This window comes from Notothenia rossii, assembly GCF_949606895.1.
Source record: "Notothenia rossii genome assembly, chromosome: 6".
Classification (NCBI taxonomy): domain Eukaryota; kingdom Metazoa; phylum Chordata; class Actinopteri; order Perciformes; family Nototheniidae; genus Notothenia; species Notothenia rossii.
This window is the reverse complement of record NC_136909.1, coordinates 9,124,157-9,268,335: the sequence shown is the minus strand read 5'-3', so window position 1 is coordinate 9,268,335 and position 144,179 is coordinate 9,124,157. Positions and strand designations below refer to the sequence as shown.

Sequence of the window (144,179 nt, the reverse complement as noted above, 5' to 3'; positions counted from 1 at the left end):
AGCCAAGACAATCAGTAGCCTAGTCTATAGCAGCATTTCTCAACCAGGGCTTCAGGGGTGCCGTCAAATAATTTTATATTCTGACGTTCATATGAATGAATGAATACCGTTAAAGAGCCGTCTGTTTTCGATTCTATGCGAGGAAATGCTTTTGCCAGCCAATATAGAAGATATTTGTGAATAAATGTTTTGAATTATGAATACTGGACATAGTAAGCTTAAAACATTTTAGTGACCATTGCAAGTGACAAATACATATTATAATTTGAGACCCCCCTCACATTTTGCTGTTGAGGCTTTCAGGGGGGCTCATATTCTCCTGCAGCTGAAGATAAGGAAATGTTCTTTAAAAATTATAATTGGCTAAATAATTGCCAATACTGGGATTTAAACCCTTTGTAATCACCTACATTTTTTAAAAAGCACATTTTTCAGGAGAGAAACTTTGTTGTTGCAGACCATTTACATGCACGAAAACCTACGTCACACACTAAAGGAAAGGTAAACCCCCCCCCAAAAAGCATAATAGGGCCCCTTTAATATAAATATTAAATACGTTTATTTTGTAAATTAATTATTGAACTCCTATACAGTATGTAATTAGTAACTCACCAACACTATTCAAGTAATACTAATAAATACAAAAACAAAAAATAAATATTTTATTTGAATAATTAAAGGTGGGGTAGGTAATTTTGGAGAGACCAGCTCGAGTGCACTAGAATTTGAAAATACTGCCACTTCCTTACAGAGCCCCTCCTCCAACACTCACAAACGCGCACATGACCAATGAGGGCACGAGATAAGTGTGTGCACAGATGGAAGGCTGACAGGCAGGTAGGCCATCCAGTTACTTTAGCCGGGCCGGCTCAGATGATTGGTCGTGCTTTTTACAGTACTACTGCTTCCACAGATGACATTTTTGAATGGATTTTTCGTCAAAGCACTTCAGATATTTATTGCTATCGGGATGTTAAGAGCATTCCATGGAATATAACAAAAAGTGTATCTCGAGCCGGTTTCTGAAACTTACCTACCCCATCTTTAAGTCTTGCAGCCTTTGTTTTTGCTTCCATACTTGAGGATCTTTTGAATATTAAATAACACAGGAGCTCATGTAAAATGAAACCACATTACTTCCTTGAAGCATAAATCTAATGGAAAGACAGGTTGATATATGTATACACTTTAATTTCCTCCTGTCTGTCATTTTCCCCTTCGTAAAAACTCAGGCACTATAACAGAAGAAGAATTCCTCCCTGCAGGCCTGTTGAAATGAACGACCTTGGCCTGTCCATGTCTTTGGTTTTAATAGCAGCTCGTGCAAACATTGTAAATTTACAGCTGCGAACCGCTCAATGAAAAGAACCTCAACTTCGCCAAAGCCATAAGTCCAGTCAGCAGTCTCTCACTGTAACCCAGTCTCCATCCTGTTCTCTCTTCAGTGAATGAAGACTGGTTTGTTAGTTATTAAGTGTGGTCGCTCAAGTCTCATGGCCCTCACGCGGCTTATCGTCACTAAAAAGCCATTTTTAGCTATGTTAGCTTGGTTCTGGAGATGGCGATGTTAGTTGGTCCACCACATTGGTCCAGACTGATATATCTGATATGTTTATCTAGTTTTACCAAAATGTACTTGATGTCCGTTGGAGAGTTAGGAAAACACAAACAACTTTCATTCCAAATCGGTCAGAAGCATTTCAAATCCAGAGTTCCTTTGCTGGATGATACAAAACTAAAATGGCAGCTTACTTGAAGAATATACTGTATATTATTACATTTAAAGTTCAAATCTCAATAAAAAAGAATTTATCAATAAGGATCTATTCACTTTCAATAAACTAAAATTCAAAAGTTATAACTCTAAATGTCTCCTACAGACGGTTTGCCATGACATTTTGATAAGACATTAAATTGGAAAAAAAATTGAATTATGTTGTCCGATGTTTTAATGTATGACCTAGTGCATTGTAGAAGTTGTAGTTTGGTTTCGTAATTATCAAACAAGACTAGTTTGCACTGTAAAGGGGATAATAGTAATCATTGCATTTTTAAACTTCAGCATGTTAGCATGTCATTTTGAGGATGTTATTATGCTGACCTTAGCGTTTAGCAGCTTTGCTACTAAACTTTGAGTCAAACAACAAAAAGTGAGAGCTGTTTTGCTAGTATCTACAATAGTTTATAGTACCTCATCTTCACTTTTCACATAAAAAATCTACTTTGCAATACTGTCAGTCCCCTGAGAGGAACACTTTGACAGATGGAGTGAAATGCAAAATAACTTTTAAGAATCCATCATCACTTTAACAGCCTTGGTGAGAGATCAGAGGTATTTCTTCTTTCCTTTTTCCCCAACTGCTTTTCTACTTTTTGACCACCCATGGTGAATAAAAACAGCACCTAATCTCTCTGAAACACTCATACTTTGGGCTTAAAAGACTCAAGTGAGAGTTTTTCCATATAGAAAATGTGTGTTTGAACCACAGAAACATCCAGCCAGCAGTTCGGGCTTCGAAATAAGTTTCTCTGTCTTTTCTCTCTGCTGGCAGCTGGAGGTACTCAGCACTGACTCTAACGTGGAGCTTTGAAATAGCAATCAATGCCTTTATACTGCAGGGAGGGCTCGTAAAAGTGTCGTTGGGAGGAATATATGATGTCGTAATTCACCCCTTCCCTCCTTGTTTTTAAACGCTGAGTTATGGCTGCAGAAATGTGTACCCATTAAAGGTGATATGATGTATTTTCTGCCTTTTTCAGAAACTCATTCATCACCATGGACCAAAAAGAAAACTGCACTTACTCTTTCACCCCTTTTTTCCCATCTTCCCTCCACTCCTCACCCCGACACCGTTCTTGTACGCTGTCTCCAGTAATTTACGACACCCCGGCAGTGCAACCTTCTGGCAGGAACTGCAGGAGCAGCTTGCTCTCCTTCCTGGCAACTAAAGAAGCTTTTTATAAAAAGACCAAACTTGGCCAAGTCATCTGCTGCTGCACATTAAACAGGACCGAGCCGGACATGTGGAGACGATCCTTCACACTCTGCTTTCTCTGAGCTATCATGCCGATGTACTGTATGGACATGGAAGCAAAGAAAGGCCAAAATACTGTAGCTTCGGCTTTATAAACAAATTGTGTTTACAACATTCCAATTATGAGGAACTTAATTAGTTTACTTTTTACAGAATGTGATCTTAACTTTTGAAAAGAAAAACTTTTTATATTGGTTTATATATTTATTCGAAATTCTGCTGTCTGAATATGACTATTGTGTTTAAGCTACTATTTGAAAATATATATCATTTACTTATTTGGCAACTTTTGTATTTTGGACACTTTAATCATTTGTCTGAACTGCGACCCAACACAAGTTTTTTTCGGGGTTAGCGTTGCAAACATTTCAAAATCTTGATTTTTAGTTTGAAGTGTTGTGTGTGTTCACATACATTTTAAATCTGTTGCTAGTCTTTATATTTCTCATGAAAGTATTTAGGAACATTACATTTGAAGTGTAATAGATCACAGATTGCTAAGTACTTTCACTTCACTTTTTTAGTACTTCACAATAGTCATGCAACTTTGTATATTCGATTACTTTTTGATAACTTAAAATAAATAAATAGTGATTTGAAGCACTTTTTATGATAAAGTGCGTGTGGCTTTTATTCCATACTAAAAATACCATGTGTGGATGCATTGAATATTAAATTACACAGGGACTGCTGTATACCTCTACTGTCTGCTCTTTACTCATCTGGGTGTGTGTGCAATATTTGCAGCATGATCGTGCCTCATAGCCTTCATTGCATGCCATATCATTTATTTTTCCACCCTTGCCTATAAGTTACCTGGCACTCTATCAATTAAAGCTGAAATAAATCAACACAAGCTGTAATTATTACCACAGAGTTGTTGCCCGTGCTGTTGCTACTGCGCTGTGTTGTAGTCACCAGTGTGTGTGTGTGTGTGTGCTCCCAGTGTGTGTGTGTGCTCCCAGTGTGTGTGTGTATGCTCCCTGTGTGTGTGTGTGTGTGTGTGTGTGTGTGTGTGTGTGTGTGTGTGTGTGTGTGTGTGTGTGTGTGTGTGTGTGTGTGTGTGTGTGTATGCTCCCAGTGTGTGTGTTTGTGTGTGTCTGCAGACAGAGGATTAATCTCCCCAGCTGAGGCAGTAGCTAAGGTCAGCAAGGGAAATATTTCATAAGTGTCAGCTTGGCCCGTAGCCCTCGACGCAGAGTTGGAAATGAGAATGCGCGGTCGCATAACAAACGGCCGTGTGTGACTTTGTGAGCCTCACATGGAGAGGGGGGTTGGGAGGGTGCATGATATATGGCAGTGCTTCACTTTCATGTATTCATCTGAGCCGGTGAATTACTGCCAGGGACAAGCAGGGTGCTTTGTCACCACAAGGACCCAGTTGAGAGAAATATTTTGGCCACGCGAGCTCTGTGTCTGGATTGTGTTTTCCATCACTGCCTGTTCTGAAACTCCTGCTTTTTTAATTAAAAGGAGAAATCATAAAAGTAATTCCCAAAGTTCTGCTTTACAAGTTAGATTCAATAACAAACCTGAAATCCCAAAACACGTAACCACAATTCAAGAAGAATTTGAAATAACTCCCACAACAGAAAAATGATCACAGCTAAAATAGCAATAACATTTCAAAGTTCAATATGTATGTTACCCTGTTCCAAAGAAAATCCCTAGCCTGACTTTTATAAGCCTCTCTCATATTAAAAGACTTGATGTGCAAGAACAAAAAAAACAATATTCACTCAAGGTTCATTGAATGGTCATTCTCCATAGAGCACCATGTTAAATGATGAAGTTAACAGCAAACATGTTTACAGCATGGTACAGAAATGGTTTGAGTCTCCATAGCTACATTCCTCATTCACAACTATTGTGTAGTGTAAACATTTGATAAAACTCATCTGTATTCATCTGAGCCAAACAAATGTGTTTTCCATTACTGCTTAAAACTCTTGTTTTTTTTTATTTAAGGGGAATACATTAAAGTTCCCAAACCTTTGCTTTACCAAGTTTAGCTCAATTCAATTCTGCATGTGTTGTTTTCCATTATTTCTTAAAACTGGTTGTATAAATTGACTTTGACATTTTCCCTGGGTTTAATTCTCTCTCTGTTGCAGGTTTTTCTGCTCCTGCGGTGACCCAGGGTTGGCAAGCACATGCAGAGAGATTAATGGTATGGGCGGGCCGCTTCAATAACCGTTTGTTTGATGTGTCAAGGCTGAAAGGCGCTGATTTACTTACACATTGATAGGCTTTTAATTGAGCTATGCCATCCCTTGTCACATCAAAGCCGTGGCAGCTGACATGACTGGGCCTCACTGCGGGTGGCGATGATTGACGTGCACCCAGAGCCCCGCCCGTCCTTCAGCGTCATCCTCCGATATGGTTGGCAGGAAGTTTGCGGCTACTGCAACCTCCAGTGACTTCTGTTGATCATCAGCTCATGAATGTCAAACTTTCATTTAAATAGGCTAGCGGGGCTGTGTTTGAGACGTTACATTGATACGATAACACTTAACTGTCAGATCAAAGATATTACACATTGCAATGACTCAAGACAATGTGTTCAAGAGCCTTCCACATGCATTAAACCCTCACACTTTAGGATTGACTGGTGCACAAAAGAGTGCTTCAGTCTAACCATAGTAAATCGTGGGAGCCTGTTTTGACATTGGGCGAATTTTCTTTGACAAAACTTGATTATTCTGATGAGAAATGAATTTCGAAGACAGCATGTACGTTCCCAGCCGCAACAAAGGTTGGTGATGAAGACACAGACGGTGGCCATGGGTGCAGGAAGAAGCATTGACTTTAACAAGCGTGAGGAATGTGCTGGGAAGATTTTCTTTGCACGGCCTGTTGTTGTCCATTTCACCAGACCTGTCAAGGCTGAAGCTTGTGAATACCTTGATTGTGCTTCTATCCAAATGACCCCCCTTCGTCATGAGGAAAAGAAAAAATACATCTTTTGATGTCATCTGAAATTTCACACAACAATGTAGGACGATCTGATTTGAGGCAGACGCTGTCTGGCAGCTCAGACCCGTCCTCCCTCCTCTCTCCATGCTCCTGATAACTTCTCCGTGTGGAGGACAAAAGCGGCTTTTGTTTCCGAGTGCAGAGTGAGAACTCAAGGTTGCACGGGTGTGGGCGTTGTGCAGCCTACGTGCTTGTCTGCGAATGCGTTTCAGGTGTAGCAGGCACGACAAGGTGGAAACCTGCACGGTGTAGGTTTCGGAAATAAAAGTGCCAATCTGCGAACAGAGAAGGCAAGCCTATTATCCCGGTGTGATTATAATGCAGACAGATAGACGACAGGTAGGCAGAGTGGATAAGAGCGTTAGCTTGTGATGAGCTGACAACAGAGACAATCTCCCTCCTAAACTGGAGAGATAAGGTTGTCAGCTGCAGCTCTGACACACACACACACATATTATGTTGACAGTCAGATAGATGGTATAACAACTACAAAAACAGACTTTCCAGATTTCTGTCTGTTTGTGTTTGTGTGCACAGGATGCGTTTCTTCATGCATGTGCACGTTGAAAGGATTAGTATGTATATGTCAGAGACAGAGGGAGAGGCAACCACACAAAGATAAACGAGGAAGTGTGAATACATTAAGTACACTGTGTAGATATTGTTTGTGGACCTTTCAGCTCAAGGAAATCCTTGTTTCAACATTCGGTCGTGGCTGGAATGTAGCCTGTGAGGCTCTTTTTAAGTGTTTGGGTCTAAATGCCATGTCGACTACACCCCATGAAACTGTCTTAATCCACTCTTTTTCCCCCTGGTTTTATTACTGCTGGAGAAAACACTAGGGGTAAAGCAGAGCCCCAGCCTCAGGCCTCTATTCCCATTCCACACACCCCATAAGTCAGTCACAGATAATTAAATAGGAGTTATTTACACTCGTTTTCCCTCCTCTGCCTGTCTGGCGCTTTTATCATTTCTCTCTCCTTCTCTTTGTACAGTGCTGCACGCAGCCAGGCCTTGTCAAAGTCTGGCTGACACCAGTGAAGGCCTGTAGAAGTATAATAAGATGAAAAAAGACTCTTATGAGCTCACATCAATGTCAGCCCCTCATTAAACAATCACACAGAGCATCTACGCAACGCTAATCCTCGTGTGTGCCACAAAACACCTCAGCACTCCCAAACAGAGCCGAAGACAAACGAGCATATGAGGATTCGCTTGAGCCAGGGTTTGAAGAATTCAGCTGCCTAATGTCAGCGTTATATATTGACTCTGGAGCTTTTCAACACAGGGATGAATTAGCCCCCGCCACAGAGCTTTGGCTTCCATTACAGGCCTCAACGGCTCCATAAATCACAGGATCACAGGGGCATGTGGGGTCCACCTCGGCCCCTATCAGCCCCATCCTGGGGGTTTTGTTTGGCTGCTACTCCAGCCAAACCCACTGCTTTGATACAGCCATGGAAATGTCCCGAGGGCCAGCGGGACCTGGCCATGCTGAGAAGCCTCTTTAACGGGGAAAGCTGTCCTCTTAAAATATCCACAACAGGAAACAGCCATCAGTCATCGACACGCCAAAACAGCTGTTACCAGCCTACATCAAGGGCGCACATGAAAGGAGCTGCTCCCTGTTGTTTGAGCCCTCCCTTGTTTCATTCTCTCGCTGCCTTTGTCTGGCTTTTCCCAATGCCCTCCTCTTTGGTCTCCTTTTAAACACCCCCCCACTCTTCCTTATGCAACTCCACCCACGCTGACTTACCCACTCACCCTTTTAACAAGTGGATGACTGTGTGATAAACAAGAGCGCCATCGGAAATGTCAAAATTTAACTAGCGTTGTAAAGAAATGTTTGAAATCCTGTTTAAGCTCTCGGTGTTACCTTTAAATCTCACAGTTGTTACGCGTCACCTGTTTATATGTCTCGGCCCGAGGTGCTGACAGACATTTTTAAACAAACAGGCGGATTCAAAAGAAGATTGTAGCGCACTTAGCTCGCCTCGTCCACGTTCCCATATTCCTAGATCTCCGCAGGTCATTGAAGCGTGAGTGGCAGAGCGCGGGTGATGAGTGACGGCTAAGCCTAATGATGACAGGTCAAACAGTGACGCTGTTGAAAGATGCCAACGTGACTTCATCCTCCTCTCAGCTGCAGCCATTATAACCAAGAAGCAAGCGGATGGAAGTACAGTCTGATAAGGCTTGCTTGTGTTGGGAGATGTCAAACAAGTTTACCTATTAAAGCTCAGAAGAAAGGCTTGTTCTGGTTTTCTATAGCCAATAATCAATTATCCATGACATACTTTGAAAACACTGCACAATGGTGTAATATTTTGATTTTGGATCACGCCATCTGATGATCTGAAGCAGGGTGGAAATCCCCCTAAAGCAAAGCTAGTTGGTCTTCATGGAACATTTAATAAAGTTATTTGGCTTCCCAAACCAACAATAAAGTGGTTAACATACCAGAAATAATCAAAGACAGTAGGGTTATTTTGGAATATAAGAAAAGATGTTGGGATATTTAGCTTCAACATGGCTTCTTTCAGACTGGTTACAAGAAAACATCAAAAATAAATGTTCAGGTGTTTACAATACTAACTTGTCTATCTGCGTCAGTAGATTTAATCTTAATTCACATTTCATAAAACTTGTAATTGTTGTATTCCTGAAAACATGGCAACAATTTTTTTTAATAACATAACATTTTTAATAATGGCCTCAATGTTAATATTCAAATGGAGACGTTCGATGGAGATATCTGATAACATTTTTAACCTATTCAGCTGTTTCTTCACCTATTTACAAATCAATTGGGAATACAGTTCTCCATGGTTCACCAATACTTGGCATATTAGTCTTTTACACATAGTGTATAATCTCAAATGTTGGATACAGTATTTTGCATGGTGCTCATGGAGGTCAGTGACACAGATTTCCATGCTTACACACAGCCCCGGTATGAGGGTGAGGCCAGGAATACAAACCTCGCCCCCTCCCCCTTTTCCCGCCCCTGCTTATAGATGCGGGAACTTGTGATTGGACGGCAGCTCTTTGCTCTTAAAGCCCTCCCCTCCCGTCGTTAGTATGTGGAGGAAGTGAGGCACTGCTGCAGAGGGACACAGAAACACACGCCGAAGGACTGTCACACACCAACCTCTGCGGGATATTCTTTCACTTGCACTCCGTAATATTCTTTACGAGCAGCGACTTCATATGGTGTTTTTTTCCTCTCTTTACCAACACTGGATTTGTTTAGGAGTATTTAGACACTGAAGAGCCCGATAGAGGATGACATTTGGGCAATTTATTGTTCTTTAGAGACAGCTTTGGGTCTGACACGGAGGACGCGCACTGCTGCGTATATGCCCTTCCGGATTACCGCACTCTCTTCTGTTTAATTTATCATCATGAAAGGTGCTGGTGATTGATTTTTTTACCCTGCGTCCACTCGTTATATGCCAACGTTCCTTTCCGAGCCCCGATCCAGATGAGAGATCCCCCCGGTGGATCTGAACCGCTTTTACGCAGACAGTCCCCGGAGCTCAGCAGGGATCATCACCGGACAGGAGCGTGCGTTTTACCTGCTTCTTGTCCTCCTACGGATCCCTTTCGTCAAGCTAAAAGGCTTCCCATCCGGATCGTAAAGATGTTGACGGCGCACAGCGGCCACTTGCTGCACCCGGAGTATCTCCAGCCACTCACATCCGCACCAGTCAGTATTGAAGTAAGTTTAAAAGAACAAATTAGATGCTCTTACAGATCTGTTATTATATTCTGATGTCATTTTTCCTTCTAATAATGATCTAATCATATTTAATGCACGGCGTAGCTTGTTACGAGTCTTATTCTGACAAATATGCCAGCATATGCGCCATTTTACGCACAGCGATCTGTTGGCAAGTTCACCAGGCACCAGACTTCAGTAATGTAGAATTATTACATGTACACGATTATTGTTTAAAAGTAATATAACTGGTTTATATTTTATTAATAATTTATAATTACGAGTTTCATTTTCCAAATAGTAATGGAATTCATTTATTTTTCTCTATCTTTCTTGAACTTTGACTAAGGCTACTTCTTGTGACTTTGTCTATTCATCCAATATATTAATACAACATTTAAAGCTGATGAGGACTATGCTGGGGTCTCTATATTTGTTTTTATTTAGCACATGGGAAGTGTATAAAAGACAGGGATTCATAAAACAAAGATGAAGAATATAGTTTTATCACCAGTGGTGGGAAATATACTTTAACACCGGAAGAAACTATATTTACTTAAATTTCTGAATATAATTATAATCAACTGGATATGTCTTATGATACTTAAAATCAAAGCAAACAGTTTGTTCACCCTTTTTCTCTCTTTTTTTCCTCCTCAGTTGGATGCCAAGAAGAGTCCTTTGGCTCTGCTGGCCCAGACCTGCTCTCAAATTGGCAAACCAGACCCCCCTTCCTCTTCCAAGCTGGCCTCCCTTTCCTCAGGCAGTCTGGGAGACAAGGAATCCTCGAGTAGATCTTCAAAGTCTGGAGATCATCACCAGGATGACAAGTCCAGCTTCAAGCCTTACGCCAAGTCATCCGGCGACTGTCGGAAAGACGCCCTGACAAAGGGGTCTTCGGATAAAGCCGCTTTTAGGGTGCCGAGTGGCAGCTCCAGCAGTGGTGCTGCTTCATGTTCGTCTTTTCCTCCCCATTCCCGGTCCCCCAGCTCCAGCCCTCCTCCCCTGCACAAACAGAGCCATTCTCCGTCCACACAGTCACACTCCCAGGCCCCGCACACGGACAACAAATCGGGGAGCTCAGAGCAGACAAACTCGGACAGTAATAGCAGCAAAAAAGACTCAGATGCAGCTAAGTCGGGGATGGATGGGGCACAGTTAGCCAACTCCAGCCACGTACGGGCCAGCGCCAACTCCAGCAACGCCAGCTCTGCCAGCAGCCCGCGGCCGGAGAGCAAGGCGGACCCCCAGGCCTCCTCGCAGTCGGGCCTGAGCTCCGGCCACATCGCCCCCGTCTCCCCTTTCAAACCCGGACATTCTGTCTATCCTTTGCCCCCTGCCTCCATGGGCTACCACGGCTCCATCGTGGGGGCCTACGCTGGCTACCCCTCCCAATTTGTGCCTGGTATGGATCACACAAAGTCTGGTTTGGGGTTTCCGGGAAAGCACCCCAGCTCCAGCCCTCTCACTGGAGCGTCCCCTCCGTCCCTCATGCAGGGTCTATGTCGGGACCCGTACTGTCTGACTTACTCCAACGCCCCCCACCTCGGAGGAAGCAACTGCTCCCCCTGCGTCCACGACCCGTCCAGCCTTAAGGCCGGTTTCCCCCTGGTTTACCCCTCCCACCACCTCCACTCCCTGCACCCCAGCTCCTTGTCTGCCAGCACGGCCGCCTCCATGTCCCATCCCCTCTACACCTACGGCTTTATGATGCCCAACGAGCCCCAGCCTCATGCCTGCAACTGGGTGTCCGTCGGGGGTCCATGTGATAAGAGATTCTCCACGTCAGAGGAGCTCCTCGCCCACCTGCGCACCCACACCTCCCTGCACGGGATGGTGGACAGTAAGCTGTTGTCGGGATACCCTTCATCGATGTCGACGGCCTCTTGCCACCTCCACCTGCCCCATCAGGGCAGCCCGGGGTCCATTCCCGGCTCCTTCTCCCTCAGAGGCTCCCCTGGTTTAAGCCTGGCTCGCTACCACCCGTACAGCAAATCCCACATGCCCGGAGCACCAGGACTTCCTATGCCGTCCATCCCCTCCTCGGCGTATTACTCCCCCTACGCCCTCTACAGCCAGAGACTGGCCTCAGCCTCCGCCCTGGGATACCAGTGATATCAGAAATAGTGTTGACACCCACAGACTGCAGGCACCAGCTTGGACTCTCCACAAGATGGATGCCCGAGGTGTCAGCACCAGCACCTGCCAGGAACACCACCTGTTTTAGCCTCAGGATTGTCCATCCGAAGGAAAAAGGCCCTTTGACGGATTGTCTGCAGAACTCAACAGACTTTCGTGATTAACATGGCGGGACACAGAGCTTGAAAATGATGGAAAAATGGGATTATTACAAGAGTCTTGATTTTGTTTTTTGTTTTTTCTATATCTTGTCTCCCAGAACTGAAAGTCTGTATTTATTTTTCACTCAAAGCGCTTGGTATTCAACTCTAAGGGGGAAATGTTGCTGTCCAAATAAATTGTTCTGACATATTCTAACTGAAAAAGATTTAAGTATAGTATCCTTATGCCTATCATACACTCTAAAAATAAAAACCTTGCACCATGATGAAGATGGACTGTGAAGCTTTATTCTGGGGACTTCTTTTTATCTCCTCTCCTCTCTGCTGTTGTTTTTTTTTCCTGCATCTCATTCAGACTCTGGAGAATTGCATGTCCGTGAGAATTATCTTGAACAATGCCATTATTTTTATTTGTATATATGCAAAGATGTAATATTTTTTCAAGCTTACTTGGGGTCACTGATGCAAATGGTACAAAAATAAGACAAAATGACATAAATAAAACAATTAATGATGGCTGTGCTATCAAAACAACAGAATAAAGGTCTTATTTTGTTAAATAAATGATCAATGATTGCATTTATCTTGTTTTTTCCTCATTCTTCGCTATATATAGTAGCTTTTGTCATGACGATGGAGTAAATCTTGCTGCACTGCACTTATCTAGGTCTATCTATCATTACGGCAGTTACTGCCACGCTATATGTGGCTATGTGTAATAACTCATGGCTCATAACAGTTGACAGGGCTGTCCCAAGGAGGGCAGCCCGGGTCACATGAACCCTGTTAGCTCGTCTCTGAGGACTTCCAACCCTCCTCCGCTCTCCATCACCCACATTGCTTTTGTTGTTGCGAGTGCAGCTTTTAATTGCTGATTCTTGTTTGTGGGGCCTGGAAACAGCCTCCTCAGCAGAGTGCAGTGGCCACTGGGTCACTGGGACTTCAATAATGACCTGAGGGAGGTGTCCACCCAGGACCTCCTCGTGCTCTGACGGATTGGTCTGCAACACAAAGGCCAGAGCTGACAATGGGGAGGCGGGTTAATAGAGAAATATTCATCAAAGTCACTGACATCTCCCCTGAGGAGAGCAGGCTCGCTTTACCGAAAACCACAAACAGGGCGTCCTCAAGCGAAGAGCCATTTTCTTCCTTGCCCTGATTTTTAGTGCAGTCAGCATCTCGGGCAGTTAGATACTAATCCAAGGGGAAGGAGTCGGTCTATCTTAAAGCCACAGCACTGCCATTAGAGTGCCTCGGCCTCGATAATGCGTCCGTGTCTCCACTCTATTTGGCTGTCAGGTTGTAGGTGGCGCAGAGTGAAGAGGCTGCAGTCTCCAAGGCGGCTATTGACCCCGACTCCCAGACTCCTCTACTCTCGCGCTTCATTAGCACTCCAGACAGGGAAAGGCGAGCACAGGTGTCACTTGACAGCACCATTAACCAAATGGATGACCCTCCAAAACCACATCCAGCCCCTGACACACAGGCAAGGTCACGGTGCCCTGATCACCACTGTGGGGATCTCTTTGGGACCATGCACTTATTTTTCTTCTTTAGAAAGTGGAGCCATGCACTTCTCTGAATTGGACTGACTTACATTGCTTCTGCAGAGCTTATAAAGTAACCTAGAGAAAATAGGTCAAGGATATCTGGTTTTATTGCTGTTTTTCACTTTAGTGCAACATATTTATTTGTAACTTGCAGCAAAGAGAGATGCACTGGATTGCGTTGCCCCCTATAGTTTTGTTGGTGAAGCACAGATGAAGGCAAGGTGCTCTCTGAGAAAGAATACACATTCGTAGTGCTTTTAAGATGTCTAAATGTGTATTTTGGTTTGCTGTTTTGATAAACTGTAGATAGAGAGTTGGTTACATTGGCTTGTGTGTGAGGATGATTCACAGTGGAGGTCACGCAGAGGGGAAAACTTTCAATCTTGTCGGGGAGGTGGAATTAATTCCTCTGTTGCCAGTTTACACTCGTTCATCAAATGCCTCACTATTCTCCCTTTCCCCACGCTCATCAATCTCCTCCATCCATCTTCCCCCACACACACTCAAACACACACACTGGCAGCTGAGTCAACACCCACACACTCCATTTATGTCGCCTGTGTGAGGCTGTGTGTGTAAGTATGTGTATTCAGTTATCCTTTGTCCAGAGACTGAATTCTGAGTCTGTAATTCCTGTCTCGAGTTGTGTAACCCTGGGTTTTTTTCTCCAAAAATGCAAATGCGTTCATATTTAATATTTACCTCCAGTCATTTTTTTCAAGTCCAAACAAGCAGCAACACATTTTTAGAGAGCATAACTGCAATTTTTGGAATTAATATTAACATCTCAAAATATTTCTTAACAACTGCTTGACTCAAAAGATATAGTGAAAAAATACACTGCAAATATACTAAATAACCACAGAGGGATTATGTTATATTATATTCTAATGCAGTACTTTTTTATTCAAATAAATTCCTTTATCTACAAACACAGCAAGAAAATTGCATTTCACTTGGAAAAGTTTTCAATGTTTTTTTACGATAAAGCTCACAAAATAGAACAAAATGTTCACCCCTTAAACATTTTAAAGGAAAAAGTTTTGAAAGTTTTTGAAAATAATCACACCAGTAATGGATATGAATGTAAAGGTCTATAGGTCACATGTCTTTAACTCCTTTAGTTTACGAAAATCATCTTGATTCAATGTAACAGGTAATTTAGAAAATATTAAATTCCCTATTACTGTCTTGTGCTTTTTCACTAAGCGCTAGATTAGAAGATTGATACCAAAAATCTTTCAGCTTAGTTTAGCATAAAGACTCAAAATAAAAGGGGAAAACAGCTCGCCTGGCTCCGTTTAAAGATGTGTAAATCTCACCTAATGTGTTATATCGTGCTTGTTAAAGTTACAATTTTTTTTAAGAACATAGCTTCATCAAAAATGTGAATTCACATAGCTCCCAAAATGACGAATTATTCCTTTAGTGTAGCAGTAATGTTGATTAATATAGTTTTGGGTAATGTAATAAAAATACAAATTTAGAATCCATAATTCTAAACATTATGTTTCATGTATTAAGAGACAAACGTGTTTTCGCCGTTCACTAGCTAACATTCCCCTCGCTTGCACAAACTGGGTTGTTTAAAAATGTGGGAGACAAATGCCAGAAAAGCTGCTGCGCGTGAGGTGAGTAAATATTATGCTGAATACATTATATTTGGATTCAAAGTTGCATGCAATGACAGGTGAGCTTAAGCAGAGTATTTAATTTGGTCATTACAGTCGACAAATATTTACAGCCAAGTTTATTTTACTTTTTGCCAACAATCAGAAGTGGGCCTTAAGTTACGAAAAGGTTGCTCTCCCCTGGTGTAAAAAGTCAGTTAGAGTTATGGTGGAGGCAATCATAAAAACAGCAAAGGTACGAGAATGATAGCAGTAATCAAAGAAGTAGTATCAGTGGAGCTAGTGATGGTGATGTTGATGGAGGGGACTAATATTTCCCCTCAGAGCAGAGCAGAGTGCCACTGTGAGGTCCTGAGCAGCCGGCTGACAGGCCCCGTGATTAATGACGACAGGGTGTGGAGCTGCTCTTCAATTAGACGCCAGCTCTAACCCGGCTCACCATCCCGCTGACAGCCACGACACATAGAGAGAGAGAGGGGGTACTCAGTCTCTCTCTCTCTCTCTCTGTGTCTCCAGAACAAAACATTAACCTCAACTCCATGACTACCACCTCTGTGTTTAACATCGGGACACAATGCAGAGCCCTCGGCGTCCAACAGTGACCGCAGTGTTAAAGCAACCCAGATGGCGTGAACACATCCTTCATCAGGGCCTGTCACACAATCTCTGCTTTATTTCTCCACATAAACCCTAAGACTGAGTGTTTTACATGCCTGCTCCGGCTCCTCTGCTCATTCACGTCGGCAGGCAGCCATGCTGTAACGCTCGCTGGGAAAACAATATGCACAAAAACAGCAGAAAGTTGCATTTCACTTGAAAACGTTTCCTTCTGAGTAGTGATGACGGGTTTTTGGAGACCAACGCGAAATCTCCCTTAGGCTCCCTCAACGAAAACATTTCCATTTGAGTTGTGAGTATTGATGAAAACAAGATGTGTGACTAACACACATTTACTACTTACACTTTTTGTTTATCAGGATTTACTCAACATCTTAACATCACTTTTATAACAGTTAAAGCGTAAATGCGTAGTCAGAAGTAAAAAAGCATTTACAACATTAGGCTATAAACAAACTACATCATGGTCGCATAACTACACGTCACTCCCGCTAAGCTAAATGTGGCTAATGTTTTCTGTGATAACATTTAGTAGTCTCTTTAGTCACTTGTTAGCAATCGCAGATTGTTGGACAAATCAAAGCTTCAATAGTCCACCAGTGTGGTATTTACTGACATACTGTATTTAAAAATATTTAAAGCTTGTTTTGTGCTTGTGTGGATTTGTTCAGGCCTAACTAGAAATCAATACATTTATGAGACGCGAATGACCGTAAGTGCTAAAATGCTGACTCATAAGGGGTCTAGGACTCCTCCTGATTCTATAAAGGGAGAAAAGTAAATGAAAAGATTACCTTATAATCATTTCAAGCAGCGGTGAACATTTTGGGAAATAATTATGTTTTATAAACAGATTGTTAGCTTAGCTTAGAAAAAGGCAGAAACAGCTACTAGCACATTATTAAACATAGCCACATAAAAAAAGCCACATAACCATGACTATGAAATATAATCCTTGGTATAGTTCAGTATCAATCAGGCAGCAACACATTCTGTCATTATTAAAGCAATCATTTCACTACAACACTTACTAATCAGTACTTCCTGGTTAAGTTTAGCTGCCACACACACACACGGCTTCTCTGCCTGTGGTTTCTAATGATAGGAACCGCCATGACCTGATCTAAAAATCTGCAATGCCGTTGTCGGTAAACATGAACATTGCCAGCACTTTGAGGCAGTAAACCCCGCCTGTAATTATTGGACAGGCAATAAATTGTGGTGCTGAGGTTTACAATAACATTTTTAATGCCTTCAAATTAGGCCTTTCAACCTTTAACCTTCAGGTTTTAAGGGGCTTAGTGTCCTTCAGTTGTATGTTTTGTGTGTGTGTGTGTGTGTGTGTGTGTGTGTGTGTGTGTGTGTGTGTGTGTGTGTGTGTGTGTGTGTGTGTGTGTGCAGTGGTAAACGAGATTGGGCTTCAATAAATTCATTATATTTCCTTAAAAAAATATTTTCCCTCGCCACATTTACCAGCCCCCTCAGTTGTTTCCTCCTGGCGCCCGGACTGTTGCAACACCAGTTTCCGTGTGAGATCATTCTCGTTTTAATTTTTACCTGGAACCAGTTTATAACAACAGCTCTTGACACATCATTGGCACTGATCCTTAAATACATATTCAGTATTTATTTAGTGATGTGAATCAGTAAAAGTTGTTATACTGACATCCAATTGTAACATTTAAAACACCAATGTAACAACGTATAAAAAATACTGTATGTATTTGTTAGTAATAAAAACTGCTTATGATAATAATATATTATAATTCAACAGTTACAAAAAATCGATTCTGCATAATGATTACTTTTATTTTTGATCCTTCATGCATTTTTTAATAATACTTCGGTACTTTTATTTAAGTGTCATTTTTAACATAGGACTTTTGCTTGTAAAATTAGTATTTGAGACTGGGCTTTTCTTAAGCAAAGGATACGAGTACTTTTTGCACCGCTGTCAAATACTTAAGTTATTATCGGTGAATAATAAAACACAACTCTGAGTGGTAGAAGCTGTCGTGCACCTAAACATGTTCTGAATAAGTCCTGCTTTTTATGTGATTCATGTATTGATTGGTAAAAGAACTGTCAGCACAGACAATCAGATAAAGGAATAGAGCTTCTGATTTCAGTTTCATCCGGCCCTGACCCTGGACATGGAGAGCTGCCCGGAGCTACTGTGGTCCGTCTCCGTTAATAGATAAACCGCCTCTAACCACCAGTGGAGAAATGAACGTTTCAATTACAGCCCGGTGCGCTGCTAATAGCACTTGGACCGAGTCTCCAGCTGGATGCCATTTTGTGGAAGATGCTGAAGATGTCACGAAAGTCAGCATCGAACGTGCCTTGGCGACGAATGAGGGGAATTTATGATGGTCTGATGGACAGATTGTTGATTTCTTCCACTTGGGGTTGTCTTGTGGTAATAGTGTACTCTCTATAAGCAACACAGGTCTTATGTCTGGTGTATGTCTCCCCTGGAAAAGCATCCAGACTCAGAGGGTGCCATTATGTTTAATATACTCTTTTTTTTACTGCAGGCCGGGAAACACAGATTCACTTTTATATCTGCTGCCTAAAGGTTCACTGTGTGATGCCTTAGCCTTCTGCTCCAAAGAAATTAGGGAAGCATTTAACTGCATCTAAATCTACAGTCATCAATTATTTTAAAAAGTCAGTTAACATGATAATTTCAGAACACATCTTCAACAAATAGAAGTGTTTACATAACGTCAACACTGTAACCTCTCAGCGTGCTGTCAAAAATTACATTTGAATGTTTTTTCAATTGAACTACTGGCTGTATTTCTTAAAATGCACTTATTTCTTAGCAGACTATTAAAGTCACCTTAAGGCAGATTATAAATAGCGCAAAAAACAGCTCAGAGACATAGGAAAGACACATGAAAGGCGGTTAAAATGCAAACCTACTGGGGACTCAGGAAAATATTACTTAAATAGGAATGATTCATCCATGTGTAACTATGTGAGTTTGACTGTTTAATCAAATGTGAGTCCTAGCCAAGGGTAATTAAATTAATTGCAGAGGTCATACTATCTCTCCGGTCACAAAACGCTAAGGCGATGTAGTTAAGAAACTATTTTTGTTATATATTTTTCTTAATTCTCTTTATATCACGACAAAAATAAACATATAAAATGTATGGATATCTGGTTTCTGTTTCTTTGCAGGCCTGTAATAAGTCATCAAATCACCTACTTCCTCACTCAATTGTTGGCTTCTGTGCTCCCATTGCAGCACTCGTGATTATTTTGGGGAGTGGCTTTGGAGAGAGCAATGAAGGAAGTCGATTATTTCGTTTTTTTGGTAAATATCTACTTTACTGTTGCTGGTTTTTCCCAAAGTTGTCTCGCCTGTCTTTAACACACATGAGATGTTTTGTAGCTGAGTGACAGTGGTGTGTGACTTCAGCTGCCAAACTGTGCTCAGTGTGTGTTTGGGTTCAGTGTGTGTGTGCCAGCATCACTCAGCTGTGTGGTATTCAGACAGAGTTGTCTCACAACTGTTCAAACAGATTCATTATTCCATATGTCAACACATTGCAGGAGCCTAACCCATACACACACACTTGCTGTATACTGTATACAGCAAGTTGTTATTGAGTGAATGTGTATACAGTATACACATTCACTCAATAATGTCATCCTGTTTCTCAGCCTGTGTAATGGTGCATTAAAGCTTCGTATAATTGGGAATATTGTATCAACGAATACAATGGTTATTTACACTTGGGACAAGCAATGACTTGTGATTTATTTTAAATAAACTATTGCCAGCCAATATTGTGTACGAATGATATGTTTGTTTAAGTAATGTTCTTGTATCTTCCCATTTTGAAAGAAAAACAGCATCTAAAAAACTGAAATGTGCACATTTCACAACAGACATTTTTGACCTGTCATTGTGGGAAACCTCTGGTGCATCTGTGAACAATTTTTACTTACTATGTTAAACGTGCAGTATGTGTCTTGACTACTCACTTAAAGTTACCTTTATAATGGAAAAAAGTGTACTGACCCCCAAGAACTTCTGTATTGGCTGCTCGTGTTGCGTGTGAATTGTGACTTATTTTAACCTACAGATGTCTGTTAACTAACATAACATATTTAATTTACATCACATACACATGCCACTTCATTTATGTCAACAATTCACATTGCGCGAATCCTGCAAGATTAAACCAAAGATCAAAAGTTGTTTAGTTCCATGAACCTCACTAAGTTTTGTTGTTGCATAAACCTAACCACTTTTTTGCCTGAACCAAACCCTGTAGTTTTGTTTCCTTAGCTCCCCACCCCCCCCCCCCCCCAACGTTCTTTTGCCTGAACAGAACCAACGCTTACCAAATTATCCAACCATCCATGGTCAAACGCTTTGTTTTTAAATCTAATAATTCCTCACCGAATACTTGTACTGCCTTAACTTAACCAAATCGTTTTGTGGCTTTAACCTAAACACTTAAAGGTGGAGTAGGTAATTTTGGAGAAACCAGTTCGAGTGCGCTAGAATTTGAAAATACACAACCGGAAAAAATCTGCCACTTCCTTACAGAGCCCCTCCTCAAAGGTTATGGCTAGAAAGGATCCGTCTTGTGTAAAACTATCGCGAGAGTTTGGCTGAATGTCACGTGGCTGAATGTTTACGTTTGGCAGGCAGCCTTTCAGTTACGATCGTTAACATCAGTTGGCCACAGCAAATGATGGTGAGAAGCTAAACTATCTATTAATTATGTCAATGACAGGGAGTGTGATTGTTGAAATAGGGTGTTAGCGGTCTTGTTGGTGTTCAAAGAAGAATGACAACACTGTAGATCACCAACACTGGTTTATTTTTTATTCACAGGCAAGTCAACGTTGTCGCAGTAAAAGTCCCAAGATAGCTCCTGGTGCAATAAAATATTCCCTTGCAGTGTTTTACTATTAAGTCTGATGTTTCTCTATTAACATTGCTGCTGCATTAATGTGTATGTTGCATCATGTTACTGCTGAAGATGTGTTTCCGAGCCGCTCCGATTACAACAAGAGTTACAACGAGAACGTGACGTCATATTTACACTAGACGGATCCTTTCTAGCCATAACCCTCCTCAAACACACACGAACGCGCACATGACCAACGAGGGCACGAGATAAGTTTGTGCACAGATGGAAGGCTGACAGGCAGATAGGCCATCCAGTTATTTTAGCCGGGCCGGCTCAGATGATTGGTCGTGCCTTTTACAGAACCACGGCTTCCACAGATGAAATTTTGTTATGGTTTTTTTGTCAAAGCACTTCAGATATTCATTGCTATCGGGATGTTAAGAGCATTCCATGGAATATAACAAAAAGTGTATCTCGAGCCGGTTTCTCAAACTTACCTACCCAACCTTTAAGTTTGTTGCTGGGAACTACCAAGTACATTTGTTGCCTTCACCCAACCCCTTAGATTTGTTGCTTTAACTCATCCATGTAATGTTGTTGCCAAAGCCTAACCAAGTATTTGTGTTGTTTAAACCACATTGTTTTGCATCCTGAACCTAAAGTCTTATCAATTCACACATAACCACTGCAACCATTTCAAAATGTGTGCTTGTTGCTTGAAATCTTCGATAAGAATATAATGTTGTTTTTAAGCCAACAACGTATTTTGACTTTGTGTTATGAGGACGTCTTTCCTGAAGTTTTAGTCTTGCCTAAAATTATCAGGAAAGCACTGCATGTTATGTAAAGTCAGTCTTTCTAATTCATTTTAATAACATTTAAATTGAGCAATGTTATTTTTGGAAACAGCATTGTGGTTTTGCATATAGGTGGCTCTGTTGATTGCAACATGTTGGAGCAAATGGTCAAACTAACAACTTTCACACAACACGTATTTTGTATCACATTTTCAAAGCGCACGGTTGGTTTATGTTTTTAAGTTCCTGACAACCTCTGCACATTAAGACGTCCATGGTTAATGTTTGCAGATGCATGAGCTCTCTGTGTTTAATTTAGAGCGTGCACTCACATACACAAGTTTATATTAGCAGAGGCCTTGCGGTTTGTTGAGTGAGGGTAAAAACACTTTTTTTCCTTTTTTTTTCCACATGCTTATTTTAACTTTTTTCGGAGAGCCCGTTTGGACGTTGAAAGACCCCTCACCTCCACAGCCCCTCCTCCGCCTTCCCCTCCTCTAGTAGTGAGTTAGCCTTATGTCAGTGATGGCGCTTGGGGCGAAAAAGAGAAGAAAATGGGGAGGGGACAGGAGGGAGAGCCAGGGAGAGGGTGGGAAGGGAAACAGAGCTGATTATCCAAATACAGTCATTAAAGGGGAAATGTGTTTTTCAAGCTGTCAAGATGATTAATGGGTGAGAGCAAATCCTCACAAATGCTCTTGTTTAGTCTAACTGGCAGACACGATCCTGCCCATTGATTTATGGCAGGCCTGCTGTGTGAGACCATAGTGAGGTTAGAGGGTGCGTGTTTGTGTGTGTGGACGCCTGCTTGTTGTGCGAGTGCACGTGCGTGTTCGTGTTGAACTGCGGGTTTGTGTGCATGTATGCATATGTGTTGAGGAGCTGAGGAGGAAACAGAGGAGAGCAGTGAGTAAATTCTCCTCATCAGCTTTCAACCCCCCTCTCTGACGAATCAGCTCCACATCCCAGAGGAGGTTAGCTGAGCCCTTTTTTATTTTTTATTTCATGATTGTACATCAACAACGGGATCGATATTACATCCAGAATGAATCAAACAGCTGTCCAGAGGTACTTACACTTTCATCTGTCACTCGCCAATATCCCCCCTCACAGATGAGAGGAACAGAATGAGTAATATTCCTCTCCTTGCTCTGCAGAAACTGATGTTTATCTGGATTGTGTTGTGGATAACATCGCCTAACAGCACCTCTTTGTACGGGCAGGGCAAGAGTCAGTTAGAATTTAATAAACAGCTCGTTGTCATGACTTGTTTTTAATCTGCAAGGTGTCTTACAGAAATAGTTTGGCACTTTTTCTGAGGGGAAGATGAACATATTGATATATATATAGACATTTTTATTCATTGGGATAAACCCCTTGAGATGCACCACCTCGTTTTCAAGGGGGTCCCGACAATAGCAACGACTTACAGACATACACAAAAAGACGAAATGCAAAACATGACACACAAGACAAACCACATACAGTCTGTTAAGTAAAATTCAAGCAATGCACACAATCATTACAATTTGAGACAGTCGAGCAAATCAGTTTCATCAATATCAGTTAATAACAAGTACAGACCAGTTGAAAGTGAGATAACAATGCATGTTTAAACATACCCAATGATGCAAGAGATCTAATAGCAGCAGGTAAAGTATTCCAGTCTGTTGGGGCTTTGAACATGAACGCTCTTCTGCCAATCAATCTTTTTGCAGAGGGGACAGAGAAATAAATCTGAACAGAATGTCTAACTTGATGATTTGGTGAGTAGGGTACAAGATACTGCTTTAAATAAGGGGGATAGTTAAGATAAATGCATTTAAATATCAGCTGAAGCCAATGCGTGTGTCTTCTTCTTACATTTAAAGAAGGCCATTTAAGTTGGTTATAAATTGTGCAGTGATGTGTACGAAAAGGACAACCAAGAATAAATCTGCATAGTCTGTTGTAGGCTATGTTGAGTGGAGCAAGATCTGATTTATGTGCATTTTGGAAGACAACATCACAATAGTCCATAATCGGAAGAATAAGTTGAGAAGCAATTCTCTTTCGGACACTGAGCGTAAAACAATTGCGAGAGCGGTGTAAAACACTGATTCCGTAATTGACTTTTTGTATTACATGCTTTATACGTAGGTTAAATGAAAGTTCAGTCTAGCCTTACACCAAGATATTTAAAGCTATCAACTTTATGCAGAGAAGTGCCATCCTTACATGTTATTACTACATATCATTGGTGTCCTGATTCTTAGTGCTAAATACAGCCTGCTGCCCCTAAGCTTAGCTTATCAGGGGGGTTGGCATTTAGTGTGTTCATTGATTATTGTATTTTTACTTTATTGTTAAATTAAAAATAAAATGTTAAGCATAAAGACCACTGTATGGTATCCGAAATATTACATTCCCATACGTAACTGCATTGTCAATAACTTTTACAAAGAAAAGTGTACTTCTGTAGGTCAGACAAAAACTTAATTGAGCCAAACCAATGTTTGAAACTGCGATAGTAATCCAGAAGAACATTTCTTTTACTCAAAACTGTTTTTGAGAATACAGTTTGAAAGTTTGTGAATGTAACACATTCAAATAATGCCTTTCCTTGCCTTGATTTTTCTATCAGAAAAGGAAGTTCTGAAAAAAATATCTAACTACATCATAGCTACTCCCTAACTAATGATTAGGGAGTAGAGAGTTTCTATAACAATCCAAATTCTCTTCAGCCGTAACTGAAGTTTTTCCTTATTTCACACATTTGTCCCATCTAGGGGTATTAAAACAAACTCCATGGATTTATTGCAAATACATATTGACTCTGCTGACGGAAAGCCCCATTGCACTTCTCCCCAGAAGGCGTATATGTCAGTGTGGAGCGGTCCAGATGAATGTCTAGCAGCTGCTGGCCCTGCAACCTCTTCTCTCAGCACAGCCATTAGTCCTATATGTCTGCAATTTCCTCACTCTTCCTCTGAAGTCCACTCTGATGGCTTTCCCACACCCCCACAGGTTCACACTGCTCCACACTGTACGTACACTGCAGCATCGCTTGGACCGAGCACATGCACAGTGCCAATTACCCTGTCCACCCACACATGCATGCCCGTAATCACACACACACATCCTCTAATAAATGTCCCCATGAAGCAAAGCAGGCGGACACCCATGAGGAAGATGTTAAATGGAGATTTCTGTAACCAGTGGAAGATTAATGTAGCGCTGCAGAGAGAGAGAGAGAGAGAGAGAGAGAGAGAGAGAGACAGAGACAGAGACAGAGAGAGAGAGAGGCCAGTTGTGTGTCTTTGTGCGGGACATCCTAACCCCTCACACTGTGATGGTAACAGATGACACTGAGAGGAGAGCCCATGGAGAGTGGGAGTCCAAACCTTTAAATCATAACTTATTGGTGTCGTGACTTGTGTGTGGGGTGCAACAGACTGAATGCATTGGTCACTTAACTCTAAAGTTGCTTTAATCAACATGTCTTTAATATATATATATATATATATATATATATATATATATATATATATATATCAACTCTGGTCGCATGTAGTGAAGTAGAGTTAATACCCAGCTTTGACCAAGGCATCTGCTTTCAGCAAAAACAACAAACAGCAGACGAAGTTAGCGACTAGCTGGGGAATAGGGGTAGCATTTAGCATTTAATCAGGAGGAGGACATCAAAACAGAGCTACAAGGTGAGTATATATTGATCTTTTTTTGTCTAAAAGTTACTCAAAATCACTGTCAAATGACTGTTTCCACAGTATCAATACATTTCAGTTGGTTTATATAGAATAGATGTATAGAGTTTTTGAGTTTAGATGATGACAGTTTCCGAAAGGCTTACCCAGAACATGTAGTTACGCCTGTCCCCCAAAAGCTATTTGACATATTTCAGATTTTTAAGACCTTTTCAACAACAACAACAAACAACAACAACAACAACAACAACACATAAGCAATACTGGTATATATAATTCACTTTGAAGCAGGCTTAACCACATCCTGGTATCAACACTAAATTGAGAACTAAGATTTAAGATGTTTTTTGGAATTGAAATACACGTCAAACCAAAATTGCCTAATTGATTTAACAGACCTTAAAATGGCCTGGTTTTATTTAAAGCATTTAAGTGTAAAGCCCAGCCGGAGCTGAGCCGGGCCTTTGAGGTCCAGCTGAGTCCTGTTGGGCTAAAATATGCAGCTCAGGAATGGAGGAGTGTGGGAGCTGGGAGAGGAAGTCCATCTAAATCTGAGGCATGTAGTCCAGCTGTGAGCTCATTGTACATACATCACACACACACACACACACACACACACACACACACACACACACACACACACACACACACACACACACACACACACACACACACACACACATACACACAATATCACAGCGGTGGACAAGTTATTCAGATCCTTAATACCACACTGTAAAAATTCTCTATGACAGGAATCGTACTTAGGTAAAAGTAAGTATTTACAATTTGCAGAAGTTTGTTATACTATTAAATGTAAAAGAAGCCAATGCAGAGTTTAAAAAAAAAAGACCTAAAACACTTAATTATTTGTTTACATGTTAGTTGCTGATAATTTTCCCTCAATTTCCTAAACGGTATTATTGTACACATTGGTGGTTATTTAAATGTATAACAAAACCTCATATACACTTTTTTATGCATAAATCTAAATGAATAGATAATAACTATTGTAGTGATATAAAGTGACATGCAAAGAAAATACTCCAGTAAAGCACTTTCAATTTGCACTTAAGGACAATGAGTAATTGAGTAAATGTACTTAGTTGCACTGTATATATTGATATACTGTGTGTATGTGTTCAGTTGGATTCACTTCAGCTGCAAACTCAGCACCAGGCCTCATCGCTACGTGTTTGTGTGTGTGTAGAAATATGTGTGTGTGTGTGTTCATGTGTCACCAGCCAGTGATTAATGACCCGCCGCCCTGCTTTTCTTCCACTTCCTTCCTCTCCAGTGGTGTCACACACATCACCACACGTCACAGTAATGGACGCCGGCTGCAGAGGCTCCTGCTCGGCCTCATGGTTACAAACAGACCATAACATCCTGCACATGCAAACACAGCCATACATTTACATCTAAAGCTGCACGGGGAGACGCACAATGTGACCTCAGAAGGCTGAGACCTCCTCTGAACTGATGTGGAGGTCAGCTTCATGATGCCTGACTTCTGTTTCAAGAGAGGATTAGTAAGTTAATGTTGTTAAAGTAAGTGCTTGTGAGTATGAACCCTGTCCCAAAGTAAATTAGGTTTCTATGCAATAGACTGCATTCCTAATTCAATGAGGGAAACATTTTAACCACACAACTTTAAATGTGTGGTTAAAAAGACGATTACGCAATATTACTTGAGGTTAAAGCGAAAAAACTACTTGGTTAGGTTTAAAAAAAGATCATGGTTTGTCCCTAAAATAAGAAAATGTTTCCGAAATAAAAAATACAAATTAAAAAACAGCAGCATCCTGGGTGAAAGTCCTGTGTTAGACCCATCGATCGACCACATCATTGACCCTACATGGACTTCTGTAGATTGATGAGAAATGTCTTTTCGATTAATGTCAACACTCACAGAAGTGTTTGAGATGTTTAGAAATAGTCTTACTTAAAGTAAACCGCATAGTTCCTTTCTTTTCTGTCAGACGGCTTTGAAGAACATTATTTATACATTAAAGTTTGTTTAAATCTCTACCAGCTTTAAAGTATGCTTTTACAATGCCGTTATCCTCTGAAAATTCCAACGAATGCATTTCAATTGCTAAATTGCAACCAATGAAAATTAGACGGCTGGTTTCAGACCTTCAATACAATGGCATGTAATAATATATCCCTGTGAGGGGTCATGTATGCTTAACAAAATGCCTTTTTAATCATGTGTTTGAAAGGGTAACCCACATGAATCGACTTTTCTTGTAAATGGGCCAGTGTCAGCCAGCTGGTAAAAACATTTTGTCATTTGGTGAGCTGTTTTCAAACCAGTTAGAAAAGGTAAAGAAACCAAGAAGAAGTTGTAAGAGCAAAAAACACAAAGCCGCAGTGAACACATCTCATCCATCAAACTTCATCAGACTTTTCCAAAAACCCAGTCCTGTCAAACACACTCTGAACGCCAAAGAAAAACGTGCTGCAAAAAGGCCAGTGTGTGTGTTGCTGTGAGCACATGTGTCCTGGCCTGTGTGCTGACATGCTGCAAGTGTGTGTGAGAGACGCTTAGAGAAGGAAAAGGGAGTGCTACTGACAAAGAAAGACTGGAGAGAGAGCGAGGGAGATAAAGGAAGGAGCAGTGGAAAGAGAAAAGGGAGCCGTAGAAAGCGAGTGTTGCATGTGTGTCGGTTCCCAGCCTGTCAGGGCCTGTCAGCCGGTGATTTATGGCACCGAGACTGGGAGCAGTCTTCTCTGCCAGCTCAGTATTGTTACAACTGACAGCTAATGAGGCCGGACGGGCTTTCAAGCACAGCACTTAACAGAGGCCTCCATCTTCAGGAGTCACGAGCTCTCCTCTCTCTTTTCTCCCCCCTTCTCCCATTTATTTCTTCTTCCAGGGTGGCAGCAGTGTGGCGAGGTTCCTGTGGGGTGTAGAGTGGAGAAAAATCAGGCAGGGGTGACAGAGATATATGGGCGACGCTCTGTTTCTGCCCACTCTCCTTTCTCCTGCTTGCTATTAGCCCAGAAGCTCGGCTCGTATAAATGAGGGAGAGAGAGCCAGCCTCGGATGACAGAACAAATCTTTTGAACTAATACTATAACTATTAACTAGTCCTTTTGCATTGTTGGACGAGCTCAGGTCATAAGATTGTCATTGCCATTGTATACACCGTAGCTTATGACAATAACATCTTTGAATCTTGAATCTAATATTTTTAGAGTCTGGTATGCCTGTCGAAAAACCTGATTGATCACGATTACACTCCCTATAGTGAACAAACAAACAAACCAGTAAGGTAATCTTTTATTCATTTAAACTCATACCTGATGTTTTATGATGTAATGAAGATACGTTTTATGGGTCGTGCAGCAATAGTCTTTGCATGTGAAGGAACTGTCACGGAGAAACTACATTATGCAAAACAAATCATTATTAATTTACATGGAAAAGGGGAAAACCAAAAACAATACTCTATTTCTGTCATTCAAAATATCTCCTACAGAAATAGCATTTTTATACGTGAGCTTTAATGACTTTTATACTGCCCTTTATATAAATCCATAATAGTACATCATAATTCATTGTGGTTTTTGTAGTAAAAAGGACATTATTTGCATCCAAATTTCTGTGAAGTAGAAGTATAAAATAGCATACATTGGAAATGCTCAAGTAAAAGTACAAATATCTAAAAATGACTGTATGTGCAAATGTATTGTCTTCTTCTGTGGTTTTGTGAGTTAGATCTTTGAGGTAGCTGATCTTTAAAGGTCCCCTATGATACTGTTTTTCATCAATGTATTATAGGTCTCAGATTTATACAGAACATGTCTCTGATTGGCTCCAAACACCAAACAGATCATTGCAGCATTACCCATAATCCCCTCTGTTTCAGCCCTGTTTCAAAAGTGCTGATTCTCTGTCTGTTACTTTAGATGAAAAATAAGGAGCCCCTCCCCACGCCCCTCTGAGAGAGATTTGGTTAAAAATAACTCAATGGTGCTCTAGAAGGAGATGCAGGTGATAAGGGGGGGGGCGGGGGGGGGGGGTTACCTTGGTTGGTGATTGGCTAATGGTTACACAAGACAAAAAATCGTTATGACATCATAAAGTGGCCAAAATCTGATCAGCTCATTTTCACACAGGTTTTTATAGAAATGGATCAGGACAAAAAGAGAGAGAATCTTTTTTCCTGAAACTTTCAGAGTCTCTTTACACAGAGGGGACACATGTTGATGTAGAACAGAGATGGAAAAGTGGATTTTGCATAATAGGTGACCTTTAAAGCCTCGGCCGTGGTGTGTTTTACCTTCAACACGGCCTGTTGGACCCCGCTCTGTAATCAATATCAGAGTCTCTCTCTCTCCTCTCTCCTTCCTTTCTCCTCTCTCCTCTCCCTCCTCTTTCCTCTCTCTACTCTCTCCTCCCTCTCTCTCCTCTCTCTACGCTCTCCTCCCTCTCTCTCCTCCCTCTCTCTCCTCTCCCCCCCACCTCCTCCCACGGCCCCTGGTTTCTTGTCAGTCGTGATTAATGGCACTAGGGCCCCGGCGCGGCTTACGCTGCCAGTTCCAGCGATGTTCCCTTGATACTTAATGAACTCTGACAAACTTCTTTTCTCTCGCTCTGTTGTTCCTCCCCTCCACCCTCCCTGTTTAAAATGCACAGCACAGACATGCCACTGCAGCACCTTGGGGTTAGCTCTGGTCCTTTCCAGATCTCTCAAGAGACCAGCGTCTAAAAATAAAGGGCCTCAGCCATTTTAGTGTCAAGACCCTTAGTTGTGTATCACTTCCAGATGAGTTTTGTTTATTCACAATGTATTATATTCCGTTTTTGTTTGTTCCACATGTATTGTTTGGCTAAATCTTCAACCAAATGCCAAAGTTGATGTTTGTTGCTAATACTAACAGTCAAAACCATCTCCTGCAAATTGATGAAATAAATATCAGCTGCAAAATAGCAGAATAAATAATTTTAAATGTTGAAATATAGGCGGACTTAATTAGTTGAATAATCGAGCCTATTTTTGTTTTTTCTTTCTGAAAATGAAGCAGTGAAACTCAGCTGGTCTGTGACGCCCTCTGCTGTTCACATTAAGGAAGTGTGTGAAACAATATTCTCACTGTCCATTCAAAAGTGAATAAGATCAAGATTCAAGAACATGCATTATACTTTATAGTTCCAACAAACATTGAATTAATATTGTACTAAATTAAATCAGTGGAAACGACAACAAATATCGCCTGAAATTAACCGTGTTGCATTTTACAGATTAGAGTTTACAGGTTACAGTAACAGAAGGGTACATTTAGTCAAGTATTATACTTAAGTATCTACGGTACTTGTACCCGAATTAAGTATTTCCACATATACTGCTTTATATATTTACTCTAATACAATTCAAAGGCAAATATTGTACTTTTTACTCTTAGCAAGTAAGGCCCTACTTTAATGATTGATAAAAATAAACAAAGAAACATTGTTTTTAAACTTTATTGATGTCTTTATTCAAAATGCACATGCTGGTATTATTAGCTGATTGTAAAATATATATATTTTTTAAAGCTATCTGCATCTGTAATTATAATATTATAATGTAATTTATATTGCCATATGCAGAATGAGTATACTTGTTGTACTTTACATATGTTAATATATTGTATTAGTATGTATTTAAATAAATGCAGGTCTTTTATATGTAAAAGTGTTTTAGAGTGTTACATTTCTTAATACTTCAAACAAGTCTTTAAAGGGGACCTATAATGCAAAATGCAGTTTTTGATATCTTTTATAGATAAAGATGTGTCCCCGGTGTGTCAGGGAACTCACGCAGCGTCAGAAAGTAAAACCCTCTCTGTTTTCCTCCGTACCCAAATCTCTAAAAACGGGGCTACAACGGAGCTGATCCAGATTTGCGTCCGATATGACGTAATATCGGAAATGTTGCTATCAGAAACAATGCCCTACTGTTTTGGACGTAATATGGTCGGTGTTTACATTAGCATCGCTAACACTCAGAGCTAACCTGTGCTGGAGAGCATGTATGTGAAGAAGCAGGAAGTAAAAAGGAACTCACCTTGTGGTATAACCGGCAAGAGAGAAAGCCTTTGAGCTCCATACTGTTTCAGAAATAATCCTTGATAATCCATGATATGGCGTTTCATCTCCGCAGTATCTGCCGGTAGCATCTCCTGCATGAGTTCAGCCCCCTCCTTTTTTTAAAGCTTTATACCCCAAATCAGAACTTTTGAAACAGGAAGTGAAATGGAGAGATATGACGCATGGCTATAGAATGGGTGATCTGTTTGGTATTTTGAGCAAAACACTTCATAGACATGTTTTTTATATATTTGTATATATCTGAGACCTATTGCCTAAATAGGCAATAGCATAATAGGTGACCTTTAAGTTAGCTGACAGACATGTTAAAGACTAATGAAACACTGTTTAATATTGTATTAACGTTGTTGATTTAAATGCTACACATTAGATACACACAATTTTGAATGCCACTATAACAAAACTGTATAGTAAGTTTTATCAATAAAAAGAGTGGAATTACTTAAATGTCAAGCGAGGTTAAACACACTGAAATGAAATACCAGCGATGCAAATTCTATGAGGCTCATTAACGAGAGAATTCCAGATTGTTTTTTTGACTTCCAGACAAAATACTGGAGGCTGTAGCCAAGTTGAGGAAACCTTTCAACGACAACAAACAGTTGCAACAAAACAAACTCCAGTTTTGCTGTGAACAGACTCCTGTTGTGAAGACATGAATGCAACATTTCAGGGTAACTGAATCCAAGAGGGTGTCTTTCCTTCTTTTTTCAATTATATTCTGTGGATTTTATCCTTGGGATTTCGAGCCTTCATTATAAGCAGCTGAGAGATGGCAGGAAATGATAAAGATTGATGCAACAAAGCTCCCCAGCTGAACTCAAACCAGGGTCGGTGCTGCGTTCATGGTCAACATGTGTCATCCTCAACTTAATTGGTTGAACAAAGTATGCCGTGTTCTTTTTTGTGTTCCTCTTTGCAGGGCTACTGTTGGCTTTCTGCCCCGTAACCAGCTGCTCTGCATTTGCCCTGCAACAGATCTAATTTGGTTAGCAGTTTTTTCATACTCTACTTCATTTCTTTAGATTTGTTTTAAGCACAGTCACTGAATGAGTCTTGTCTTGTTCACAGCAGCAGCTGCTAGAGCTCTCACATGAAATAGCCTGGGTAATGTTGTCATGCATGTCAAGCATCTGCTCATTAGTTTGCATGTAATTGCAATGTGAAAAATATTACACTGGCAAATGCAAATTGTCTAAAAAAGAAAACTTCACAAACAACATTTTAAGCATATCATGGACTGGAGAGTACTAACACACTTATGATAATACAATATATATTATATATAATATTGATATGTTTAAAGCCTTAAATTGTTTGTTTTTTTAGGATTTAGGCATTTTTCTATGTTCTATTTCTATTTTCATTCATGGGGGAAAAGAGAAGAAGAACTGGACATGACTCAAAACCAAGTTTCAGTCAATTGTAGCAAGATCTACAGCAATATGGCACACATATTAACTTTGTGCGTGTTTGCGTGGATTGAACAGTGTTGTGTTTATAAATTTATTACGTTCATCAATTTTGTTAAACTAAAAATAATAAATAATACAATTTGTCCTGTCTTTTTGTTGAATTGCCATTACAGTAAAAAAAATACAATAAAATAAATAAAATAAATAAAATAAATAAAATAAATAAATAAAATAAATAAAATAAATAAAATAAATAAAATAAATAAAATAAATAAAATAAATAAAATAAATAAAATAAATAAATAAATAAATAAATAAATAAATAAATAAATAAATGAAATAAATAAAATAAATAAAATAAATAAAATAAATAAAATAAATAAAATAAATAAAATAAATAAAATAAATAGAAATTGAGAGACAGTTAGTCTTCCACGCACAAGGGGGCGCTAACACCACACGTTCTACGCCAACGGTCAAACTCCACCGTAGAAGAAGACGGTTGCAGGTGCCTCTGGAGGTGCCTGCTTGTTTTCTGTTTGCTCGTGTCCTCTCTGCTGAAATTACAGGTAAGATCTTCTAATAAAAAATAACACTGTTTTTTACCATCTTTATAAACAAAGACTCTGGTTTCATCTTCTGATTAATACTACATGGGATGATTGATATTTATCGCTGACTGTACAGCTTTTACGGCGACAGTGAAATGTAAAGTAAGCTTTGTTGTGAAATATGAGTAACTGATAATATTTTCAAACTGTCTGCAGTTGGAAAATACTCCCTGTTTTAAGCAGGACTAACATAATTCACATTATGATATCAGAGCCTCCTCCCAACGCCACACAACCAAACTCCCCTCACAGGTTTGTATATTTAAAGTTATTTTTCGGATAAGTGATCCATATCTTTGTTAATCCTATAATTGTACGACTGTATACACATCTTTAAATTCCCCTTTGTCATTCGGCATACCCAGGTTGCCTTTGAATTGAGTGTTTTTTAATAACGTTGGACTTTGATCCGTTGTAGCTTTTGTTTCCGTGAAGCAGGGGAAGCTTTGTTTTTAGAAACTGAAAGGCTTCTGTTTGATCGATGATTTATATTCTGAAAATACATGAAGATAATTTCTTTTCGCGCAAGATTGAACTTTTCTAACTTAACCCTTTTGTGCCTTTTGCAGCGATATCGTTACCAGATTTCTGAGTAATCACTTCTTCCCGTTTTGTCCATGCAGGAAGTCACTGCTGCAAAGCTACATGCATTTTAAAGATTATCTAACGTTTGACTATCATAGCATGCATTTCGTGTTGCAAACAAGTAGATTATAAATTAAAATGCCACTCTATCTTTGTTTATTTCTGTTTTATTTAGACATCTGAATAAACATATGACCAGCATCAACCCAAATAGTTGCAGACCAGTGTCTTAAGAAGAAAAAAAGCCACAATCCACAAACATCTTATTTATAAAAACTAAAATATCTGTGTTACATTAATTCAAACATACAAAGAGGGGTTGTACAAACACTGCTGTCTCTGAAGGTCACCAGCTTATATCATTGCAAATCCTTCCCAACCAAAGCAATTTATCTTTCAGCTTAAATTAACATCATCACGTTTATGTGAATGTAGATTATTTTGTAAATGATACCAGCAAATGTCACTTAATGTCTGACGTGAGGTTACACCGTCTTCACATTTTAGCCGCAATCCTCTTTAAGGTTACTAAGTCCCAGCTGATGTCTCCTAAGCCTGCACTGAGAGGAGATAACAAAGAGAGCCAGGAGCCAACTGCACCTGTTCCGCAGGACACAGAGGTTTCAGGACTCATAGGCTTTATTTGCATATCCACAATATACAGATATATATATACAAAATGTGGCCATAAAAGTCCAATGCCCCTCCAACGATGCAATTAACAATTTATCGCAATGGCAATATGGACTAGTGTAATATTCAAATTGCACGAACCACAATATTAGTGCAGGCAAAATATGTGTTAGAGTGCCATTTTGAAAAAGTATTGTAATGTTTGTTTATTGCAAATCCCCTTATCGTTGATTCATAAATCACACTATGGTCCTTTTTTAATGTATTTTCAATAATAATGAGAATAACCACGCACAAATTATAAATTCCTCCAATATCAAAATATCCAGTATTTAAAAGGACAAATTACGTATTAAAGGTGGGGTAGGTAAGTTTGAGAAACCGGCTCGAGATACACTTTTTGTTATATTCCATGGAATGCTCTTAACATCCTGATAGCAATGAATATCTAAAGTGATTTGACAAAAAATCCATAAAAAAATATCATCTGTGGAAGCCGTAATACTGTAAAAAGCACGACCAATCATCTGAGCCGGCCCGGCTAAAATAACTGGATGGTCTACCTGCCTGTCAGCTAGGGCTGCTCAATTAATCGCAATTACGATTATGGCTTGCAACGATTACGAAAACAACGTAATCGAAATAAACGATTCTTTTTTTATTATTATTATTACTTTTTTTGTTGTTTTTTCAGTTCAATTATACTTAAAGTTCAGGGTAATCAACTGTTAAAAACATACTGTTCACATTTTTTTTCTCCAATAAATTGATGTTTTCAAAGTAAATGGATAATCGTTTTTAATAATCGTGATATCAATTATTGACCCAAATAATCGAGATTATGATTTTTGCCATAATCGAGCAGCCCTACTGTCAGCTTTCCATCTGTGCACAAACTTATCTCGTGCCCTCATTGATCATGTGCGTGTAAGGAAGTGGCAGATTTGTTCCGGCTGTGTATTTTCAAATTCTAGCGCACTCGAGCTGGTTTCTCCAAAATTACCTACCCAAAAAGACATAAAAGGAAATACAAAATAAAAAAGTGCAAAAGACAAAGTAAAAAAATACAGATACAAAAAACGATTTAAATTGTAATACTATAAACTAGTGCATAGCCACCGTTAATTAGTGCTTGTAGTTGGGAGCATTTGCTTGTAATTAAAGCAGGATATGGTGTAGACAGTAAAAGGGAAACTTTATTCCCGCCTGCTCATTTGACATGCTGTCTCCTTTTCCACCTGTCAGCAGGATGGCACAGTGGGGGGCCATATTCTCGATAATCGCTGCCCTCGGAGGAGCGGCGCTGTTATCCGCTGTGCACAAAATTGATGAGGGACACACTGGAGTTTACTACAGGTGAGACTGCAGCACACATTGTTTATTTTAATACCTCAGACATAAGTGGTACATTTCTCCGTTGAGGCTAAAGCCCCTGTCACACTGTCCCGAAATTGACACCTGATGGACACACGATTAAGGAAATGTTCAAATTCGGCCCTGATCGTAACAACATCGGGCCATTCGTGAGGCCATCTTAAGCCATCGTATGACCGCCGCTGGAGTTTCTCAGGCTCCGGCAGCAACTTCGTGAGCGGCAACTTCGTAAGGCACTCGTGAGGGCATCTTGTCAAATCGTGAGGGCATCTTGTCAAATCGTGAGGGTATCTTGTTATCATCGGTGCCATCGGGCATTCGCCCTCACTCTGATCGGGGCGAATGCCCGATGGCACCGAGGATAACAAGATGCCCTCACGATGGCCTTATGAAGGGCAAAATTGACACACGAATTCAACACGAAAATGAACCTTCGCAAGGTCCTTCGGCACATTTTTTGGCATGCCAAAGATTTTGCCAAGTCTGAAAATATCAGTACAGTATCATAGTACTTTAACATAATCGTTTTTGTTACTTTCGTTGTAGTTGTATGTCTTAAATGTAAATGTAAATGTTGCCTTCGTGTGTGGTTCGGGGCCATCTTCGTGCGAATTTCACAATTCCATATTTGTGTGTCCATCGGGTGTCAACTTCGGGACAGTGTGACAGGGGCTTTAAAGAAAAACGAGCATCTGCTTGAAATGTGTTTGCCGTAAGCAGTTAAACTGTTAAACGGAGACTACTATAAATACCTGGGTGTTAAGATTGGACAAATAATCCAGCTGCGGTTCTGTGCCTCTGGGCCTTGGTAATTTCAAGTCTAATGTCTTGTATTGACACGCAGTACATATAGTACATATCAGAGTTTTCACAACAAACAAGATAGAAATCAGCTTCTGCTTTTCCGCCGGGCTCTGTAAACAAAGTTTGGATTCATTATGATGCAATTCAAGAACAGAGATCTCTATTATGAGTGGACATGGGTCGATTATAATATCTTTCCCACTGATAAATGAGTTGCTGGAGTACGTGGGCGCAGTAAAAGATCTAACATCAGCAGGAGCATAAAGGACAATGGAAGCAGTGCTAACTGACTTAAATACACTCAATGCTCCACTCTATCTCTTAAATGAAGGCTACCACAAGCTTGATCATTTTAGATAAGACCTGGATCTGTAATTCATCCTACCACATTTGAGAATACAGTTTTATTTATTATAAAATAACATTCCAGTAGGAGATATGTATTGTAAGAGGCAGGCTCATGGTGATCCTGAAGAGAGGGCAATGCAGAATGCTTTTATGGTTTTACTTGGATAAAAGCGCATTGAGGTTCGCTTTCACAAGAAAGTTATGGATGAAGTGTGTGTGTGTTACAGGGGAGGGGCTCTGCTGACCACCACCAGCGGTCCTGGTTTCCATCTCATGCTTCCCTTCATCACCACCTACAAGCCTGTTCAGGTGAGTCAACTGAAGTTCAGTTTTTAAAATGCCTAAAATCCCAAATCCCTTATAATCTGTACAAAGAACATCCATAACATTCATCTGTTTTACAAATTATTGATCTAATATATCATATTCCAATGACTTGTATGTAGACTCTCCTTGCACTATTTCCATTCTATTCTATTTGTTTTATTATGCACTGATGGAGGAGCCTGTGACCTAAGACTTTCATTGATATATCTACACTGCAGCTATTTACAAACTACAATAACAGCCTTGCATCTTGAATCATACAACAGCCCGTTCTACATGCATAATCATCTGAGTCCTGAACATTAAGTCCATACAGATAATGCAAGAGATTTTAAAGAGAAATTTGAAATACAATTCCAGATTTGAGTTCAGACCTGCTGCAGGAATGTATTGTACTCTGGTCAAATTACATCGAATGTTTGTGAACAATGACTATAGTCTGCTCATTCAGGTCACTGCTGATCTAAACACCAGATACAACCAAATGAATATCCAGTGTGATGTTAGTTTGAATATCCTGGAATATGAATAAACCCCTTATCTTAAATATCTCCTGGTCTATCAGCATATCCGATAAACTCAGCTCTGATATAAAGAACCTTTTGTGAAGGTTTGTAAGGTGATGTGAGTTTGAGTTACACAGGTACTTACTCAGCTATGTCTAATGTTGTAATGCATTAATGATACTGACCAGGATTTCCTGTAACACCATTTACCCTGTATGCAAGTCCAATCCATGTTCCTGTCATGTACTTATTATATAGTAAAGATTGTGTGTATTCCAAACTTTAAATCGAGGATAAAAACCTTGTGATGTAATTTTCAAGTTGGTCTTCAGGCACAAAACAGGGACATGATGTATACACTTTTTAACTACATAAATAATAGTAATGATAATTAAAAGCTACAGAAAAGATAATCAAGATAAGATTAACTTTAAAACAATCATATGATGCGCTTCTAAACCACTTACCCTGAACATAATTATTCAACATAATAATAAAATAACAACCAGTTAACATATTGAATTTAATTTCATATTGTGTTGATTGATGTATTCCCAGTCCCACCTCGATTTCAAGAGAGTGTTAAATGTTTTATTTTGTTGTTTTGGCAGACCACGCTGCAGACAGATGAGGTGAAGAATGTCCCATGCGGCACAGGGTAGGTCTGCAGTTGTTTCATTGATGAAGTAGTATCATGTGTGGTCCCGAGCATGAATTATGTACCCTTCACACACACACAATGCATTGGGGGGAGTATGACACCATGAAATGCAAACGCTTTATCTTGTGTAGTTAATGAATGTTATGTATTTTCTTTCTTTCAGGGGAGGAGTGATGATTTACTTTGACCGTATAGAAGTGGTGAACTACCTTCATCAATCAGCAGGTAAACCAACCAGTGTACAACAGGACAGAAAGAACTGTAAATTGTCAATAGCAATGAGATAGAGTGTGTGCAAAGTGGGTGGGTTTTAGAAGAGTTAGTTTAAAAACAAATCTGTGAGTCTGGGAGGTTTCTACAGGCCAGAGGTCAGGTGTTGTACAGATTGATGGCTGCTGTCAGGGAAGACTTCCTGTCTCGGTCATTGGTACAGAAAGAGCTCTGGTTACAGACACAGTATCTGCTGGAGAGGGTGGTCAGTATTGTTCGTATTGGACGAGAGTGTACTCAGTGGCCTTACTCTCCTCCACAAATCTAATGGGGTCCGGTCTGCAGCCGATGATGGAGTCTGTGTTCTTTATGAGTTTGTTAAGTCTGCTGATGTGTTCGGCTCCAATGCTGCTCCGCCAGCAGACCACACAACAGCATGTTGTTAAGATAAAGATAGGATTCACTTTATTGAGGGGCAGTCTTCGGTCACAACAGCATGTAAACAAGGCGTCGCACATGATAACAAAACATAAGCAGGAAATATAAACGTGTAAAAATGAGAATAAAAACAAAAATAAGAGTAAAATATCTACATTGTGACAGTGAAAGATATTTACTGTCGAGTATGCACCACGAAGGGCAATACACATAAAGTGTGCAAGAAATTGTATATATATATTTTTTTCAATGTTCTTTTATTGAAGACCAGGCTCAATCATACAGGGTCACAATTGAGACAATGGTCTTCATCCATTTTCAATTTTTTAGAACAAACCATCACCACCCCCCAAGGGAATTGTATTTTAAATATAAATGTACAAGGCACAGGGTGAAGACATTATATACAGATGAATTATGGTTGTTAAATATGAAAGGTAACAGCGTTGGTCTTCCAGTTCAGTCCGTTATCTTAGTGAATCTTTTATTTAACCTCTTACTCTTTTATTTAGCTTTTAGTCTGCACAGTCCTCTTTGCTGTAGCGATGTCATTTTCCTCGCTGTGGGACGAAGTAAGGAGAATGTAAACAAGGAATTGGACAAGAAACTAACTAAGTAAGGAAGAAAGGAACGCCAGCGCTCTGTACTCGGCAATCGTTACAGAGCGTTGGCAATAAGATAAGATAGGACTTTATTTATCCCGAAGGACATTTTTGTGCCTGAGTTACACAAATACAAACACAGCAGCATTATAATAATAAAACTGTACGCTAACAGTGCAGTTAAAAAAGCAATTAAATATCTACAGGAAACATAGACGGTCACATAATTAATGTAAATATTAACAGTATTTAGTAGTGCAAGAGGGAGATAGATAGTGGCAGATACGTAATTGCACGTAGAACATTATTAATAATAATAATGTGAAGTCTAATTGTAGATTCCATGATGTAATCCTAAACTCCCTGTGGTTTCTTCTCACGCTGAACAAACCTTGGCACTGACTGACACATTACACGTGCTTGGGTTGCAGCCAGCTCCAGCCCACCTGCAGACTGTGTGCGTGTTCTGTACTGTATTTCCTAAATTGAGCGAGCCCTCATTTTCTGTTTCTGCAGTTTTCGACATAGTGAAGAACTTCACGGCGGACTACGACAAAGCTTTGATATTCAACAAAGTTCACCACGAGCTCAACCAGTTCTGCAGTGTGCACTCGCTGCAGGAGGTTTACATCGGGCTGTTCGGTGAGTCCTGCACTCTGGGTGTTAGCTAACTGCTCATTTAAGACACCTTCCCCTTCCTTTTGAATGGTCCATCTTCATAAACAGCATGTAATCAGCCTACTTGAAAGGGTTCGAAAGAGCCTACATCTCTATGTCTCGTCTAACTAGGTTGCAAGTGCCACAGACAACACCTGCTCTATGTGCACTTCATTTAAGTGAATCCGCACTGTTACAACTATCAATCTTACAAATGTCCACCGAGGGTAAACGCAGGGTGTGCAAGTGCAGTGTTTCCCACAATTAAATATCGTCCGCCAAAAATGGATCTCATAATTTTTTTTTTTTTTTTTTATTCTTTTTTTTTTTGGTGGTCTAATGGATAGTGAGATGGGCTGATGATCGGAAGGTTGCGAGTTCAAATCCTGCCTGGAACACCACTACTAGTGTGCCCTTGAGCAAGGCACTTAGCCCTTGGTTACTCCAGGGAGAAGGTCCCTGTAATTGGTCAAAGTCGTTTTGGAATAAGGCGTCTGCTAAATGCCTAAATTCTAAATTATACTTTTGGGAGAATAAACTCCACAGATCCTCAACTCCGGTGTGTTTCACTCATTAACAACGAAACACAGAGCAACAAGAACGTTGGGGGGGGGGGGGGGGGGGATTTCTGTGGGAAACACACCTTGCCTCATTATGTAGGATAGAACACTTTATTTATCGTTTACTGAAGTTGTGTTACAGATCATTCAAGTGACTTATGTTCAAACACTGACAGTTGGTCAGCAGCAGTTTTGTCTTTCAGATACCATGCAAAGTTCTTGAATTTGATTAATACATGGTTTAAAATAACCATATTGTACTTCATCACATTCCATTATGTTCTTCTTGTACTTGCATCACATGAGACGACACTTAAGACAGTAAAACTACACTTTTTTTCAAAATGAACACTTTAAGGTTAACAGGTGGAAATAAATACTAGTTTGACTTAATTTACAATCCAATGTTGATTTTCACATTCCACTGTTTATTTGTTTTTTTATTCAAATATATATTGACATTTTAAATATTCTTTAACTGGCCTAGTTGACTAACATTGATGTTTATAACTGCTGTGGCAGATATACATTGACTATAATATTCTCTGATTTTTCTCAACAAATGTTTTCATTTGAAGTCTGAAATGAAATGTCTTCGTACTCTCTTTGTCAGATAACTTGAAACATACCGTTTTAGACTCAAATCTGACATCTGTAGAGACATTCAAATCAAACTAAACCAATGGGACTAGGATATCTTTATTTGTATTCTCACCAGCTCACCTACATGCCTTGTGTGTCTCGTACTTTTCCCCCACAGACCAAATCGATGAAAACTTGAAGCTGACTCTACAGGAGGATCTAACATCCATGGCCCCTGGACTCATCATTCAGGTACACTGAAACCCACAAAAGCTGCTGTCAATTCACGTACTTTTTTTTACAAGTGTCTCATGTCTAGCTAACCCGGATACGTTTTGGACATTGGTGGCATGTTTCTCATTCCTCTGCAAAACTGATTAATGTGACTTTATCAAATCAAATCAAGTTTTATTTATATAGCACATTTTTAAAACAATTTTTGGTCGAGCCAAAGTGCTGTACATATAATAATTACCTTACAGTAAGGACACTATACAGCAAATACAACAGCAAAGTTTGTGCAGAATATCAGTATGAGAAGGACAGACAGACGTGCAATAGATGCCGTGTGTAAATCGAAGAGATAATACATTTTACAGCGTAGGTAGACCAAATGTTAGGAAATGCATGTGTCTATAATAAGAAGATGAATCCACGAGGATGTCAACAATCCTGTGGGAGCCATCAGGGAAGCAGCATGACGAGACCCAGGCAGGACCAAAGTGATAGGTTCAGCCACGACCCGAAGTCCACGACTTAATCCAGAACTCAGGACAGAGGATCCAGGGCACAGGACCACAGCGAGAGGGTCAGCCTTGACTCCGGATTCCGGCGTAGATATAGACACAAAAGAAAAAGAAAAAATTGGGGGGAGGCTCGCTTAATCGGGACATGCAAATACACAGACAGGCACACGCAGGGAGCAAGTGAGAGATAACGCTGGAGGTACGCTGTTTATCTTGAAAGATGCTGCACATCAGCACTAATCCATTGATGAATGAACATATAAGCTCAAAGGTTTGCTTATGGTGCTTGTAACACATGTGATCTGACATGGTGTTTTTAAGGAAAGTGGGGGAAAACAGCCATCTACCAAAATGAATAGCCTTCTTTATAGAGCCACCTTTGTCTAGGGGAAAGCTAGGCAAAGCACTAAAATGCGCCCTCCCCATCTTCCCACTCCCATGAAAAGGTCAGGGACAAAGAAAATTACCATAAGCAGTTTAATTAATTATTCGCACGTGAGACATAGCCAACACAACAAACAACAACTTCTGTTCAAAAAGGACCCTAAACTTACCTAACAAAATCAAACAAATCAAACAGAAGACAGGCTTCTTACCGGGCTCCTACCCCAAAACAGGAGAAATCAGGGTTCAAACAAAAGGTCTTCTTACTCACACTTCTGGCTTGATACTTATAAAAATGTTTACAAAACCGAATATTTACAAAAGGGACAAAAAGATTGCTACTTACTGCTACTATCTAATTTGTCACAGAGGCCTACAGATCTACTAACTCTACTACAGGGGTCTGAACACACACACACACACACACACACACACACACACACACACACACACACACACACACACACACACACACACACACACACTGTTGGGAGCAGGAGAGGTGCAGCTCAAATAGTTTTGTCTATTCGGATCAATCAGGGGTTAGGAGACAGCAAATCTGCTAACAGGCACACACACACACACACACTTTATCTTTCTCTTTCTCTCTCTCTCTCTCTCTCTCTCTCTCTCTCTCTTACACACACACACACACACACACACACACACACACACACACACACACACACACACACACACACACACACACACACACACACACACACACACACACACACACACCATTTATACATCACTTCGGGGGACATTACATTGACTTACATGCATTTCCTGGAGACTTATCCTAACCTTTAACCTAACCAAGTCTTCACCCTAACATTTATGGGGACCTCCATTTTGTACCCATAAGGGAGGCGAGTCCCAGATTTACGTCCCCACAAGTATAGTAATGCTAGGACACACACACACACACACACACACACACACACACACACACACACACACACACACACACACACACACACACACACACACACACACTGTTGGGAGCAGGAGAGGTGCAGCTCAAATAGTTTTGTCTATTCGGACCAATCAGGGGTTAGGAGACAGCAAATCTGCTAACAGGCACACACACACACACTCTTTCTCTTTCTCTTTCTCTCTCTCTCTCTCAAACACACACACACACACACACACACACACACACACACACACACACACACACACACACACACACACACACACACACACACACACACACACACACACACACACACACACACACAGGAGGAGAGAATATACATAACACAACATCAACACACAGGACCCAATGACTCAGGGTCATAAGACCAAAAAGATAAATTTCTCATCACAGCATTAAATGTTTCCTCATAAGGAACCATTTGACTGGAAGCGCAGCGGTGTGCACATTCTCTGCTCTTTGTTCATGGGTTTTTGGAGGAAATCTATTTATCACGAAGAGTGAGAAAATTACAGAATTTCATCATAGAGATACTAAGGAAAGCACTCGGAGCCAATCATTTATGTTATCTAAGCATGAGTATTACAGGATGGAATTCCTTAGTCGAGGTGATTCACTGTTGAGGCACAATTTGTGTTCTAATCCAGACATACTGCTCTGACAAAGTGTTAAACAAAGGTTGGGTTTACCTTAAAAAGATGGTTACTGTGTTGCCTCTCTTTAAAAAGTCTCTTTAAAGCTTGAAGGCATCTAAACTCAGAATGAACTGTGGTACAGAACCAGGGTATTCAAGTTATAAATAATAATAATAACAACAAACAAATGAAACGCTTTATAAAGAGATGATGACAAAATTCTTTGTATAGCAGTTCACAGCCTCGTATTGACTTTCACAACCTTCTGTGAAGCCCCTGTCCTGCAGAGCTTGTTATAACAACACCAGACCTCTTTTTATAAAAGACAATATTTTGACTGACTTTAAAAGAAAGCCTGAGTCCCCCCCCCCCCCCCCCCTCTCATTAAATCCTCCTACAGAGATAAACTCCCTACCCTGCTAAGTGTTTAAACGCTCCACTGGGCTTTTATACTCTGGACTAATGTTTCCTGTAAATCTCTAGGTATAGTTAAAATAACAATGTCTGTTTCTGGGAAACCGGTACGCGTACAGGTCAGAGTATTTACTGGGCAATTATACTTTAACATTATTACCGTATTGCACAAGACATTTGAGCTCTAATTGGATTGTAAGCATTGATATCACTACTTATATTAATACACTACTCTATACATTGTTAAATGCATATTTGTACATAGTTTATCAGTTGTTTTATGGGTTTTTTGGTACTTTATCCTAACATGAAACTGTTTTCAGGGGAAATGACAGAGTACAAGTATAGGTGATTATAAAAGCAAACAAAAAAGTGAAAATAATTTTAAGACAAAGGAATATTTATATAAGTAAAACAATAGTTTCAAACATTTCTATTCCCAACTGGAGATAATAAAAGTAATTTGGCTTCTCTCAGCTTCTCATTCTTCTGATATCTCCCCGAGGGTTCAATGTTTCTATAAATGTTCCTCCCTTCGGCTTCAGACTAAACTTTTTCTTTCTCTTTCTCTGTTTGTCTCTGATCCGCAGGCGGTCCGTGTCACAAAGCCTATCATCCCGGAGAGCATTCGCAGGAACTACGAGCTCATGTGAGTTTTTATTTTTTGTCCCCCTGCCAACAGAGGAATGTTCCCTGACCCCCGTTGCCTGTGTTGTTCAATCATTTCCCTCCCAAGTGGATCCTCCTCCCTGCCAAGTCCTGTAAGATTATGCTGTTTCCTGTCGGTCTGTGAGCCAGGGCTCGAGCTTAAGGACGTGCCGTCGTCCCGGGGCTGAAAAAAATAGTACCGGGGGGGATCAAAAATTATTTTGGGACGAATTTGGGACGAGAGTTAAAATAAAAATACCCTGCTAACTCTACTACAAACGGCGATGAAAATGAAACCGACTGCACGTTTTGTGTAGCACACAGTTATTAAACCTCCTTGTCAACATAAACACACACGCACAAAACATTTAGCAACCCACGAAATACACACACACACACACACACACACACACACACACACACACACACACACACACACACACACACACACACACACACACACACACACACACACGCACACAGCTGGCTGGTGCCCATGTGCTGTCAGCCAGCCACACAGCTGGCTGTGCCCGCGAATTCCTGGCCCGCAAATTGGCGGGTCTATCTCCAGTAGGCTAGGTACTGAGTGTGTGTATTTCGCGGGTTGAGTGATGTAAAATGAAAATGGCATCCCGTGGAGGAATTCTGAAATGTTTTACCGTTACATCACAAAAACGCACAGCAGAACCAGACCCTGGAGCGCCGGCCTCTTTATTGACTTACTCCTCTTCATCCCCTATGGGTAAGAAGGCTGAGATGAGAACCCTCCATCGTATTTAGTCCTTAGCAATATGCTGCGCCTCTCCCCATGTAGGGGTGGGTTAATTTATGTTAAAGGTCACTTTGAATGATTTTAACTAATGATAATGTAGAAAAACTAATATTTTAAATTCGGGACGGTCCACATTAATTTCGGGACGGCTTAGATTGTATTTCGGGACGAATCCGGGAGGATGGTGAAAAAAGTTAGTCGAGAGCCCTGGTGTGAGCATCTCACTCAGATATTATCAGTGCTCCGTTACAGCAACTGTGATAAAGAGAGGAGGCTTTCCAGTAAGGCAAGGCAAGTGTATAAAACACATTTCAACAAAAAGGCTATTCAAAATGCTTTACAAAAAACAGACTTAAGAAAAGTGCCAGAAAAAACATTACGTTGCGGCTCTCAAATTCTCATTTGCTGGTTCATACTTGTCCAAAACCAGAAAAGGGCTCCCTTAAGAGCTAAGAGAACAGAAATCAAAGTCAAGTCAACTTTATTGTAAATCTTTCAGTTTCTGTGTACAGACAGAGATCGAAATACTGTTTCCCACAATCCCGGAGATAAAAAAATACAATTGTATATTTAAATAAAAAGATATACATACATACACACCTGTACACCCACTATACAGACATACCTAATCAACATAGACTCATGTATACATATGCACACATTAAGAGGCATAAATAAAAGGCACAACAGTCAATATATACAAAATAACAGTCACTTCAAAATGGAGGTGGATGAATATATTACAGTAAAAAATGCTCATTAGTGCAAAAGAGTGCCCATAACAGCGTAGAAAGTGTCTGCTGGTGCTGGATGTGTGTGTCTGTCTCTGTGTGTAAAATAGAGTAGCACGGGTACAAATGATAGGATATAAGTAACAGTGCCTGATATCCAAGTTATGTGATTTACTAACAGGCAACACTTAGTTGTAGTTCAGTAAGGTTCATAAAAAAGCACAGCGGGGAACCAGCCACGGTCTGCAAGTAAGGCAAAGGAAGGAATTTAGATGTTGTTGTATAAAAGTAAAGCAGCGTGCCTGACTTCTAGCCAGAAACCCACACAAAGCCGAGTTAATCTAAAACACATGTCTACCTACAGATGTGTTGAATAATCTGTTTCATATTCAGTGTTTCCCACAGATCTGAAATATACTTTGGGGGGGTGGTGGTAGCGACGGGGGGGTGGTGTGTGACGTGCCTTTGTGTCTTGCAACAACATTAACATTAACCTTTCTGTTGGTCGCTTGTTAGCAGACCCTTCATGTTATGGCAGAGCAAACAGGTACAGGCAGCAGAGTCCTGCATTGGGTCGGGTATCCGCGGGTACCCGACGGGTGACCCGCAAAAAATTTGATTTGCGGGTGGTATTTTTTCAAACGCTTTTTTCCGGGTTCGGTTCTGGGTAAAACAAAGATGATGCGGGTCGGGTTGCGGGTGTTGCATAATAAATATATTTAAATAATAATAATTTAGTTTAATGTTTAAATCCTCAGACCTCTCCCCCGCGGGACCGAGCATATTCATAACCTCTGCAGCGCATCTATCTGCTGCTGAGCGCGCCACATTCTGAATGGCTGAGGTGAAGCTCTCTAGCGGAGAATACAGCATTTTCAATAACTCTTCCTCAAGAGCGAAATCCAACGTCTGGGAGGCTTTTGGTGTCGTCCTAGATGCAGAAAATAACCAACATCCCAGGCTTTTTGAGCCAAATATGCAACTGCGTGTGTTAATAATTGCACGTTTTCACTGCTTATATGCGGGTTCGGGTCGGGTTGCGGATCTTGTGCCGGCGGGTCGGGTCGGGTTGCGGAACTAATTGGCAATATGTGCGGGTAGCGGGGCGGGTTCGGTATTGCACGTCGCGGGTGCGGGGCGGGAGCGGGTCTTGAAAATCAGACCCGTGCAGGACTCTGACAGGCAGGGCCCATAGTGATAGCCTTATAGTTTAAATCTACCCACAAATAAACATATGGACATGGGTTACTATTTTAAAAAAATTGCAAATGTATTTATGATCCTATCAATGTAAAACCTCAAATCCTCGAGGGGGGTCCGGGTGCATGCTCCCCCGGTAAGATTTCATTTTGGAGTTAAATGCATCAATCTGGTGCATTTTGAGGGGGAAATAAAGAGAGTAGATCTATGGGAACACCTATATGAAACAGAACTGTATACATTTCAATAATCATAAAATCATGACCATAACCAATAACATACCATTTCCAATATGAAAAAACGTTGAAACTTGTTTATTTATTTATTTTTGTTTCATTTATTGTTGTGTCTTTGCTCCTGAATCAGCCTCTCCTGTCTCCCTCCTCTCCACCCTGCTCCTCTTTGAGGCAGCAGCAAAGACTAGTTTTAGCTCTCAACAAGTTTTAAAAGTATATCTTACCTTTTTTCACCTAGTTAACTGAGCTGAGGTTATCCCGAGCTTGAATGACACACAGAGACCAATCAAGGGCTTTGATTTATGATCTGTATGACAGTGGCCATGTCGGGAGGCCACATCATGTAGACAGCCAGTCACCCTGTGTGAGGCAGACCACTTAACAGGCCAGGCCATCAGGAAACCCCCCGGTCCTCCTGATGGCCAGTCCGGGACTGGGTACAGGAGGCGTAGAGCGAGGGATCATTGTCCACAAGTTAATCGGTCGCAGATGGCGTCTTGGTCGCGGACAAATAAATAAATAAATGGGTCGCGAAATATACTTGGGCGGCCGTTAATATACCTGGGCGGGATATTAGATAGCGTCTTCATTCCCAGGAGTATCTTTCAGCTGTTCATTATCAGGCATCAGCATGACATGTGTTCAACTATAGAAAAGCATCACAGCTTACTGTTATTTTAAATATTTTAAGTGGAACCTTTTAATAATCCCCCACAAAAGCTAGATGTTGCTGCCTGCACAGCACATACGCTGTTTACAAATGAAATCTACTGGGACTTCAGAGGTAACTAAACAAAGGAAGGGCGAGGCTTTTGTAGTTATTAAACCTGTGCAACCTTTGCAAACAAAGGAAGCGAGAACAACTGAAAGCACCTGCAAATGTTGAAATACTCCTTTGTAATAATCTGTGTTGTTAAGCAGATAACAGCACAGTGTTTCTGTTCCTGTGACATTTGCATATATTTAAAGGATGTTTTAAGCAGACGTTTGGGAAAAAACTGGACCCTTGTTTTTGCAAATGAGCCTCATTGCAAATGTACAAAGATCAGTGTTTATAACCCCAAACAGTAACATAGAAATTAGCATTAGCATTAGCATCTTCAGACCGTCTGGAGTACCTTTTTATAAGGAGTATCTGCTTAAACGTATTTATTTTAGGATGCAGTGACAGGATGTTATGACAGTTGTGTGGTGAAAATACATGAATAAGAGCTCACTCTCCTTATGTATATACAAAGTAAATGAAAAAATGTAATAAGACGGGCCAGATGTAATATTAATATAGTAGCACATTCTCATTAAAGCTCTGAATAATGTTTACATGTTTTCAGACAAAGGTCGAAAAAAAGCAGGCTTTCTTATGTTTAGCCAGCACACAGGTTTTGTTGACGTTTGTAACGTTAGCTAACTAGCCATCGAAGCTAACGTTGCTTTGCTTCCATGAGTTGCTTGAAAAACGCTGTCTTACCTTTTTGTGTTTTAAGCTGAGTTGCTTTAAATTGAGAACCTTAGGGTTTTAGATCTTTTTTAGTTTACCAGGAGTATTTACAATACAGTTGAAAATGTATTTGACAAGGGAGTGTAGGATTAAACAAAACACACCAACCAGCTGATGCATAGTTTCTCCTTGTTTCTGTCTTTCTTTGCTCATACATTTCAGTCTTTTCTTCTTCTTGGTTATTGTGTTCAATGGCTATTGTCACTATAATATAATTGAATGTTCATTTGAATTGTTGCCTCTTGCTTAGACTTGTTATCTTTGGATACACGCTCTGTTAGTTGGTATTGGGGCGGTGAGGCAGCGCTCACTTTTTAAGTTTTTTGGGGGCGGATTTTGACATCATCCCTGGGTTTTACGGTAAGAATTACTCACCAACCCCAATTTCCTTTCCAATTGGTCTTTGAAGCAGTGCCATCATTTACTGTAAATGGAGGCACAGCATGAGCAGCCAGACGACCGCATGAGTTGTGACCAATTTCTAATGTCAAAATTCATGTTTTAAAACGTTCCATTCAGCAAATCTACATCGTCATGCAAATACTGCCTTTAATTTAACAGACATTGAGATATTGTATTAGGATACTTTTGGTTTCACTTTCTCATAAATGGTTCAGTAAATGTTGATCTTTGTTTCTTCAGGCTGTGAGAAAGTGTGGCTTGAATGAACGCCAGTAATACCAACAGATCCCAGCAGATATGTGACGAGGGAGTAGATTGCCCTGGTTATGGAAATAAGCCCCAGGTTATTAAATAAAGCCAATTTCTCTTCAAACAAGCAGTTGTATTGTTCTAACTTTAAAAGGATTACTTGAGGGATGAACAGACGCTGATTGATGTGGTTCGTTAAGCAATAGGAAATCTTCCCAATGAGGCAAAGACACAAAGATGCAAAGCCAAGGTTAAAAGCACAAGCAGAGCATTAGTTGTCAATGTGTCCTGATGCCACAGGGTTTGGATGTGACTCTTTGAAATGTTATGCCCACTCCAAATGCCTGCTCTTACAGGCTCAGACTTTCCCAAACGCTTTCCAAGTCTCTGGGCTGTCTCATGTTTTTTTTTTTCAGCATCTTTCTACCCACTTGTTAAAAGTCTGAAGGTTTTTCTTTCTCTTTCTATTTGAGTGTTGAGCATGTTGTCAGAAACCAGGAATCCTAAAAGAAACACAATCAAAGCTTCAGAGACCAAGTTTTCATGCACATCTTTAAAAACCAAGTCCTGATCATCTCCAAAGAGCCGCCTGTGATGTCAAAGTGAAGTGTGTTGGCTTGTTCTATATTTATTTTATGACAATATATTGTTTTATTGCCTATGAATAAGTACCATTCAATTCATAATTACAAAGGACTTAGATGTTTATGAAAGCTGTGATGCATTCATATTTCTATGATGTATTAATATGGATCCTAGTAAGCAGCACAAGTCCAATTGTCAAGTTCATTTAATAGTTAGTTGTTTACGGTTAACAGGTTGCACAAGCTCTTTGAAATCCTTGAAATGTGTGAGTTTTCAAGGGGAACAAATCAAGGGCTTTGACTTTACTTTCAAAAGTCATCTGTCATTGAAAGTGCTTGAATTTATATATTTTGAGAAATAGTAGAAAATAAAGCTCTTTGCTATTTAACATTTTCTAAATTGGCTATGTCCCACTCTCTCTTGCATGTTTCTTACCTGCAGTTGCATCATTGTTTGAACATGCAACCTGGCTCAAGTGTATTTAACCTTGCCGTGTTGGGTCCTGTTAATTGAGGACATTAAGCCTTAAAACTCTTTGAAAAGTACTCGAATGTATTTAAGGAGGTGTGGGAACCCTAGAAAAAGGCAGGCACATACTGTACAAAAATGTGTTCGCAGGGAATTGGAAAAATCCTCAGTCAATCAAACTTTTGCCCACAAAATGATGCCGTTTATTTACCGTTCTTCTAACGAACAGTCAAGTTATCAAATATCTGATGCTTTTGAAGCATTTAGGCCGACCTCTTTTGGAGACACCATTGTTGTTTTGAACTAACAGTCGTCTGCCTTTGTCCTCACACACATATCTCCTATTATACTATTTGTAGGCATATATTATAGGTCTCAGATATATAAAAAACGTCTATGAAGTGTTTGGCTCAAAATACCAAACAGATCACCCATTCTAGCCTCAAACCCCTCTGTTTCAGCCGTGTTAGAGAACTGCTGATTCTGGGTCCGTAGCTAGTGTTAGCGATGCTTGCTAATTTAAACAAAGACCATATTACTTCCAAAACGCATTGTTTCTGATACACCAACCTTTCTTATAGTGCCGTGGGCGTAAAGCCAGCCCACATTTCCGATATTGCGTCATATCGGCAGCAAATCTGGATCAGCTCTGTTGTCCCCTCGTTTTCAGAGATGTGGGTACGGAGGAAAAGAGAGGGTTGTATTTCCGGACACTTTATGAGTTCCTCGACACCGGGGACACATATGCATGTATAAAAGACATCAAAAAGTGCATTTTGCATAATAGGGGACTTTTTAAAATACAAATGCATTACTTGAAGCATGACAAGATGGATGTCCATGTTATCTTGTGAGCCTGCATTTCTTGTGTAAAGTTGTATAATGGAATCCAGCTGCCATCAAGGGTAAACACTTTTAACCTACATGACACAAGCCAAGCATTAATGTCTCGTTAAAGTAAACCATAGAAGCACAGATTCCCGAAGTTGGTCCAGGAATTTAAAATAAAGACCCATAACATCCAACTAAAATACTAATTGTGCTTCTAAGGATGCATGGAAAATGTGCAGACCCCCAAAGGTGACGCCTCTGCACATGTTGAGGTTGGGGGGAATTATTCTATAAGTGTTAACACACGCAGGATAATACAAGTGTTAGATATCCCACCTAAACAGTATATGCCTGGATGTGTGTGTTTTAATGTAAAGTGTTTGTGTTTTAGGGAGAGCGAGAAGACGAAGCTGCTGATCTCTCAGCAGACACAGAAGGTGGTGGAGAAGGAGGCGGAGACGGAAAGGATCAAAGCTATAATAGGTGAGACAAAGACAAAGACAACAATGAAGAGAAGTTCATTATACAAAATATTGTTATACAAAAAGGTGCTTATTTTTTGTTATAGAGGCTGAGAAAGTGGCACAAGTGGCAGAGATCAAATACGGACAGAAAGTCATGGAGAAGAACACGGAGAAAAGGATCTCTGAAATTGAAGGTTTGTATCCAGAACAAAAGTATTATCAGCTAAATATTCTTAAATGATCTTAAGTAAAAGAAATACCCAATCCAACTTCAATTATTTTAATACTGACTAATATTTATCTTTGAGCATTCTCATTCGTGTTTGTTAAACTGTAAAGCCCACTGACATATAGGGCTTATAAATACACTTGGATTTGATTAAAATGTGTCGAGTCAGGATTGGTACCAAGTGATCTAAACACAGCCTGAAAAAATAATCAGTTTAAAGTAAGTTAGAGCCAAAGACTGAGCAACAAGGGCCACAAATCAACAACAGTGAAAGACATGGCTTTATCTAAACAATGCGTTCAAATCAAAATCAAGTTTTATTTATATAGCACAATTTTAAAACGATTTCTGGTCGAGCCAAAGTGCTGTACATACAATAAAAACACTTTACAACAATAGCAAACAGAAGACAACAAATTAAAACTGCAAAATAACAAATCACACTCCTCTCTGACTAGAAGGCCAGAGAGAAGAAGTGAGTTTTAAGTTTAGATTAAAAAAAAAAAAATAGCGTCTGGGCCGACCTCACATGGAGGGGCAGAGTGTTCCAGAGCCTAGGACCAGCTGCTGCGAAGGCTCGGTGCCCTCGGGTTTTGAGCCTGGTCTTGGGCACTACCAGCAGCAGCTGGTCAGCTGACCTTATTGCTCTGGCTGGGGTGTAGCGATGGAGGAGTTCTGCTAAATAAGCCGGAGCCAGCCCATTTAGGGCTTTAAAAACGAATAAAAGGAGTTTCAAATCAAATTGGAAGCCAGTGCAGTGAGGCCAGAATTGGGGTGATGTGGTCACGCTTTCTGTGGCCAGTGAGAAGACGTGCCGCTGCGTTCTGCACTAGCTGCAGGCGTCTAATTGAGGCCTGGTTCATACCCACGTACGGAGCGTTGCAGTCCAGTCTCGAGGTAACAAAGGCTCTAATAACCCTTTCTAGGTCTTTAAAAGATAAAAACGACTTGGTCTTGGCCAATAGTCATATTTTTAAAAAAAAGCATGTTTTGACTACGCTGCTGACCTGCTTATCAAATATAAAAGCGCTATTGAAGGTCACTCCAAGGTTCATGACAGAGGGGAGGATGTTTGTATTGAGGGAGTCCAGAATATCAACCGGGGAGGCTGGAGGTTGGGTTCCAAAAAAGATGACCTCGGTCTTGCTCCCGTTGAGGTTGAGGACATTTTGGCTCAGCCAGGATTTGATCTCTGTTAAGAGTTGTTAGCTATAAAGTCTTAAAACGTAAACTGAACTTATTGTCGGATAAAGGCAGAGAAGTGAAATGTACAAGAGGAGCATCTACAAAGAAGAATTGTAATCTATCATTGATTGGATCTCAACATAGTTTCCATAACGTAAATGCACTTTCCTAAAGTACCCAGTCAGTCTTTACATGTTATAACAGGAATACTGTCTGTTTAGTAATTCTCTAATCCTGTCATCATTTTGACTCAATGAAAAGGTCAGGGGGTTATGAAACAGTTATCACAACATGTGCATTTCCTGCCAGGGCAAGTCAAAATCCTTTTTAAGACAAAGAAGCAAACATGCTCAGCGATGTGGCAATTTATTCACAAACAGTCAAAAGATAGAATGAAGGTAAACGGGACGCCCCCATTAAACTATCTGAGGCGTGAGAATAGGGGGTGAGACACTGCACAGAAGTATTTTTAAAATATGTGTTATACTACCCAGATCTAAGTGAATCTAACCCTAACGACTGAATTTTCCCTAAACATTGGTTTTTAATATAGACTATATATGATAAACATGTATATAAGTGGAAAGCAATTGTACAAATGAAATGCATTTCAGAGAAGAGTATCATGTTTAGAAGACCCCAACTGTTTAGTATATTCAAGCTTTGACATATGTTATTACATACCTGCAAACTAGTCGCTTATGTGCAAAATTCACAGTTTTGAATCAAAATATGTCAGTGAATCTTTTTAGAGGGGCGGGGCTTGCAAGTGGCCAGCACATGAACTTCTAGACTGAAAGTAGAAGATTTTATGTACAGGCCAAAAGACAGAAGAAATCAACTCAATTTGGAAAAACAATTTGTTGTTGTTTGTTTTATTTTCTTGACCCCAGTTTGGTTTACAAACATGTCATCTTTTTTACATATTTTGTTTGCATGTGTTTAAACAGCTGCTGTCTTAAGCACCTATTTAGAGACAGACACATATAAAGACATTTGTAGAGGGTTATTAATCTGAAGTCAAACCCGTGGACATCTGCAAACCACACCATAGCTTTTACATTTGTTTGTACAAGCTGGCATTCTTACTTGAATGAAGACAAAGTAGAGATGTGAAAGACGGCGTCAGAATTCAATGCAAAGAAAACCTGTTGTTAGGATTATGAGTAAATCCTTAAAGTGGTTTTCAGCAGCTGTGTACAATCAGAAGCGCTTCTATCCGAGTGTGTTTGTTTTCAGTTTCCTAGTCTGGGAAACCATTTGGGCTCATGTTCGTAGGTCACAGTATTTACACCAGCTCCCTCTCTGAGCGGCGAAGCAGCTTGGACTTCTTTTATTACACAGAACTCAGACTGTTTGTTTCTAATTCACAGATGGTGCTTTCCTCGCCCGGATGAAAGCCAGAGCTGATGCAGAGTTTTATACGTCACAGAGAACAGCAGAAGCCAATAAGGTAAATAGATTACACAAAAGCACGACAACATATTATCAAAGATAACGTTACATGATAGTCGGTCTTTCTCCCAGCAGTTCCATTTCGGGTGCTGCGGCTGGGCAGCAGCTGTGTGTCTTTGAAGTACACCGGGCCAGCGGCACAATGTGAACTCTCAGGAAGACTCGGGTCTAACTCATGGTCTGACTAACCTTATTTAACAGAAAATAAAAAGGCAACAACAGGGCTTGGGAGCAGTGGTCGCGTTAACCGAATACCCCCCCCCCATCCCCGTCCCCGTCAGCGCAAGTGAGTGACGAGTTGTGCACAGACTCGACGGGTAATAATGGATTATGGCAGAAATGTTACGATCCTGTCCGTCAAAATGAATGACAACGAAAAAGTCTAACGCCACCACTGCTTGGGAGAAAGAAACGATGTGATATTTGAGCCCATTTTCGCTACAATGAGGCGGAGAAAGAAAGCGAAATGCATTGTTTCATCAGAAGGGAAGCAATGTGGACAAAACACAGCTGGTAAAAACACCACAAACCAGATACTCTCTGCAAAGCTGCATTCTTAATCATTCAACTTCATCAAATAAGGACAAGAAATAATCTTATTGTGAAATAAGTTTGACTAAAATGACAAATCATTGGTTTTGGCTAGACTAGTTTGACTGAAATGTTCTATATAATCTGATGACTAAAAAAGACTCGACAGTTTTCATTGACAAAAAGTAGACTCAAATCATTTGTTTTCTTTGACTAAAATATGACTAAAATGCTCAGACTTTTATTCGACTTAAACTTGGCTAAATAAAAACCGGATGAAGGTGACTAAATATGACTAAAACTAAAAAGGACATTTAACACAGGACTAAAACTAAATTAAAAAATAGCTGACGAAATTAACACTAATTAGTAGTCTTGCCTTTGTTGATGGAAAGCTGCTAACAAAGCTCCACTTATTGTGTGATCACATATCTCTTATTTCCTGTGAGTCACCTGTTATTCAGGCGGCACAATCAGGAAACACTGTTTGAAGTGTAATAAAGCAGATAAAAGATACAGGATATAAAAAAAACAATGAAAACACCCATTCCTTTTAGTATGACAGAAAAAGATGTCCTCATACTATGTCAAATGCAGAATGCCAAAAAGTACCTCAAGTCCTTCTGCATCTGGTCACAGTCTGCAGTTTGCATACAGCATGCTATTTTGGCTTTTCTGACCCACAATCCTTTGCACAGGGGCTATACTGTATGATCAAAAGGTTTGGCATACAGAGTAGTATGTGCCTAAAGCATGCATACTCCATGGAAGCGTACATACGGGCATAAGGGCAGCAGCAGGAAACACAATAAGTAAAAATAACAAGTGTGTTATTTGGAACGCAGCCTAAACTCCAAACTATGCAGATTCAGTTAAAAGCTGCAAAAATACTGAGAGCTTCCACGGAGGGGAAATGTACAGAGAGTGCTGCGGGTATTTGTCCTCAAACCAATAACAAACACAACAGAAAGCAATCTCAAACTGCCGCTGAAGCACAATCACGTAAATCTTGTTCATTCTCCACGCAAGATTGACTTTTGTGCATTTATTTTCTCAGGTTTCAACTAAAGCAAAACAAGGAAAAATGGCTTTTACATCCTCTCTTGCCCTGGTAAAAAAAAAATGTCTGGTGCCAAATTCCTCCTCCACCTTTCCACCAATGGATGCTCAAATCAAGAAGCTGCCTTCAAAACAAAAACATTGAGACATCCGCTTTCATATTGACGCTAAAATAATGATCAAAGTAATCCATACAAAACAGAAATACAGCTAATGTTTAACTATTGTTAACGGTTTTTAAAAACATCCTCTGATCTCCTGCACCGCATGAGCTTCCTAACCCCGCTTGTTTTAGCGCCCCCCCCCTCCTCATCCACTCTTCTATGGACAATCTTGCACTAATGTACATTTCCCAAAGATATTGAAGTGACTGTTATTTTGTATATATGGATTGTTGTGCTTTTATTTAGGTCTTAATGTGTCTGTTGATTGTGTGTATATATAGGATATACATATTTTAATATATATTTGTATTTGGGATTGTGAGAAACGGTATTTCAATCAGGAGAGACAAGTTTTCTTTTGATGTAACGATATATATTTATTGCTGGGAATATACAGATGCATGTAGTGGTGTTTGGCGATTAGACCCCGTTGGGCTGGAATATCATTCGGGAGGGGGAAAACCGGGTCTAGACACTGGAGGTGGTGGCGGCATGAAAGGATTGATTGAAGTCGGTCTGAAGAGTAGTGGTTTAAGCTTGACCCCTGGATTTGGAAGAAAGAAAGGAAGGTGGAGGAGGGGAGGAGGGCTGCGTTGAGTCACCTGAAATGACAACTGTGAGGAAGGGGAGAGAGCAGATTTCAAGGTTTAGCAATGCACTATGATAGGCTTGTGGGAATAGAGGCAAAGTGATGGGTTTAGCAGGGGAGTGACGCCCCCGATCACTGATTGAGAGATCAGTGATCCAGCTGGGAATATGTGAATGAATGACTCAAGGCGGTCTTCCTGATTGAACTAAGCTTCATTTCAATCTACACAATACAAACAATACAATACAACTGGAAAGTCCAGCCTGCTCTTCTGTAAATAAAATGGTGTTTCTCTCCCGCAGCTGAAGCTCACCCCGGAGTACCTGAAGCTCATGAAGTTCAAGTCTATCTCCGCCAACAGTAAGATCTACTTTGGGTCCGAGATCCCCCACATGTTCGTGGACTCGGGCTCCGCGGGGGGGTCAGTGAAGGCGTCCGCAGCCATGGACATTGTAGCCGAGCAGATCATGGACCTGGATCTCTAAAGAAGAAGTACCAAAGCCCTCAGGAGGAGGTGGAGGTCTGTCTGCAGGTGGGGGCGGGGGGCAGGAGCCTGACCCCCTGACCCAGAGAACTCCTGCTCAACAGAGCCCGTATTTATCAAACACCTCAGAGTAACTGCTAGATATCACACTGAAGGTTTTACAAGGATTTTATATTATTCTCCTACAGCAGAGCACAGGACTTGTTTCAGAGGTTTGCATACACTTCTGCATAGTTCTTAGAGATGGTCTGGAATCAGTCAGTTGGGTTGCAGATAAAGCAGATGAGATAGCATCAACTGTACGTGTCTAATTAGCTCTTTTTAGCAAACATCTTTTCATATGTGCATCTGGTGTACACAGTTCATCTATCAGGAAACAAGAAACATCTGGAATGCAAAACTACGTATGTGTTTTTTTGGCTGCATCCACTGATTCTTAAATGATCAATTCATCTGCCAATATTTTTCTCAATTTATCAAGTTTTGTTTAATCAAAAAAGCATTCTCAAATTACTTGTTTTGTTTGACCAAAATACCCATAAATATTAGTTTACAATGATTCATTAGAAGCAGGGAATCTTTTCCATTTAGAAGCGGGAATAAAACACATTACAGTTGTTTCAAAATGTTTGCTTTAAAAATGACTGAACTTATTAATAGATCAAAATGGATGCGAGTTATTTCTGTAGATTGTAGACTTTCTATTGATTGGCTATATTTAGACAAATAGTGACTCTTCATGTCCAGTTTGTATTTGTCATGCACCCACATGCATGTGTCCAGAGCATTCATTTGAAGCTGGGATATTTGTCATGTAGGAATTATTTTTAGGTGCATGAATCTAATCAGTAATTGTTCTTGTTGCATGCATTTGCCTTTCGCTAACCCCTGTCCTTTAGTTACATTAATAATTAGCAGATATACTAAATCTATACATTAAATCCTAAACAGTAATTGTCAAGATCAAGAAAGTTATTAAAATACTGGTCCCTGCTGCTCAAAGGAAGGACCACATGTCGGCCTCTCTGAGGATTTTCGACTTCCTATTCTGAACTGCTTGAAAAATACGGGCCCTCTCCGAGTCACCTCACTGTAGACGAGAGGACGAAGGAGCTGCTCGCTGCTGCCTGTCAGAGGCCACGTCATCGCTCCTTTTGTTTGTTTTATCTGGTGAATATTAACTGAGGTTGTGCAGCTGTCTGCTGTATGTGTGTGTAGCACTTTGTTTTTCTCTCTGTTCATTCAGCGGGGAGAAGACATCTGTGTGGCTGCTTATGTTCACTGTTCATATCTATTCAAATCAACGCCCACTTTAAACAATTTATGTTGCGTTATGACAAAAGCAACTTTTGTACTCCAGTTATATCCTGTAGGAGTAGTTACAGGATATTTACAGTAGTGAATCGGCTTATAATTAGATGTATAGTGAAGGACTTGATGTAGAAATAGTATGTCGAAATCGTCTGTCTTTTGTCAGTTTTGGAAAACTCATAATCTTTTTTATAGAAATCTTGGCTTGATCAGGACCAAACATGTTCTCAGTCTTAGATTACTAAAATGCAAATTGTGTCTTAATGTTGACAATATACGTTTTCTCCCAGCATTTAGCAAATGTTAAGTTTGATTGTTTATACTGAGGGTTGTGGCGTTGCACAACCAAGAACACATGGTTGTGAGTTACGACAAGTGTTCACAGAAACAAATTAGCTTCAAAGTTGTAAAATGTGGATTCAGGCTTTGTGGGAAGCTACGTATTCAGGCATCGAGGCTGCCACTTAGTTTGTTGAGCACACACTTTCACACGAGAGAAAACCTTTTGGAGTTTGAAGCTAAATGTCCTGTGTCCAACATTAACCTACACCCAAGTTCTAAACAAACACTGATTATGTTATTATGTGTTATTGACCCTGCTCTTTGTTGTCGTTTGAAGCTAGTCTTAAAGTCCCTTTCCGTTTTTATTTTAATACAAATGTCTCTTAATTGATTGAGATATAGCAATGACTTGAAACGCAAAGGTGTTTGCACTGATTTCAATTGTAAATATGCAATCAATATATTGTCATTTGGCAATAAAGAACTGTGGGTTATACTTTGACTAATTAATGGCATTATTAAGAGTTGTATTTACAATGCAGGTCAAATGGGACTTGTAGGATGTGTGTCATTAAAAGTGTATTTAAACACAAACATGTTGTATCTAAAGAAGTGTTGTAATTGCGAGTCAGATTTATAAAGAGGCCCTGGTGTGCTTTTTGGGGGTTTCCCTCTCCTGTAGGATTGTGTGCATGTAAATGGTCTGCAAAGGACTAAATCCCAAAGTTCCCTCCAGAGCCATGGGACAAAATAAAATAATGAACGCTGAACATTAGCTTAATAAAGCCCCTTTTTAAAAAATCTCAAAAAGGTAGTTTGGAGTAATAATTAAACCAGTTTGAATTTAAGTTTTATACACAGTAATTATCCTGTTAGATTATTTAACGTGTTGAGAAAAACTTCTCTTAAGCTACAATGAAAGTTTACTGTTTTCATTTCCCAACACAAATCAATTTAAACTTTTTTTTGAACAGGACTCAGGTTGTGAAGGGGTGTGGCAACTGTTATGACGCACACTTTAAAACAGTAAACGATATTTACATTGAAGACTAAAAGAGTATACTGCTAGTTAAACATATTGTCCACACCTTGATCTGATCAAACATATCGGGGTGCCGACTTCAGTCATGCTTTATTTCACATGTGTTTCTGATAAACATGCATCGCTCTGTTTCCATTTACGATATAAGTAGGAAAAGAGACCGAGAAATACTATATCCATGAGTCACAGAGACGGAAGCGGCCATATTTGGAGTTCGTTATTGGATCATTGGGTTTAGATGTCCCTCTTTCTATGAGTTGCTTCTGACTGTTTCCAATCATTTGCGCTCAGGCCCACAACTAATAGTTACTCATTAATTACTGGGTAAAAACGTCTGAGCCTGCTCAAGTAAATGATGATATTGAGGAGTTCCTAGTTGCTCCCATCAAATAACAATACGCTTCTTTGCAAAGTTGTACCCTGTAAACTTAATTATATATATTGCATATTGAAACCTTTATAACAAATATTGGCGTTATTGTTCCGATTTCACTTATACTATTATCAAATTGTTGTTTTTCCAGGAAACCACAAACTAATACCTTATGCCCATCTGTTAAGATTCATAATGTAAGTGTTGATGTGATGATGATTTTAGATTAGAACATGCAGGTGGTTTTAACCTTGCCAGTAAGAATGACAATTAGCTATATTAAGATTTACTTATACATCATAAAACTAAGAAAATAACGAATATTTTGTACGAAAAAGAACCAAAACAAATTTATTTTTGAAGGACTAGAGAAAGTGTGTAAACTCAACTTAAAGATGTTAAAAAAGTCCCATAGAGCCAAAACATATGGCTTTAATTTGAAATAGGATTTTGTCATTTGTAATAAATAATTGATTGCAGAACTTATTTTGCTTTAAATTGTTTACGCAATTACTTTAATTAGTGCAAAAATGAAGCGTTTTGGGTTAGGAGCCTTGCTCAAGGGCACCAGAGTTGTAGTAAGGGAAAACTCTTCACTGTCCTCAACCACCTTTATCCTGCAGGCCAGAGGGATTGAACCAACAACCTCCTCTTCCTTTAGCTTTCTGTTTTTCTTTCTACCAAGAAGCACATGCATTTCTCCACTTGGATCAATATAGTATGTCTCTCTCTTAGCATCTGAAGGAAACATCTGTCTTTAGCTGCAAAATGCTCCACCATGTTCACCAGCTAGTTGCTAACTGGCAGTTTTAGAGCTTTTTAACTCAAAACAGCTGCCTGCTGCAGTCGACAGATAAACAATGAGCTGAAACTCAATGTGAAGCTCCTGAGAGCGGAGCAGCAGCAGCCTCCTTTTTCATTTGGTTCCTTGTCAATATAAGAGTTTTGCTTATAGTGGCTTTAAAGTCTTTACTACCCTTTGACTCGGGGCAGAGAGGATTATTATTCATGGGGGATTACTCCACTACACACCTTTTTATTGCTGCACCAATCCCACAGTTTAACTCATTATTTACAGTCAACTGATTGGGTATGTGAGGCCCTGGGGCTTTAACTGAGTGCTATCAGCCTTGATGTTGATAATCACTTGTTAATAATATGTGTACATTTTGATAATGTGGTGGAGATCACCTTGTTGTAAGAAATGAACACATCTACAAGTTTAAAGCAAAGTTGTGATGTTTAATAAAGAGTTAAATCATTTTTTTAAAAATTAACTATTTCCAGCCTGAAGGCCAGTTAACTCTGAGTGCTAAAGAAATCTGAACCTCGATCAAACAAATGACAAAACTCTAAAAGGGAAGAAAACAAAGGATGGGAAGGGGAACAGCAAATCAAAGCGTGATCACATTACAGTCTAGACAGGCTCTATTGAAATGGTGGGGAAGTACACATGTTAATTGTAACAAGCAACATCCGTATAATCATTTGTCACAGTGGCACACTTCTCTGTCAAATGCTAGAGAACAGAAGTTAGCCAGTATTAAAGGTTTGAAACAAAGCCGTGCAACCACAGCGAAGTCAAGTTTACATAGAACCGAATTACACTTAAAATATACCTTTCCACGATAAATAATACCCTGGAATAAAGAGTTGTTTTTTTTTCAATGGCACAGTAGTTCAGTTTCAGTCATTTTTATTTCACTTGAAACTTGTGTATGAAGGCAAGTGCAACACGAGTTTAAAAATGCAATCATTAATGGCATTATTGAATCTTAATGAAACCCTCATTACTTCATTATTATTATTATTATCATATATCATTATTGTAACTTTACTCAAGCTATTTTGTAGAGTTGTACCCTTAAAACTTTATTCTTCGTAGGTTCTATGTTGAACATTCGGTTTTTTGAGGACTTTTGTCCATGGTACAGGAGTTACTGTCTCATTTCATTTTCAAATGGTTGTTTTCCACGAAACTCTGAACGAATTGAAGCTTTCCCTCGCTTATAGGTTCAAATTGAGCGTAGGTAGGTAAGGAATCCTTTCTGGCATCTTCATTTATTTTTGTACTTGTCATCATAAGAACAAGATGTACTACAAGGAGAACAAATATGCAGCTGTGAAATCAAAAGAAACGAAAGAACAATGATGAGAAGATCATTGAGATATTAAAATGTGTATTATCCTTCTACATCATTCATTCACATTATGACAGTTTGAGAACCAATCCTCCTCTGTCTATTTTCCCTTGAGACATTATCCAAATCTAAGTTGCCACTATCTGCAACCAGCAGTGTAATCAGAGCTCACCATCACTGAGAGAAAAGCTCCCAGAAAGCCCCTGTGTTTCCAGAAGCGTGGCATGGAAGTGGAGCGTGAAGCTGATACTGGCGTCAGGGGATTCCTTCATGTATTTAGTTACCTAGAGTCAACATTAAAAATAAATAGGAGAGCAAAGGACACTTAAGATTTGCTTTGATTATTTGCAAATATGTGGAATCAATTATCAAAATACTCTGTTTCAGGTTAAAGTCCTGCATGCAAAACGTTAATGAAGTAAAAGTAGTATTGGCGTCAAAACATATTTAAGTACCAAAAGTACTCATTACTTTACGCATAATGGAACATTTCACAATCATTTATGATATACAAATGATGATTATTAATTCAATAACGTGTTTACAAAAGGTCATTTTAAACTGCAGTGGGATATTTTAACCCATAAATGTTTATTTATTGTTCATTTCTTTTTTGTTTAAGATAATAATCTTAATCTGTAATGCAGTACATTAATTGAGTAAATGTACTTTGTGTACGACTGCGAACAAGACACAGGCGAGCCGAACACTTAAGATTTGCTTTGTATATTTGAACAAGTGGACTCAAAACTTTAAATTTAGTAAATATATGAAATTGTAAAAAATACTCTGTTACAACAGTCCTGCATTCAAAGTCTTACTTAAGTCAAAGTAAAAAAAGTATTGGCCTCAAAACTACTTAAAAATTAAATTATGTGGAATGGCCAATTTAAAATCTAATCATTTAAATTATATTACTGTATTATTTATGCTTTAATGTGTTCATCACATCTGGTTAAGGGGGTGCTAAAGCTGTCAAGTGCATTTAGTGGAGTAAAAGTACAGGACTACAAAGTAGTATAAAAGGAAAAAAGTGAGATTAAGTAGGCTACAGGTCCCTTAAATGGTGCTCAAGTGAAGTTATTGAGTAAATGTAATAACTTGTGTAACACACTGCATACAAGACGTGGGCGAGCAAGTCACTCATACATCGCTTATGTGTTCATGTGGAGGTGGGGCTCCTCCTCCTCGTCTTCCTCCTCCTCCTCCTCCTCTTCCTCCTCCTCCTCCATATGAGAGAAAGTCTTCCAGCAGCAGCTCCTGCAGGAAGAGGTGAGGCAGCACCCGAAGAGAGACACCTCACTCACCTTTTTATAAAATATATAGCGATAAATTAGATGTTATCAAGGACTCATCTTTATGGGAGGACATCAAAAAGGAGATATGAGGATAAAGAATTGTAAAGGATATAAAAACAGCTTGTTTTAAAAGTTATCCTTAACTTGCCTTTTGTAAAACATGTATGGCAGAGATTTGACAAAGGACTGATCTTTCTGCAGGTACTTTAAAAAGTGGATACCTCTTGAGGATATCGTCTATAAACGGATTTGTAAAAGATTGTTTCAAAGGGACCCTTGTAAGACTTGAGACGCTGGAGATGCAGCAGCTGGGGAAATAACTCCGTAATGCTCAACCCCCCCTCGGAGGCTCCCGTGCTGCAGGGTCTGTGGGAGGCGGTGCAGGCCGGGCAGCGCGAGGTGCTGCTCTCCCCTTACCTGCCCGCCTCCTACGCCTTCCTGACGCACGTGCTCCTCTGCACACCTTTCCTCGCGCTGGATGCGCTGGGCAGCGTGTGTCAGCGGGTACGCTCGTGGAGAGTGTCTGCAGGCTCGGGCCCCCCTCCCTCGCTCCGCCGCTGGGGGGAGTGTTTCCTCCGCGTGCTGGGCAGATACCTGAGTTCCGTGCTGCCCGCCACCGCGCTGCTGCACGCGCTGTGCAGCCCCGCGGTGCTCCCCCTGCTCGCGCCCTCCTGCTGGGAGCTGTGCGTGGAGGTGTTCGCGGGTCTGCTGGTCTTTGACACGCTCTTCTTCATATGTCACGTGGCCATGCACAGGTGAGCAGTCTGCAACATCTTGTCAGTTATTCCAATGTTGATCAGTGATGCTGTTGTACCTGGATACAAAATGTGCCTCTTAGATGTAGTAGTAGAGTAGAAACATATATGAAGCATAACATCGAAATATCTAAGTAAAAATTATATTCGATTGCAATACTTAAGTAAGTCTACGTAGTTAATCAATAAAATGTTTTTTTAACAACCTGCAACGAATGTAACTTGCACTGTAGCCCACATTACAAACTTGGACTTTCACTTTTCATAATTATTCATATATATATATTGATGTAAACTGTGAATCAGTTTTGTCCCATGTCCGGCCACATGTATTGTTATTTTAGTTATTTAACGAAAAAAAAAAAAAGAAACAGTGGAGAAAAATAAACTCCCACCGCAGATACAAAGTCTACCGCAGATACACTGACATTATGGGAGTTTGTAGAATCTGTTTTATATCATCATGTGTTAAGCCATACAAGTATTCATTTAGTTTCATGCGACTTACCTATTTCTGTGAGAAGCAGAAAACGGTAATTTAATTTAGGATTATTTAAAGTCTGGGGGGATAGAAAAACCAATATAATACTGTATCAGGTAAGGAAGAGTTCAACTATGCATGCAGTTTGAAGTGTATAAGCTGTAAGATTCTCTTGGTCTATAGTGCATTACATTATTGACTGCTTTGGTGCAAGGGAATGTGTCTCTTATGTATTTGAATTCAACCATCTCCGTGTCTGTGTTTTATCGATTCCTCTTCGTCTTATTCTTTAATGTTGTGAGTGTTATCCACGACAAGTTTTGTGCTGATTATCCCCAGCAGTGAGAGTTGAACATATTTATGTATAAAAGACATGAAAAAGTGGATTTTGCATAATAGGTGACCTTTAAATAGAGCGGCAAGTTTAGGAGAATGTGTTTGGTTGGTTGTAAGAGGGACGAGGTGCGTCACGTGTAAATGTATCATTGGTTCTCGAGTTGACTGCCTGAAGTAGCTTCGCCCCATTTTTGTACTGATTTTCCCAGCAGTGAGAGTTGAATGTGTTTGTGTGTTTCTCCTCAGGGTGCCCTGGCTGTACCGCAGGGTCCACCGGCACCACCACCGGCACCACCTCCCCTTCGCCCTGGCTGCTCAGGACAGCTCTTCTCTGGAGCTCCTGTCCCTGCTGCTGCTGGCCCTGAGCAGCTCCTGGTTGGTCGGTTGCCACCCGCTCAGCGAGGCCGTCTTCCACCTGCTCAACAGCTGGCTGGCGGTGGAGGACCACTGCGGATACGACCTGCCGTGGGCTCTGCACCGCCTGCTGCCCTGCCTGGGAGGAGCCCCCTGCCACCAGGCCCACCATGCTCTGCACAACGTCAACTACGCCCCCTACTTCACCCACTGGGACCTCCTCTTCGGGACATACTGTGCACCAGAGCTGTATCTACGTAAAGAGAGATAAAACTGTTGCCTGTGCAGAGATGGCAAAAGTACACACATCCTTTACTCAAGTAGAAGTACAGATACTCGTGTTTAAAAATACTCTGGTAAAAGTAGAAGTACTGACTAAACTTCTTTACTCAAGTAAAAGTAAAGAAGTATGGGCTTTGAAATGTACTTCAGTAAAAAGTACCCATAACTAGCAGCTGTTTTAAAGAGTACCTGACCTCCCTTTATATTAATAGAAGAATAATGTCATTGTTAGCTAATGAATGTTTCCATGCTGAACAACGGCAACATGACAACGTTTTCATTGGTCCCTCTTCTTTAGAGAAGACCAGGAAATGATGGATACACGAATCATGTTCAAATCAATAGGCACGCAATGACTGTAAATAATAATGATCACGCCACCAAACACACATTCAAACTAAAGGAACCAGCCTGTTTGGAAAATGTAAGAAGTAGAAAGTACAGGTATTTGTGTTTAAAAATGTAAGAAGTCAAAGTAAAAAGTTGTCAGAAAAATAAGTAGTGGAGTAAAGTACTGATACCAGAAATATTACATTAAAAGCTGCCAGGATGCACTGAAGGATGTTTTTTGCAGATATTTGTTCTTTTTTTATCAGCTTTTTATACGCACAATTTGAAATCACTTTTTATTTAGTGGACATTTTTTTCCAAAGTGATTGATAAAAGCTGCATTGAACCACGAACAAAACAAACTCAGAACAAGAATCCTGCAAGAACATTAGCTTTCAAGGAGCCACACTTGTTTAAGTTCTACAAACACAGGGATTTGTCATCCTATAGTTTACAAAGGAATTACCTTTTCGGTTAGATCCTCCAGAAGCAAGACGTTTTGAGAGGTGTGACCACAAAATGAAATTTATCTAAAAAATAATTGAAACAGTTTTAATCACTCAACAAGACTACAAAATATGTTTCCTTGTTAATTATCTCAGAAGCAGATAGCAGAGACTTTGGAGTCGAGAAATTGTCTTGATTTTTATCACCATGACTTGTGGCTTTATTTAGACCTCAGCTTTTTGACGTGAAAATACTTGATTCCTGCCGCCGAGCGCAGGAATACTAATAGATTATATGAAATGTGTGCGGAACAAAAAATGGCATTACACTTTGTGAAAAGAGCAATATTTGTAAGCAACAAGTAGTATTGTAGCAAGACTAAGGACTCAAAACTCAATGTTTAGGATTCTACTTTGTACAGTGTGTACACTTGAGACTTACTTGTGAGTTGCAATGCAATGACTGGACCCCCCTCGGCTCAGGAGTCAAAAAGTTCATGGACATACTGTACATTGTGCAAAATGTACAATGTGAAAACCGTCAATGGCGTTTTCATGCTCAAATCTACAGCTGTCCTGTATCAAGTGAATGAAGCACGAGATGAGGAGAGTGCAGGAATGACACAAAACATCTAGACACTGGAGCAATAAACAGATGCCTGAACTAATGTCGTAATAATTTGCCCTTTCAACCGAGGAGTGTTTTTGAATGGATTTATATCATTTCATTTTGTAGGCGTAAGGCAGATAACACATGCCAGATTTTTTTTAATGAATCCTGTTCTTGTGTATGAAAAGTAGAACTTTGAGTGAGTGTCTGTTCATATTCTCAGGGGAGATTCTTGGATGTGACTATTGGATACTCAGCACATAATAAAAACCACACATTTCTGATCATATTAAACAAATAGTGATGAAGAGAAGAGATATAGCTCTGTTGTCAGTCTTAATGCTAAACTAAGCTAATTGCCTGTTGCCTGTAGATATTCATTGAAAAAATCAAACAAACTTGCCAATGTGGAAGTACCTGCATTCTCTTTAATAACCAGCAGGGGGCGACTCCTGGTTGCAAAAAGAAGCGCAATTGTATGGAAGTCTATGAAAACATTTACCCAATTTCTCACTTGATTTATTATCTGAGTAACGATTTTGCTAAAGAGTGCTTTATTCTCAATCATCAGTTTTAAGTCTCCTTCAGTGAACCATGATTAAAGTCTATATTTAGAGTAAAATACACCAGCAGGGTTATGTTTTAAGGCGGGGCTTGTATGTGATTGACAGATTACTATGAAGTTTGTGCTGTATGTCTTAAAACTTTAACCCTTTCACTTCATGCAAGTTAATTCCAAAGTTTTAGTCACCTTACAGTAAATGTCCTCTTCAGCTTTCAGCTCCACCCTTTTGAGTTCCTACTGGTGCCAAAAAACGGAGAAATGCAGGACAAGGAGGTGACGAAGTCAACTTCTTATATAGTGTATGGTTCAGATTTGAGTTTAATTGATCTTGTTTTCCTTCTCTTCGCAAAACCTTTAAAAAAGTAAATTTCTTTAATATCACTAAATTACTTCTGAAAAGGCAAAGTACATCTTGTGTAAAGCTTTTGTTGGAAGAAAATGTCAAAATGTAAGGTAAACACTCCTCTTTGAGACAAATAATATGTCAAGTTTGTATTTTTGTGTGATAAGTGCAATGTAAAGATTTTCTAAATGCTTATTTGGTTGTTTGTTCATGAGAAAATATATGAAGGCATGACAGAGCTTTGTGATGTGTTCTTGTTCCTTAGGTTCAGGTTTCTATTGTTTTGCTCTGATCAGTGATTTTTATACCCCGGGCCTCTCACGTGGCTTTTCTCTAAACTGGTTCAATGTGTATTTCACAGAGTAATCAAAACCACATGTTTTTTGAGATGAGAAGCGCTTCACTCATTATTTACAGTTTTAACCTTTGCAATTAGTTTTTGAAGCGAAGCATTGTCATCACCTAACAGCACTCTTGGGGTCTACTTTCTAAAGTATTCAGCTGGGGCCGTGCCAGATGATTTGTGGTTTATTCATGCTTTGTGCACATAGAAGGATAGCAAACAGCTGCAAATTGCTCAAGCTTCCTTCACTTCATCACAGTAAGATACAACACGTAATGACTCCAAATACAATTAAAGTAAAGAGATAAATGTTATACATCATTAACAGCTATGATGTGCCTTTTTGAGCAAGATTTTAACAGGTTGCAACCCTTACTGTTTGTATTCTCACGCAGCAGCCTTCTTGATAACAGGCTGTAATCTTTTTTGACGGTTTCCTTGCAAGTTGAAGTTATTACTTTTAATGAATGACAGTTGACTTGTAGTGAACACATTGTCCTGAGAAATCAGCCTAGTCACCATATGAACTTCTCTGAACATCTGTTTTTCATTTCTGGCTCTTCCGATAGCCCTAAGCTTTCTCAATTGCGCAACATCAGAGTCAAATGCTAATGGATAAAAGGTGTATAAACATGTTGGGGTACATATGGTCATAAAGTGGAGCCGAAGTGCACTTTTCCTGGGAAAATATAGAGATCTGAGAGAAGAGCGAGAGATGAGTGCTGTGTGGTATTGCGGAGAGATGGCATGATAAACATGTGACCCAAAACGGAAACAATCAGGCCTTATTACAGACCCCACGTCAGAGCCAGGGCGAGTCATGCAGCTTTGGACGACACACACCAAAACACACGTTCACAGCGAGACATGCATCTACGTTCTGCAACATCATGATTTGTAGGCATTTCCAAAGCGGTTTGTACAGCCTGTACAATGGGTATGAGCTCAGTTTGTTTATTTGTTGTGCGGTGTGCTCCTTAATTGAATCACGTAGGCTAAATCCTTTACCAACAACTCTGGCATTATAAAAACAACGAAGATTAAAGTCCTTGCAACGAACAGAGGCATGTCAAAACAAGAGATAGGAAAAGGCACAGAGAACTATCCAACAGTCCTTATCAACAGGGCAAATTCAAAAATAATTTTCATTTTATCATATTTCCTGAAAGTTAGCAATTCAGTGTCAAAGGTCAAAGTTTCTTCCACCATTCTGTAAATATTCAATTAGTGAGCTTTACAAAGTCTGAGTTAATGGCTGAGGTTCTTGCCCCCTGGTCTGTATCCATTTTTAGACGACCCCTGCTCTCATCCAACCCAGTCTCACGGTATTTTGTGTTATAGTCACGACATTTAATCTATAAATTTGTGTTCACCAACAAGATTTCCCCCTTTATTTCATGTCACACAGAACGATTTTAAAAGCAATGTATTTCTATTGGTAGTATGTTTCGTGCCTGCAACACTTATTTTTGTCCAGTCGGGTCTTTGAGGACCGGAAGCTGTGTGGTTCATAAAAAAATGTTCTTACTCAATAGCAAGCCACGATTATTGTTTTTGATTTGAAATCGTATAATGTCTGACTTTTTTGTCGTTCGTGAGGAAAATAAATGGGGCTCAGAGCCTCAGAATACTGAAATCTGTATTTTTAAAAATCTTTTTTTCCTTCTAATTTGTTATTATTTTCTAAATAACACACTGTCAAAAATAACACACAATTATCCTTGTTTTATTTATTTGTTTAATTCTATAAACTCTGGCTTTTTTGGCATCTGTCAGGAACTGAATTTCAAAATAAAATAACCGGAAATAGATACACACCCACTGAACTGATTACCCAAGATCCTCAGCTATGGTTTAAGCTTGGTGATTGGATTGTTTAGCCACAATGCACGTTTGGATATGGTGTTTATGCGATATGAAATCCGAAAATCATTTTTTTTTTAAAGAAAATAATACTTTATTCAGAGTGTGCTTGCTTTTCTCTTTGGAAGTCATCACAACGGCATTGTAAAACACGGTTCGGCTGCATTAAATATTACACATCTGCCGTAGTTCTTTATTTATGGAGCCCTGATTAGAAGACCTTTGGACAAACTGGAAGAACTGCCACCGAAACTGAATATGTGACGTGGATCATAAATATATCAGCAATTAAACCACATCTTCAATTTCTCTTCACAGAATACATCTCCTTGCAGTATCAACATTAATTCGGCTGACTTTTATATTTGATCCAATTGGTAGATAGGCTGTATTTACACCATAACGATGCACAGCTGATAGAAAGGGACTTGTAGTTTTTAAAGATATTACTGATTTTCTTTGAATTAAAGAATGTAAATACTGAATTGAGAGAATAGTCAGGGGTTTTGGGTGATGGGAGACACATCTATGGAATCAGAATTCCAATAGCTTACCATTAAATGACGGATTTACCTTTCTGTCTGTGATGTTTTACAAATCAGGTATTAATGTGTAGAAGTAAAGCATGTGAAATAATATAGCAATATCCTGTAAAATTATGTGAAAACATGAATAAAACTACATATCTTCAGATGTTATACATACACAAGTGTCCTACACTAATAAAAACAATGTATTAGGGCTGTGTGTACCTTGTGTGCACCGCCTGGTTAAAGCACGTTATTGAATTATTTTTTTAAAGGAGAGGTGTCATGGCCATTTACACTCATCATAATTCCATTGTTGAGGTATACTAAAATAGAAAAATACTGTGCAATTTTCCAAACTCACATTGGTTTCGCAGACAGCATCTCTGTAAAGTATGTGTATTCAGCAGTATTCACTTTCTCCACTAAACGGCTCGCTGCAGCTCCTCCCCGCCCGCCCCCCCCCCCCCCCCCCCCCCCCCTCCGTGATTTCCTTTTTTAGCGATACACAGCCAAACACAGCCAAACTCAACCTGAACACACACAAAGTCACAGCCGAAATAAAAACAATAAGTGTCGCTTGATATTGAGTAAGAAAAAGGTTTATAGGTTGATAAACGCTGTGAGAATGGGTCTGCAGAGAGAATTTCGCGCGATCCCAACTGTCTGTTATCAGCCTGCAGCAGGGAGCAGAAATCAGCAGGGCTGCATGCACTGAGTGTGTGTGTGGATTGGTCAATTTGGACCAATCAGCGGGGGCTTAACGTAACGGCTCTGCGGACGTAACGTAACGGCTCCACGGATTGGCCCATTTAGTTCCGGGTACGTGCTTTCGAAAGCACGTACCCGGAAGAATCAAATGACGATGACGTCATGATGACGTTTCACCAACGAGGCGTTTTGGGAAGGTATTTTCTGTGTTAGAGTTTTACTTGCTACAGGGTGTACTTTGAGGGTTTTTGACTCTGCAGAACGTTTACATGCATAAAAACCTTCATAACACACAAGGGGACGGGTAATAACCGGAAAAGCATGACATGGGACCTTTCTGCAGGTCACCCTTGAAAAAGAGATCTTTTGATCTCAAGGGGCTTTCACCTTGTTAAATAAAGGCTACAAACAAACAAGATATTCACAACATGCTCATTAGTCAGTCTACCTATAGTTACCTCTAAAGAAACCTTTTTTGAGAAGCCGCTTACTTACATTCACTTTGTCTGACCTGTAAAGCTAGGAATGTAAGCATGAAAACAACACCATTTTTAATTAGTAGGTTGTTGTTCTTCATAAACATAATGTTGAAAAGTATTTCAGACATACAGAATTACAAAAGACAGATCTAAAATGATGATATTTGAGCATTAAATAATGTAAACAACCTTTTTTCAATGCTAAATCTGCTATTTTATCCTGCTAAGCTAAGCTTGAAGATACTTCCCAATATGTCAACAAAAAACGTTATGACTATCTTCATCTTTATCCTATTCAACCTTAATTCTGCTTTGGCATTGTAATTGACCAGACAGAGCAAAGACACCACACTTTTAATTAAGTACTTCTATGACCCACATTTTTAACAAGATAGTTTACACATTTCAGAGCATGAATCTGATCTGAATCTTTATTTATCTTCAATGTATGTTGATATACAAAAGGAAAAACACTATGCCCTTACAAGCTAGTTCACTTTCATAGAAAAAACTGGGGAAACTGAAGCAGATACTGAATATTTTTGGGGTTTTTCGTTCACATTTTCCCTTTTGTGAACAGGTTTTCCACCAAAGCTGTCTGCATCTGCTAGCTGTCAGCCATCCATGTTGTTCATTAGTGAGCCACTCCACTCAGTTTCCCATGGTTCTTTGTTTGTGTGTCATGTATGAACTATGACCTGTGAGCTGATACTGTCGGACTAAATGATCTGAATGTCAGCAATGCATTGTATCAGCTTCTTTTTCAAATAATAGAAAAGAAAGTTGACAGGACAAGATGCTATGATTGATAATGTGGAAAAATAACTGTGAAAAAAAACATTAGCGTGGCATTTGACCCACAATATTAACATTCACCTTGATGTTAGATAATGACATTTCTTGCGTTATTTCCCTTAAAGAAACAGTAGGGATCAGGGTGTAGTTCACAGTTAAGGAGACTGTTCATGTTGGATATGTTAAATATTTATTGTTTTAAGAAACTGTTACTATTTCTCTTCCCAACAGAATTCATATTTGTTCTGCAAAGGCATTGACACGGATAAAATAACCTCTTAACATTAAGTAACTTACAAATGTACATACAAAGTTATCTACTCTGTTGTAAAAAAAATAATAAATTAGAACAATAAATAGTGTTATTTGAGACAAGCAGCAGACGTTCCGAAAGTCTTTTAAACAAAGTATTTCTGTGATTGCATTTCCTTCGGGTTGTATCCATTACGGTCACATGATTAGGTGCCCCCAAGTCCACTCTTGAGTTTCGCTGGCAGATAATAACTGTCCAAATAAGAACATTTACCATAAAAGTGATGGAAGGGTCAAATGATGAGTTGGAGATATGCTGGCGGCACATCACAGAGTTGCAGTTCAGATTGTTTGTTGCCCAGGAATGTGGACAACCCCTGCCCCTATGTCCTGTCCGACTCCCCCATCCCACCATCTTAAAAGTTGCCCAGAATGCCGTTCAGTTCTCCAAATTGAGTGTTGTTTCTCAACCCCCCACACCTTGCTATCACTGTAACTTGGGGGAGTGGAAAAGAGGCATGTGAAGTGGGAAACAGGATTGGGGTAGATAACCCTGCCACTAGGAGCCCTTGCACAGCGCCTACGTATCAGGAGGCTGCAGGAGGCAGGAGGTCGGACCGCAGAGTTCATGTCTTGTCAGGTTGCCTCAGGGGGGGTCATTCCACTGCGCCAGGACACATGAAGTGCTGATTAGTGTTTGCATCGAGTGGGGAGGCCAGAGATAAGTGGAGAGGAAGACAGATGTCAGTGGAAAAGAGAGGGAGGGGGATGAATGGCCCGCTGGTTCCCACCAGGCCGCCTGACTGTAGGATTTGAAATCTTGAGCATTTTCTTTCTATGACAACACACCTTGGCATCCCTACCGGCAACATGTTGACTGTTGATCCGCAGCAGACTGTCTTCATTCTATCTGTTTCTGTTAAGCTGTTTAAAACGAACATTTTCCACAATCATTAATTTAGGAGTGCACATAGTTTCATAAATAGTGAATGAACGATTCCAGTCTCATAAAGCAACTCGTGCAGAGATTCTTGCCAGACATTTTTGGCTGACCTCCCTTTTCAGCTTATTGTTGTGTCTTCCCTAGACTTTACAATGAGTAAAACTCCCTCAAACCATGGACTATCTGCAGCCACACTCAGCCACTGCCATGCCCTCAAACTTGTACTTGTAGGTGACTATGCCTGTGTCGTCCAAGTACAACAGGGAGATGGGGTCCAGCTTGGTGGGCACACAACAAGCCCTTGCAGCCTTCTGAGGACTGTTGATGTTGATCAGAGTCTGGACTATGGCATGCTTTGTGGGCGTGACATGCTTTGTCAGTGGGAATGAACAAACGCCAGTGCACTCAAAGGCATCGTAACCAGTCGGGGCGAGGATCCAACTGTCCCATCCAATGTCCTTGAACTCTACGTACAGAGATTCTTTCTTGCAGTGGTTTCCCTTGGCATTGCGACGAATGCGAGATGCCGTGTCGTAGATCAGATTGGAGCGCATTTGGATTAGTTCCTCTTCACCTGGCTCTGATTCTTCATCCCCCTCATCCTTCCCCAGCTCCCCCCACAGATCGTTCAGGCCCAAGTCATTTTGAAGAACCATGTTTGAGGTTTCGTGGTCGATCATCTCGTTCAGCTCGCGTTTGTCATCCCGGTGATCGGTACTTTGGTCATCAGAGAAAACAATCAGCAAAGGTTTGTGTTTCTCCTCAGGGCTGGTGTCGATCTTCATATCCCCTTCAAGTCCGTCTTTGTTGTCCTTTGTCATGGTTTGAACATTTTCCTCATTAGCCATGCTTACAATGTGCACCTCCAACCGATGCGTGGTGCCATAGTCCAAATTACGCCAACGTTGAACAGCAGCAGTGAGGTCAAAGGCCTCCCAGCCGTTATCGGTGCCGTAGACCTGCCGTGAAGCCAACTCCACCAGCTCTATCCGTTCTTCCTCCTCTTTCAATACATCTCCTCTCAAAGTATTGTCATCCGTCATGTTGTCATCCACGATATGCGAATCCAGCTCATAGATCGTCACCTTTCGGTCGACTCCAGCATAGAGGTGGCGGTCAGTCTGGACAAGTGTATAGAGGCGAAGCTCTGCCGCTGTGATGCGTTCGTGATGGGGAACTGACACATTAAAGAGTAATGGGTGACGTCTCACTCCTCCAACACCCACACCACAAGGAGATGAATCTAGGGAAGATAAATACATTGTCAAAGTTGAGCTTTGGTTTATTTTGTTTCTTTAATAAGGTTTTCAGCTGAGTTTTGCAAAAATATCCTAACTTAATTTCATCCTCAATTTCATCCGCATTTGGAAAAGATTAAACAATGATATTTATGTAATTGGAAGTAGTTCCATTTCAGAGTAATACTTTTGACATGTTTTGACATACTTATCAGTGCAAGGACATTGCTTTGCACTGAGAACTAACAAGGAACAGGGTCATGACTAAGGCTTGGAATTTAAAACAAAATGTTAGTTCGTACAAGCTTGAAGCTTCAATCTATTAAAAACTTAACATACACAAGAAGACCCTTTTTCTAAGTATCTTACTATGTGTGGTGGGGGAAATAAATAATACATGGCAGCAACGAAGAAGTAAAAGGTGGCTCTTAAATTGACTCAATCTATTTGATCAACAGGGGCATTATCAAATGGAGCACTGGATCTTTACCTTCATTTTTGAAGCTGCGGATAATGTTGGCCGTGGGCATGGCAGTGCGGTCATTAGCAAAACGGTTGTAGAGCTCCATCATGTACTCAGGTGGCTCTTCCCTTGTGCTTCCAGGAGGCAGGGGCTGAGGATCCAAGCCAGACAGATTAAAAGTCCGCAGAAACTGTTCCTTCAGGCTCTGCAACAGGCTCTGCATGCTTATGTTGTTGTCCTGCTCCAGCAGTGATGTATCCACCACCCCTCCATGCCCGTCTGCCTGATGCCTCTGATTGGTGTTGGAGATAGGGCTGCTCAGTCCACAGAGACCCTGGAGCAGCAGGATGGAAAACAGCACCAGCAAAGTCTTGGAGCTGCAGATCGTTCCCAGTTGAGAGACCCAAATGCTCGCCATGGGAAAATCTGCAGCTTTCTATTTTATGCCCTTTGGGGTTAGATAAGCTGAGGCACCAGTAAAACAAAAAAATAATTGTGTTTTCTGAACGCCTTAATCCAAATATTAATCGAAATTGTGGTCAGTTCATCAATAGCCAAAGAAAGGTCTAGATCCCTGTCAGTAGACGTTAGTGGTGTTGACCCTCGCACTGACTGCTCTCTTCCAGATCTCACAGCATTTATTTCATGCACACCTTTTGATGTCCTTTGCAAAAGGGTTGCAGTTCCGGTGACAGGGTGGCCAGGGCTTGGCTTTGTCCGTCCGAGTCATCTCTGTTGTGTCTTCTCCTGTCTCGGTCTCTCTGTGCTCTGCTCTGTTCTTCCCAGCTCTTTCTTTTTGTCCCTTATCTATGATATGGTGGGCTCTGCATTGCTCAGTGCTTATGGTCTCTTTTGCTGGTGTGTGTGTGTGTGTGTGTGTGTGTGTGTGTGTGTGTGTGTGTGTGTGTGTGTGTGTGTGTGTGTGTGTGCCTTTAACTTTGTGTGAGGCACATGAGCGTGTGTTATCTCACAACTTCCTTAATGAGGATTTTGTAAACACTGTCCTGTAGCCTCTTCCTTGTGGAAGCGCTATTTTGTTTGGGTGGGTGCTCCAGGGTTGATATTCCTCATTTGTTTATTTGCTTTGTAAATGGTGGAGTTCTTTAAGCTTGACCATTTCTTTATGACAAAATACATCTAGGCTCTGTTGATATCGTTGAATGTAACAGGATGTATCTATTAAACGATATTTTTCCACATTGAAATGGAAATGCAATGAGGTGTGAGGCCTTAATGATCAAGGAGGAATGATACAGAACTGACTGTGAGTCACAACACAGTAGTACAAAAAAAGCATTCTTGTTCCCTAATGCTTGCTGAAATGTTTTGTGTTTACTTCCTAATTTGGTCAATTGACTGTGCCTGGGCACAAGAAGTTCTACTTAAAAAATGCAGAAGCTAGACTGACAATGCAATCTACATTGGTTACCCATAGAAATACATAATCATAATTGTTTTAATGTACCTATAAGGCACAACAAGGGCTGGCCCCACTTTACATTTCTGAATTGTTATGTTCCCTCGCTGAGATCATTTAAGTTTATTGACCTATAGACCAAAATGTTGGCTTAAAACTTAAAAAACACTATGCTGTAAGGTATATGTCATTTAACACTCTGTTTTATCTTATGACATTTGTTATATATTGTAATTATTCCTGCATTTATTATTGCAATATTATGTTCCTGCAGTAAATCAATCTTGCCCTTTTTTATTTTATGTATCGGGTATGTGTCTAGCATTGTTGGAGGTGCCTGAGATTTAGGACAATAAAGCCTTTAAATCTGGAAGTCAATGTGACTGTTGCAGCTGTGGCTTTCACCCTTAAATCCATATTTTCCTAGTTGTAAAAAACACTGTCAGTCAATAGTTTTAAGAAGCAAAACCACCTGTTTCCTATGCACTTTGTCCTATAATGTTGCATTCAGTGAAGCTTTAACAGGTTTTTTTATTGCTATTTCCTGTTTTACTTTCTCTTTTTTTGTTAACGTTTGCATTGTTCACCACCTAGTGACAATGGTTCCCAAAGCCACTTTGTAAATACACGGTACTCACTTTCACAGCTACCAACATGGAGTCAAGGGGCTGGTCAGATGTTTTCTGATCAGATTAATAACAACTCTTCAAATAAATCTACTCATCGTCACCTGAACCCTCATCCCACTACACAACTGTCCTTCATTCCTGAGCTTCTTTGCGTGACCTGCAGATACACTCCTGATTGTGGCGCGTCACAGAGATGGGAAGGAATGAGCTTTTCCTGCCGCTGCCACCCATCTGCCAGGCTGACAATTGACAGACGTGCTTTTATCTTTCACTCTGTTAAACACATCTTCCTGATGACCGTAAGAAGGCTGGATAATGGAAATGTTCTTTTGCTCAAAAACACAAGCACACACACATTCACGCAGACAGTCCCATCCATATGTTCTGTATTATGGTCCTAAGCGTGTAAGAAATGTGGATTTATACAGGAAAGACCTGCTATTTTAGGATTGATCCTCCCCACATACAGTATTATGTGCTGATATTAAATATCTAAATGTTATGGTTTTCATCTGTGTTTCCCCCACAATGGTATGTTTTTTTAGGATGGAAAATGTATGAAAAACTAACAGATGGTAGGGGAGAATTTCTATATTCAATTTCCTGTCCTTATTACGTGGGTTTCGCCACACCCCCATCTCTTTAGAAGACTGTAGAAGTGACCATCAACTGGTGGCCCTCGGGCCACATCCGGCCCGCCAGACATTCTGATCCGGCCCGCACGGCGGGGGTGACTGTGGCGTTGGCGGAGTGGTTACGGCTCGTCCACACAGCAGCTTTGAAAAAATCTTGAAAATCTTGGAGGCGGGCGTGTCTGAAAGCTTGAGGATTTTTTGTGAGCAACGCGACCAACAACCAATCACATGAATCTCCCGCCCCGACATACAAAGTAATAGCAATGTTAAAACGAAGTAAACTGGATATAAAATCCCCAAACATTCATTCCCAACATTTTTTTAAAGCTGCTGTGTGGACGGAGCAGTCCTGCACGGGTCTGATTTTCAAGACCCGCACCCGCGACGTGCAATACCGAACCCGCCCCGCTACCCGCACATATTGCCAATTAGTTCCGCAACCCGACCCGACCCGCCGGCACAAGATCCGCAACCCGACCCGAACCCGCATACATATAAGCAGTGAAGCTTTCAGACACACCCACCTCCAAGATTTTCAAGATTTTTTCAAAGCTGCTGTGTGGACGGGGCGTTAGTGCTTTTGCCCCCCACTCATTCTTTTTTTACAACGTCTCATGAGTAATGTGCAGCATCGGAGTCCAACAGAGAGGCAGCAGCTGCGGGACAGTAGCCTGCATACTGCGTAGCCTTCCCTGCCCTGAAGAAGAAGTGATCATAACGCCCTAGCTATTTCACCTCTATAATGATAAATAGGCTTGTAAGCTCTCAAATAGCAAATTAAATATAAATACCTTAGAGCGCTCCCACTTTAGAGACAGGAATTGTAGCCTAAACCATTTTGTACCATTGGCGTTACTTGTTATGCAATATGTTATATAATATATATTTCGTTTCAGAGTATCTTTGTTGCTATGTTAGAAAATGTTAGCATGCCAACACACTAAACTAAAATGGATAACACCTAAAAATACCTGATGTTAAATATCAGCATGATAAGTGTGAGTAATAAGTGTTAGCTTGTTAGCAGGCTGATGCTAACATTTAGCTTCAATCCGCATGGATGTACATCAGTTATGATGTATCACCTGCTAGCGGTTTCTACAATCACGCACAATATCCTCAGCTTTCAAGTGTCTTCATCAGTATGACAGGACATTGTTTTTGTTTTTATTTTTCTTCCGTTATTTCTGCTTTTTGCTTCATATGAATGCTATTCCGTTGTATTTGCATCTTAGCAATAATGTACAAATACTAAAGGTTTTGTTTTCATGCATCAAGAAAAACATGTAAATGTGTGTTTTATTAATTTACCACTGAAACGAAATGGACTTTTCACTTATAGGATACACGCTGTTCACCATTAAAATATACATATCCGCCCACTTGACCTTTAATCAAAGTGTTCAGTCTATGCCAGCCTTTCATTTTCGAGAACAGCAGTAGCAGTAGTCTTTCTTTGTAAATAGTAATATTCAGATAAACTTTCCTCACAGACACAAACAAATGAGCAAATCATTTATCTTCTATTAAACCGAGCTCAAATGGAAACAATCCAGTGGAGGAAAATAACATAACCATTTCATGCAAAATTAGCTCTGTTGAAGTTTGCAGAGTCATAAATCTATATTCTAGTGAGTCTTAAAGTAACCGTTAGGTGGGATCTTGTGGCTTTTTAGGGAGGAACTGCTGAATGTCTCTTTGGAGCTCCTTGTTGCGTCTCTGGGCCTCGTCTCGGCTTCGCTCAGCATTTCTCAGGCAGATATCCAGGGCGGCCACTTTGCTGCGATCGGCCTCCAGGCCGGACTGGAGCTCTGCCACCATGGCCTTCAGCTCCTTGTTCTCCCGCTGCAGACTGCAAGAGACGGTGAGAGACACATGAGGCTCACACAAAAATCTATTCTGGAAACAGCCAATCTCTGTGATAGCAAAAACAAACAAATCCAAGAATATTAAGTAAAAGTCCCCGATTGAATTCCCCTGTTTTCAATCTAAATCAACTTGTAACAAGAGTTTCCTGGAAGTCAGTGTCATTTTCTTGATTCTAGTCCAGTCATCTGTCCACATTTAACTTTCATTTCTGCAATATTCCCAAAACAAGAAACACTATTTTTGGAACAAAATGGCGCTGGACATAAAACACTATTAGTTGTCAACAGTTCAAGACACAATTTCTGGCAGGTGCCACACAGGAAATGTTTTCTGAATATAATTAGATTTCAATCTTGTGTTTCACTTTAATCTTGGTGTTAGAATTGAAGGACTGCATGCTGCTCCTTTGAGATCCAAGTTTTTAATGAAGTGCAGCAGGAATTACATGATGTGTTGGCCAAACCGAAAGTTAGCATTGTACTGGTTCCCATGACATAAAGCAAATGGATTTTCTTTGCCCATAAGATTAGATAAGGTGAGATAGTACTTTATTGTTAACCCATTGTTCATTTATTGTACGGAAATAAGCTCTATGGAAAGCAAAGGTTAAGATAATGCCAAATGTTGTTCAGCAAGATACTATTTACTTAATATAACCAATGTTGTAATTTGTTCAAGGTAAAGCAGAAGCTCAGGTCACATGATAGTGATTGACCCTTTTCCAGCCACTAGAGATATTTTATTTGATGTCAGTTGTTAAACTCTTCCAGCTAAAACTAAGCGACAGACAAATTACTCAAAACCAAAATTGATTTGGTTGTTTTCAAGGATGTTAAGCTAAAATAGTTCCTCAAAAGATATTGATCACCTCAATATTCCATTAGACAACATTGTTATAATAGTAATATTGTGGTAAATAACTGCTTTATCAGTGATAGTAACTTAAAACTTGAAAAGTGTGTAGCCTACAACATGTTTCTTTAATGGCAAGGGTCTCTGGTATGTAATTCCTCACCTTTCTACGAGCTGGCTGTCTGTCTTCTGCTCCGGCTTGTTGGTGGGTGTGAGGATCCCTATTCTCTTCTGTTGGGACAACCCAGGCTGGGGGTCACTGTCTGGTTTTTTGGGGCCCGCAGAAGAAGAACTTGTGTTGTCACTTCCTCTTCGGGCCACTAACTTCTTCTCTCCCCCTCCAAACAAAGACCCTGAACTCCGGAGGTCCAGGATCTTAAAAATGTCCTCTGACAGCGTCCCACTCTTCTCCTCCATGCCCTCCTGGATTTGGCTCCAGCGGTTCAGGGCGTCCGCCTTGGCAGGCATCCCAGTGAGCGGGCAGTTGAAGGCTGGCAGGGTCTGGGTGCGTTTTCGGGGGCTTCCCGACCAGCCGTCTGGTGTGGGGGTTCGGGGGTCCTGCTGAGGAATCAGGGGGCTGAAAGAGTCTCTGCTGGGACCCGGACTGTCGATATCCTCCTCCTCTTCTGGAGACTCAGACAGAGAAGCATCTCCCATCTGAGACAAAAGCACATGAAGGTTAATAACAGATTTAGATCTACTTCCTCGCACAATGTGACATGTTCAATATGATATGGAGCGTTTTTAACAGATCCCAGACTTCAAGGAACTTTATGATGAATCTCTTATTATGTTATGTATTATTTATATTGAGTTAATATTCATGCCAGTGTTACAATACAATATATGTACTTTGATTCTTTGACAGCATTGTTTTTTTGCCCAGAAAGTACATTTATTTCAATGATTATCAATATTTATGTAAATTATTGTCATACTTTTTGAACAGTTTTAATAAATTGCCCATTAATATGTGTTTTGGCACTTGTCTTTCTTTAACAAAGGAACATTGATTTGGGACTTTCTTGAGACTTGGACAAAAATGTGCTCGTACCTCTGCAGACTCCCAGCCCACGAAGCTTCGGGGCGCGTTCTTCTTGCTCTCAGCCTTCTTTGAAGGCGGGGAGGGAAGAACGTCTTTGGAGAGAGGAAACAGAGCCTCGTGCTGTCGGATCATCACCGTCATCAGCTTCTGGATCTGAGGAGTCGCTGTGAAGAAAACAAACCTGGAAAGATTATCATCAAAACGTCTTCTCTTCAGGTTTTTCTTTTTATCTTTTAAAAAGTATTTTCCAGATGTTGAGTAATAACGACTTTTAGAGAGAAGTATAAGCCTAATTGGGACCAGAATATCAGACACATGATTTCAACACAATCTGCACACATGTTGGTTGGTCAGCAGTGTGTTATCTTACCCTTCATCACAGAGATGGGGTCTTCTATCTGAGGTTTGAGCAGGTTGATGCCCATCACTGTGGCCAAGTTCTCCACATTCATCTTGTTCACACTGGAGTGCTGCTGCACCTCGAACAAAAACCTGCAAAAAGAGAAAGCATAGAAAGCAGATGGTCTTAATATTAGTTGGGACGGAAACTGATCCCAGAAGAACATTTGGATTAGGTTTTAAACAAGAGGGATTTAGGATCTGGTAAATGTACCGGAAAGTGTCTTCCTCAGGGACGTGTCATTGAACAACGATGTTCTCTCTAAACAGAAATTAACGGGCTGTACCAAATTGTTCAAAGTTTAGCTCATAACATGGACGTCGAAATTGTAATTCAGCATTCAAAAGCTGACCAGAATGTAGTTGTTTATGTTTATAAATCCACTTAGTTTTATATTATCTGTAGGATTAGATTCAAGTGGTGGATGCGTAATGTCATAGCACAAAAATATCACATGTTTGGAGGGGACAAAGCCTTGTTACGAGTACGTTAATGTGTATATTAGTTCCCCTTTTACTTTCTCAACCCCTTTCTCTCAAACATACAAACACACACACACACCCTCAACATGAGCTCAGTCCTCAATCTGCATTTAATTATGTTGACTAAACCAACACATTTTAAGTAAAATGTGATATATTCATTCATGGTTAAACTAGATAATCGAATGTATTTAATCCAATATATATCCATTTATTTAAAATGAAGATACAAAATATACATATCTATGGTGAATATATTGAACATTCAATGACATACAGTACATATGAAGCTTCATTTGTAAACCTTTTTGTTATAGCCCTAATTGGCCTCATTGTCTAACCAGGAATGTCCCATAATGCTTTGCAATCCAGTTTGTACTCACCGACAGACATAACTGAGAAGGTTGTAGTTGGTTCTGGGAAGAAGAGCAATTTGTTTTTCCAACTTTTTCCAACCCTGAGAGGACACATGAGGAAAAGATTAAAGAACAAGGCCTCACAAAATACCACATGACCTCTCCTACATGTACACTCGAACATTATATAGTATATATATTATACTGCAGCCAAACGTACCTCTGAGCTGCTCGAGTCCAGCAGGTTCGTGCAGTCCAGGAAGTCTTGGTACTGAGTCCAGGGCACCACGGGCTCCGGGAGCTCGCGCAAGTACAATTTGAGCAGAGACGCCACCGTGTGGACATCTGTGTCACTGTGGGTAAGGACACATATTCTACAATTAACATGCAAATACTGTGTAACCTAAATAAAAAACAATACGCTTCCATGCATTTTTCCTGATGCATCATTGACTTTAGTGATGGGAATCACGGCTCTATGAGGGGAGCCGGATCTTATGGCTCTGTTCCTTTCCGAGAGCCGTTCAAAAGACCAATTTTTAAGGGGGCGGGGTTACTAGGTTTATCTGCGTAATAATCATCAGGATAATGATTGACTGTATTGCCAGACCTAATGTCTCGTGCCTAAACCTAACCAATCAGAGGCACTCCTGCCTAAACCTAACCAATCAGAGGCACTCCTGCCTAAACCTAACCAATGAGAGGCGCTCCGGCCTAAACCTAACCAATCAGAGTAGGGGCGGGTCTTCACGGAATACGCTTGGGGAACAAAATCAAGCTTTTTCACTGTTCATGTAAAGGCGAGTGGAAAAGAACGGCTCTCACCAATTAAGACTCTGTTCCCTTTGTTCGTAGCAAAGAGCTGTTCAAAAGAATCGGATCGTTCGTGAACGTAACATCACTAATTTACTTGCAGTCTGCTTGATTACATGCTGTGAATGTAAGGTCCCGGCCACACAAGGACGAATACGGCTAAACCTATGGGCTAAATGCATGGGATTATCGCAAACGCAATCGCAAAAAACCTTCCGTCCACACGCAATATTCACCGGATAGTGTCTGTCCACACGAGACAGCTCCGTTTAGCTCCAACCGCTGGAGAAGCTGCAGTACATATGCAGGAGCCTGTACGTGGCGCTGTAACTTCCTCCACAAAAGCAGCGAAGAAGCATGGTTGTCATGGTTGCCCTTCTGTTTATTCTCCGCGCTGGGGGCCGAGGGCATAGATATATATAAAAACTAGATGGCTCATGGGAGATTTTCCAGCGTAGCTGACCGGCCGCCATCTTGCCACAGTCAACAGTTACTCTGATTCGCGTTATGGTAGCTGTTGTAAGGTGAGTGATCTGCACAAAAATACTCTTAACTCGCTGAAATCTTGACTGATTTACAAACGGTTTGGTTTATTATAAACATTATTAGCATGGCTATGATACAGGATGCTTGGACATGTTGAAATTGCAGCTTTTCTTTGTGTATGTGGTTGTATTTATTAGCTGGCTAATAACAAGAGGCTGTGAGTGAGACCTAGTATTACAAAGTTGACCCAGCAACTTTACACCAGTGGGAGAGGCAGAACTACTCTTTCTTTTCAACTTAACTTAAGTTACACATTATTTCTTCCAAGTGGTTTGGCTTGTTAAAAACATCTTGCATTATGATACAGGAATTTGCTGGCTTTGTGTTTACAGAAGTACCTGACTATGCCGGACTTTTGTGCAGCCTACGGATGCTCCAATCGCCGCTGTCTGCCACCTACTATGTATTTATTAAATCTTCATGTTCCATGAGACGCAGCACTTTGTTCCCCCATATGTTTATGATTGCTCAGTCTAATAAACCCATAACATGGTTGTGAAAGAATACCAAAGCTGAAGCTGGACGATGATTGATTGTTGGTGTGCTATGTGTCACCGTGTGTCTTATTGGTTTTGTGTAATACTGTATTTTATTGTGTGCAGCTGGTCCTTATCTCCAAGACACATTTAAAACAAATAACCTTGAACCTTGAAGCCCCATCTCTCCCCACCTGCCCCTGCTTCCTACATCCCCTCCACACCACACCAAGTTGTTCTTCTTAATAATAATAATACATTTATTTTGGGGGGCCGCCTTTCATAACACCCAAGGACACCTTACAGGGGCATAGGGGCAATATAGGGAACAATTTAAACAGTGGATTTTGTGATATATCAGCCGGGGTGAGACAAAACAAACCATAAATGGACTACAGAAGGACACAAAAGGACACATGGTACAGTTTATATTATTCTTGGTCTTTTTTCAATAACATATTTCAAAGGTTCTGGATTTGTTTACAAATCTAGAAACTAAATACAAAACTAGGATGATATGAAGATCTCATGTCAAAAATAATTGTGGTAAATGAGACAGAACTGGCCTGTCTGTGAGCACATTTTATGTTGGTTTGGTTCTTCTGATAAAGGTGTGAATATCTAAATAATATACCAACATATGCTATTGTCATTAGTTGTGTCCCTGTTCTTCAAGCTAAGGCATTGCTAAATTAACAACTCTTGGCTTACAGAGTGGTAACATGAGACCGATTTTTATATATAAAATATAAATGTATTTTAATTTTATAATTTATTTATAATTTACTTTAAATATTAACAATATAATAAAATAAATGGAAATATATACACCGGCAAATATTTAATATAAATACCTTGTGTGTGTGTGTATAGCTATTGCTTTATCTGATTAATGTTATTTTCGTATGAAAGTCCATGATTATAAGTATGCAGTATCATAACGACATCTTTGATGTTTATAAAAAACCAAACCGTTTGAAAATTGTTTGAAAATTGAGCAAGCTATGGTTATTTAAATAGTAAACCATAATGTTATGAATGAGAGAACTGCCTGTAGCAAGATGGCGGCCAAGTGGCAACGTCGGTCTCCATTGGCCAGCAGCGCGGGTGAGTCATCTAGTGTTTGGGAACCGGGCAGAGTTTTTCGCCAGTCCACATGTATTAAAGTTTTAATCTTCCGGACAAAATTATGAAAGTGCCAGTTAAAGATCTTCGTTGCTATTTATTGAGCTTTAAAACAAATGAATAACGAATCTATATAATATAATAATAAAAATACATGGAGCCTCTCTTTTTCCTCCCTCTCTTCGGACAGCGTCAGTGTCTGTCTCAAGCAGCAGCTGATCCAGTAATGAGTGACCCGGCAGTAAAAATAAACATATTTATAACTAGTTTAGGTAGATTGAGAGGTAATTAAAATAGCTAAGGGTGATGATCTGACTTGAAGTGTGTGTTTTGCTCTGTTCACCGCTGCATCACAGTGGGAGGAGCTGCAGGTGAGCAGAGCTGCGTGTCTCCGTCCTGTCAGATTAGACTTCACTCGCATTTATGTCCATATCGAGAGAAAGAGAAATAATCTGAATTCAGTGTGCAGTTTACTTTGACGCTGGGGTGAGCAGCAGAGGCGGGGCTATTGTGTCATCATTATCAGAAAATGATCGTATAGGGCGCACACACGGAGCCGTTGGACCCCCCAGAGCGTTGCGTATGCCGTTCTATCCACCTTGGGACCCGTTATCGTTTCCGCAGTTGTTTACTGTCATATTCGGTCGTCCTCGTGTGGCCGAACGGTCTATATGACACTAAACAGTAACGCAAACGACCGTTTTCGTCCTCGTGTGTCCGGGGCCTAAAGCCATTGGAAGTTGTGGTCTTTGCCATCATTGTCGTCACTGCAGATAGGCTCTCCTGTAAAGGGTCCTTTAATCATTCAGAATGTGAGCCAAATTATTATCTGAAGTCTACTCTACTCTTAAAAATAAACAGCCCCACGGGGTAAAACCAATAGAAATTCAAATGAATAGTAGTTTTGTTTGAAAATCTGTTTCTCCAGGGCAGTTTGGCAGACACACTGTGGGGAGGAAGGGCTGCCCGCTACCGCTAACGTTCTCTCAGCTTCATAAGACCTAACCTAGTCTAATTATCCACAGAGGCCTGTCCAAAACCTATGAGCCCACTGAATCAAATGTTACTGTAAAAATAAGGGTTTCTCCAATGCCATGTGGCCAGCTTCTCTAAAACCTCATGGTCCAGATGTCAGAAGACTAGAATATTTCATGCTGTTAAAAGCAGAGGCAAAAAACGCTAAGATCTAAAAAGTGTTTGTTAAAAATGTTTCTTAAAACTGGGTCAAAAGTCAGTTGATGAAAGCTTCTCGCAGGCAACAAGACTCAAAGGGGGAAATGATGCCCCTAAAGGAGACCAAATGAAAAGCACATTTACTTTGGTTAAAATTACACATGTCTCTGTGTTTGTACATTTTGGGAAACAATTGGGATAATGTAAGTACACAACTAAACAAATATAACATTAACATGTATACATTTTGATGTGGGAATGTTATGTTAAACCTTTAAATATAACATGTTTAAGAGTTATTTTCCCTTCTTGACCAGATTTGTAAACATTTACATGGGGTTGTTGTACAATCCACGGTCTTTACAAAGTCCTCCAGGATTGTGAGGTTCTTGACATTTCTGATCTCTTGGCTTAGTTTTGTATATTTGGCTTAAGCAACAGGCATGGATTCAATTTCATTGTTTGGGCTCCAAGAGTAAAGTTTGAGGGGAAAACGCCTAACCTTGTGTTCACTGTTAGATTTATGGCCCGCAGTTTGACGATCTTTCATCAGCCTTTTTGACTGCGTTCATACTAGATTGCAGACAAACATGTAAGCTTGAATGTTTAATGAACTTTTCTCTGAGAAGTTGAGTAACACAGGCTTCCTCCTGCGTGACTGAACAGGATGTGGTGTCGCCTTCAGATCAGACGCTCTGCATCTCTCATTTCTCCTTGGGTTCTCAGAAGAAAAAAAAAAGCTGATGCTGATCGATTGAGGTTAGAACTTTTTCTCCTTATATAGTAATGACCTTTTTAACTCATAAATGTGCCAACCTGCTTTAAAGATTGCTTTAAATTGTGCCCTTTCAAGTGTTTTAAGGTAACCACTTTATGCTGAGTATTTCCTGTTTGTTTCATAACCCAAATAACCCTATTCCAAATATAGTAAATGCTACATAATATATATTCACGACTGAAATATACTTGTGTATATCAGTAAAGGTTAGGGGCTTCCAATAATACAAATAATGTTATATTGAGGTGGAAATCTTAAAATGTTTTAAATGATTAACTAATATAACACCATGTTACTTTGTCAGTTAACTACTAACATTAAGGCATTATTTTTTGTTATACAAATACTGAAATTATATGTTTAAATATACAAATGAGGCATTATCTTATTAAATATCTGGTAATATGCATTCATTTCTATAACATAAATGTGAACCATCCATTTTAACCACTCCATGAATCATAAATGACGGTCATGAGTCTGAAAACACTATTTACGACATGTATTAAGGAAAACATTTTATATAAGTCAGGCTCTGAGTGAAATGTGAACAAAGCACTTTGTAAAAACCTTCAGAAGACTGATTAAAATTAAACTTCAAAGGTGTATGGTGTATGTCTGTTCTACTGAAGTGGAGATATCTGGTGAAAAAGGATGAGAACAACCTCAGTTTGAGAAAACGGCCTTTGACGATAGGTATTGTTAAATGAATTCATGTTGTACACATTACAGGAAAGTAGGGTCAAGATGTGACCTAATGTATAGATACCACCATGAAACTTCCCCAGGTCATTACTGATATACAAACAGAATCTTTTTGTATTTTAAGTTTTACTTTATGTTTAAAAATGCAAATTAGGCATTATTTAACTTATTATTATTTCAACTGTTGGTGAATTAAGGTAGTATCTAAGACACAAATAGACTAAGTTAGTGAAATAAACACCCACATGTGGATGTTCTTCCCACTAGCCTCAAAGAAGACACATTATGGAAGCAAAATGGTCCAACATCTTTGTATTCAGTCTGTTCTTACCTGGGGAAGGAGGGCCTCTCTCCGGCGTCAAAGGCGTCTCTGAACTGTTTGACTGCGTTGTCTTGACCCGGCAGGCGGAAGATGCCCTCCTCATTCAGGCCGTGTTCCTTGATGTACTCCACACACTTCTGGACCAGGATCGGCACCATGTGAGGCCCAAATCGCTGCTCATATGTGACAATGTCCATGAGGCCCTTTCCAAACACTGCAAAGGGGTATTAAGTTACATCTTAGACTACTTAAATTATGAGATTAGAAAACGTTTTACACCTTCAAATTTGAGATTGATCTGAAAGATGTAGATATTCTTAGGATATTCTAGATTTCACATGTGCTTCTTGTTTCATGGCAAAAACGCCGACGTTCAGTCACGAAAGTTCCAAAAGTGTACTGTATAACTTAACAACTCAAAAAGTGCTGACAACATTTGAAGACGATATACTTAATTATTAGGAAGGAGTTTGCTACAGAACAGTGCCTTTAAATGGCTAAAAGTGCACTTTATTTTCCAGAGTGAAGATATTTGTATTTATTTACTTCCAGCCATCATGCCTTACTCCCAATTTTACGGTAGCTTAGCATAAAGACCGGATATGTCTAGCATGGCTGTGTACCAAGGTAACAATAGATTTAGACCCCTAGAAGCATCGCTAAAGCGTATTCATTCAAATGATGTATGATATTTGTTTAATCTCTACATAACACGTTTTAAACGTCCTGGTTTTGTGGGGGGTCGTGAGCTGGACCATTTCTTGCCAGAGATAGTGACTTCCTGGCTTTCCTTTTTGATCCTGAGCTAAGCTAAGATGTGCTATAAAGCAGGGTAATTCCCTGTTTCCAGCTGTTAGCTCCAGCTACACATTGTTGTGCAGTGGTAACGATCTCCTCATTTACCTCCAGGCAACAAAAACAACTAAATCCATCACTAATTTAGGAAAATATCCACATAATCCTTACATTTACGGTAAAGTCTTGTGACTAAAGAAAGTTCCAGCGTTTTGCATAACAATATACATTTTTACTGAACCTCCACTTGTTGGTACTCCAATGACCCGGCGCAGGGTGCGGACCCACTCCTCCAGATCACTCTGAGAGTTAGCCATGAACACATAGGGACATCGCTCTCTGTCTCCTGACGTACCTGGGAAATCATGGTTGTTTTTAGAAAATGGCATCTTAGTACAGCAAAAAAGTGGGCACACGCCTTTCAGTAATCTATATAAGATTTCCGGAGAAGATCTAGATTGCTATCAGTTTGTGGTCGTTTCTGAGTTTCCATTACGCAGGTAAAGTGCAGAGTCATGCTGTCAGACACAAGAAACAGACATGTCATGTAATTATTTATAGTAATGATGGTATACAAATCAAGCTTTAGTGGACATTTCTATGAAGACTATACGTGTATTACGAGGGCATTCAAAGTTAATTTTTATGTATTTATAATGCTCATAAACACACATCATATGTGACTTAGAAGTGTGGATTATTTTAAATAGTTATAAAGTAGAGGCTCACAATATATTATCAACATCAAGCTGCAGTCTTACAGTAAACTATAAACGTAACATAAATTATAATTGTATCTGTTGAAGTAAAAATGTATGACTATCGTATTGAATGCTGATCATAACGTTTTGTGTGTTGGTCTTAAGTAAGGCATTTTCATGCGGTTAAAATAACCTATGCTGCATCATAAGTGGTTGTTGTGCTAATTCAATGTCTTATATATAACACTAACACATGCATTGATACCTTCTCTTCCCATTCACACCACATGTTATATTAAAGCACAATTTTGTGACTTTGTTCACTACAAACTCTTCCTCCTACTTATACTTACTCATACTTTTGAAATGTCCCTAGCCAATTTTCAGTGGTTTAATTAAGTAGATTTACTCAAGTACAGTACTTAAAGGTGGGGTAGGTAAGTTTGAGAAACCGGCTCGAGATACACTTTTTGTTATATTCCATGGAATGCTCTTAACATCCCGATAGCAATTAATATCTGAAGTGCTTTGACAAAAAATCCATAAAAAAATATCATCTGTGGAAGCCGTAGTACTGTAAAAAGCACGACCAATCATCTGAGCCGGCCCGGCTAAAGCAACTGGATGGCCTACCTGCCTGTCAGCCTTCCATCTGTGCACAAAGTTATCTCGTGCCCTCATTGGTCATGTGCGCGTTTGTGTGTGTTGGAGGAGGGGCTCTGTAAGGAAGTGGCAGATTTGTTCCGGCTGTGTATTTTCAAATTCTAGCGCACTCGAGCTGGTTTCTCCAAAATTACATACCCCACCTTTAAGTATGATGTTTGGGTACTTGTGCTTTACTGAAGTATTTATATTTCATGCTACTCTACTACATTTTAGAAGCCTAGACATATTGTACTTTTTATTCCAAAAAATGTGTTACTAGTTACTTTACATATTAGGATTACTTGTTTATACAAAATATAAATAAACTAACACATAAACTATTATATATAATTTCAGTTTAAGATATCGAGCAGCAGTATATAAAGTAATTAAATTAGCTTAACCTTTACCAGCAGTGATGAACACGTTAATGCATGAATAATAATAATCCAGTCAATAAATATTTATGATTCTGAAATGGGACACGACGCACAATAAGTACTTCAAATCAAATTTGATGCCTATACTTTTTTTTACTTTTACTCATGTAAGATTTAGTATACAGGACTGTCGCATTTTTACTTAAGTACAACATCTAAGTACTTCATCCACCTCTGCCAATTTTGCGGAACAGCTCACCGTCTTCAAATTCAGATTATATTTCTTTCCTTTTAATATCTGTTCTTAATGTTTTTTATTATATTTATTACTGTTAATCTTACTGTGTTTATGTATGTCATTTTTGTGAAAACCTTTTTGGAAATAAACCAAATTCAGACTATCATTATGTTAACATATGTACTATTATAGCATACTATGAGTCTTTACTGCAGTTAATTGTTGAGGTGAGTATTTGTAGTCATGAAGTATTATAAGCCCCATTTTTCAACCTATTTTCTTAGTCTCTCTCTATATTTTGCTGTAACAATGTAAATGTCCTTCTGACGGGACGGATAAAGGAATTTGTATTCTGATTCTCTATATAAGTAGTTGTGAGCATTAATAAGACCTTTTTAATTAATTACAGAAACACATCCTTAATGCTTAATGACTAATACACGTGGATGTGTCTCTGCTGTAATGCCACAATAAGACAACGGCACAAGGCATGGAGGTCCCTCTCTAGACAATGCATCTTAAAGTCTGTTATGATCTTTTTCAAAGGTTGATTTCATGCTTACGTGGGATGATTTCGAAGATGTACTTCCCGGGGTCATCAGGGTTCGCAGGGAGTTCATTAACTTTACTGAACCGCAGCTGGATGACTCCCTGGAGAACACACACTACGTTAGTGAAATGTTCAAAAGAGAAGTTAACAACCAACCACTAATATGAGTTAGTTTTCATCTGTCAGAGTTATCAGAGTCCATGTCAGCAGGTATTTTCCCTGCATGTGTAGCAGTTTCTTTCATTGTGACACCATTGTGCTTTTGCTGGTTTACAAAACTTAAAAATGCATGACTATCCTAACTGCTTATCCATTACCATTAGGGTCCACATCATATTTTATCATGTCTAGATTATCCAGAGGCAACTCATATTGCTCGTCTTTGCAGGCTTACTTGCAGATTCTGGTCTTTTTAAAGACAAAGCACATGGTATACCTTTATATCGTTTTATGAATAGCCAAAATATCTAACCTGTTCACAAAGAATGACATCTCATGTAATTGTTTGATATTCAGTGGAATAAATATAAAAAATGAACAACAAATCCGCTCCCCATCACTCTTAAACATTGGAATACTACCAAGTGTGTAGTCATTTATTCGATATCACGTAATGTTGCAGGTCATCAAAACAGTGACTCAAGTCTAATTCATAATGACTTTTGTGCTCTATACCCAGTTTAAATTACAGCACATTCATTGTATACTGTATATTTCCCTTTTCACATTATGAAGCCTATTTCCTCTTTATCCCCCTACTGCCCCACACCCTTATTTCTGTTTAGAAACAAAACCAAAGTGGACATGACTAATTATTGTCCCTGCATGGGTTTACGATTTTTTTATTCAACATTTTTTCCAGGATGCTTTTCTGGCTTCCTGTTTCACTATCACTCATCTCTAGACAGGAACTACATCTGAGGATTTTGGTAGGCCTTCTTAAATGTATATGGTTTATAATTTGACCATGCTACCTTTTGTAGGGGTTTTGCAATCTTGAGTCAACAAGAGATATTTTGGGTTTTTTGGTGTTGCCAATATGAACTACCACTTTCTTTTCCATGCACTGCTCATTGTTCACAGTCCAATTAGCAACTTGAGATGCAACAATGGACGTGTAATACAACATCTAGTGTAGGGAAATCAAAGTGCGTCCGATACCAAAATCGTATTACTGTATGTCTACAGATTTAGGGGTTTTGTTTTGCAATCTTTGCAAGTCGGACTAGTCTATTCGAGGTTTAAACATGTAATATTTGTACCTTTTTTGTTTTAGCTACTACTATTGCTGCAAGAGGGGCAAACTGCACCCACCAGTAGGAGAGAAGTTGCATATCCAACAATGTGAAAGGTTTTCAGTTTCCTAATCTTTAGCTTCAGGTGGTCAGAGTGTGTGGTTAGTTCTAGGAAAAGGATATGTGTTTGGTTAAAAATAAGGATGCCTATTTTTGTTGTTGAACGTCAAATAACGTGGCGTAAATTACATGTGTGATGGCAATTTGCTTACGTAGGAATTTGATTTCAGATGTGACATACTTCAGCAGACTTCATCCTTTGCATAGGTCATATTTACTATGACTGCAGTAACCATGTAAATAAATGATGATGGCTTTCTAAACCAAAAGTAAGTGAAGCAGATATCTGACAAATATCTAACGCTGACAACGGCCATTCAAGAGGGAAAATAGTCTGAAACAAGTGTTTGTCTTTGCTTCACCTTCTTAAAGGTTTGTCAACATTTTGCACAACTTGTAAAGAAAAAATTAACATTTTTTGTTGAGATATTTTGGTTGAATGACATGATAAGATAAAAGAGTTTAAAAAAGCAGACCTTGGCCTCTTGTGAGGGTTTGTTTTGTGTACAGGAAGTGTGCAAACGGCAGCAGAGTGGTTGTGGTGTTGAATGGAAATTATTGAGGACAAATTTGTTATAAATGTATAGTCTATACATAATATTGATGTTTAAGACAAAAAGTGCTAACATTAGAGGACTAAATATGTGTCTTTAGATGATGCTGGTTAGCACTTTCTATATCTTCACATCACTGAATGTAAAGCAATTGTAATAAAGATGTTGAAATGTCTTTAACAAAGTCCTAACCCTACAAATAAATCGTGTTATGTGCCAAATAAAAAAAGCAATTCAGCTTTTCAAACTTTGGAATATCAGTTTTTGTAGATAGACTTCATTCTCACCTGCACAGGGGTCTCCTTGTCATCTTTGTGGTAGGTCAGCGTGCTTCCTCTCAGCACAAAGTACCGCTGCTGCCAGTTCTTCACCAGAGACCTCTGCTGCTTCTTCAGCCAGCCGGCCTTCAGGGGCCTCTCCATGGACCTGGGGGAGTTAGGGGAGCCCGGTATTGGGCCTCCCTCTCCAGGTGTCACACTCCTGGATCGCGCTGCCAAACACCACAAGAGAGCTGTTGGTAAAAGTGTCATGAACAACAATCGCCAGCGTGTTGTGAAACGACACCAAAACATCAGCGCTCAGCTCAACTGGAGCTAAGCACTTCCTCTTTTCTGAAGTGAGGCTGCTTCAGCCTATCAGGTTTCAGAGACCGGCGTGCTGTAGATTATTTTTTTCCCCACCTTTACGGTTTCATGCTGAAAGGAGTGGACCACTTTCCTGTGCTAGGTTCATGAATACAGCTGTGATTGTTCAACAGAAATAACACTGTGGTCTGCAAGAGACTGAGCATCAAACAATAAAATGCTGAAAGGTCAGAGATAAAAAGTTCACACTGCACAGTGTGGAATTTAGTGGCAGTGCAGCCACTGTCTCTTAAAAACATGTTATGGCCACTGTTTCAAAAAAATGATTATTGTTGTGTATTGAAAGAAAACTAAGTTGCAAAAGGTTAGAGCTAACACTTTGTTGTTATCTGGGGGGAAACAATACTTTCAACATGGTGCAACATGGAACATTGTCCCCCTTCAGTTTCTTTGAGAGTGACCCTGATGCTTTAATGGAGGGATGAAAGGCGGAGGTCTACGTGGCTCAGAGAGACAGAGTCACACGCAGGACTGAGGACCACACAGATATCTTGATCATGATTCAGCCCACTCGCTCAGTTGTTCTTAAATTCACCGTGTCTTGTTACTCAAGATGACAGAGGAGAAGAGAAGAAGAAGGGCCGCTCCGGGGTAAACAGGAAGCTGCCACATCAACGCCGGATGGCCGGCCGCACTTTGAAGGCCTCCACCTAGAGCTCTGAGGGTCCTTTGGTCTCATTTTAATAGCGTCACGTCCCCTGATTAGTGGAAAGTTAAAAGGCTGTTGAGGAACCCTGAAGCTCACACGTAGAGTGAGATGTCACACCACACCCACAACTCCTTTAAACGGGCCTCAACAGCACCACAAAGATGTGTTCAGGGACTGCTATTAACAGGACTTAAAATGCAAGACTCAGGACAGAAGAGTTACATATTCATAGAGTGGAGGCTTTTCATAAAACTTAAGAAATGGGAAATTTCATTAGATTTCATGGTTATAAATTTCCCTTGTAAAGTTGGGCGTACAGGGCGGGATTTCATAAATCAAGCACAATATTGTTAGTGTGTAATACTGAGGCACCGAGGCCCTTATAGCCCCATTGGAAACGTCTGATTTACAAAATAAATGGATAAATATGTCATCACATGCTTCTGTGATATAACTCTTTCTGTTTGTTTCCTGTACATCAATTTAGGCTGCATCTTGCAAGAAAGGTCTATATAAATAAAGTTTATTATTATTATTATGATCTATTTTTTTAATTTAATGTTTTCTTATTTTATATTATTATTATTGTTATTTTTTTTATTAATCTTGTATTTTCTTTTACTTGTAATCATAATGTTTTTAATTAAATAAAATGTTCTTTATTTTTCTTTATTTAATTTAATTGATTTATGTGACTTTTATTTATTTTTTTGTGAACACCAGTTTGGTTTTTTGGGGATGTATAATAAACACATTTAATCTGCTTTTTCTTTTCCTTATCAGTGTCTACATTCAATGACAGATATTAAATTCAAGAGGGTAAATGTAATATTATTCCAGCAGCAACAGCAGCAGTAGTAATAGTAGTAGTAGTTGTTGTAGTAAAGTATAGTGCAGCACACACCTTCAAATAGATGTCCTTTATTACGTTACTATTTTAAATGTAATTACTTGTTATTGATATTTCTCAAATCTTTATATGTGTGTTTGAGTTTATAAAAGTTAAAAAAGCTAAAATACATAAAAACTAAACAAGTATTCCTGTACACTGACAGACGTGTGCTTGTGCTTTCGAAATCCTAACATAAGGATGACTGTGCACACATCATACACACACTCACACCATACACACACTCACACCATACACACATAATCACATATACTGTATGGAGGCACAGTTACACACAGACAAAGTTCTGCAGAAACTGAGCTCTTGCATCAGTTTCCTGTTGAAAACCTGCGTCACTGCAGCTTCAAAGAATAAAATCAGTCACAGTTAGGGTCAACAAATCATGTCAAGGCAAACAAAGAAACAGGAGGGGGGTCGCCCGCTTTCCAGGAAGTCATGCTTTCATACTAAATTAAGAGCATGGTCATAATAGCACCTGATAGTCAGTCAACATGGAGCAGATCAAAATACATAGTACATGCAGCAACTTCCTTCCACAGTGCTGAAATACCACTGATTGTGAAAATGATTACAGAGAAAATGATGCAGGTAGTGTACAAAGACAGGACTGCATGAAAGAATATTTATCCAGCCACTACTTATGGGCAACCATCTTTTATTAAATGATGCAACCGCTGTGTGCTCTGAGCCTGAGAGAGGAAACCAGGCGCGTTACACACTGATGCCGCCCTACGCAAACAAGCACGGCTTTATGAAGTCTAGACATCTGTCGAGACACTTACTCTATATATAGTATCGACTGCACATCGTATGCATATCAACCACTGCACCACTAAATTGTTATGTAAAGGTGATTTAGGAAAGCACTCTAGAAGGGACACGTCAGATCAAAAAATATCATTTATGTATCCATTAGTAACCCTGTGTGTCATTGAATTCTTAAAGGAAAAATCTTGATGAATGGAACTTAACAGGGGCCTCGTTGAACAACAGCTAAACTATCAAAACATCTGTTTAATCTAATTCAAAGTCTTATTTATCCAGTCCTATCACTCACTTTCAAACAGATGCACTTTCGCTGACACCTTAACAGTTTCACCCTTGTGCATGCACTATACTTTTGAAGTGTTTCAAATAGTGCAGTTTTATTGAAAAGTCATGCTTGTTAACGCAAGATTGAATAAATGAGACTTTGATTTTACTGCATGGGTTGAGTGAGAGTTTGTAAATAGATGTGTTGGCATTGGTTTAAAAAACTGCTCCCATTTACTTAAATTCACAATAATTTTCTCAGTTTTTTCATTCTTAAAAACACCAAGGAGATTTCTTCAACATTTCAAGGTAACACACGGTGAGGAATCGTCATATACATATTCTTTTTTAAGTGATGCATTGCTTTAACCTTTTGAACGTCAAGATATGTTTTAATATAGAAACTGTTCATTCTATTTTGGATGACAGAGATTTATGTAAAGTGAAAGCCTCCGTTAACACACTGGTTACAATCACCACATGGTAAGCAACCACCAACATGCTCAAAAAACCAGAGATTTAGTTCCTTATAATACGATTTTCTGTAAACAAAACACCTATTTTACATTCATCCACATTATGGTTACTCAATAACAGCATAATTAAAGTACAAAAATAAACTACTTATTTTTTACATTTCCGAAAAATGTACATTGTATTTTTACATTATAATGTGTTCATCACTTTGATGCTGCAGGTTTTCACTTATATAATGCTGCCGGTTAGCTAACATTTCACAGAGGGATCAATTACGTTTTAATTTATTTAGTAAAACATTATTGTTTGAATATATTTTGTATTAATCTAAATCTTCAAAGCAACTAAAGACATTGTGAAGTACAAAGTGTAATATATGGCTCTGAATTGCAGTGAAGAAGAAGAAGTATAACGTAACAGGAAATGGAAATACTCAAGTTACATGAAACTGTCCACCACTGTAAGAAAACATCAACATCAACTGTTTAGTATATATTGAAACCACAAAAAACGTCAGTAATAAATCTGTTTGATAGAAAATTATGAATAATAAAGAAAATGAAGCACCAATATCATGGTAACTCGTTAATGCTGCATAAACCGTGAACTCACATGCAACAAGTGTAATATGTGCCTCTAAATTGTAGGTAACAAGAAGTATATAGTGGCAGGAAATGGAAATACTCAAGTAAAGTACCTCAAAATTGTTCTTAAAGTGCAGTAATTGAGCAAACTTTCTTAGTTACTATCCACTGCTGTAAAACATTACAAATAAACTGTTAAGCATGTTTTAAAAAATCCTCTGTACAATATCTATGTGATGCAAAATTAGGAATAATAAAGAAACATGTGTGAAGTGCCAAAAAAGTGAAGTGTGACAGTGCTGCACCCACAGTGGAGTCAGTGGACGCATCACCAGGCTTACCTATGCGAGCTGTCTCAGCTTTGAAGGTGCTGAAGTCCCAGTTGCGTCGGAGTTTCAGAGACATTGTCCTTAACTTAAACCAGAGGTCAGCATTTCATTTCACACATAAACCCCAACGGAGCACACACACACACACACACAAACACACACACACACACAATGTGGATACTGTATCTAACAGATCACACTTCCTACTTCCTGTGTGTTAATCTGTCTTCTTCTTCTTCTTCTTTTTTTAAGCTAAACGCGTCCCCTCATGCTGCCTTTACTTCCATGTTCATACTTGTTCTCATAGTGTCTGTATAAATGCCTCCCAGGCTGATTCAGTAAAAGCTGCAGGGCCCCAGGGTTCATGTAACAGTAGTGGGGACTTTTTTTTTAATAAATGACAAATGTTCGATAGTGTCACACAAAAGAAACCACGAGTGTCTCAGAAAGGAAATGTTTTTTACCTCTTGCTGTGCCTCCCCCAGTGTCGCCTTTAGGGCTGCAGCAGAATCATAATGTAAGGTGTATTTTAAGGTGAAATAAGAGATGGAAGAAGTACTTAGATCTTAAAATCTAAGACGTAAAAGTAAAAGTAGAAATACCACATAGGCACATGTAGGCATACAATTGGAAAAATAAATTAATAAAAGTTTGATTATTTTTTGAGAAAAGACAAAATAAATAAACAAGGTTACACTTGTCAAATTATTTTTAACATACAATTGTAATATTTAAAAACGTTTTGAATATTTCGTGAAAAAAGTGAATTTGAGAAAAAAGTTGTTTTTCATTAGAAAAAGCCTGACATTATAAGAGAAAAGTTTGAAAATGTTGTTAAAAAAGGCAAAAATAATAAACAAGGTGACACAGAAAAATATTTCTGGCTGTGAAAGACTTGAGGTGTGTTTATAAGTGTTTAAATCTGCAGTGTAACTTCCAGTCGTCTAATTAATAAATGTCAGGCTTGCAGTGTGGTATAAAAGGTGAAATAAATAAATAAAATGCAGAGCGTTAAATGTGTGCAGAGGGCGACACCATCTGGTCAAAACTTTAAATATGTTATCATGTTTATGTGCAAATGAAGAACACTCTGGTTTAGAACCTTTTTCCTTAAGTGAGTCCCTTTTCTTTTCTGACTTTTTGTCATGGGTTTTTAACTTTATATTAAATACATAACAATAACAGTGCAGAACAACTAATAAACTTCACTATGAATCCAGAACAATACAACTGCAGGAGTATTGTTTGTTTGTAGCCTTTATTTATCCAGATAAAAATCCCATTGAAATCAACAATCTCTTTTACAAGGGAGACCTGCTGCACATTGGTTACACATGTAACACAAAACAAAAAAGAACACATACTGTTAGGGTGAGTGAAGCAGGCAGGACCCAAATGCAGATTGAACAGAAAAATAGGGCCACCAGGGTGGGTGGAGGGGGTCTGGAGGATGGGTTTGGACTGACTACCCAGGAGCACAGCGGAGGGCCCGGAAGGGATCTCGGGCGGACGGCCCGGGGTAAGGCAGAGTTTGCGGTGGGGGTCTCAGGCGGACGACCCGGGGGCAAGGCAGAGTTCACAAAGGAGCGAAGGCCACAGTGGGCAAACTCAGGGGGCCGGGCATGAGGGCGAAGACAGCGGCTGGAAAAGTCAGGGGGCCGGGCTCGAGGGTGAAGACCGCGGCACTCAGGGGGCCAGGCTCAAGGGCGAAGACCGCGGCCGGGAAAGTCAGGGGGCCGGGCTCGAGAGCGAAGACCGCGGCACTCAGAGGGCCGGGCTCGAGGGCGAAGACCACGGCTGGGGAACTCAGGAGGCCGGGCACAAGGACGGGCAGGAGCTGGTGGAACCCCTGGCGGGTCAGACGTAGACAAGAACCTGGACAAAACCTGGGCTGGTGTCCGTGGGACCCACGACGGCACAAGGGCTGGTGTCGATGGGACCCGAAACAGGACAGGACACAGTGTTGGCAGGACCCCCGGCAGAAGAGTCATCGTGGGACCCCCAACGGGTCAGGACATGGAGTCGGCAGGACCCCCGGCAGAAGAGTAGTCGGTGGGGCCTCCAACGGCACAGGACACAGGGTTGGCAGGACCTCCGGCAGAAGAGCAGTCGGCGGGACCCCCAACGGGACAGGACAAAGGGTTGGCAGGACCCCCGGCAGAAGAGTAGTCAGTGGGACCCCCAACGGGACAGGACATAGAGTTGGCAGGACCCCCGGCAGAAGAGTAGTCGGTGGGACCCCCAACGGGACAGGACATAGAGTTGGCAGGACCCCCAGCGGAACCTCCAACGGCACAGGACATAGGGTTGGCAGGACCCCCGGCAGAAGAGCAGTCGGCGGGACCCCCAATGGGACAGGACATAGAGTTGGCAGGACCCCCAGTGGAACCTCCAACGGCACAGGACATACGGTTGGCAGGACCCCCGGCAGAAGAGTAGTCGGCTCGGGCTGCTAGCCTGGACTTGCGAATCCTTCTCTTAGGAGCCTTTTGGAGGCTCCGTGGACCTCAAGGGGCTAGTATGCCTGGGGCTAGCAGGCAGGGAATCACATGTCGAAAGGAAGTCCAAAATCCAGTCATGTAAGAACTTCACTAAACATGGATCCACTGTTGCCACCTGGTGAGCCTCTGCCAGAACAGCCTCTTTCTGCAGAACACTGGACGCTCCCCTCCACCTACCATAGCAGGTCCCTGACGTCACTCACTTTGACAAGACACTCCGTACAGGGTGTGTCAGAGAGGAATGGGAGACATCCCTCAAATACAATTGAATAAATGAAAAGGTGTTGCAACCCGGCTCCTGGGCTGCAACAAAAAGCAGGGAGGCGAGACGAAGGGTAAGAAAATAAAAATGGTTTATTCTTAATAAACAAGGTAATGAACAGGACCAGCCACAGGTCCCCGAGGCTGGCACGGAGAAAGTGCCCAGAGGAGTGAGAGCGACGTATCCGGCTTTCTCCTCCTATATCCTTTGCAGCGTAGCTCACCCGGCAGGTGCGCCTCATCAGACAGATTGCAGCTGGGACCTGCAATCACACACAAAACACACACACAACCAGACGGCACTCCACGTGGTGTGGAGGGGTCGTCACACAGGGGGAAGACCAAGATGCAGCAGTGCAAATGTCTTCCACTGACATTCCTCCGTGCAAAGTGGTGGAGGAGGACATTCCTCTGGTGGAGTGCGCTTTGATGTTCTCCGGGGGCTCCACCCCAGAGGAGACATATGCCTGCGACAAAGCCTCACACAGCCAGTGTGACAGCCGTCGTGCAGACAGAGGCTGCCCGATCGAGCGCTCTCTATAATGCACAAACAGGCGCTGAGAACGGCGCAAGGCAGCCGTACGCGCCACACAGCAGGACAGCGCGCGCACAGGACAGAGGAGATGAGACGCGGCTTCTTCCTCCGACCTGTGAGGAGGGGGAAAGAAGCCATCCAAGGTGATCACTCTTGACACTAAAAGAGCTTGTGATGACCTTTGGCATAGAAGCCGGGTTAGGGCGTAAAACAGATGAACTGCCATCTCCTTGGATCCGGAGGCATGACGGAGCCACAGAGAGAGCAGACAAATAACTCACCCTTTTCGCTGAGAGAGCCAAAAGTAATATACTTTGGCTGACAACAGTTTAAGGGGAACCTGGCCTAAAGGTTCAAATGGGGCTTTGCTTAGTGCACGTAACATCAAAGCCAATCCCAATGAAGCGGCAGTGCGCGTGACACAGGTCTGAGTCTCCGTACTCCTCGCATAACACGACTGCTGCGCTCTGCGAGCCCCTCTGTTCAATTCGCCGGGAATATACATTGCTCTGATGAGAGCAACTTGTGTGCGCGCCCAGAACAGCAGCCGCCTGGCTGCGTTCAGAAGCTGCGCAGATCGTATTCCTCGCTGGCGATTGAGGTAGGCTGCTTCCATAGCTTTGATTGTACAGCAACGGGGCGACTCCCCCGTTCTTTTCCGAGATTTAGAAAATAGCGGGAGTAAAAACCGCGCAAGACACTGTTCCTGGGATGAACCCGGTCGGCCTGGCGGGCGACATACTGGTCTCTGAGGGAGCTCAACGTAGGGCGCCGTCCGGCGATTATGTTGGCCTGTCTTACTCCAAAAAACGCCGTCAGGCTCGGCTCCAGAGAAGGGGTGGCTGGGAAACCAGCATCTGTGAACCCCTCCACCTTGGTGAGGGGAACAAATGTGGCCACCGGAGCCTTCAGGGTCCTCGGGTTCGCCGCCGCCCCCTCCTGGAACCTCCTGATGGCCGGGAAGCGTGGCCAGATCGGGTCAATCCTGACCGTTTGCACCTGTGAAAAAACTCCGGTCATGTCGTCCGGAGCACACCTCTCCTTAGCTAGGGGAACGGGGAGATCTCTGCAGGCTGCCGCCTTACGTATGATCTCCGGCAGTTCCTCTAGGATGCCACCTATCGCCGGTAGCGCTGTGGTGACGGAGAGGGGGAAAGCATGTTCGGCCGCCAAGCTGGCACCCTGCTCCGACTCTGTCTCCCCCGTCCGAGGGAGAGGAGGGAGGGGAGAACCGAACGGTGAACCGTGGAGGGAGGCAGGGCAGGAGTTGTCTGACTCCTGCCCGGCACTCGGCCCCAGGGACACTCGGCCCCTGTCCGCGGGCTCGTAAGCCTGGACGGGCCAATCGTCCTCCTCGGCCGCAGCAGCAAGAGCGTCCGCTCCCCGCTTCCTGTCGCCCGAGGGGGGACGGGCACAGTGTGTGCATGCTACCTGCTGGTTTACGCGTGCTATGACCCCAGGCAGGATTCACATACTGTGTGCTGGTCATAACTCATTATGAACCCAGAGCCACATGAGGGACAATCTCTCACACAATTGTTACTCATGTTTACTCTGTAATTGAAGTGTCTCTTGTGCTTCAGTAACGGTGTGCTGAAGAAAAGAGGGAGCAGATTTGTCGGGCCTCCTTCCTATTTATACCGGAAGGGAGCCCGAGGGTGGGGCCCACATTGCGGGTGGGCTTGGACTACAAGTGTTTCAGTGCTGCGCGGGTGCGCAGGGGGATTACCCAATAGCGATAGCCTTAGAGGGCGAAGCCATATACGAAATAGAACAAAGACAGATCTCAACAAGACAAAACACAATGCAGACAGAAAAGCAAAGACAGATCTAGACAAGACAAAACACAACACAGACAGATCGTGACACATACAACATAATGATAGGGGTACAATTTACAAACTTATTCACAAAGACAGGTACCAGGAGTATCAAATATAAATTCCTCAAGCTGTGCTTTAAAATGATGCAGTGGAACCAAAATGCTAATTTGTTATATTTTTTTCCATGCTAGAGGAGCTGCGCACATAAAAGTTGTAGTGACTAAAACCGTCCTAGCACTTGGTACATGTAATAAAATCACATCCTGGGATCTTAGGCAATAGCTCACTTGCAACTCTCTGTGATATTAGTGAGCAGATGTAAGGTGGTAGTTTACCCAGCATGGCTATATGAACATGTACCAATGACTGAGTCTCCGAACAGTAAGTGATGGCAGACTTGCCCTGGCATACAGGGTACAGTGATGAGTAAGTGCTTTACAGTTTGTAACAAATCTCAGCGCACTGTGATAGGCGGCATCTAACTTAATCAGGTAATGGGCAGGTGCATTCATATGTATCAAATCACCATAGTCCAGCACAGGTAAAAAGGTCACAGTGACTATCCTTTTCTTGGCCTCAAGCGAGAAACAGGACATGTTTCTGAAAAAAAACCTAGCTTCACCCTTAGCTTTCTAAGAAGATTATTGACCTGAGGTTTAAGAGAAGAGCTTGTATATTAAAAGATCAAACTCTTTTGGCTCCTTCCTGTCATTCTACTGGTTTTTTTTGGCTTTGTACTGGCTATCTTCTCAATCAATCAATCAATCAATGTTTATTTATATAGCCCAATATCACAAATGTTACATTTGTCTCAGTGGACTTCACAGTTTGTACAGAATATCAGTATGACAATATGACACCCTCTGTCCTTAGACCCTCACATCGTACAAGGAAAGACTTCCAAAGAAACCCCACAGTTTAAAGGGGAAAATGGGAGAAACCTCAGGGAGAGCAACAGAGGAGGGATCCCTCTCCCAGGACGGACAGACGTGCAATAGATGCCGTGTGTAAATTGAAAAGATAATACATTTACAACATAGGTTGTCCTAATGTTTGGAAATGCATGTGTCTATAATAAAAAGATGAGTCCACAAGGATGTCAACAATCCTGTGGGAGCCATCAGGGAAGTAGTATGATGAGAGTCAGGCAGGACCGCAGAAACCGGTTCAGCCACGACTCGAAATCCAGGACTCAGGATGCAGGACTCAGGATCCAGGATCCAGGACCACAGCAACAGGCACAGCCACGACTCAGGATCCAGGGCTCACGATCCAGGACTTAGCACCACACCAAAAGGATCAGCCACGACTCAGGATCCCGGCTTAGATAGACACCAAAAATACATTTGGGGGAAGCTGGGTTATTCGGAACATGAGAGTACACAGGTACAGAAAGAGAAGGAAGAAGTACGGTGTCCCCCGACAGTCTAAGCCTATAGCAGCAAAACTAGGGGCTAAATGTAATCAGCCCTAACTATAAGCTTTATCAAAAAGGAAAGTCTAAATCGGACTCTTAAAAACGGATAGGGTGTCTGCCCCCCGAACACAAACTGGAAGCTGATTCCACAAAAGTGGAGCTTGATAAGAAAAGGCTCTGGCTCCCATTGTACTTTTAGAGACTCTAGGAACAACCAACAACCCTGCATTCTTGGAACGCAATGCCCTAGGACAGTAGGGTATAATGAGTTCTTTAAGGTAAGATGGCACCTGCCCATTAAGGGCTTTGTAGACGAGAAGAAGAATTTTAAATTCTATCCTGTGTTCTATAGGGAGCCAGTGTAAGGCAGCCAAAACAGGAGTAATGTGGTCCCTTTTCCGAACTCTGGTTAGTACACGAGCTGCAGCATTTTGAATCAGCTGAAGCGACGTAACTGACTTTTTAGTACACCCTGATAATAGAGTTACAACAATCAAGCCTTGAAGTAACAAATGCATGGACTAGTTTTTCTGCATCGTTTTGAGGCAAGATATGCCTGATTTTTGCAATTTTATGTAGATGAAAGAAGGCGGTCCTTGCGATTGATTTTATGTGGGCGTTAAAGGATAAATCCTTTAAATATAACACCAAGATTCCTTACAGTCTCACTGGAGGCCAAATGACTGCCATCCATAGTTAATATATATTTAGATAATTGGTTTCGTAGATTATTCGGGCCGAGTACAATAACTTCAGTTTTGGCCCTGTTTAACATCAAAACATTTAAGGTCATCCACGTTTTTAAGTCCTTGAGGCAGTCTTGAATTGTATTTAGATGATTGGTTTCATCAGGCTTGATTGATAAATATAGTTCAGTATTATCCGCATAACAATGAAAATGTACAGAGTGATTCCTTATAATATTGCCTGATGGAAGCATAATGTGAACAAAATAGGTCCAAGCAGGGGCGTAGCTGGAAATTCTGGGCCCCATGAAAGAATCTATTTGTGGGCCCCCAATCCATGCGAGTGCGCATTAGCGCGCACGCTAAAAAAAATGTGGCCATTTATTTATTGATGAAAACGCATAATATGGTTTTTACCTATACATTCGGATCAGCAGTTCAGCACCAGTTCAGGATGTCGCATTGCGTTCATCTTCAATGAATGGACCAATGCAATAGTCTACCAAACAACCTTGAGTTGCACTAGCTAGGCATATTTTCCCCTATTCTTGTGACAATGTTTTCTGATACTCAACATACAAAAGCTGTTACTTGTCCTGTCTCTCTGTAATCCCATCTCCAACACAAATAGTCTACTCAAGCACACTATTAGGTTGACAGACACTTACATTTTGATGTGCTCTGTAGTATACAATCGTTCCCTGCTTGGATATACCTTTTACGAAGCAGATTTTGAACTGTCGCGGGCAGAGCACTAGCTTTTTTGCTGTAGCGGCCGGGTTGCTGCCTTTCTCAGCAGAGTGCTAAAGCCCTACCTGTTACACGCGCAAGTAATTCGAGGAGGCGCGAGTGACAAGTGTTGAGTTATTGGTGGGGACAATTCAGGATTCTTGGATACTGGTGGGGTCAGAACCTTGCGTCCACCCCCAAAACGACACGATGAAACCCAACCTCGAAAACCCTGTTGAAGTTAATGAACTGTAATGGACTGCAAGAAATCAACATGCACTGACTATCAACTTTATCTTCTGTCTATTTAATTGAAAATTACACCCAATACAGGAATGAACAAACAAAAAATCTCAACATTCTTTGACTTATTAAATTAAGATTTGAACAACACAAGGACAAAAGTATAAATTAACTGAAGATTTGAACATAATTATAAAACAATAAACTCTCAGGACATGAACACACTTACAGCAAACAATGAAAAATGTAGTGCGAGAGGACTATGCATCAGATAGTAATTGTTCACAATGTGGGCTGTAGCCTGTCAGCTTACTATAGGGAAACATCCCACAATCCTGTCATAGACTGGATTTTTATTCCTAAATCCCGAACGCCAATCGCCGGACCTTCTTGGTGGCAAAATCTTTTACGAGCTCTTTGAAATCAAGTGACAGAGCCAGCTTGCTTTCAATCGATAACATTGCAAGGCTGTTCAACCTCTCTTGCGACATGGTAGATCTTAAATAGCTCTTGATAAGTTTCAACTTACTAAATGATCTTTCACCACCAGCTACGGTAACTGGGAGCGTCAAGAAAATTCTGAGGGCAATGCAAACGTCTCCAAAAATGCTCTGGAGTTCCATCTTGTATATTGCATTCAGTAGATCAAGAGAGCTACAATCAGGGGGGAAAGTGGCAGAAAATATTTTATTGAGATGCCTTATCTCACTCTCAAACTGATCTGTGAGATCCTGTGAGTATTTCTCCCTCAGTGGCTGACACACAGAAGCCATGACACTGTCACTCAACTTCCCAATTTTAAGTATGGCAGCAAATTCTTCAACAATATTTGCTGTTGTTTGGAACCGAGTGTCCAAGTCACTTATGATCTGGTCCATGGCAGTGAGAAAGTGTTACGGAATGTTGTTTCTGGCCTATCCTCCTGACCTGTTCCTTCAGCAGTTTCATCATGAAACCTCTTCCTCCTCCTCTCACGGCAAAGTTCTTTTTTGAAATGAGGTGGAACCTCCATTTCCTTAGCTACCATTGATGCCTCAGACAGAATAGCATCCCATCCATTTCTGAGAGTCTGCATCTCATCTCTTAGTGCAGCTACATTACCTGCCTCCACCTCTATTGAGATTTTCCCTGACTGGAGTATCACATTTCTGTCATCAATAGATTGCAATACTTTCACCCAAATGGTGAGAAGGACAATGGCATCAAATGACATGAGGTAGTTCCTCAGACCAACAGCTTCAGATCTGGCCTCACCTGTGAGACTGCATGAGCTCAGTATGGTAGCAAGGGCTTCAATGACACCAGGTAGGTGCTTTGCTACAGGTTTCACAGCATCAATTCTCGCACTCCAGCGAGTGTCAGATAGCCTATGTACAGAGCAACCTGTTTTCTATTTGTATATAGACCAACGAGATGGACTGGCACTTACAAATGTGTAGAGGCGGTTAATGTAACCAAAAAAGTTGGATACTTCAGGGCTCGATTCTGCAGCATGCACGCCTACCAGATTCAACGTGTGGGAGGCACAAGGTGAGAAAGTAGCAAGATTATTCTTTTTCAGTATTTGTGCTTGGACTCCCTTGATTTTCCCTGACATATTCGCCCCATTATCATACCCTTGCCCCCTGCAATCACTAATGTCTATCCCTAGATCCAGAAGCACACTCTCCATCATGCCTGCTATTTCACATCCTGTTTTTCCGTTGAAATCTTTGAATTCAATAAATCTTTCAGTGATCTCCCATTCGTCGGTGTCTTCATTATAATGTACATATCTTATGAGCACAACATTTTGCTCGGTGTGGGAAATGTCAGGCGTTGCATCACAAATGATTCCATAGTATATGGCATCCTCCCTTTCCGTCAGAATGGTTTTTAAAACCTTTCCCCCACACAATTCAATAAACTCGTTCTGGATGTCTGGGCTCAGATAATGAGTTAGCTGGCTTCCTTTTTTGGATGTCCTGATTTTGTCTAAGTGGTCTTTCAAGAGTGGATCATATCGTGACAAAAGTTCTAGCGTACCTACAAAATTTCCATTGTGGACATCGCCCAAAGCATGCGTTTTACCTCGGAAAGCTAAATTCCTCGTTGCCAAGTGCAGAGTGACATCAAGGAGTCTCTGCAAGATAGCTTTGTTTTTCTCAATTTCAGACTGTAGCTCTCTCTGCAACTGATGATCAACGCCACATGCAGTCATAACCGAACACTGTAGGTGTTTCCATCGCAAATAACAGTCCCTGTGATTCCTACTTGTTTCATGGCTTGGGAATTTATCATACATGCGACGCTACTCGACGTCACACATCTTGTATCCCTGGTCACTACTCAAAGCACTAAGAGAGGGTATTTTTTGCTCCTTGGAGAAAAGAACACATGGTATGCAGAACAGTGCATTTGCACTTTCACTGTGAATCAACCAGTCCCTTTTCACTTTTCCCCTACCCTTATCTGCTTTGGTGTATTTCAAGTAATCTGGAAATCTCTTTCCCTTTGAATCATGTGGAATTTCTTGATCTGTTTCTCGCATTGCTAATTTCTTTACAATAGTTGCCCTGTCCTTGTCACTCATCCTAGCTGGGAACAACCCTGGGTCAAGTGATAGCAGATCTTCTACCTCAGACACCACTACAGGTGGCTCAGTATCTGTGGCATCCTGTGTCGGAGCCTCACTTTGTCCCTGACATTGACTGTCCATAGCTGCTTCCTCCTCATCTGTGCTGCTTTCATGGTCCTCGACCTCTTCTTGTACTGGTACCTCTGCCTCTTCACCTCTGCTCTCCTCGTTGGCTGCCTTGCTCGAAGGCCCTGGCTCTAGAGTATCCATAGTGTACATAATTTATAAAATGCCCTATAATAGTAATAACACAGTACAGCTCGAGCTATCTCTTAATTGTTATAATAATAATAATAATAATAATAATAATAATAATAATAATCATTTGTATAGATATTTTTCAATTGCTCAAATCTAGCTATAGCTACTGTAACAACCTCAATTTAATGTGCCAGTGGTCAATGGTATTGCAATTACTGGAAGAACTAGAGTAACTAAATGTGAATATTACCTAAAGTTGTATTCAATGCATGGTAAGCATATTTAAAATCTGTTTGTTAACCCCAAGCCCTGCTGCTTTACCTCCCTCTCCTTCAACTGGGAACCGGCCTGAGGGAAGGGGTACTGATCCTGAAGCCGCATCTGTGCATTAGAGCAGATGTGATTAGCATGTAACATTATACAGGTTAGGTTAGCTAGCCATAGCAAAAGGGCATAGCTGCTGGATACAAATTCACTGGGCTCATCGACACTCATCTAATTTTTGATAGCAACAGGTAGCTAACGTCAGCCACAAAATGTTGGCTAAGCTGTTATGGGCTTCAAAACAAGTTCTGTGAATAAATACCTTTCTTGTGAAAATACTTGGTGACTATCTGTCGACCTCTTTTATTATTTTCCTCTTGCTGACGTTTTTTCTTTCGTTTCTGAGCTCCTGATTCATGAGCTGTAGAGGACATTTTCCTGTCAGTCTGTTCAAGCTGCAAGCTGCTGGTGCACTGCTGTGCCGCCTAGTTATAGTTGAAAGTGGGGGTGCAAGATTAGTAACTGGCAGGCAAGGGGTGGTTTGGAGTGGGTCAGGCACGACCACCTCCATGGCAGAATTGTTTTAATTTAATGAACACCTGTACGTGCAATTTCCTGCAATATAGAGCACAGAACTGTCTCAAAATCCTATGGGATCCTAAAGGATTCCTATAGGGTTCCAAAAACGTATAGAGATTCCTATAGCATTTTTTGACTAGGGATGTTATCCTAGGTCTCTTTCTCACTTCCTCTGCCTCCTCCCTGAGTCTGCACAGTCACCACATCATTCTACATTAAGGAGAGCAATACACTTATGAGTACACTGAACTGGTTTGAATACACAATCTTTATGCTACTCTGTAAAGAAAGGGAGAGAGGGGGGAATATATTATCCAAGTATTTGTGTCTTAATTTGTTATGTTATCCTACACTTTAAGCTGACTGATATTTCCATTACCTGTAACTCTTGTGTCTCTTTCTCTCCTTCTCTGCCTCCTCCCTGAGTCTGCACTGTCACCACCACATCATTCTACACAGGAGAGCAATACACGTATGAATACACTGAACTGGGTTGAATACATGATTTTTTATTTTTTATGCCATGTTCTACCTGGTTGGCTGGCTGGCTACACACACACACACACACACACACACACACACACACACACACACACACACACACACACACACACACACACACACACACACACACACACACACACACACACACACACACACACACACACACACACACACACACACACACACACACACACACACAGTGTGCAGGTTAGTTACAGTAGGAGATGGGCTTCTATCATATTATCTTCTATCATTCTATAATTCATTCTTCTTTTATTTTCATTTCAGGTAGTTGTACCTTAAGAGAATTGAAGGCTGGCATCTGTAAATGCAGATAGATATAAGTACTTTATTCTTATTTTATTATCATTATTTTCTTTCCAATGAAATGAAATCAGAAAATAAGTGGTATATGATGGAAAATATGAAAGTCAATGCTTGAAGGAAAATGGACTTCGGAAAAGTTTTTTATTTTGTATTTACTGTTCTGTAAAAGTCTTGTCGAATGCAATGTTTTATGTTTTGTGTGGACCCCAGGAAGACTAGTTGTTGTCATGCAACAGCTAATGGGGATCCTAATAAACTCAAACTCTAATGGGCTTCGATCTACCAGGTAGCTAGCTAGTCAAACACACACACTGGTTGATGTTACTAGCTAGCTAGCAAACGTCAGCTAACCGCTAGCTAACATAAAGAGTGACCTGTAATTCAATGCAGCGAAAATGAAGAGAAGGTGATGATTATAAATGTGTTTTATTGTATTGAGTGGTAGAAGTAAAGACATGTCTAACATATTCTTTGTTTGAACAACTTACTGAAAAGGTCTGCCACCAATGACAGACTGTTCGCGGTGATTTACACTCAGCCTACCTGCATCAGGACTGCTGTGGGTGGGAGGCAGTTGATCAAACCATTGTGAGCGAAATGCGGGGGGGGTCACAATCTTTGGAAACTTAAAAACTCGCTATTAAGTGTCTATAATCAGCACAAGTTCTTTCATTGCGTATTATTAATTCGATTGAAATTACACACTTATGTTTACAGTGATATATTGGGGGGGAAATGTCATATTTTTCATATGATCAAAAAGTGGGGGTGCAAAAGCACACGTTTGCTCCCCCAAGGTCAATTGTGGGGATGCACCTGCTCCGCTTGCTCCATTGCTCAGGCGCCCATACCATGCAATGAATGAAGGGAGGGGTGCTCATTCTGTCAAACAGAGTAACAAGCACCTGTTTGTTTCTTTTGGGACGTTTTTTTTTAATACAGGCAATTATACTCTTGAGTCATTTACATTAACTTACTTTAGGATAATAATAAAACCATATTAATAAAAAGATAATAATAGTGTTCTCTGGGCCCCCCCCCCAGTGCTGGGCCCTTGGAATCATCCTAACCTCCCCCCCCCCCAGCTACGCCCCTGGGTCCAAGCACTGAGCCCTATGGCACTCCATGGCTAACTTTGGTTTGCATGGAAGATTCATCGTTGACACACAAACTGAGACCGTTCAGATAGATAAAGCAGTTCCCTTTATGCCAACTAAGTGCTCTACACTGAAAAAAACGGGGAGTAAGATTTACTTACGAACATCGAGGTAACAAAACGCACGCAGAAAACCTAAGTAAATTTAACAACGTATATTTCGAATAGCTTCTACTTACAGTTAAGAAGTGTTTGTTACTGAAGGCACTTAAGTACACTTTACTGTCACACTCAGTTTTGTAAGTACATTTTATTTACTATTGTATAGTATATTTGACTTAAGATTACATGTGCATCTTATTACAAATCTTGAGTAAAAGATATTTGGCTTTTCAGGTTATTTTTACTTGCTATTCTTATCTTTCATTTAACAAATACAGTATGTAGGTAATATTTAAATATAATTATTAAGTAACATCAAATGCAACTCTTATTCAATAAAACAGTTTTACACTTTTAAAACAACACTATTCTGCCCCCGCTCCCCTAGCGGGGCAGACAGACAACAGGAAGAACACTCGGATTCAGAAGTTCCGTTTTAAAGTTGTAGGTCAACACATTACTTTAGTTAACATTTACTTGGTGCTATGATTTAAATGTACTTATCAAAATGAAGATACAAAATTACACCATAAATTCAAGAAACACATTAAATAATAGGAGAGATTTTGAGTAAAAGAAAATCATTAGTAATTTCTTGTATCATTTAAACACATAATCATAGTATTATTTACTAGAGCAATCAGTGTAGTCTTTGCAATAGGATATCATGGTCAATAGTATCAAATGCAGCACTGAGATCGAGCAAGACAAGAATAGAGACAAGACCTTTGTCTGAGGCTATTAGAAGGTCATTTGTGACTTTAACAAGAGCTGTCTCTGTGCTTTAATGTGGTCTAAAGCCAGACTGAAAATCTTCAAATAAATCATAGTTTTTAAAGTAATCACACAGCTGTTTTGCGACTGCTTTCTCAATCATTTTTGAGAGGAACGGAAGATTAGAAATAGGTCTATAGTTGGCTAAAACCTCTGGATCAATGTTGTTCTTTTTAAGAAGAAGTTTTATCACTGCTACTTTAAATGATTGTGGAACATAGCCTGATTATAAAGACATATTCATAATATTTAATAACGAAGTTTTAATTAATGGAAAAAAATCCTTTAACACCATCAGGATGATCCAGTCCATGTCTGAGATTGTTGGACGTCATCATTTAGGATATCTTTAACATTTTCCCAGTGCATCCCTTTCACATCAAGGTACTTCTCAGCTGATTTGACAATTATATTGATTCTTTCATTCCGGCTTTTTCGTCTGCGCTGAACAGTTGATAATTTCTGCCATAAACAGTACAAACTCACTTTTACTCACTATCAGAGTATCCTCCTTCAACTTGACACAGTTATGGACTTTTTCTGTGTCTTTGTTCTTATCGTTGTTTTGCTTTGTAACCTGCATTCCTCCTGAAACTTTCTTTTCACCTCTGCATAGCTTACTCCCTGCATCACCCTGACTCGCTGCACCTCTTCTGCTTTCTTGCTAACCTCACATCCACGGTGCTGAGCTATGTTCCCCTCTACAATTGCACAATCTTCACATTTGCCGTATTATAGCGACGAGACGCCACCTGGACCTGGAGGTTAGAAAGAGCTGGGAACTTCACTTCCGGTGCGGTTTGATGACATCAAAGTAAAAGCGGGAAGGATTTTTTCTTTTTGGTTTTAAGATGCGATTGGCATCCGGATGTTGCATTACCGCCTACTACTGGATAAATAATAAAACCACCTTTTCCAAAAAAAAACTAGTATAACTAACGGACAGAGGTGGGAAGTAGTGGAGTACAAATTCTTCGTTAGTGTACATCTTTCTGATATCAGTACTTTACTCCACTACTTATTTTTCTGATGACTTTCTACTTTTACTTCTTACATTTTTAACAAAAATACCTGTACCTTCTACTTCTTACATTTTTGATTCAGGTTTGTTACTTTAGTTGTAATCTGTGTTTGGTGGCATGATCCTTATTATTTAGAGTCATCTGCGTTGCTGACATTAACAGTTTCTTATAATAGGAAAAACAATAATATGCAACCAACTTTGATGAGAGGGGTGCGCCCGAAGAAGAAATCAAACATGTTGGCCATAATGTCGTTACAGATCACACAGGAAATTGGCACAATGAACCTGTGAGAAGAGAAGAGTTAACATGAGACTCATAAATAAGAGATTTAGAGAAAACAAGTTTGTATTTGGATTGTTCTAGCCAATAAACGCGGTAAACATAGGTGCACTTTTTTATTTATTTAACTGCAATGAGGTACAGTTTTAGTATAATATTAAAACTGTTAAAGTTTATTGAAATGGTAAAACACAGTGGAATATTTTCTTTTTACAGACAGAAACTTAAGAAACTATTAAGGTGAAGCTTAATCTATACAAAGACGATAAAATACTATTTATTTACCAGATCATCCCCTCAAACAGGTTGTGAATGATGAGGTGAGACTGAGTCACCACGATCAGCAGAGTCAAATGAGTCCAACCAAACTGTGGAGACAAAACATCATTAGGAAAATATGTTTACAATCATTTGCCTGACAATCAACCCATTATAAGGGTCCTTGTTCCAATATGTATTGATAGATTTGATGGTGGTACAACACCCAGGGGATTACTGTCAGCTGTTACTAAACTGAGATGGGATTTAGCTGAAAAGGATATTAGCTTGATTAAATAAAAAATGTGTTTGAAGGCAGCGTATCCTATTTAACATTAAGAGCTGTGTTTTTGTAAACCTCATGCTCCATATTTAATATATATATTAATTCATGCATTCCACTGACACAAGAGTAACGTTTTCCATTATCAGCGGTGTTTTAGGGCCATTGTAAATTTTTTAATCAAATTAATAGAAAGAGAGGAGGGTAATATTTTAAGAAAATAAGCAAGATTGAATTGTAAAAATAGTTTGGGATATTCGGAGATTTGTCAGGTTAATTTACCAGAAAAAATCAGGCATTTACAAAAACAAAAGTATATTAAATTCCTACATTTGGGTGGGGAAATAATAAAAATAATGATTTTGTGAGTATTTTTTATTATTATTTTGTATTGCTCCACTTGCAAGGTTGGATGAACCTCTATCAAGCACTTGTTTTTTTAAAGGTATAATAGTTTCTTTCTTGTTAATTTACAACTTTATTATGAGTTATTTCCCAGACTAATACACCCTTCCGCTGGCTTTTAACCGAAATAGGCCCTCAAACACTGTGATATCCTTCTCTATATGTGAACATAGAGCCTGGATTAGGACCAGAAATCACAGGATTGATGTGTCTTGTACACTGAGTTGATCTTATCCGGTTCACAAATGATGTCTTAGATGATTGCTTTCCCTTTGATTTAACAGGCACAGATTTTTCTGCTTGAATATTTCTAGCTGTGAAAAAAAAGGCAAGATAATAAACAAGGTGACACAGAAAGATATTTCTGGCTGTGAAAGACTTGAGGTGTATTTATAAGTGTTTAAATCTGCTGGGTAACTTCCAGTCGTCTCATTAACAAATGTCAGACTTGCAGTGTGGTATGAAAGGCGAAATAAATACAAAAAATGCAAAGCGTTAAATGTGTGCAGAGGGCGACACCAAATTTTGCACAAGCACGCACACTCCTGCAGCACCCCCCGCTGCTCCTTTGTAGCATGTCATTGTTCTTAGTCCCGCCCACATGTTCCGGGTGTTACAGCCTTTGAAGTCAGACTCCACCTGCTCTTTGTACAACACGTTCTCACTCCAAACCCGTCACATGTTGACGGTTGGTCAGGGCCCCTCCCTGTCACTCTATTACGCACAGGGTACCCCTTAAGAGTCAGTTCTCAACGGGCAGGGCGTCACAGGGGAGGGGGGGACGGGGTGGACCCGTTCAAATCCAGTTTTGGACAGTCTGCCGTGGTTCCATCCCATTTCAAAGTGCTGTTCGACGCTCGGCGTAACCCTCGGTGCACACTAAAAAAACATCCAATCACAGAGCTTGAGGACTATCACGGGGTTTGTCAAGCGAAGCGGAGAGAATACTTACTTCCGGGTGTAAAATTCTCTAAAGCAACTACGATGAGCTGCTCCGACCCTCGGTCCTGACGGACTCCAACTTGTGTTTATTAATCAAACAAATAAATAAACACAAGGATAATTATGTGTTATTGTTGAGTAAACAACAGTGTGTGGTTAGAAAAGAATACAAAATTAGAAGGAAAAAACTATGAAAGAATACAGATTTCAGTATTCTGAGCCCCTACTCTCCCCATAACTGACGGCAACAAAAGTCTTACATTATTCAATTAAAATAAAGAAGTAAAAACAATAAGTGTGGCTTGATATTGAGTAAGATTGATTGGTTGATAAACGCTGTGAGAATGAATCTGCGGAGAGCATTTCGCCGCAATCCCAACTCGTCTATTACCAACGTTCAGGGAGCTCTATGCAAGTCAGTGGGATGCCCTGCCCGTTGAAAACTGACTCTCAAGAGGTACCCTGTACGTAATATGGTGACGGGGAGGGGCCCTGACCGCCCGTCAACATGTGACGGGTTGGGAGTGAGAACGTGTTGCTTTGTAGTGTCTCTTTGCACTGCTGATTGCTCTCCGGAGATCATATTTAGATTTCCTGTACTCCTCCAAATCTCCAGCTCTGTGCGCGCTTTCAGCTTGGTACGAACCTCGCCGTTTATCCAGGGCTTTTGATTTGTGAATGTTCGTACGGAAATCTTTGGTACCACATCATCGATGCATTTCCCAATGTAGCAGATGACCGTGTCCGTGTGTGTATTGATGTTATTGTCCTCAAACACACTCCACTCCGTAGATTCGAAGCAGTGCTGCAGAGCTGAGTCTGACTCCTCACTCCATCACTGTACAATCCTTGTTTCCGGTCTATGCCGTTTGAGTTTCTGCTTGTAAGCAGGCAGCAATAGTAGTGAGATGTAATCTGATTTGCCGAAGGGAGGGTGAGCCTTATAACCATGTTTGAAAGGGGAATAAACATGGTCCAGTATATTTTCCCCCGCGTGTCGGACAGCTGATGTGCTGGTAGTACTTCGGTAGAACCTTCTTCGTGTTAGCGGTGTTAAAATCCCCTGCTACAATGAATGCTGCTTCTGGACGTCAAGTCTCCATGCTGTCTATAAATCCAAACAACTCTCCTAGTGCCGTGTTGTTTTCGGCGAGTGGCGGAATATAAACAGCTGTTATCATGTTAGGGCTGTACAAAGGCGTGGAATCAAATGCACGATGCAGAGACAAACAAAGTGTCCAAATAAAGTGTTTTAATGTAATCAGGTAACAACACACTGAATACATAAAGTAACAAAACAAACACTCAATAAACTGTCTAACCTATACTATCAAAAAACGACTTACTTAACCTAACACTCTATCGACGATAACTCTAAGGACAATGACAAAAGATCTTGACGCTGGAATGCTTGGAACACACAAGACAATCTGGCAACGAGACAGGGGAAGACGAGAACTATATATACTAGACAGACCACACCAGGTGAAGACAATTTAGACAATCACAACAGCGGGAAAACAGACAAGGCAGGAAACATACTTTAGACACATGAGGGTAGACAAGACTATCAAAATAAAACATGAACCTATCTAAACACAGAACATAAAACCTAAACTAGGGAAGAATCTTTAGCAGAGCCGTCTACGCACAACATATCACCACAGATGAGAATTCTCTCGGCAGGTGAAAAGCCTGGAATGAGATCATGATGTGCTCCAAATGAACGGAACAGTCCGAAAAAATTATCCTCACATCTGTGCACCAGTTGTTGTTAATCGTGACACACACACACCGCCTCTCTTACTTTTCCCAGAGTTAACAGTCCGGTCTTGGCGAAAGATAGTGAAGCCGACTGGAACAATGGCGGAGTCCGGGATCGCAGGGTTGACAGGTCTCAGTGAGAATGAACACATTACAGTTCTTAATGTCCCGTTGAAAAGCAATCCGACTTCTGAGTTCATTTAGTTTATTTTCAATGGATTGAACATAGCCAGAAGAATACTCGGAAGAGGGGGGCGGTTTTCTCGTTTCCTCAGTCTGACCAGCAGCCCGGCCCGTCACCCTCATTTGGTCCTGTTCTTATGTCTCTCAGGTAGGACAACAGGTAGCGAATTCCCATTGTCTGTCGGTGGGTTATTTTCCACGGAGTTTCGGATGTAAAGAAGTTCCTCTCTGCTATATTGTATAACAGAGTTGGTGCGGTCGGCTTGCATGTTGCAAACCATGTTTAAAGACAGAAAGTAAATAAACACGAACAAAAAACGAAAAAGGAGCAGAGTTGGAGAGAGCCAAAGACAATGCGGCCATCTTTACCGGCGCATCTTCAGAGTCGCAATTAATAACTCGGCTTTTCTATAGGGTCAAATTAATATATTTCCTAAAGCGTCTTTGTACTATAGCTCTCACTATGTATATGCTCAACTTCATTACTACGAGGCGGCAGTCTATAGCCGAATCACAACCCCACCTTCACTCATGTCACATTGACATTGTGTCACGTGAGCTAAAGGGATGGTGCCGGTAGCAGCCGAACGCCCAGCAGGGCAGCGAAAAGAAAGAAAAATAAAGAAAAGGAAGAGAGAAGCGGCTGCATTAAACATTTCCCAACAATAAATAGCTTTTTTTTTTAAAGCTAAAAATGACGAATTAGGCCAGCAACCGCAAGGAACAGTGACGGTCACGGAGCCTGAGGATGTTGTTGAGCTAGCGTGTAATGTTAGGATTTTGATGAACTTGTCACAGACTTTGCAAAGAAAAGGGCAAGGAAGAAACACTTCTAAAACTAAAAGGTAAGACCCAGTGATTTGAGGGATTGTCTGACAAACACACATTCTCTCTCTATTGCTTACATACACACTTTCTCACTTTCTCACACACACACACACACACACACACACACACACACACACACACACACACACACACACACACACACACACACACACACACACACACACACACACACACACACACACACACACACACACACACACACACACACACACACTCTAATATATCACATATTCTGATCACTTAGTTGAGCAACCACATACTTCCAATACACATGTTTTACTCTTGTAACTCTCGATGTTTGTGAGATTGTGACAAATAGAACTCCTCCTGTACTTGTACAGCCAGCCAAGTCGGGTGCTGCTCTGAGGTTTTGTGATATTACCTAGGTCTTCTTGAGCCATACACTCTCTGGAGATCTTATCCATTGTATCCTTGTCTTGTGATTTTTGACTGAGAGGGCAAAAGGCTAGACCTACTTTGGTTGAACTATGCAGCTGCGTCCCTGCTTTTGGCAAATAGGTGTGCGATTGACATGCCAGATTGAATGAAAAAGTAAAATATTGTTCATGTTGGGTAGGCGTGTTGTTACGTGTTGGAACGTGGGTTGAGGGGCCCTGAGCTCTCAGTTCCCAGAAGCCCCTGGAGGTACTAATACGGCCTTGCTGTGAGGCGCTACCTAAACCCTCCTGTTCTTTGGATGACAGCTTGCGCCTCGACGCACTCCGTGAAGGTATTTCGTGTTCGGGGTGATTTGTTCGTGCAAGTGAAAATTGTTGTCGTCTTCTCTGTGAGCATTTTTTTCGCTGTTCTTTTGCCATTTTGAGATTTAAATGTCCAGCCAAAGCTAAACCAAGAAGTGTTTTAGCACAAAACGTAACGCATCTGAAAGAATCACGTTGTCAGAAATTGACACCAACCAATGAGATTTATTTATTTTGGTTTAAGACCCTTTTGTACTTTCACGATTGGTTGCTGATACAAAGGAAATGACAATATTTGGATCCAATGAGATTGTGCAGGAGAGACGGAGCTTTCGAACGATACCTCTGATGACATGGTGCAAACAGCGGTCGCTGTACTTTATGTTACGTTAGAATGCTAACTTTTGGTGAATTTAGGAGAAAATAGACAAACTATAGTAAAATAAACTGTGTATGTTGTACAATTTCCTTCCAAAAGCCTGAAAGAAAACATGTTATGGAATCAAAATAACACAAAATATCAAAATTGACCAGTGCATGAAAAACAATGTGTTTGCCTGCCATGTCTCGCCATAATGAGTGAGACACACCGGAGTTGAGGATCTGTAGGGTTTGTATGTCGATGTATGGGAAACAGTGTTATTTGTACAACTATTATTAATAATAACGTGTGCATACTGCATAGACATTTTTCAGGGGCGGACTGGCCATCTGTAGAATGTCTCCCCCCGTTGACAATTCACTAACATAGATATGTCTCATAATTATTTGTGTGAACATAAAAATAATTTGTGTGTAAATATGTAATTTGGAAATGTAAAACACCATCCACAAATGCATTTAAAAGATTTGCAAACTCACAAATAAATGTGCAAGTATAAAACGGACCTGCAAATACGCTAAATATTTTCACAAATAAAAAAAAGATCTGTGAATATCTCTTTAACATTTACAACTTTCGATCAGGCATTTGTGAATCCATTTTGTATTTGTCGACCAAAAATGCGCTTGCAGATCTCAAATCTCTGCTCGCGGATCTCACATTTCTCCTTGTGGATTGTCTTTTTACACACACGGAATTTTGAGACATATTTTCCGCCGGTCTCGGCTAAAATCTACTCCTGTCACTCGGTTATTTTCGGAAACCAGGTGATGGCCTGCTGATGACGACATTTCCGCATGATTTCAAAGTAAGAGCAAGATGGTTTGTTTAATACTCAGTTTTTTTATTATAATGAACAGCGGAACGTTAGATGCATTCTTTATCACCATCATCATCATGTTATAGTGATACAGTTAGTTTGTGTTAGTTTATTGGTTCAATACAGCATATATCGAGCACTTTCGTTGATGTCCCAGGGGAGCAGCTGGCAGCGAAGCAGCCCAGATAAAACTCTTTCTTCATTGTTTGTTGTCTATACGGTCAAAGTTACAAAGCACTTCACAAGTAACAACATACTGATACCGGTTAGTAAAAACCATGAATTAATGCTTTGACAAGTCTGCAGACAAGACGGCAGGCGAAAAACCTTTTAAAATGCGTTTTCTGAATGGAGATTAAGCTAACGTTGTATACGCTTGGACCATCCACACTCACAACAACGGCCTATACAGACATAAATAAACCAGCGACTGTAGTCGCCATGACACAGACAGTCTGTGGTTTGCACTTGTTTAACTTTTGTCTAGTTTCTGAACAGATATGAGGAGCTGTGAGCTTGAGTGCTAACAGCTAATGGCTGATGATGTTTTTCTGGGGTTCTCATTGAAGATGATGTCACGGCTCCGCCTACACTGCGTTACTATAGTTACTACCCCAGTTCCTAAACTGTAATGGAAATGCGCCATAAAGTGAGCCAGTCCTAACAAGGCCTAACGAGGCCTAGCCATACCGAGTGAGGCCGAGCGAGGCTGTGTAGTGGAAATGCGCCATTAGACTAGCTGGTCAATTGTAAAGGTCAGTCCACTCTAAATGAGCAGTGGGTGATCAGCAGGTGAAAGGCAGGACACAGGAACTTGGTCCTGAGGAGATGTAACGATTATTAAACAAGAAATAGTCGAGTCAAGGGGTCAAATAAATGAACATTTGTGATTATTAGCGAATCGGTTGCAGGTGGGTGAAAACAGGCTTAGGTAAACGTATTACATGTAACGGCATTAGGTCATCAGGATACAAAATAGGCAAATGTATTCCCTTACAGTTACAGAAGCAAAAACAATCAGATAACAGGTACATTTATGTAAAACAGGGCTCATTAACCAGTTAAGCATCAAAAAGTCACTAGGAAAAAACACTAGCAGGCCTGGATGATAGTTTACCACTGAAGATTAAACGAAGAACTGGCGAAGTCTGAGGATGGGAACCAGGGTTTTAAGCAAGTGCAGGTGAGTAGTGGCAATCAGTGAGATGAGCAGCACCTGAGGAGGTGAGTTGGCGGGAATCGGAATGTAGGTAGCCATGCCCAGCCAGGGAGACAGACACACAGACAAACAGACAAAACAAACACAGACAGGGGGAAAAAGAAGGAGGAAGTACTGCAGATCCTCACATGAGCAGAGGGTCGAGTTATCGATTCTTGTTCAGTTTTCTGTGACTATCTTCCTCACCCTCTCAGACTTTCAGTTGCACGCGCTACTAAAGAGACGCGTTACCATGGAAACCAAACAATGGTGTAGCTGTATTAAAGTCTAAGTAGAAACAGTCGTGAGTAAATCTGATTTTGTCAGAAATCGGGAGAAATGTGGGAGAAATATGACCCCGGAAGGAAACCAGGAGAGGGCAATGAAATCTGGAGTCTCCCGCGAAAATTGGGAGGGTTGGCAAGTATGGACGTACCGAGTCTCCTTGAGCTTCATAAACGGACGCAAAGAGCTTTCAACTGATTGCAATGTATTCCCATCGGCGGCGGTATTTGACACTCAGGGAAGCACCACATCGGTCCATGTTGGCGGTAGTTAAAGGCAATGTGAGCGTCTATTCCCATTGGATAACGGAGAATTTTACACCCGGAAGTAAGTATTGTCCTTACCGTCGATTGATTTTACAATGATATCTGCACTACTCATCAACTCAAAAACACCAGATTATCCTTGTTAACTACACAACATTGATTGGTTTAAATTGTGTACAATGTTTTTGTATTTTTCCCCTTCGATTCAGGGAAACAAATATTTGTTCGGAGTTCTAGGATGATAGAAGAAACTACACTACCAATAATCTTCAGCTATCGTTTGAGAGTACACCATGCGCTTTGCTCGGCAAACCCGTGATTAGTCCTGAAGCTCTGTGATTGGATGTTGGAGCGTCAAACAGCACTTTGAAATGGAATGAAACCCATCAACGGCACACTAAACTGGACTCGAACGTGTCCACCAAGTTCCCCCCCCGCAGAACTACACTTGCTGGGTATATGTGTGTTTCGCAACATGTTAAATGGCGCGTCTCTACTGGGAATTATAGTTTTAAAAGACGTTTTCGTATTTCCCATATTTAGAACTTGCCAGTATTCAACTGTATACATCCCTGGAGGTTTAGGGGTTTGGAAACACATTGGTGTCTATATACAAGTGATTGGAATATGATATATTAGATAAATAATTTGTAAATTGCAGCCAGACTAATGTTGTGGATGTTGTTTCAAAAGTTCAGGTGTTTAATAGTCTTCTGGCATGTGGGATGAAACTGTCCCTGAGTCTGGTGGTTTTAGTCCAGATGCTGTGGTACCGCCTGCCAGACGGCAGCAGACAGAACAGTTTGTGGCTGGGGTGATGGGGGTCTTTTGTAATCCTGAGGACTTTCTTTAAAGGTCCAATGTCATACTTTTCCGGTTATTACCCATCCCCTTGTGTGTTATAGCTTTTTATGCATGTAAGCGGTCTGCAAAGTCACAAACCCTCAAAGTACACCCTGTAGCGAGTAAAACTCTAACACAGAAAATACCTGTCTATGCTGCCCCAGAACACCTCGTTAGAGATTTTTCTTTTACCATTTTTTTCTTCCTGGTCACTGTGACGTAACGACGACCCAAATGGACCAATCCGCGGAGCCGTTACGTTACATCCGCGGAGCCGTTATGTTACACACACACACTCAATCTTTTCTCAGCTGCAGCTCCGGGGATTTCCCAGACTGAGACGGCGGGATGCGGTGAGGCTGTGTGTGTGCTCGGGCTGGCTTCGGGCTGGGTTTAGCTGTGTCTCGCTGAGCCCACGCAGCAACCAGAAAACCACACCAGTAAGCCAGCTCACACTGTCCGCTCCTCGCAACATCCCGCCAACACGGCACCCAGATCCCATGCAGCATTCTCATCTGTTTGTTATTACTGGTGTCATTTTCTGGTTTCTAACTAACGCCATTGTAACACATAATCACTGATATTCCGCTGTAACGGTGGTGGACTCATCAGAACAGAGTGGGCGAGCTGGCCAATCAGAGCACAATGGGCTCACAGGGAAGGGGGGGGGGGCAGGAGTTCCAACAATCCGTGTAGGACAGAGAGTGAATACACATACTATACAGAGACGCTGCATGAGAAACCAATGTGAGTTTGGAAAATTGCACAATATAAATCTATTCTAGTAGACCTCAACAATGGAATTATTATCAGTAGAAATGGCCATGTCATGGGACCTTTAAGGTTAACCTTGTATTTTCACTCCACTACATTTATTTGAGTTACTTTACAGATTTGGATTAATGATATGAAATATAAACAACCCTTAAATCAGACTTTAGTCACACCTGAGTAAAATTCAGTGAAGGTGATTGTCAAGTGCCAACAATCAGGCGAGATATTTGGTGCTTGAAAAGAGAAAAAATGTATCTGCAGATCCCTATAAAGCATATTCATTACTCGTTATTCTCTAATCGTTCATTAAAAAGTGTATATAATGGATGTGGCACATCCCTTTCAAGATTTTCAGAGGTTTGACATATCATTTACACAACTACGGTGTAGTTATGCAATGAATGAAAAACTTGGGTCGCAGATTCCTCAGTGCATTACAAGACATCTATCAATATGTGTGTACCTCCACCATTAAACTGTCATATTCTGCACATTTATTATTCTATCTACATACATCTTATAAGAGTATAATAAATATGTATAATATCGGTTAAAATAAGTGCTTCAACATAGTTAACATTGCAGGAAAGTTGATAGTCAAGTACCAAAACAAACCATGCAATATATTAGACTTTAAGTACTTTGTCAGGCTTAATATTTATCTGTATACCCCCAAAGTTATTTGCTTACATTTATTTAAAAGAACCTAAAGTATAATATGTTTTAATAAAGCCGAATTAGTTTGTATGTTTTGCACATCCTCTTAATATTAAATTGTTTTATTGTAGAGATCATTTACAGTATCTTCTTGATATTTTCTATTCTATATTTCTATCATTGACCTTCTACTTTCTCGCTAATTTGTATTTACTCTTAATATTTAAATGTTTTCATCAAATATAACACATTCAACAAAACATGCAGCAGACCTTAAGCAAGGCAAGTTTATTTATATAACACCTTTCAGCACAAGGCAATTCAAAGTGGTTTTAAAAAATGAAAGATATTAATAACAAGGCATTTAAAAACAGTAATTAAAAAGCAACACAATCTACCTGCATTGCATTGACTCTAAACGTGTAATAACGTGCTTTAACCAGTAGGTGGTTTGGGTTAAAAAGCTGTGAAGTTTACAGTGTTAACACAATCAAATATACTGCTGTTTCCGGTTTAGTTTACGACGGATATGTTTTGTTATTCACAGACCACACATATTGTTTTGATATTTGTAACACAAAAGCGATGGAAAAACCCACAGCAACACAGAAAAGATGGTCTTAACATGACCCAGCTGTCGAGTTAATAAGAAATAACAATATCAAACAAAATATTACTATTAACATTATTGTGAAATTAAAACAGAACGGTAAAATAATAGTTTCCGGTCTATTCTGAGGCCCAATCTCTGTAAATAAGTAAAGAACTAAGCCAGATGAGTAATATTGAATGTAGCCGTCCTATTTATTACAATGTGATGACTTTCAAAGAGTAAAGTAAGCACTAGCTGAATAAAGTATGATTTCGTCTTACAGAACTTTTTTTTTCATATGGAATACAGTCGGAGGTCAACCAATCACAGAGCTTGAGGACTAATCACGGGATTTGAGCAAAGCGCATGGTGTAGTCTCAAACGATAGCTGATGATTATGGGTAGTGTAGTGTCTTCGGCCATCCTAAACAACTATTTGTTTCTCAGAGTCGAAGGGGAAGAACACAAAACCGTTGTGTAATAAACAAGGATAATCTGGTGTTTTTGAGTTGATGAATAGTGAAGATATCACTGTAAAATCAATCGACAGTAAGGAGAATACTTATTTCCGGGAATAAAATTCTCCTTGATCCAATGGGAATGGACACCAGTGCATGACATTAAGGATTTTGGGGCTAATTTACAGATGGCCCTGAGCCCAATAGAGATTGCCCTGAAAAATGCGCGCGGACGAAATGACGCACGAAGGGTTTGGGGGGCCTCCCCCTAGAACATTTAGATGTTTGCAGGTCTTCTTAGATGCTGTCTGGTGCATTCTATAGACTGAATTATAAGATGAACCACCACAATATTACAATTTCAATTGTATTCTTCATTTCACTTGTTTGTGTTTGCTCGCTTGCATGCCCTGCATAGCTATAAGAAATACTTAAGTTGTTGGTCAAGACACTTTCCATCTGATGAAGGCAAATGCCTTCCCAGATGTAAAAAAATAGAAAACATTACATCCAGTTATAACTGCCAAAACAAACATTATTTACGCTATTATGGCCCCTGTTAAAAATGTTTGTAATGTTATCTACTGTAAATTGGTCGAAGGAATGTCTCCTCATCCAGAAGCTGACCGAGCAGACGAGTGCATCCGCGAAGCACACACAATGGACGTCGGAGTTCCCGTTAGCAAGCAAATCTAAATCTCTTCGGTCAAAATGTCCGGTTCAAATAATTTCCCTTTAGCGCAATACCGCTTCAGTTGCGCCACTTATGTGACAGACAAGAAGAGTATGTGACAGACAAGAGTAGTCAATTCTAATGTGTAACACTTAATGTGGAGAAAGAGATGTGCTGTATGGGTTGATTGTGCGTTGATCTGTTGCTAATGCCTCGGGGTTCCGGTGGGCATGTAAACAAATGCATAATGCTGCGCTATACTTTGTGGCCTCACCCAGTTGCATAGCGACACTTATTGTTTAGGTCACGGTGTCTTTTAATAAGCAGGTAGTCATATCATTAGCTAAAACTAGCTGGATCTGATCGATATGGACATAAACGCGAGTGAAGTCTAATCTGACGGGAGAGAGAGATCAGCTGCTGCTGACGAGTCGACACAGCTCTGCATGATCACATGCAGCGGTGAGCGGAACAAAACACACACTTCATGTTAGAATATCACACGTAGCTATTTTAATTACCTCTCAAACTACTAGTAACAACTAGTTATAGATATGTTTAGTTTTACTGTCGGGTCACTCATTACTGGATCCGCAAGCTGCATGATACTGGTATAATAGATTGCCCGATCGGGCAACCAGCAGGTGAGGCTTCATGACCCGAGCTAAATACTAGATGGCCCCGGGTTGGAAAATTGTGCAACAATGTTAATCCATTCAGACAGAATTTTCTCATGTGTGAACTGCCATAAGACGTATTCATTGTCCTCCATCAGCTTATGTTTCCATGTGTTCAGCTGAGCTGCTGATTGGAGGCTCTGCCTCTCTGTTATCCTCAGATGGAATTTCATCAAGCTGTGAGGACTGACGACCAACACACTTGTGTCTTTTGAAATCACTAAGCCATTTAAATCTTTTGTCACAAACGTTGCAGCTGTATATTTCCTCTCCTGTGTCTCATGTGTTTTTTTAAACCTCCACTCTGTGAAAAAGCTTTCTTACAGACCGAGCAGCTGTGTGGTTTCACTCATGTGTGGATTCTCATGTGTTCCTTTAAGTTTCTATTCTGTGAAAAAGCTTTCTTACAGACTGAGCAGCAGTATGGTTTCTCTCCTGTGTGGACTCTCATGTGTGTCTTTAAATTTCTATTCTGTGAAAAAGCTTTCTTGCAGACTGAGCAGCTATGTGGTTTTTCTCCTGTATGGATTCTCATGTGTTCCTTTAAGTGTGCACTCTGTGAAAAAGGTTTCTTACAGACTAAGCAGCAAAAGGTTTCCTCTCCTGTGTGGACTCTCAAGTGGCCTTTTAAACTTCCACTCTGTGAAAAGGCTTTCTTACAGACTGAGCAGCTAAAGGGTTTCTCTCCTGTGTGGATTCTCATGTGTCGATTTAAATTTCTTTTCATTGCAAAATATTTGTTACAGACTGAGCAGCTGAATGGTTTCTCTCCTGTGTGGCCTCTCATGTGTTCCTTAAAACCTACACTCAATGCAAAAGATTTGGTACAAATTGAGCAGCTAAAGGGTTTCTCGCCTGTGTGGATTCTCATGTGTCGATTTACATTTCTTTTCATTGCAAAATATTTGTTGCAGACTGAGCAGCTGAATGGTTTCTCTCCTATGTGGACTCTCATGTGTTCCTTAAAACTTACACTCAATGCAAAAGATTTGGTACAAATTGAGCAGCTAAAGGGTTTTTCTCCTGTGTGGATTCTCATGTGTCTTTTTAAAGTTTCACTCAATGCAAAAGATTTGGTACAAACTGAGCAGCTAAAGGGTTTCTCTCCTGTGTGGATTCTCATGTGTCGCTGAAAATTGCTTCTAAATGTAAAATATTTCGTACACACAGAGCAGCCAAATTGTTTCTTTACAGCACTACGGCTTGGATCACTGACAGATTCTTTATTTTTCAGTGAGGTTGAGTCTGACGCAGGTTCTCTGGTCTCCTTCCAATCAGCACTGTCTTCAGTGTCAGGTTCAGAAGAGTCTCCAGTCTCGTCCTCAGTCTTTGGTTGTAAATTGCATTCTGGATCTGAATTCCTGGCAGGTTCTGGTCCTCGAGGCTGTGAGGACTGAGGTTTCTCTTTATCATTTTCACTCTTCACAGGGTCAGGAGTGAAAGTGGACATGGTGATATCAGCCTCCTCCAGCTCTTGAAGCTGCTCTCCCTCCTGACTGATACTGAGTTCCTCCTGTTCTTGCTTAATGTATGGGGGGTACTCTGGGTCCTCCTGGTTCAGACTCGTGCTCCACTCCTGCTGGTCAGGGAGAAGCTCTTCTTTAACCACCTCCAGCAGCTGGACATCTGCAGGAAACACACAGTCAGAAAAAAAAGTTAAGTGTTAGCATTTAAACATCTAATCGTCATTCAAATGGGAGACATTTTGCAGCCCTAATTGATGCCTTTGTTTTCATACTTTCATATTATCTTTCTTAGTCTATTAGCCTCTTGTGTATTTGTGCCACAATGTAAACAATGATTTGTATTTGGGATCGTTCACAGCCACACTACGCCTATAGAATGGTAATACTCTGTTACAAATAAAAATCCTGCATTTATGCCTTATTTAAAGTGGACCTATTATGCTATATTTGAAACATATATTGTAAGGCCATACCTTTACAAAACATGTCTGTGAAGTGTTTTGCTTAAAATACCAAACAGATCAACCATTGTATCCATGCCTCATACTGCTAATACCCCTCTATTCCAGCCCTGTTCCAAAAAGGCTGATTCTGCTTTAAATGGAACAGCTGCTGCTAGCCACGCCCCATTGTAGCATCATGCAGTTTTCCCCTGCTAAGAGCGTTTTCTACTGGGAGAAACTCAGCTAAACGCTGCTGTGATGAAATGCCATATTATGCTCCAAACCACTTCAAGCATTATTTCTGAAACAGTATGAAGCTCAAACGTTTTCTGTCTCGCAGGGTTTACCGCAAGGACACATATTCTCTCCAGTACAGCGTTAGCTCTGAGTGTTAGCGATGCTTGCTAATGTAAACACAGACCATATTACTCCCAAAACATGCAGCGCATTGTTTCTGATACAGCACATAGGTTGACATGTTCTTTCTTAAGTATTTACAGCTATAACAGTGCCATTATATGTATTATATATAACAACTTTACTCTAAGTACCTCCTGCAGACATCCTGCTGAATACACAGACACACAGCTGCGAGAGGGGATTCAGCTAGACGACTGTATACAGAGACGATAGGTTGGGACCAGGGTTTCCTTTAGCTGGTAATTACCAGTTTTTAGCTGGTCAAACTTACAAAAAAATGATAAATTCAAAATCTGCCAGTCAAAATTTGCGGTAATAATTAGGGATGCTCCGATTGATTGGCCGCCGATCATTAACGGCCGATATTCACTCTTAATAGTTTGATCGGTGCTCTCTATAAAGGCCGATCAGGAGTGCTGGATCTTATTGATATGGACATAAACGCGAGTGAAGTATAACCGGACGAGAGAGAGGGATCAGAGATCCGATCAGCTGCTGAGTTTGAGACACAGAGCTCTACATGATCACCTGAAGTCTCGCCCGCTGTTTATGCATGAGTCTGATATTGACGTGATGTCAGGAGAGAGAGGGAGGGAGGGAGGAAAAGGCTCCGTTTCTCCCGTGTTATTATTTAAAGTTAATGTAAACTTTTGAATAATGTACTTCATCTACTAAAAGTAGTTTTTTTGAATGTAATAATGATGTTGTTTGGGGAAGCGTATATATATATATTTTTTTTAAATGAATCTCACATTTTCGATCTGTTACGATTATCATTAACTGAGTTTTAAACATCAGAATATCCGGTCATAGTCCGGTAATTACCTGCCAACGGAAACTCTGCTACACAATTCTTATTATTATTATTGAAACATGACCGTTAACTTTCGAATTTGTCCAGCAAGAAAAAATCCTAGCGGAAACCCTGGGTGGGTAGCGTCACGTGTGCCGGAGACGATAGGTTGGGACGTGTCAAGTGTGCCAAATTTCACCAATGAAGTCATAGGAGCCAAATCCTGGATCAGCTCGCTTTTACCCCCCGTTCTTTTTTTTTGTTTTAGAGATGTGGGTCTTAGACTGCTGCAGTGCTCACATGAACCAAAACAGAAAATAAGTGGTGGGGACTAGTGTGCACAGATACTAGAAAGGTATCGCTATACCCTGCCTATTAAAACGTTATGATTCCTCCATTTCAATAGTATCGGTACTTTAACCTGTTAAGCCCCAAGCCTGTTTTTCAGGCCTCAGGCTCGAAAATGACATTCCCAGAACAAATTAGCATAACTTAACTTCTAAAAAGGGGTACATTAATTATTTTTTTTCTCAAAGCAATGATAACCCTGTGAGTTGGATGTAAAAAAAGTCATCAATATAAAATGGTTTTATTTTAAAGTAAATTCAGATTGAACATAGTAAAGAAATGTAAATGATAGTGTCCATCCAAAAAGAAAACATTACTTATAGTGAAAACCATCCTTGAATGATGGGATAGTAGACTAAACGCTTTAGGAATCCAAACTATAACATATAATAAGTACCCTGTATCAAGACTGATGCAAAACAAGTGACATTTTGAGAGGTTTAGCAAAAAACCCACCTTTGGGGTAATTTGGGTGGATTTGCCGTTTCTCTGGAACCCATTGGTCGATTTTGGTGATTGACTCTTTTGAACCGTTAGAGCAGGGATGGGCAACTTTGATGGTGGTGGGGGCCACATCATTGATATACTGGCCACCAGGGGGCCACATATTCACTTGGAACACACACACAAAAATTCCACGTGTTGTATTTAATTATTAACAAATATACTAAGTATGACATCTTCATTGACATTTTACAATCAAAGGGAACATCCGCAAAAAATGGGAGCATCCTCTAATAAGCTCACAAAACAAATATCAGTTCACAGAAATGTTATTTCATTTTTACAAGTGGCATGTTTGTATTGAACAGGTTATTAAACAGTGGAATAAAAATATTTTAAAACTATTGGAAAGCACGGAAAATGTGTGTGTATTGAGATTAACCATTAAGATGACATGCACATGAAGTCATGAACACTAACCCAGACATTAGTTGTCTAACTTGAACCTAAAACACTTGTAGCCAGTCTCTGCATTCCCCTTATTCCACAATAAGGGGAATGTCAACACGCCCGCACTCTGCTGTTCCTTAGCACCGCTCCCCCTCCCTCCCGCTGAAATTATGAATGAAAAGCGTATAGTGATCATTGATAACACGGCAGGGTCCGTAACAGTTTGTTTCCATCTGATTTCAAATAAACAAGGTCTTAGTTTTAAGAATATTACACTTGTTTCGCCAAATTCAGATGATAAATACAACTTTTAAGCTTGTAAAGGCATAATTACAAGAGGGAACTTAACGTCACAGCAGGCATTACAGCCGGTGTTTCTTCTGAGTGTTTCCCCGGGAAACAAACACAAGACAATATACACAAATGCGTCAGATTATTTCGCGGTATTTGAAATCATGTATGCAGCTCGCGACGTAACTCGGAGTCAAGAGGACGGTATCAGTACTACAAGTAAAAATAATTAAAAATATATATTTTTTTATTTTATTAATTACGTTGTTTATAAATTAATCTGAGGGCCGCAAAAAGAGGAGGTGGGGGCCGCATGCGGCCCGCGGGCCGCCATTTGCCCATCACTGCGTTAGAGCCAATAGATTAGAAGGAGAAGTTCCACACACACACGTTACCATTGAGGATTGAGTGTGTGTGAAAGTTATGTTACGCTCTGGAAACTGAAACCTAGGCTCAAACTAGTAACTATGAAGATGGATTATCAGTAATCAGGGCTCGACATTATAAATGGCCCACTGGCTCGGAATCACTATTTAGACACCCCGGGCCAGCATAACGTACTTTCCACTTGACCAGACGGGCCACTAAAACTATTGCTTTAAAAAAAAAAAAAAATGGTCCTGTGGTATTGGTATTTTGACTAGCAATTTTGTTAAATTGTTTTGTTTATTAACGCTACAACATAGTGTTTTGTTAGTCGGTTGTCGTTGTTGGGGGAAAAGCAAACAGCTGTTTGCTGCAGAGCTCACCGGGAGCGCGCTCCTTCACTACAGACTATCGCGCCACCTAACCATTCGCCAAAATGTTTTTAATACCAGCGGTAACCGGGCAAGCGCAGGGCAAAAAACTATCTTCAAATAAAAGAAAGTCACCGGAGGAGTTCAAGGAGAGTGACAGGGAGCATGAGAAGGAGAGGGAGAGAAAGTTTCAGCCAGCTTGATCGATGGAGTTGGTTTCTAGTGGTGCAGTGACGCATCTTAAAACCCTTTTATAATCTATCGATTAAATCTATGTTTCGAAAATGATAAAAGTAGGGTAGACATGTGGAGATTATCCGGCTGAACAAAACGTGCATTTATCAAACAGGTTTGTTTTCTACAGACCTTATTTCCAGCTATTTTCCAAAACCCTGTGGAGGAATCCCATTGCTTTTTTGTCGAGGGAACCAGCAGCATGCTTCCTGGCTTTAGGACGCGTCACTGTACCTCTCAATATGATGCCAATATAAACAAGGTATTTTGTCGGCTCTCTACAGACAACCACATGTGTGTTTCGTGATAGCCTTCTACACGAGGATGAAAAATTAAAGAAAAGAAAACTAAGTTTAATATTTCAAAATTAGTGATCTGTACGTAGACTGGGCCTCCCATATAACCTGTCTGAGCCAATATAAAAACAATCAGCCAAATAACTTTTCAATACATTATTGATTACTATTGTTGAGGTACTTTTAGGTTGGCAGTAAACATAAGTCAGCGGTAAATGGTGTACTTTTCCTCCACTACATGTATTTAAACCCTTTAGTTACTTTACAGATGTGGATGAATGATGTGAAATATAATCAAGTGTTAAATCAGACTTTAGTTCCACCTGGAGTAAATCCACAAGCTACCCTGCAGTATACAAAGTCATTCAAACTAGCTGCACCTTTACCAGCTTTGAGAACACTTTCATGATCAATCATTATAAAACATATATATATTATTCTGAAATGAACCAATCTGCACAATGACTACTTTTACTGTCGCTACTTTCACTATATTTTGATGAGAATACTTTTTTACTTTCACTTGAGGAACATTTTGAATGCAGGACTTTTACTATAACAGAGTATTCCTACACTCTGGTACTTCTACTTTTACTAAGTACAAGATCTGAGTACTTCTACTTTTACTCAAGTACAAGATCTGAGTACTTCTACTTTTACTCAAGTACAAGATCTGAGTACTTATTCCACCTCTGGTAGCGTATTAGCCTGAATTGTAGCCACACAATCATGCAGAGCTGCATAAAAATAGACTCACAATGGTAACAAGTGGAAAATAATATTTACAAATGTGTACAATGATTTGTAGGTAATTTTGAATACTCAAGACACTTGACTTATACATCTTCAAAGGAAGACTGTGTTCATTCTACAATTACATGGGATTAAAGCAAAATGTAGTTTTACTTGTATAATACTTCTATTTTATATAAAAGACCGTTTGTTTTCAAATAAACAAAGTATTGGCTTTCAGAATATTAAACTTGTTTCGGCAAATTCAGATGATAAATACATCTTTGAAGCTTGTAACGGCATAATTACAAGCAGAAAATGGACTAATGTAACATCACAGCAAGCATAACAACAGCCGGTGTTTCTTGTAAGTGTTTCCCCGGTACACAAATGCAAAAATACACAAACACACTCGCAAGCTTCCCCCAGACCAGTAATACAAACGAAAATGTGTCTTCGGGTCAATGTGACTGATTTCGATAGAGCAAGTCACATTTGGTTTAGGCACGAAACATACTACCAGTAGAAATACATTGCTTTCAAAATTGCTCTGTGTCGAATCAATAGATTATATTTCGTGACTATAACACGAAATGCCGGGAGTGCTTCATCCTCTGAACACCACGATGGCGACTGTAACGCACATAACATAGGTACGCTCCTCTGAAATGATTGTCCCCTGCAATTATTATTATCCCTCAATCGAGTTCGCTATTCAGCTCGCTAACGTTAGCTTAAACAAACGTAACATGCAACGTTAGCCTAATCTAAAATGCTCTACTACGGCATACCTTTCATGTGGCTCGTCAGCGCAGACTCTCGCATCGTTATTTTTGCAAAATTTGCAGGAGGCTACTCGTGGGCTTGACCCTCGTCTTAGCCATGGCTTGTATTTGTCTTCTGCTAGCCAACGCTCGTTGAAACTGCAACCTCCTGGCACACTGTCATCTATCACTCTCATCAGATTACCTAGGTCACAGGTAACACAAACACTTGCAGGTTGCGCGCATAGCGCGGGAAGGCCCAGATAAAACTCTTTCTTCATTGTTTGTTGTGTATTCAGTCAAGCGTGTCAAAGTTACAAAGCACTTCACATCTTATTAATCGGCCTAATTTTACCTTACCAGTGCAGTAATAAAGTACTCTGTAGAAAAGCACCGTATTTAAGTTAGCCTTCATAGTAAGGCTATTAAATGTTATAATATTCATTGTGTCCTTTCTACTGTATATGCATATATTCCTGTCTATTGCTTTCATTTGTATTTAATGTTATTGTGTTTATACTTGTTTCCACTAGAGATGTTAAGATTCACCGATTCGCATCGGTGCACCGGCATAAACGTTCAAGATGCGAGTGCACCGGTTGAAAGAGTGCACATCGGCTACAGTTTGGGTTGAACTCGCGATGCATCGATTGCGTAGCGTCTTTGCATCGGTAAAAAACACATTCATTCATATAAAATCCCCTTATCTTGTCAACGTTCAGCAGAGACAATCTTTGATATTTGCTTCGCCACTACGGAGAACGAGAGTCTCAGTTATCAACAGACACGGAAGTTGCGGAGAAAGAGAAACACAGCGCACCGAAAAAATACCTACAAATCAAACGTTTGGCAACACTTCGGATTGTTCAAGAAAGACGGTGTAATAGTCCTTTATGCTATACAGTTGACCGCAGGTCATGGAGAGTAATAAGGTATCCGTAGACCTTTGTATGAGGTATCTTTATTACAGGTCTACAGCCATGATACATAGATCCGTCCTAGATGCGGACTTGCATACACACAGTATCACTCCGCAGCCGCACCCCATCAGTAACATCCTGATGGTATATGTGCGCGGCACTATTACTACAGACGGTCAACTTGAAAAATCACTCGCAAATTGTTAACGATGCCGAGCCGCTTTAAAGTACACAAGTAGTACAAGGAACTTAGCGACGCACATAAAGAGGCGACATGGGGTCTGCGGCTGAAAAGAGAAACCTAAAAGTGAGACACATGAGTTAAATCACTCAGTGAGGTGTTCTGTCAGAGAGAGGTGTTTAGCTTACAGCAGCCTGTGACGGCCAATCATAATTTAAATGTCTTCCTTACCGTAAGCAGTTATGAAATACCTGTTTGTGAAAGTTTATTTGTTTTCTTTATTGTTCAGATAGAAACCACTGCTTTCTGCTCACTGGTGAGTTAGCCTCTGAGTGTTAAGCACATCAGGCTGGCAGCTGTATGGGCATTGCTCTATGGTAGCTGTTATTTGCACATTGTTAATCATGAGCAGTGCATCCTGACATTGTTTAACTGTGAGGTGTTATACAATTGTACTCTGGAGAGCTTTTAAAGGTAAAAAAATAAACGGCATGATGGGATGTGCAGTACCAAATATGTAAAGCACTTTTTTGTTAATGTATGATTTGCTGCATATAAGGAATAAAACAAAAATCCTCTGTCGTACCATATTGAAGTATCATTATTTTTGCATCGTGTTGAATCGCATCGTATCGCCCCGAATCGCATAATGTTGAATCAAATCGTATCGAACTGTATCGCAACAGGGGTGAATCGTATCGTATCGCATCGCCTGGTGTTTCAAAGGTATCGTTAATGTATCGTATTGTGGCAACGTATCGAGATGCGCATCGCATCGGCCTCAGTGATGGAGATGCACATCCCTAGTTTCCACACATTTCACAATTTGGGATGAATGAAGTACCTATATATGATATCCGCCTGCCCACCTGCCGTTTTGTTTGGAAAGGTTTTGTCATTGTATTGCTCTTTACCGGCACCTGCAGAGAAAGAGTTTTATCTGGGCTGCTTCGCTGCCAGCTTCCCCCCCCCCGGACCCGAAAGTGGCGTATAGCCTGCAGCCTACTTCAACATCAACGAAAGTGCTCGATATATGCTATATTGAACCAATAAACTAACACAAACTAACTGTATCACTATAACATGATGATGATGATGATGATGATGATGATAAAGAATGCATCTAACGTTCCGCTGTTCATTATAATTAAAAAACAGAGCATTAAACAAACCATCATGCTCTTACTTTGAAATCATGCGGAAATATCGTCATCAGCAGGCCATCACGCAGTTTCCGAAAATAACCGAGTAAGACGAGTATATTTTAGCCGAGACCGGCAGAAAATATGTCTAAAATTCCGTGTGTGTAAAAAGACGATCCACAAGAAGAAATGTGAGATCCACGAGCAGAGATTTGAGATCCGAAGGCGCATTTTTGGTCTAAAAATACAAAATGGATTCCCAAATGCCTGATCGAAAGTTGTAAATGTTAAAGAGATATTCACAGATCTTTTTTTTATTTGTGAAAATATTTTGCGTATTTGCAGATCCGTTTTACACTTGCAAATGTATTTGTGAGTTTGCAAATCTTTTAAATGCATTTGTGGATGGTGTTTTACATTTACAAATCACATATTTACACGCAAATTATTTTTATGTTCACACAAATAATGAGACATATCTATGCCCATAATATTGTGACAGAAAAACGTTTCAGTTCACATCACGCTCTGCCGCTCCAACAGGGAGCTCTGCTCTGAACACCTGAACGGCCCGTTCTAACAGTTATTTACCAGCGGTCCAGTCTGTGGCACAGTGACTCCGGACCGCACAGTTAACGTATGTAATGTAACGTAATGTATGTTACGTATGTAATGTAGCTGCTGGAGTTAGACCCTCATCGCGGAGCAGCAGAGTTCAGCCGACAGGCAGGAAGACTCGAGCATACAGCTCACGCTTCATATATTAAAAAATAACACCATGCACGTCATGATGGCACATAACAGCTTGCAACCGCAGATTATTTCGGCGATTAGATTAAATGTAAGTTATATTTGACGCAACTTTAGTTACATTTCCATGACTTTTCCAAAACTTTGGGGAAAATATTGTTTTCCATAACTTTTCCAGGGCCTGGAATTTTCATTTTGAATTTCCATGACTTTTCCAGGTTTTCAATGACCGTACGAACCCTGCCAGGCATCAGCTTTTGGTTGCTAAAACTGAAAATACGGTTGCCATTTTTAATCACCTTGTATTTTAAATAATTAAGATATTATACAGTTATACATCAACTTAATAATGAAAATGTGACACAAAAGAATGTTCAAATGCTTTACAATAAGTAATTAACACAATTATTTGAAACGTAAGTGGTAGGAAACTTGTTCACCCTCAATTGCTGGTATACAAAATACCAGTAGTGCAGCTGTTGTCATGTTCTTAACAGATCACAGATTCAAGTCACTAGTTTCTTGGTCATCCATTGTCTCCCTTTCAACTGTGGGTTTTCTTGACCTTTGTACTGACCCCCACTATAGATCCATTGGCCCTTCAGCATTGAAGTCTTGGATTGGCCAGACTAATACATTTATAATGTTAAATAAATTAAAACCGTTCACAGTTAAGAATTAGATAATTATTAATGCTATAAATTACCTTTAATATTTCTAACTATTTTTAAAATGTGTTACCTTTTTATAGAATTGATTATATTTGTATGCCAATATTTTCCTTTGGTAAAGTTTCATTTTGCACTTTTATTTTGGTAGTAATAAGATCGGGACTCTTATTTTGAAGGAACTTTTACCGGAAGTGAATGCACAACGTAGCAGAATGTACATATATTTTTGCCTCCCTCCTCTTTGCTTTCGTTCGGGTTCATCTTGCGCTTTATCAGTTGAATCACTTTGAACATTCGTTTGAGATGTTGACTGAACTTTTTAGCCCACAGTCAAACAACTTAATTTGCTTCGCCATTTTTTGTAAAACAAACACACGGGGCAAGGGAGTAAACGTGCATCGCTTTCTGGCTCCGTAATCACACCAATGCACGTGCAACTTTAGTATCAGGTTCCGACTGGTCACAACACTAATTAAATATCACTCTTAATACAACAAATAATTAACATTTATCTATTTTGGGGTGCACATTTTGCTGTCCTTATTTCTTTGTTAAAAACTGGTTGCCACTGATGGCAACCAAAGGCCAAGTGGTTGACATTTGTTCAGAATGGTTGCCAATGGCAACCTGGCAACCGTTACTTTCGAGCCCTGTCTTGTCATTTCACCTTGAATGCCATTGCTTTAATTTATTTTATTTATTGTTCTCATTGTTCAAAAGTTTGTGTTATGACTGAAACATTTTTCCAGGTTTTAACTAAAGCACAATAATGACATTTAAGACAGTTTCCGCTTTTTTAAGAAAAAGTACGGAAATCGTAATTATTGACTTGGCATAGGTATTGAAACAAAAATGTTGGTATCGTGACAACGCTAGTGGGGAAAGAAAGGTACCAAATTCTTATTTCATCATATTTTTTTTATTAGCTGAGGGCCGATTCAAAATGGCCAGCGGGCCGCATTTGGACACCCCTGGTTTAAAGTGTTAATTAAGAGTAAAGGGAACAGACCTGCTCGGTGTATCCGAAGCTGAGGCTGTAAAAAAGCGTCCAGTAGTTTCTGGAGTCTCTCGTTCTCCTCTTTTGAACGAGACAGCTCCTCCTCGAGCTCTGCTATCGTTTTTTCAAACAGAGCAAATATATCTTCAGCAGCAGCAGTGAGTCGCTTCTTTTTCAACGACAGCAGCACTTGGACTTTACTCATGTTTACTATATCACCTTTTCTTGCAAACTCCGTTAAACAAACCGTTTCTCTCTCCATTAAACTCTCAATCTGACTAGTGTTGCTAACGTGTTTCCAGCTAGCATGCTAAGCTAGCTCCTATAGTCCGAGATAAACGCTCCAGAAAGAAGAGCACAGAGTCCATTCGGAGGTTTATCCAGACACACAGATGATGGATCAGTAGTGTTGGAGCTCACACGCACTTTCTCAGGAACACACAGAGAGAGAGAACCGTAGCAACTAGACGCCTCATGGATCCAGGTTAGAAAGAGCTTCTTCTTCTTCTTCTTCTTCGGTTTTTGGCGGATTGCAAACAACTTTAAAGGTACATACCGCCACCTACTGCACATGAGTGTGAATGATCATATCATTCCATCTCTTAACTCATGGACGTATATATCTATGATCTAATCAAAAAATAAATAAATCAACAAAAAACCTAAAATAAATAAAACAAAACAAAATAAAAATCTCTGATCTTTCCTGACCTAATGTTAAATTATTTGTCCTACTCAGAAAGGTAAACAGTGCCTTTCTGGTCGCTCTTACTCCCTCTCCTTTTGTTCCCAAAATACCAACATACTCCATTCCCTCTCTGCCTCTATAACTTTAGCCTTTAGTTTTTCTCTTTCAGCTTTATAGATATGTTCTACATTTTCTTTAACTCCACAGTTCTTACACTTGTCCCTGTCACTTTTCCCCATGATATACAGCGTACCATTAAATGCTGTGTGATATATTCTGGGTCTAGCTATCATGATTTCTGTTTCTTTCTTTATACATTTTAATTGTAATTGTCTTTTGAACTTTATGATACTCTTTGCCTTTCTGGTCTTTCTGCACCTTTTCTGCTAGATTTCTTCTTCTTCTTCTTCTTCTTCTTCTTCTGGTGCATGCTGGGAGATTTTGTAGTGCGACAGAAAGAGAAGAGCGAGACTTTTCGTTATATTTTCCGTTTATTTTTGTGTAATGGGTGTTCATTTAATATAGTTTATCGGTGGTGGTTGGATTTGCTTTACTTTTCGTGCTTTTTGGTGGTCTTTGTGGGGTGTTTTGTGGGCTTCTCCTGCCGGTGTCTCGCCGGCCGGCGTCTGACGCCATGGTAAATGGGGAGTTTGCCAAACTCACGAGGAAGCACGGCATTAAAATCTCAGCCGGCTTCCCATGCACTGTGGAGGAGATCAGGCTGGCTGTGGGAGAGAAGGTCGGGCACAGCATGAAACCTGGCGCGGATGAACAGGTCTATGCCACAATTTTAGATGCGGATTTTGTTAAACTAATACGTTTGCGCTGTGGACCAACACTATAAATTGACGGGGAAGGGGGTAGCAATAAAGATAACACACCATTAAACAGTTACACAACATAACAGAAATAATATCGATACCAGCGTCCAGTGGCGGCTGGTGGAAAATATTTTTGGTGGGGCTGTTGATATAGTGAGTAAAACATTTTTTTTTGGGAAAAATGACCCCTTAAATTGGGACTTCTGGTGAGGTAATGGCCCCATAAAATCGTGGTTCTAGGGCCAGGAACAACCAGGCTGAGTCGGGCTGAGTATGCTAAACTAACTGCGGTCAAGCCAGCCTCCACTCGGGAAAACCTAGTCAAGCCAGCCCTCACGTGATATTGCGTGCGCGAATATCCTATGCATTACGGTAGAGTAAAAAAATATCATCCCTCTGTGTTTAGATGAGAATAAAACAAAAACTGTTTTGTATCAAAGACTCATTTCACTTCAGGGTGATAGCAGGACATCCCATCTAGTCACTCAGAAAAAAATCAGGACATTCTGATGTAGAGTTTCAAAATAAAAGACCTTTGAAATCTCTATTGTATGAGCTATCATCCCTGTTTTTAGATGAGAATAAAACAAAAACTGTCCAGTATCATAGATCCATCTCACTCCAGGGTGATAGCAGGACACCCCATCTAGTCACTCAGAAAAAATCAGGACATTCTGATGTACAGTTTTAAAATAAAAGACCTTTGAAGTCTCATATATGAGCTATCATCCCTGTCCCCAAAGGTATTTTATTTTGAAACTGTACATCAGAATGTCCTGATATTTTCTGAGTGACTACATGGGGTGTCCTGCTATCACCCTGGAGTGAGATGGATCTATGATTCTGGACAGTTTTTGTTTTAGTTCAACTCTGAACCTATCTGGGGTCAGAGTTCAATTTCACGCAACAAATCTCCATTTCGCTTACATATGTACATACAAAATGTGTGCTTTTAAAATTTTATATTCAATATTGTCATTTTTAAAATAAAAATGTATTCAA

General features: G+C 40.3%; 6 protein-coding genes across 12 annotated transcripts; 3 read left to right on the top strand and 3 right to left on the bottom strand.

Moving 5' to 3' along the window:
- Positions 1-9,105: 9,105 nt before the first annotated feature.
- Positions 9,106-12,298, top strand: znf703 (zinc finger protein 703). The gene is made up of 2 exons (XM_079688824.1): positions 9,106-9,732; positions 10,393-12,298. The coding sequence occupies exons 1-2, from the start codon at positions 9,496-9,498 to the stop codon at positions 11,845-11,847; spliced, it is 1,692 nt and encodes a 563-aa protein (XP_079544950.1). The 5' UTR covers positions 9,106-9,495; the 3' UTR covers positions 11,848-12,298.
- Positions 12,299-33,172: 20,874 nt separating this feature from the next.
- Positions 33,173-60,714, top strand: erlin2 (ER lipid raft associated 2). Of its 4 annotated transcripts, none has more exons than XM_079688060.1 (13): positions 33,173-33,299; positions 33,498-33,593; positions 35,808-35,915; positions 37,313-37,394; positions 38,530-38,576; positions 38,743-38,804; positions 40,346-40,471; positions 41,807-41,880; positions 45,338-45,396; positions 52,759-52,850; positions 52,936-53,025; positions 55,619-55,698; positions 58,346-60,714. In XM_079688060.1, the coding sequence occupies exons 2-13, from the start codon at positions 33,544-33,546 to the stop codon at positions 58,526-58,528; spliced, it is 1,053 nt and encodes a 350-aa protein (XP_079544186.1). In that variant the 5' UTR covers positions 33,173-33,299; positions 33,498-33,543; the 3' UTR covers positions 58,529-60,714. The 4 variants fall into 4 exon arrangements, with proteins under 4 accessions (XP_079544186.1, XP_079544185.1, XP_079544187.1 ...); XM_079688059.1 differs by having other exon boundaries at positions 35,805-35,915; XM_079688061.1 differs by lacking the exon at positions 33,498-33,593 and having other exon boundaries at positions 33,175-33,299; positions 35,805-35,915.
- Positions 60,715-64,912: 4,198 nt separating this feature from the next.
- Positions 64,913-69,715, top strand: ch25hl3 (cholesterol 25-hydroxylase like 3). Its single transcript, XM_079688063.1, has 2 exons — positions 64,913-65,729; positions 66,793-69,715. The coding sequence occupies exons 1-2, from the start codon at positions 65,302-65,304 to the stop codon at positions 67,169-67,171; spliced, it is 807 nt and encodes a 268-aa protein (XP_079544189.1). The 5' UTR covers positions 64,913-65,301; the 3' UTR covers positions 67,172-69,715.
- Positions 69,716-74,034: 4,319 nt separating this feature from the next.
- Positions 74,035-77,879, bottom strand: bmp10 (bone morphogenetic protein 10). Its single transcript, XM_079689245.1, has 2 exons — positions 77,118-77,879; positions 74,035-76,632 (listed from the first exon to the last, which is right to left on the bottom strand). The coding sequence occupies exons 1-2, from the start codon at positions 77,506-77,508 to the stop codon at positions 75,569-75,571; spliced, it is 1,455 nt and encodes a 484-aa protein (XP_079545371.1). The 5' UTR covers positions 77,509-77,879; the 3' UTR covers positions 74,035-75,568.
- Positions 77,880-81,029: 3,150 nt separating this feature from the next.
- On the bottom strand, positions 81,030-100,925 carry arhgap25 (Rho GTPase activating protein 25). 2 transcript variants are annotated; one of them, XM_079688056.1, is made up of 11 exons: positions 100,569-100,925; positions 96,219-96,442; positions 94,036-94,123; positions 91,750-91,863; positions 90,723-90,927; positions 84,996-85,128; positions 84,803-84,876; positions 83,908-84,029; positions 83,547-83,701; positions 82,656-83,149; positions 81,030-81,623 (listed from the first exon to the last, which is right to left on the bottom strand). In XM_079688056.1, exons 1-11 carry the CDS (start codon positions 100,630-100,632, stop codon positions 81,422-81,424), a joined length of 1,875 nt encoding a protein of 624 aa, XP_079544182.1. In that variant the 5' UTR covers positions 100,633-100,925; the 3' UTR covers positions 81,030-81,421. The 2 variants fall into 2 exon arrangements, with proteins under 2 accessions (XP_079544182.1, XP_079544183.1); XM_079688057.1 differs by having other exon boundaries at positions 96,219-96,421; positions 100,569-100,923.
- Positions 100,926-127,451: 26,526 nt separating this feature from the next.
- Positions 127,452-142,481, bottom strand: LOC307044315 (uncharacterized protein). Of its 3 annotated transcripts, none has more exons than XM_079689407.1 (2): positions 141,681-142,481; positions 127,452-131,215 (listed from the first exon to the last, which is right to left on the bottom strand). In XM_079689407.1, exons 1-2 carry the CDS (start codon positions 141,928-141,930, stop codon positions 129,939-129,941), a joined length of 1,527 nt encoding a protein of 508 aa, XP_079545533.1. In that variant the 5' UTR covers positions 141,931-142,481; the 3' UTR covers positions 127,452-129,938. The 3 variants fall into 3 exon arrangements, 2 of the variants coding, with proteins under 2 accessions (XP_079545533.1, XP_079545534.1); XM_079689408.1 differs by lacking the exon at positions 141,681-142,481 and adding an exon at positions 133,516-134,069; XR_013809606.1 differs by having other exon boundaries at positions 131,079-131,215; positions 142,095-142,481.
- Positions 142,482-144,179: the final 1,698 nt, after the last annotated feature.

Bases quoted from the DNA above. Each gene is read 5' to 3' on its own strand.
- znf703 (XM_079688824.1), top strand. From the start codon at position 9,496: ATGAGAGATCCCCCCGGTGGATCTGAACCGCTTTTACGCAGACAGTCC. The intron at 9,733-10,392 runs GTAAGTTTAAAA...TTTCCTCCTCAG, and splicing joins CCGCACCAGTCAGTATTGAA to TTGGATGCCAAGAAGAGTCC.
- erlin2 (XM_079688059.1), top strand. From the start codon at position 33,544: ATGATATCAGAGCCTCCTCCCAACGCCACACAACCAAACTCCCCTCAC. The intron at 38,805-40,345 runs GTAAACCAACCA...CTGTTTCTGCAG, and splicing joins CTACCTTCATCAATCAGCAG to TTTTCGACATAGTGAAGAAC. The intron at 55,699-58,345 runs GTAAATAGATTA...TCTCTCCCGCAG, and splicing joins GAACAGCAGAAGCCAATAAG to CTGAAGCTCACCCCGGAGTA.
- ch25hl3 (XM_079688063.1), top strand. From the start codon at position 65,302: ATGCTCAACCCCCCCTCGGAGGCTCCCGTGCTGCAGGGTCTGTGGGAG. The intron at 65,730-66,792 runs GTGAGCAGTCTG...GTTTCTCCTCAG, and splicing joins TGTCACGTGGCCATGCACAG to GGTGCCCTGGCTGTACCGCA.
- bmp10 (XM_079689245.1), bottom strand. From the start codon at position 77,508: ATGGCGAGCATTTGGGTCTCTCAACTGGGAACGATCTGCAGCTCCAAG. The intron at 76,633-77,117 runs GTAAAGATCCAG...TATCTTCCCTAG, and splicing joins CCGCAGCTTCAAAAATGAAG to ATTCATCTCCTTGTGGTGTG.
- arhgap25 (XM_079688056.1), bottom strand. From the start codon at position 100,632: ATGTCTCTGAAACTCCGACGCAACTGGGACTTCAGCACCTTCAAAGCT. The intron at 94,124-96,218 runs GTGAGAATGAAG...TGTGTTCTCCAG, and splicing joins ACAAGGAGACCCCTGTGCAG to GGAGTCATCCAGCTGCGGTT. The intron at 90,928-91,749 runs GTTCAGTAAAAA...ACCCCTTTGCAG, and splicing joins TGGAGTACCAACAAGTGGAG to TGTTTGGAAAGGGCCTCATG.
- LOC307044315 (XM_079689407.1), bottom strand. From the start codon at position 141,930: ATGGAGAGAGAAACGGTTTGTTTAACGGAGTTTGCAAGAAAAGGTGAT. The intron at 131,216-141,680 runs GTCTGTTCCCTT...TGTTTCCTGCAG, and splicing joins GCTTCGGATACACCGAGCAG to ATGTCCAGCTGCTGGAGGTG.